We start from the raw sequence: 125,300 nt of genomic DNA, 5'->3' as shown, positions 1-125,300 counted from the left end.
GGCGCATCATGGAAAAGGGTTGTTTTCCCAATGTTCATGGGAATGATGATCGCGCATGTGAAAGCTTTCCAAACATGCTTTTTTTGAAAAAGGGGAACATCACCAAAAATATAGAACATGGATGGAGAAAGATCTAAAAGGGCTACTTTTACGCGAAGAAGAGGAATACACAAAAAATCGAAGAAGAGATTGAGAGTGCGAGTGAGTGCATGTGGGAGTGCGAGTGTGAGTGCGATATTTTCATGAGAGTGAGAGTGCCAGTGAGATAGCTCGAGGGTGGTCGGGTGGTTTGAGATCTTTCCTCCAAGATTGTTATACGATTTCCTGATTATATACAGAATTGTTCTCTTTCTTCCTCAAAAATTTATGCAAAATTCTATTTTCTGGAATTGTATTGTGATTATTGAGCTGAAGTCTCACACTTGTGGTACCCTCTTCTTGGATTTTTTCTACCTCTATCTTACACAAACCCCACTAGGATTCTTCTCATTCAATGCACTTAACTCCCAATGAGTTGTTTAACACGAGAAATTAAGGATTAATGAAGATTAATCCTTCCACTAATTTTCCCTCTTTGTGATGCAATCTTTGAACTCTAATTAATCTTAGTAGATTGATCAATGCATGCAAATGAACATATCATCAAATTCCTCACGAAACCATTAATGCTTTAAGTACTCATTTGTAAGTATATCAATAAAAAATATATGAGTGATTAAGTACTTAATTTCCCAACACAAAAATGAGCTTAATGAAATTCAAATCCATGAGTTTTGATTGATGAAGTATTAATGTGTAGAAACACTCCAAATCGCCAATGGTTCAGTAAAGAAATCATCGTTTTCACTCAAAGAGATGCATTTTAGCTCATTTTTTGGGTTTTTAGTCACTTTTAGTTTACTAATCACTCCCTTAATGGAAAAACAGCCCATTAAGATAAATTAGTGAATGTCAAGTGGTTTTTTAGTAGCTTAGCAACTAGATTGCTATAGCCTGTGTGATTGGTCAATCTCATCACTCTTTTTTGGTCTCTAATTTCCCTAATTTGAAGAGGGAATTTGGGGCTTCAAAAGCTTGATTTATGCTTTATGTGTATAGGTTAGGGTATGAATTGATGATTTGATGATAAAATTGGACTATGACTAATCCCTTTGACACTCTCATCACTTCTTGAGTCCAATTATGTGTTTTTTTTAATTTTTTCAAGTTTACTAATTACCTACTAAAAACCAAAAATTAACAAGTAATTAGCAAAAATTAAGCAATTTTTGTGGAGGTTTTACGTAATGTTTTTCATTCCTAATGACGTTATACACTTTCTGCGCAAGATTATGCACCTAAAACAAACAAAAAAACATTGGATTAATGCAAAAATCAGAGATTTCTCTCTTTTCAAGCATAAACCCTCTTCCTAAATTGCTCTTTTTCTTGCAATTTCTCTACTCTAATGCAATAAAAATTAGCCTAAATCTGAAAAGCATGTTAAACAACATTAACACTAGTTTGGTACCAAAAAAGGACACTTAAGTGTCCTTTTTTGGACAACGCAAATAAAATGCTACTTGTGCTAGGAAAGACATATTCAAAATCCCTCTCGAGGAGTTTGAATATGTGACCTAGTGTGTCTTTAAAAAAATGTAACCTTGCAATTTGGATGCTGGCACGATAAGGATTACACCCATAAATAGGACTTGCATGAGACTGCAACTTAGGTTTGAGAAAACCGCCTTATAAGCTTAGAGAAAAAAATCACTAAGCCTCGTGAAAAATTTCAAGTAATTATTTCATATTTGTGTCAAAGATTTTTCCAAGTTTCACATGAAATAAAATTCAATTGAGAGTGTCTAAAATAGTAGGAAGTTGTGTGTGTTTGATACACCACTTTTTAGCATCCATTTGTATCCAAACCAATACATGGTTTTAATGTGTTTGCAAGTTCTTTAAGGTGATACAATGCTTACTCTATCCATTGAGATCTTAAAGTTATATGTAAAAGCCCCTTAGTAAGCTACAAATATTAATTGTTTCAAAATGTCAAAAGTGCACACAACAAAAATTCTAGATTTAGATTCTTGAGTCATACGCATTACATTCCTTAGTAAACTTGCAACATTTTGTCTTTATAGAATAATTCCGCTAAGGTACATTGTACAAACATAATTTGGGCACCTAAAACCTTTGTTTCATGGTTGTTGAGAGAGAATTTAGAAATTTTGAGAAATGTAGCACGATTGAAAAACTAAGATAGCGCTCAAGTAGCAAGATTTACTTGAGCTTGGGACCCCAAAAAATATGTATTAACTTGGTTTTGAACTATATAATCATTTTCGATTGCCAATTTGCACTAACATAACCCTAGTTTTATATGGAAGTACCTTTGGAAGGCCAAAATTTTCTTCTTTTTCAGCATCTTGGTAATTATGAGATTTTTGTTATAGCTCACAAGTAGCTTAGGAACTAGGACCTAAAGGAGATTGTGTTGTTTTGAGACCCCAAGTTATACCAATTGACTTTTACAAACATGAAAAACATGATTTATTCAAGAAGTTATAGGCATTTTATGGGATTTTTGACAGCTTCAAATTTCAATGAAAATTTCAAGTTAGAGCTTTTGTCAAGTTTCTAATACAGCTTGTGTTTTGACATCATGAAAAATCCCCTTTATTTTTGGACTTTTAACCGACCTATGGTTGAAACAAGGTGTAGAAATGTTGTTTCTAGGTCCCCCAAAAAGTTCCAAAGTTTTGGTGAGAAACAGGACACTAAAGTGTCCTCAGGACACTTTAGTGTTCAATTACAGCACTAGTCATGCATACCCACTCCCTCCTCCCTTCCTTGTATCGAAGGAGATTGAGAAGTAGATCGTGTGTGGTATTGCTTTAACGGACATGTTGTGTTGTACACATCCTCTCCTCTATCGATTTTAATGAATACGCACCCTCTCCTCCCTTCCTCATATTGGAGGAGACTGAGGAGTAGATCTTGTGTGTTCTTGATTTAATGGACATGTTGTGTTGCTCTTATACATACGAGAAACTGTGGGTTTCCTTATGCGCATAATTAGCAGTTACAATGAGTAGTACATGGGTTTGAGCCACAAATGCCCTTGCATTAGAGGAGTCTAGGAGGAAAGAGAAATTGAGACATATGTAGGACACTCGGCCAAGGAAAACAAGTTACCATCTGGAGAGAAGAAGATGCATTGTGTAGAGAGTTGGGGTTATTGATTCAAGAGCAAGAGGGAGCCTTGGTGTTTGGACAAAGTAGCGCTCGAGCTAGCCCTCTCATGGTTAATATTTTTATCAAGCACTCTTCTCTCTCACGACGCAGATGCGAGAGGCTGGGGTTGGGTCACCATTGTTTCTTGGTTATTTGAACCTTTAATAATCACAATTTCTTTATACATATTTTTACTCCATAGAAGTTTTTAATAAGAATTTGACAATGCATTGAGAACTGTGGGCACCAATTTACTATCAGGATATATCTCATCCACACTAGCGAGATGCTCCTTAAAATCTTTGATCTTGGTCAAGAAGTTGTCCATTGAGTCTCCCTTATTCATGTGCTCAGACTCCAACTGCTTGCGCAGATAAGTAATACGTGCTTCATTCCGTACCTGGTATAATACAGCAAGTGCATCCCATGCCTGTTTTGAAGTCTTACATGACCGAATATGAGGAATAGTGCTTCGCTTCACAGAAAGTGCAAGCAATGCATGTGCCTGTGCATCTCTTCCATCCCATCTCATTTGAGTAGCACTGGGAGGTACTCGTGGTGCATGTGGAGAAGCCACATATGTATCAGATTCTACTTCAAATGTACCTGCAGCACCTGGTTGCACTAGTAGTTGTGAAACAAGACGAGTTTCACTACCATATTGACCACATTCCAAGGGTCTTTAGCAACTAGTACCTGCCTCATCATATAGAACCACAATGGGTAGTCAGTCCCATCAAGTTTGTCCTCTCAGCAGACAACATGTTAAATACATCACGACTGTCTACCAAATGCAAAATATTTCAACACACTACAAGTACTCAGTATTGTACTACCCTGCATGGCTACCAAGTGATTGAATCACCTTGCAAAGTGTATGAAAAATAACACAAAGTAGAGAATAGAGTGTTATTGGTGAAAGTATGATGGTCAATGTTGATGAAGACGCTATAGATGCTACTGCACACCAAATCTTTGCTGGTGCATAGCCCAAACACCCAAAATCGAGAAGAACCAATCCAAAATGACGCCTCTCCAGAACGTCTCCAGAAACCTTGCGATGCCCAAAACGCACCCGAATCACGCCGCGGACCCTGAAACCATCGCATACTTTGTATACATCACACTATAGTATATACCTTCTTCTCCTAAGAGGGTATCTCAATCAGAGACAGAAAAACAAGGTCGTGTGATGAAACCATCGCATACTTTGTATACATCACACTATAGTATATACCTTCATCTCCTAAGAGGGTATCTCAATCAGAGACAGAACAACAAGGTCGTGTGATGAGGAGGGAGGCCGACTGCTAGATCAAGTGTCAAGGAAGCTAGCTCTGATACCAATTGTTGGAATTAGGGTTAGGATTGCAGCAATGCACACACACAAGATAGGGAAGCTTGAGAGCACACGAACTCACTAGATTAGAATGAACAAATGTGTGCCAGATACAAAAGATAAGTACACACCCCAAAATGAGTAGATAAGAGAGTGTACGTATACGCACGGGGGGAAAAAACCTCCTACTGAGGGAAAAAGTGCCCCAGCGGTCCTAAGTGTGTTCACACACACCACTACCATATAATGCTAGAAAATCTAAATATAACTAAATCTTGAAATTTTTGAGGAAGTGTTTTTCCTTTTTCTCTCAATTTGAGAAGGTTTTTAAAGAAATTTTAAGAAGCTCAATGGAACAGAATCATAGGTCTTGTTAGGAACTTCTTATGGAGAAACAGGAGCAGTAACAAGAGAGTGGCAGCATGGCTAGCTTGGGACAAAGTAAGCTTGTCACAAAAATGGATGGAGGCCTAGGGGATTTTGCATCTCCCTACCCATGCTCTTGCCACAATTGCTCATCTTCTCCCCAAATGTCTACTTCAAGAGGAAATATGGTGTAGAATGTTCAAAGATGTGGTGAAAGACTCTTTTTGTCCTTCCAAAAAAGTAGCTGGTTGAGACTTAACTGGAGAAACAAACTATTCTCTTCTGCTCCCCTCAAGATCTCAAAATCCCCTTTTTCTAACTTTTTAAGTAGCAAATGGAAGGAAGTGTTGAACCTGCCCTATTGGGATGGCTACCCCAGAGGTATTTGAAATTCTTTTCTCAGCCTAGGGATGTGGTGGTCCCATAACTTTAACCCTCCTCTAGCTCTTCTAGATATTGCTCTTGCAAAGAAACTGAACAATAGTGGACTAAGAAGACTAGCTAACTATTGGGATTGGTCTCTGGCAGGTTGGAAAGAGTTGGATCAGTAGTCATCACAAGTCTTTGGCCTACTATCTAGAGAAAGGCATCTAGCTAGACATATGATGGCAAAAGTACAGAAAGTATGGGTGTCTTGCTTTTGATGACTCTTGTTGATTAAAAGACTGGATGTGGTTGAATGGTTTGTATAAAGCTGGAAAAAAAGACAACTAAGGTCCTTTACTTAGAATTGAGGAAAACTGAACTCAACACTGAATTCTACAGCAATAGAGCGTGGAAAGTAAACTAGAGAGCAGGAACTTGGAGGAAGAGGTGGAAACTCATTTAGAAGTCAAACATTCCCTTGAAATTTTAGGTCTTTTTATGGAGACTTTGCTTTCTAGCCCTTCCCATTGGGTCTAAACTCCTTCAAAAAGGAGCTTCACTTTAGGTTGCTACCCCAGGTGCAGATCAGCTGTGGAAGATGGAAGGCATGCTTTCTTGGATCGCCCTACTATCTCGGGCTCTTGGGTTAGAATTGGAAAATAGGTAGCCAAGTCCTTAGGTGTTTAGGGTCACTAGGGGGACTGGGTTCTAGGTAGGGTGGAATCTAAAGATGTCACTAACTTGGTTTTTAATATTATTAGATATGGCTGCTTATGGGAAATATGGATATCTAGAAATAGTATTGTGTTTCAGAAAGGGGAGAATACTGGTCTAAATGTGGTTGAATTGATGTATAAATGTACTCGTTTGTGCTAGTCTATTCTAACAAGCTAAATGATGCTAATATTTTTCAGGCAATATACTCTCTGTAAACTAGGATCAGTTGATCTGCTGATCAGCAGACCCTTGTACATACTAGGTTGTCTAATATTTGGGTGCATGCAGGATTGATTAGGATATGATGTGAAGACTCAGCCTCTCAAATTTTGGCCAAAGAGCAAAAGATGGTACCTCAAGGAAAAGCACCGTAATGAAACATTTGTGGCCTTCACTACCGAGAACCCCCAGGGGACCAGACCAGTCGTCAAGGTGTGGACTGGCAACAAGTATGTGTTGGAAAGGCTGGGCCCTAAAGGATGCACCACTGAAGCTATGATGATTGCATGCATGCAGCTTGGGTATCACGTGTCCTGGAGCCTATCCTCATTTGTGGGGGAAGATGATCGACCGGATATGTTATGTAAGCTGCGAAATTGCAATGTAAATGAGTTGGAATAGTCTCTAGCTCATAGTCTTTGGCCCATGGTATTTTTGGTACCTTTTGTACAGTTTCTCCATGCTAATATTATAAATATCTTTCTCCCAAAAAAAAAGAAATTGAATAAGTTGTTGATTAAGATGAACCTTATCTTTTCCCCAACCCTGCTTTAAGCCCTAGGTGGGATGGGGTTAAATAAAGTGAATATATTTGCCCCTACCTCTCCTAATTAAACTCAATCTTTGCGCTTGCTACCCCTGTAAGCCCTATGCGTGACAGTGCTCTTAGCCACGGGGAGTAAAACCGTATGTGTAGCTAGAGTGATGAGTGACAATTAGTTAATGTTTTGAAATTTGGTGAGGGCGCCATCATTCATGGAACGTACCTGCTAATCGCACTATGGAAGTTATGGAAGCACCCTTGCGTTCAAGTCGCCGCGTTAAAATAAGTGCACTACCACTGCAAGTTGCAAAGAAGTTTTGAAATTTGGTGCGGGCGCCATCATTCTTGGTGGGTTGAAAACGTACCTGCTAATACGTACCTTGCCCGATGGGGCGCGCACTATGGAAGTTATGGAAGCACCCTTGCGTTCAAGTCGCCGCAGTGCACTAGCGACTCAGTTGCAAAGGCATCCAAAGTTTTCTAAACTCCCGCACGCAAGTTGCCCGTAAAATCCTCCTAAATTTCGCCAGGCGGTTGGGACCAGTGTTTTTTTCTAAGTAGGGTATGCTTTTTCTTAAGAAGGCCTCTTTCAAATTTGTCTTTCAATGTGAAGGGCATATTTTTTTTCTTTGCCCTTTAAAATCAAAAGACTCCAACATAAAGGTTATCTTTCAAATTCCTTCGTAAAACATTTACAAATGAAATGAAATTGTTAAGTCATTGACCTATTGTTAAGTCATTGACCTATGTGAGGGTGGTGCTGGGCCACACGTGCCAGCCTCGCCACATTAGTGATCACTTTAATGAGACGAAGCTAGGAGTTCTTTCCCTTCTAGTTTTTTACGTGACCCGTCCTCCCCCTTCTCAAAACAGGAAATCTTGTGATTCTCGTAGAAAAAAAACACACGACCTGCTCTTTTTTTAACACTCCTGCCGCGCTCACACCCTCGCGCTTGCAAGATCGGCCACAAAATGATGTCATCCTACACCACTATTTCGCAAGTAGCTGTAGTCGTCAATATGGCTCCTCCTCTTAATCTGCTTGTTGATCCTGCGCCTACTGCGAAAAACCGACCATCATCAAAGAGAAAGGAGGAGAGAAGACAAGTGTTTGGGGGTTTCTTTTCCACACGCCTAGATGCATTGGGGCTCACAATCAGTTATCACCATCAAACCATTTACTCATTGGATGGGTTATATATATATATATATATATATATATATATATATAATACATTAGAAAGCAAATTGCCCACCCCTCCCCCCTCTTCCTCACACACACACACATATATATCTTCTAATATTATATTAAGTGTATGTGTAAGAGAGAGAATACACACACACACACATATATTATGTGCATGTGTAAGAGAGAGAATATACATACACACACACACACACGTATATATATTATGTATGTATGTGTATCTATAGGTATGTAAGCATGTATATATAAATAGATTTATATGTATGTCGACGCACACACATGTATGTTCATGCACACACACACACACACACACAACACATACATACACAAGCACATGATACGTGCACACACGTATACAAACACACATACACACACTCGTATGCATGGACACACGTGCAACACATAGAGATATGCACACTTGCACACATACACACATGTGTATACATGCACATAAGCACATAAATACACTCACATACACAAGTATATGTGCACACACATGGACGTGCACACACTCACACACACATATGCACCTGCATTTGCACATAGATAGATGTACAAACGACTATATTCACATGCTCACACACACACGTACATGCAGACACTCGCTATGGATACACATAAATAAAAATATACACACCATGTACACACACACACAATAACTACACACTAACACATACACACAATCAAGACACTTGCACGACACATACATACGTGAAGACATTACACAATCACACATACGTGTGTATGTGCACACACAATCACACACATATGTATGCAAAAGAGAAGACAAAAGACATTGTATATAAGATACACTTATTTAAGAGTGAACACATCTCATCATGCATCCTCACGTATTAGAATTTAATATTAATTAAAAATATATGTGTATATGTGTTTATTTATTTTACAAATACACATGTATATATAGATATACGTTTCTAAATATAATAAAACATAATATTATAGATAATATATATTTACATGTGGGTGTGTGGGTGTGTGTATGTGTGTGTGTGTGTGTGTGTGAGAGAGAGAGAGAGAGAGAGAGAGAGAGTGCACATGTGCATGAGAAAGAAGTGTGTTTGTGTGTGTGAATGAATGAATGTGTGTGTGTGTGTGTGTGTGTGTGAGAGAGAGAGAGAGAGAGAGAGAGTTTCTATATGTGGGAGTGTGTATGAGAAGAGAGATAGTGTGTGTGTGTGTGTGTGGAGAGAAAGAGAGATAGAGAGAGAGAGAGGCTGAGAATTTCTACGTAGGAGATAGTTTGTGTGGGAGGAGAGAGTGTGTGTTTGCATTAGTGTATGTGTGGTGTGTACATGTGTGTGTGTATGTGTGTGTGTGTGTCAGAGAGAGAGAGTGAGAGAGAGAGAGAGAGTATATGCATGCATGTGCGTACATCTGCATCTATGTGTAGAATGTGCTTGAGAGAGAGTGAGATGGGGCAGACCTGGAGAGAGAGATGTAGAGATGTCACAAGGGAGTGGATGAAAAGAGAGAGAAAGGGAGTGAGACAGAGAATAAAAAGTAGCTTTTAATAAAATATAAACAAAAATATAAATTAAATAGAAAACATATATGTATATGTGTGTATACGTGTGTGTGTGTGTTTTTATTTATATTTATAGGTACATATATGTATATGTGTGTATACGTGTGTGTGTGTATCTTTATTTATATTTATAGGTACATACATACATATGTATGTATGTATATATATGTATATACATATATATATATGTGTGTGTGTGTATGTGTTTCGACGTGTGCATGATATATCTATCTATATATTTAAAAGTGACCACGGCTTATCACCCATCTCCGCACATTAAAATTTAATCAAAATTAATGAAATTATGTGGATGTTTATATTTATATTTTTAAATACATGTATATATGTATAAGTATATGTGTCTATGTATATCTAAAACATAATATTGTATATGTTATATATTTACATCTGTATGTGTGCGTGAGAGAGAGAGAGAGAGAGAGAGAGTGTATGTGTGCATATGTGCGTGTGTGTGTAAGTGAGTGAGTGAGGGGGAGAGAGAGAGAGAGAGAGCGCTTCTATGTGTGGGAGAGTGTAAGAAAAGAGAGAGAGTGTGTGCATGTGTGTGTGTGTGTAGAGAGAGAGAGAGAGAGAGAGAGAGAGAGAACAGGTGTGTATATGTTTGTGCATGTGAGAGAGAGAGAGAGTTTCAACATTTGAGAGTGTGTAAGTGATAGAGAGAGGGAGAGGGTCATTTGCATGTGCATGTGTGTGCGTGAGAAAGAGAGAGATGGTTGTACCGAGGGAATAGTTCTTATCAGGAACCTTGGTCTGGGCCGCGGCAGCAGCAATGCTAAGGTGCAATACTAGTCCTCCTAAATTTCGCCAGGCGGTTGGGACTTGTGTTTGGTGTATGAGAGTGTGTGAGTGCGCTGTACAACAATCTAGAGCTGGCCCGTGCACTGCAGTGCGCACCGGCAGGTACGTCAAGCACGTCGGAAACCGTAAGCTATTAAGAGAGTGGAAACCGTAAGGTTATTAAGAGGGTGGCTACACGTGCCAGCCTCGCCATTAATGATCACCTTCGTGCCCCCTCCTCAAAACAGGAAATCTTGCGATTCTCATCTCATAGACACGACCTGCTCTTTTTTGAACACTAGATCGGCCAAGCCAAAATGACGTCGTCCCGCACCACTATTTCCCGATCAGCTGCAGCCGCCGACATGGCTTCTCCCCTTCATCTGTTGGTTGATCCTGCGCCTGCGGAAAACCGACCATCATCGGGGCCGCTGTCCGCCACCCAGGGCCGCGCCACCAACCCCATCAGTCGAATCGAGAAGCCCATCAACCGCCGGCTCACCTTCTCCAAGCGCCGCAACAGACTCCGAAAGGAGGATTATGAGCTCTCCGCCCTCTTCGATGTGGAGGTGGACGTCGCAACGTACTCCGCCACTGGAAAGCTCTTCGAGTTCGCCAGCTCCAGGTAGGGGCCTTCGTCTAAATTCTCCATTGTATAGTGAATTAAAGCTTTACTGCGTTTTCAAGAGTGAAACCAATATTTGGAATCTCAAGATTAGATGAAATTAGCTTTGGAGAGTATAAATAAACGGCTTTCTCCTTTCTCCCTTAATAAGCCCCAAGGAAAGGTGATATCTCTTGTTAAAAATGATATTTTCCAGTGACTATGAAAATGTTTGCATAGCCGTAAATTTGCACATCACGTCCTGGCTCAAGGTTCGTGAACTCGTGGAGTTTATCAAGATTTTATTCATGAGTAATCTCACTCAAAATATAATTTGGGCCTTAATTTGCGTCTTGATTTTCAGAAGTATAAGGAGTGGAGAGCTACATATTCAGTTTTTTCAATTAAAAGGGAAGTGCTTTGTTTTGATAGCTTGATATAATTTGAAATGTGATTGTAAGCTTCAATGTGATGAGCTATTCTCATGAAGTCATGCATTTGTTAAGGCCATGCCTTCAACAAGGAATACACGAAGGAACAGAAACGACTCTCATTGGAGCATCACACACAGAGACGAGAGAGAGAGAGAGAGAGAGAGAGAGAGAGAGAGGCGAAACTGAAACTGATTTCTTGATTCTTGATTTCTCACACACATTACAAGAAGACTCTGGCCCTTTAAAAGACTCCTAGGCGACTCTTTCCATAACAACTAACTGACTAACCGACTCCTTAGTGACTCTTCATATTCAAAATAACCCTTCATATTCCAACCTAATGACACTTTCGAAACGACAACTTAAATGACATCTTTAATGACACTTCTAATGATAACTTTTCGGACAAATGACACTTCTAATGACACTCTCTACACTTGGCACGCCTGAGGGAACAATTGCGAAGCTATTGAGAACCCACTTCTCCCTTGATAGAGAATCAAATGCCTTATCCAAAGCTCGTCCAAGATTGTGCTCGTTGTCAGTTCCGCATCTCCTGGTAGTACATCCGATTCTTTGCCGGTATGCCTCCATCACATTGCGTCAACCTTGCTAGAAGTCATCTACGTGAATCTGCCTCAGGCAATCCACCTTCCGCTTCCATCTTCGAAGAAGAGTAATCCTCCTTTATGATACTCGACTCCCTTCCACAAAACTTCATTTGCACATGAGCGTCCTCTTGAATAACTGAAGAAAACAAACAGCCACCAAAACATTAATTGCATCTCTGAATAAGGCTTCTGCAACCATCCGAATCCTTGCTCTAATCATGCTTTCGACAATTCCTGTGTCTAGTCCCTTCTGAAACCTAGCAGCGTGAACCCTCTCCTGTTTAACCATAGCATATGGCATTAAAATAAACGAAGCTTCTTCTGCGTATACAGTGGAGCATCACACACAGAGACGAGAGAGAGAGAGAGAGAGAGAGAGAGAGAGAGAGGCGAGACTGAAACTGATTTCTTGATTCTTGATTTCTCACACACATTACAAGAAGACTCTCGCCCTTTAAAAGACTCCTAGGCGACTCTTTCTATAACAACTATTTGACTAACCGACTCCTTAGTGACTCTTCATATTCAAAATGACCCTTCATATTCCAACCTAATGACACTTCCGACGATAACTTAAATGACATCTTTAATGACACTTCTAATGACAACTTTTCGGACAAATGACACTTCTAATGACACTCTCTACAACATTCATTAATACTTTGGTCATTATAAGCAAAACACTTGTATAAGAATATGTAGTATATTGCCAATGAGGTGATAGCTCAACTGGTGAAGGTGTTTGCCTAGGACCAAGAGGTCCAGGGTTCAAAACCCCCCTTCTACTTCCTCGGCGGACCTATGGGTGGATAAATAAGGGCCTACGGGCGGCTGTCTATGGGCAGTGAAATTTGGTAACTATGGGACAATCTTGAGCCAAAGGCCACTTGAAAAAGAAAGAAAGAATAGGTAGTATATTATCATTTCTTTGGTCTTGCAACACTAACCTTGACAAAAACACTTCAATACAAATATGTAGCATACTCCAAAGGCACATGAGCTATAAGAACTAGAGTACAACATGATGTGATGTGTATGAAAAAATTGTATCTCTTCAGAATGGTGATATTATGAGTTGTGATTTTAAACTCATATGATTAAGTTGATCAAAATGTAATTTGTAATACTCATGATGTCATGCATTCATTAAGAATCAAAATCTTGAACATTAAGAATTAAGGGATTGCTTAAAATCGTATATAATATTGACATAACTCTTAAAACAAGGATGTATTATCATTATCATAGGAAATATTTTGTCCACAATTAATTTGACCTTGAAACATTGACAATAAGTAAACACTTCTATAAGAACATGTAGGACAGTAGATAGGTGTGTGAGCTGCAGAAACCAACATGGAAAATTTTGTGACATGTAATATATCTTGCAAGACAATGTTCTTGAGACCATTACTATAATGTTTGCATTTTCTTTATCCTATCAAGATTATTATCCTATTGTGTGTTCTTTTACTTGAATTTCCTTGCATGTTTTAGATGAAATTTGAAATTGAAGTGATCTCAATGAGAATTCTTACCATATATAGTTTCTATATTCGATCAAAATACTATGTAACATAGTTTTGCATTTCATTGTATGGATCAATAATCATCTTTGTAAATTAAAAAAAGAAGAAAAGTAACCATGAAGACCAGAACCTCATTTTTTCCACCTACCATAGATCTTTCAAAGAGAATTAAAAAATACGTATAGATGTTTACTAAGGTAAGACTAAGTGAATAAATCTAAAAAATACCGCCATTATCTCACCATTTTTTCACAACAAAAAAAGTGAGATTTCACGGTGCACAAAACATGTCTATGTTATGGGCTACCACACCTCCAAGAGGGAACTCAATGCATTCACCTTAGGGAAGAGCAATAAAACAAAACTGTCATAGGGCACTTACTAATGCTTCAAACTTGTGTCCCTTGAGGTCTCCAAGCTCACTTGAGAAGCTCGAATTCTCCAAGCTCCACCTCCCAACTCTCACCGTACAGTTGCTCATACCACCACACAAGGCAATCACTCTCTCTCACTCCTCAAATACAAGCATGCAACATACACGTCTTGATTAAGGAAGATGATAATAACAATTAGCATTAAATGAAAACATAGTAATACTACAGATGATTGAAAATAGAGACCACACATTGCATTGATTTGATGCCTCTTTAAATAGGTAGAGATACACGCATTAGCTTGGCTTTAATGATGATTAGGTACTAACCTTTTTCATAATTATCTCCATGATTATCTCCACTGCTTGCTTGATTAGGAGCCAAGAATATCTCGAATGTAGGCGTGAAGCCTGAAAAGATTCAGGGGGGAAGAGAGCTTGAGCTCTTGCAAGCACACACACACACTCACAAAACCCTAATAGAGAACACACAAGGTGAGAGGCTGAAAACTTCTTCTTCTCTACTCAACACTCAACACACAATATACAAGAATAAGAGTACACACTATATGAAAGGTACTCAACCAATACATATACGGGTTCTCTATAGTGTGAACCCGACTAAATGAGCTGGCGCTATAACTATGCCAGTTTCTAGAATGGCTGTCACATAGCCTGTCATCCCACTGGCCGCATATCACCCAAGATCTCACCAACCATGCCAGTGGTGTAAGTGTGGGGCCTATCCCCCAGGCAGGTCATCAGTGGCCAATGCCTCACTAGACAAGCTCGATATCTCAACACTCCCCCTCGAGCTCAACTCCATCTCATGTACACCAAGCAAAGCCTTGAATCTGCGGAGCTTCTCTGTACCCAATGCTTTGGTGAAGATGTTAGCTACCTGATCCTCTGTGCTGACATAAACAAGGTCAAGATCTCTTGCCAAGACCTTCTCTCTGATGAAGTGGTAGTGGACCTCTATGTGCTTCGTACGAGCATGAAAGACTGGGTTCCTGGCCAACTGTATACTGCTAATGTTGTCACAGAAAATGACAACTTGTCTATCCACTGATAGACCCAAATCTGCAAGTAGCTTTCTCAACCAAGCTACCTCACATGCTGCCATAGCAGCTCCTCTATACTCGGCCTCTGTACTGGATAGAGCAACCGTAGGCTGCTTCTTGCTGCTCCAAGTCACAGCAGCACTCCCCAAAGAAAACATGAATCCACTGGTAGATCTTCTATCTGAGATACTACCAGCCCAATCAGCATCTGTGTACCCATGTACACATATCTCTGTCCCAGTCTCATAGAATAGTCCACAATGCAAAGTAGACTTCACATACCTCAGTATGCGTCTCACTGCATCCAAATGCGGTTTTCGTGGAACCTGCATAAACTGACTCACCAACCCAACAGCATAGCTCAAATCTGGTCTGGTGATCGTCATGTAGATCAAACTTCCTACTATGCTCCTGTACATAGTAGGATCCTCCAAGATCTCTCCTGAATCTGCACTCAACTTGCCATTCTGATCCAATGGCACATAAATAGGCTTACAGCCTGTCATACCATACTTGGACAACATGTCCAAGCCATACTGTCTCTGCAGTAATCCAATACCATGTGGTGACCTAATCACCTCAATGCCCAAGAAATATCTGAGCTCCCCCAGATCCTTCATCTCAAACTTCTGTCTTAGCAAGATATTTACATCAAAGATCTCTGCATCATGGTCCCCCGTAATGATCAAGTCATCTACATAGATGCCAACAAGCACAACTCCTCTATCACCATGTCTCACATACAATGAGAAATCTGCATTGGCTACATGAAAGCCAATAGTGACAAGATATTCAGAAATCTTGTCAGACCATGCTCTTGGTGCTTGCTTTAAGCCATACAAGGCTTTCTTCAACCTGTAAACATGCTCGGGGTGACCCACATCCTCATATCCAGGTGGCTGCAACATATACACCTCTTCTTGCAAATCCCCATGCAAGAATGCATTCTTTACATCCATCTGATGTAAAGACCATTGCTTTGATGCAGCCACTGCTATCACAACTCTCACCGTTGCCATCTTGGCAACTGGGCTGAAAGTTTCCTCATAATCAATCCCATATGTCTGTGCATATCCTTTGGCTACCAATCTAGCCTTGTATCTGTTTATGCTTCCATCACTGTTATGTTTAACTTTGTACACCCACTTGCATCCAATGGCTTTCTTGCATTCAGGCAATTGCACTAAATCCCAAGTCTCATTTCCATATAGTGCATCCATCTCCTCATCCATAGCTTTCTCCCAACACACATTTCCAACAGCCTCATCAATGCATGTGGGCTCAACAACCTGCACAACCTTTGCCATATATGCATACTGATGTGCCACATAACCATCATATGTAAATCTCTGCACAGGGTTCTTCACTCTCCCTGATCTTCGCAGCTTTTCATTCATGGCTTCCATAGCCTTCTTTACACCAGGTGTTCTCATAGCTGGGATCCCAAGCTACTCATCAAGGCTCATATCTGAGCCTCTAGACTCTCCATCAACATGAGAATGCCCTACAGAAATGTCAGGCATACTAAGAGGCTCAACCACTTTCTCTTTTCCTTTACGTGATGTAGTAATCACATTTGCAGGACTGGTATTATGACACAGCCTGCCACTCCATGGTCTATCAACAGATCCACTAGATGAGGACTCTCCTGGTCCACTCAAAGACTGTGATTGCTGACCTGCATTCTGTGCAACCACACTTCCACTCACATCAGCCCCAACAGCTTCTTTTTCAGCAGCATACCAGCTGCTCATCTCATCAAAGACAACATCCCTGCTTACCCTCAACTCACGTGTAGCAGGGTTATAACACCTGTATCCCTTTTGCTCAAGGGAGTATCCAATAAACACACATTTTTCAGCTTTTGGATCCAGCTTAGTTCTCAGCTCATCTGGCACATGCACATATGCAATGCATCCAAAGACTTTCAGATGAGACAAATCTGGTTTTTTGCCAGTAAACCTCTCCTCTGGGGTTACATCATGTATGGCTGCAATTGGAGTCCTGTTCATGATGTATACTGCTGTAGAAACAGGCTCAGCCCAATAGCAATGTGGCATATTCTTCTCTTCCATCAATGCTCGTGCAATCTCAGCAATGTGCCTGTTTTTCCGCTCAGCAACTCCATTTTGCTGCGGAGTGTATCTGCATGTAAACTGTCTCCGAATACCATTCTTCTTCAAAAATTCAGAGAACTCATTGGAGAAGTGTTCTCCCCCTCCATCTGACCTTAGGCACTTGACATATTTCCCTGTTTGCTTTTCAACCAAAACTCTGAAATTCTGAAAGTGAGTGAACACCTCACTCTTCTCTTTCATGAAATATACCCACACTTTGCTTGTGTGGTCATCAATGAAAGTCACATAATACCTGCAGCCTCCCATAGATATGGTCTTCGTAGGATCCCATACATCTGAATGCACAACATCTAGTGCATTTCTGCTCACATATCTGTTACATGGAAACACATGCTTTGTTTGCTTCCCAAATTGGCATGCTTCACATATTTTCTGCATACCTTCCATTTTAAATTTTGGCAGCCCTGTCACAATTCCTTTTGTCTGCATAGACTTCAATCTCTGCACATTTACATGTCCAATTCTTTTATGCCATATGTCTGTGTGTGCAACAACTCCTCAACCATTTGCAAACATCGCAGCACTCATTTCAGGCATGTCTACATTCAATGTAAACATTCTGCCCACTCTGTTGCCTTTTGCAACCAACCTGCACTTGTCTTTAAAATCTTCAACATAACACCCATCAGGGTTAAATCAAACCTGCAAACCCTGCTCAATCATCTGGCCAACTTAAACCAGATTCTTTGTTATGTTTGGTACATGAAGTACATCTGCAAGGTACTTCACTTTGCCATCCTGCATAGACAATGGCACATCTCCAACATGGGCAATTGGATGAGTAGTGTCATCCCCTGTTTCCACAAAACCTGGTCTTTCCGGGTTTTTCATCTCCTTGAACCACTCCCCATGACTCGTCATGTGGTTCGAAGCACCTGAATCCACATACCATACATTATCTTTTTGTGCTGCATCAACATTTTCAGACATGGCATTCACGACATGCTGCATAACAAACAACCTTTCATTATCCTCATTATTTCTGCTTGAGGATGCATAGTTGTTTTGCTGCACTTTCCCATTTTGCATGTCAGCCTGCTTCTTATAACATTCTGCCTGCACATGTCCAGGCTTACCATAATAATAGCATTCACGTGCATCATTATATTGCCTTTGCCAATTTCCACAGCCTCTTTGACTCCCCCTGCCTCTGAATTTGCCTCTTCCACCTGCGTGTTGTTATTGTTGTTGATTCTGGGACTGTTGTTGTTGTTGCTGCTCTGCTGGCCATAATTCTGATTACCTGTTCGGCCACCTCCTTGATCGCGTCCACGGCCTCCTCTACCTCGTCCTCTTCCTGAACTCGTGTAGAAGGCCTGTTGCTCTGAACTGTTTTTGCTTTGTGAAGACTGTTGGTCTTCACCCAAGCTCTTCTCTTCGATAATCAGCATAGACACCAAATCTGTAAAGTTGGGAATGTTTTCCCGAGTCTGAATAGACGTCTTGAACGCCTTGTATTGTGGCCCGAGACCACGTAGACAGACCTCCACCTTATCATCATCATCTACTGACACACCAATAGATGTAAGGGATTCCACAATACCCTTTATCTTCAACGCATAGTCATTCACAGACATGCTCTTTTTCTCCACAGTATGTTCATTCTTCAAGTGTATCTTGCGTGACTTGGTATTTGTTTCATAAAGCTTTACCAAGGTGTCCCATGCCTCCTTGGGGGACTTGGCATCCTGAATGTGCCCAATCATGGTGTCCTGTATACTAATGGAGAGCCAATACATAACCTTCCTAGCTCCTTGGTTCCAGTCTTTAAACTCTTTCACATCTGCAGCAATCGGATTTATATTTGGTATCTCCGGTGCCTCTTCATGCTCACCTTCTATGTAGTCCCAATAGCCTTTTCCCATCAGGAAATTCGTCAACCTGAATCTCCAAGCATGGAAGTTATTCTTATCCAGCTTCTCAGCCACAATCTGTGTTATGCCATCATTAGACATCTTGCCAAACACACAATTTTACCAGAAAATGCACTCTGGTTTTTCTTGCACAAATGCTGTATTTTCTCCAGCGGTACTGTAGTACTCTCAAATGTCACAACCACTGACTTCAATGTGCATACATACACCCAATGGCAAATGTAGACCTCTTTGTTGCAGCACCCACAGTGTCTGCACAGTCAATCTGTCTTCCTGCAGGTCTTAAAACAGAGTTCTGCAGAGAATCGATGACTTACCCGCAGTGCTCGAAATCGCCTGCTTTCTGAAAAACGGAGGTCCAGACGTGCCCGAAACGCGTTTTCGGCCCAAAAATCTTAGTCCGATAGGATTGTATAGTTGCCCTATAGCTTTACTCCCGCGAAGAAAGCTCCTCAATCAGAGACCGTTTGCCGGTGCCTCCTGTAGAGCTCCCGACAAGGGTGTAGTCACCAACACAATAGGGAAGAGTAGTTGAAGCTCTTACCCTCGTACCGCTTCCTGTGGTTCTCTTGCTTGCAACTTAGTCCTTATCATAAACCAGGCTCTAATACCATGAAAAGATGCAGAGGGGAAGAGAGCTTGAGCTCTTGCAAGCACACACACACACTCACAAAACCCTAATAGAGAACACACAAGGTGAGAGGCTGAAAACTTCTTCTTCTCTACTCAACACTCAACACACCATATACAAGAATAAGAGTACACACTATATGAAAGGTACTCAACCAATACATACACGGGTTCTCTATAGTGTGAACCCGACTAAATGAGCTGGCGCTATAACTATGCCAGTCTCTAGAATGGCTGTCACACAGCCTGTCATCCCACTGGCCGCATATCACCCAAGATCTCACCAACCATGCCAGTGGTGTAAGTGTGGGGCCTATCCCCCAGGCAGGTCATCAGTGGCCACTGCCTCACTAGATGAGCTCGATATCTCAACATAGCCAAGAATATCTCCAATGTAAGGCGTGTCTTTTGTTGTACATCTATGAGCTTTAACAAGAGTAAAAGGGCCAAGACTAATGCCTCAATAACCTTTGAGATTTGAACTCTACCAAGAGGATGTTCATGTGTGCATGTGATGGAGCATATCCAACATCCTCCTTGATCCATACATGGAACATGGAAACATAATGCAATAGCATAGCTCCTATGAGCATAGCTCTACATAAAAATGTATGAGTCCTAGGTATTTTCTAATAATAGTGCATCCCTCCAAAGCCCCATCATCACTCCATGAAACATAGTGCATCATGTGCACTATGATGAGTTGGGCATAGAGACCCAACACTCCCATCAATCTCCCCTTTGAGGGCTATATGGCTAAGTGAGAGACAATGTGGGAATAGACATATCACATAACCTACATCATCGGTGGTTAGAGGTGATTTTACATATGGGAAATGGAGAGTAGTACTTGGCTTTTAAAAAGCCCATGATGCCTCTTCATCATCATAAGCGTGGCATTTACATGATTGCATAGTGCAATGTTTTCTTCAAGTGTAGACGTGCTAGCAATGTTTACTGCACCTTTGTTGTAGCATTTTTCTGCAAGATGTCTTAGCTTTCCACATGTTGTGCATTGAAGCTTTGGTTTATCCTTGTGATAACAATTCTTTGTAAGATGGCCAATCCTACCACAATGAGTGCATTGAGGAGGTTTGATATTCTTCTTTTAAGTGACATATGCTTAATCCATCAACTTCTCTTCAGAGGCTTCCTATCGTAGTTGTTTCTTTTTATATTCTTCCATAAGAGAGGACTCCAGATCTTGAATTTTGAGATCCGAAACATTCAGAAGTGTAGTTACAATATTATAATATTCTTCAGGCATACTATTTAGCAATAAAGCTATTGCCTTGATATCTTCTAATTGTGTAAGGAGACTTTTCATCATATTGGGAAAGGAGTCTCCGATCTTCATAGTGAGCCTAAAGATTTGTAGCTTCAGATTTATCTTTGAATTCTTTCCACTAGTACCAAAAAATATATCAAGAGTTTGCCATGCTATTTTAGCGACTCGATGTTTGAAATATGATGTAAATATTCATCCAAGCCCAAGTGCTAAAATAGCAAGTGCCTTAGTGTCACAGAGTTGCCATTGTGCTTTTCCTTCCCTTATGGTGAGTCTATCATTTTTAGATGTAGTAATTACTTTCCACAAATCTTTCTTTAGAAGGATAAACCTTTGCCTAGTCTGCCAAGTATGAAAATTTTTCCCATTAAATCTTTCTAATTGTGAAGTTTTAGACATGATGGCAAGGTCTTACTTGAGAGACTCTCTTCGAGCATTGTCTAATGCTATGTTTCCGTTCAAGTGATATCTTACTCAATTACTAACCCCAATTCTTAAAAAACTCATCGTGTACCTTTAGTGGCTCGAGGTATCTTAACCACTCGGCATCCGTGGGTTTTCTTCGTAGTAGTAGCGCATTTCATCGAGCGATATATCGTTCTTGCTTTCACCATCTTCTAAGGTGTTGGGCACTGGTACAGCCCTGTGATCTAGTTCCTTCTATGCTAGAGGCCTCCTCTTCTCATTCCTCATCAATGGTTTGGCAATTGACCATACAGACAGAGGTAGTGGAAATAGTTCCAGATTCCACATATTGGGTTCCTCGGGGTTGCATCACATCTATGGTAGCTAGCACATGCATCGAGTTTTCACTAAAATCAAGAGGAGGAAGTGATGCATACATTTCCATTTCCTCTTCCTCTTTGGAATTTTCCACCATGAGTTGGCATATTTATACGGATGTGGTTCGTTCGGTTGTGACCGAATCATTACCGAACAATTGCCCTTCCATGGGGTGTGCTTTCCATGTTCTCAGATCTATCTTTAGAATTTGTGAATCCCTACGAGCATACACATGGTCTAATGCCCAATCGTGCACCAATTTGGATTCCCTCATGGTCTCCCCAATATTATGCCGCATGAGTCTGGTTGGCATAGAAGTCCATTACTACAAATGTATGATGGTAGAAAAGGTAAAGAGTTTGAGTCTCACATTCTCTAAAAGCCCAATGGGCCTTGAAGATGTTCCGTCTGCCATTTTAACGATAAGATATACTCTTTTTAGATCGGGTTTTCCCCAGTTTTCCAACATCGTTTTGTGATGATGCTGACCCCCGCCCCATCATCCAAGATAGCCAATGTGTGGTATCCATTATGATGATGATTGGGATCATAGAATTAGTGTTGTCGCTTTTGTAATAACGCCCCAATTGATTAATCGGTAGCTTGACGACTCTCGTTGTTCTTTCCCTTGTGTGTTTTAAGGTTCTTTTTTCCAAAAGTAACAGAACACCCTCTGTAGTGTCGGCTGGCCTTAATCTGCTTTCTATCCATTCCTTTATGTGTAGTAGTTGTCCCAATGGCATTTACATGGAAGTAGACGATATGGCCGCGAGGCTGCCTATGTCTCTGGGTTCTCCAACAATTGAGGGTTCCTTCCATGTGTGCGTCTCGTATCCATCCCTAGGGAATGAATGGATGGACTCATCCTATGCGTCTTCCTCAAACATTCTTGACATGGTGTTTCCTTGAGGTCCCTCGTCCATCTCTTCCGGGAATCGGAGTAGGTACGTCCAATTCCCTTTTCCTTGTTGGTTTGTTTCTTGGATACATTGTATCCCTGACCCAGTTAGCCCTTAACTTGGACTTCGTGAAATCGTTGACACTGTTCTACTAGGGCCCTCACTTCTTCTAGCTTCCTTATCTCCTCTTGAGCATTTGGGTATTCATTGAATCCCTTAGGGGTTGATGGTCTTTTCCCTTGCATCTCTTAGTTAGGTTCTTTTGGTTTGATTGCTTGATCCCTCTCTTCTCTTCTTCTCTTCATTGAGTGGATTTGGTGTTGATCGTATCTACCTCACATCCATCTTGGATTGTGACCTTGGTGTCACCCTTACCCACTTTTTTCACCCTCCTTCTCTTGCCAGCTTTGGAAGTGGTTGCATTTGTTGGGTTCTTCCCTTTGTCCCCCAATTGGGCCTAGGCGCATGTTAGGACATTGAGTGGCGTGATGTTTCCAGGCTCCACATTAATGGTCCGGACGGTGGCCTGATTAGAAGTGGAAGTCAAACCACTTGCTCGGTATGGAAAATCTTTGATCAAATGATCAATTCCACATTTAGTACAAGTAAGTGTTGGCATGTCATTGGGTGGTGCAGTCAATTGTTAAGGTTGTTGTGTATGAATCACATTCTTGTTTGGACATTTAGCGATTCAATTTGGTCCACCACAACCAAAATATTGTAACGGTCCTCTCCCATGTGTCGTTCTACTTCAATCCTCTTCAGATCTAATTTTACTTCCTTTGAGGTTAGGAAGAATACTTGACCAGTCCTAGCTGTGCTTTGAGGTTGGAAAGAATACTTCACCAGTCCTAGCCGTGCTTTCAATGTCTCTTGTCATTGGGGGGGTGCCAGTGTGTTTTGATAGCCTCAAATTTGAAGGTTGGATAGGTACTTCTTACCTTGGACCAAGTCTAGCATTGGTTGATAGACCCATGCCCGTAGATTGCATCTCTTCATCATTGGCGGTTTGGAGACCAAAAAATCCCAAGGCTATATCAATGATACCACTGGATTTGGTGGGGGAGGGTGGTTTCTCCTCTTCCTGAAACCTAGAATATCGGAGCCCTTCTTTTATGGATTCTTTAGTATTAGTTTCTATGGTGGTTAGATTTCTTACAACACTCAATTGAGTGCTTACTGAGTGGCATGAACCCACACTCTTTTGATAGGAAGATCATGGGTGATTTGATGCACTATCGTTTCAGGAGTGAGGTTGTCTCCCCGATGAGCTTTCCAGACCTCAAGTGCATGTGAATATGATTTGATAAGCTATTTTGCTGTCCCAATTAAATTCTGATTAGATACTATTGACTAATCCACGTTTCCTTGTTATGATTTTTACTAGTCTCAAGAACTTCCTTTACCTTAATCTGACAATACCATGTTCGTGAGTTAGATTTAATTAAGGGGTGAAATTGCAGAAATAGTTTACGCCGTGAAGGAAAAATGTATCACTTCGTGAAATGCAAATGGTTCACGTCGTGAAATGAAAATGGTTCATGCCATGAAATGCTCTTAAATAGTTCACGTCGTGAAATGAAAATGTTTCACACCATGAAATGCAATTGGTTCATGTCATGAAATGATCTGAAATAGTTCAGGTCATGAACGTTTTTCGCTAATTCACAATTCTTAATTTTGTCAGACCCATGGTGTCAGAGGTGTCAGGATAAGGCTACTTATTTTAGGCAAGGTAATCCCATGAATCATGACACTAATTGCGACGATCATGCCAGGAGGATTTCACGCTGTGAAGTTGTAGAAAATGTTTCATGTCGTGAGATGGTCTCCTGCAGTTTCACGTGGGAAATTCTTGTGTTGTGACTGAGATGAATTTGGGTGCAAAATCCTTATCCAAATGCTTCCAAAACAATTGTGCCACGTATAAGGAATGTAATACGATTTTAATACACAATCAATGGCTCCTTATTTATACAATTTATATAAATTTTTGAAAGCAAAGAAAAACAAAACATCACCCTACTCGTTCATGTTAACAATTCTAGTGATACAAACATCAAAATTGACTAGAAAAAATAGTGGAGCCTTCTTCCAAGGCCACTCCACCACATAAATACACAACAAAAACAACCAATTTCTCATAATTTTCCACTTCCTCTCAAATCTTATCCATTTATTCCATACACAATACACTACCAAAATGCAAAGGTAATGATGAATATTATGTAATGGGAGCTGAAACTCAAAGAGGACGGAAGAAACAAAGGTGTTTTCCCTGCAGTGGAGCCAAAAAAGTTATGGGCTACCATACCTCCAAGAGGGAGCTCAATGCATTCACCTTAGGGAAGAGAAATAGAACACAATTGTCACATAGGGCACTTACCAATGCTTCAAACTTGTGTTCCTTGAGGTCTCCAAAGCTCACTTGATAAGCTCCAATCCTCTAAGCTCCACTTCCATGCTATCATCGTAGAGTCGCTCACACCAGCACACAAGGCATTCACTCTCTCTCACTCCTCAATACAAGCATGCAACATACAATTATAGAGAAGGCACAAGTGCTAGGATGCTCTCTCTCAATCTCTTTCTTAAGACAAAAGTAAGGTCTCTCAATAGCACAAAGGAGGGGGATTGTGTCCATTCATTATGAGAAATTGCCGTATATACAATTGGCGCTTATTCACATTTGGGTGCCCAAAATTTACTTAACTGAGGCCTTGGGTGGCCAATATCTCATAATGTACAACTTTTATAGTGCCTTTACATGACACTTATTAATGTCTCAAATAGAGGAGCGTATTTGTTAATCCAAAATGGGACTAACAGTCTAGAATAGTTATGAATTGATTTTGTAGCCTCTGACTACACTTAGAAAACTCACAACTTACTCAGATGGGTGAATATTCATTATTTATATAACCATGAAATTCTTTGGTTTTTCACAAAAGGAAAACAAAGAGCTCAATTATCAGTAAACATATTATGCAAAGTTGTGTGTGAAGATTAAGAATGTATCTAATATCTTTGCTCTCTATCATAGCAACTAACCAGACAAAACCTCACCATACTATATATATAAGGATAGAAATAAGGCCTTTCTCTTACCATTTTGATCTTACCGTGTCAATGCACTTTTTTTATGTGTAAAAGGATGGGATCCAAAAGGAAATAACAAATTTTGAGTATGTCTTCATTCCAAAGGAAGAGGTTACTATTTGTAACATGTAAAAGCTTAATAAATAGAATCAATACTTTAATGGATAGAATTCAAGAATCTTTTGTGACAAAGATAACACATAACATAGAGAGATATGTGCAAAAAAAGAGAGAGAGGGAGTCTGACACAGTATTAGGTCTCGAAAACCCTCTCTAGGCACCCACAATAAATGGTGTATTTGCTTTATTAGAATTATGTAAATCTATAAAATCTTCTAGTTCTTGATCTTTAACCTTCACCTTGGTTGAAGAGTTTTCCTTGGCTATCATGGCCCTTGCAACCCTTTTTGAATTTGTAAGATGAGAAATGATATTCTTGCTTATGCTATTTATAGCCCTTTGTATGCTGGTCGGTTGGTGTTGGCATGTTGAAAAGTCTTCCACAACCAAAAATCATGCATTTTCAAGATGCGCTTCACACACCCAGACCTAGCCACCTCTTGCATTATTGTCCAGGCTACTACCTAGGACTGTGCAGTATTAGCTTACCTTGATGTCTAGCCTACCTAGATGGGGCTAGCCAACTTGGCCCCCTATCCCTTCTAAGCTTGGCCGTCTTGCTTCCTAGGCCCTCGAGGCTTGTCCACACCGACAACATGTCCTAGCCAATGGTGGCTATTGGTTTTGGCCCTGGGCTTCTTGGCCCTTAGGCCAAGAAGCCTGGCCGTCTTGCTTCCTAGGCCCTCGAGGCTTGTCCACCGTCCTAGCCAATGGTGGCTATTGGTTTTGGCCCTCGGCTTCTTGGCCACTTAGGATGGCCTAAGGCCTACTCAGTCTCTTAGTTCAGGGATAACAATCCCTTTCTGGGGTAGCCCAAAGGGCTACTGTAATGCTCCTTGACCCCCTATCCCTTCTAAGCCTGGCCATCTTGCTTCCTCGGCCCTCGAGGCTCGTCCACCGACATGTCCTAACCAATGGGTGGCTATTGGTTTTGGCCCTGGGCTTCTTGGCCCCTAAGGGTGGCCTAAGGCCTACTCAGTCTCTTAGTTCAAGGATAACAATCCCTTTCTGGGGTAGCCCAAAGGGCTACTATAATGCTCCTCGAATCAATAGCTTGAGGACTTGTAAGACTAGAACTTTGATTCTCCACCCAACCACATCCCAAATGGACCCTAGACACATGGTTATATAGGACTAGGTGATGCATGAACTTTGAAGTTCAGTCCCTTGACCTTTCAATGGCTAGACAAGGCCCTTTCACTATCCAATGGCTCCTTAACTCCCCATAGAAGGGGTCACCTATTTCTGTGGCCTTTAGGCTTCCCTTATGCACCATCTACATCCCTTTTACATTGACCTTAATGCCTATTAACCATTGCTTTAGGCATTTCCAATTTGAAATCCCCTCAACCTTATTTATATGCAAATCTTTTACATATAAATAATCTTTTCTTGTCTTACCTTATAGTGTTTCCTATCAGCCTCATAGTAGTTGCCCCCTTACATGTAAGTATATGCTCTAAGACCCAGGTATAACACGCGAAAGCTCTAAGAGTCTCTTTTCAGCCCTCAACACTACTGGAAAACATCTGATGCAAAACGCAGATATATAGAGAGAGTAGAGAGAGAGAGATGTGCTGGAAAATTCAGTATATTACTATAGTACAAAAAGGTACTTGTCTACAGCCCTAGGCTGCCTTGAAGAAAAGGTGATAACACCCAAAATTCTGTCCCCGTATGGGACTTCTACTAACCCAATCCCTAGAGGATTTAATGGTTCTAATAAATGAGCACATGGCCCCCTTTTATAAGCTCTCTCTAAGGCTTGGCCAACTGGCTGAGTGCTCGTTGGCTAGTTCCACAACCATAAAACACTTCAGCGCTACCCGACTGGGCAATAACTGCCTTAATCGCTGTCCAACTGGTGGTCTTCTTCACCACTACCGCCTTGTCTTTTGGAGCGCGTGCAGCGGACACAACTCTGACGTCATCCTTCATGTAGCCGTCAATCCATTCTAGCAGTCGACACACAGCCCCTTCCATGCTATGATCCAAGACCAATACTACCAAACAGCCCTCCTTGCTCCAGTTTTTGGTTCTTATCTGGTTCAAAGTCTTTATCTGGCTGCCTCTTCTGGATCAGCACCAGAGAATTGTCCATGGCATTGATCATACACATGACATCCCCCTCTACTAAACTTGATGACGGGATTCCAACCTGTTCTTGGATGACTGTCATCATTCCATTCTATTCCCAGAGTCCCTCTCTCATCCATCCATCCCTGGCAACCCTTTTCTCTGAAAGCCCGGCCCGGTCTCCAAACTACTCTGTCCACAGACTAAGATCTATGCATCTGGTTCCATCTAGTCCACAATCCATTCCTGCCCTGACTCTGAACACTCTCTTGTTCTTCATTCTTGAGAAATGAGTCTGGCACTCTCACATCACCCTTTGGAGGATAATCCTCCCTTGGGACCGTTGCCGAGAACCTATCTGGCTCACAAGACTGCCATCCCCTCTGGCTTTGTGGAGCGTCACAAACAAACCTCCTGGGAGCTCTTTCGGTTCTATGTTCCTTGCCTTGGGCTTCGTATCCGTGTACTTTCCTGTACCTTGGACCTATACACCATCATATGGGATTGATTCAGTGTTTAGCTTTGCTGAGCCTGATGCTCTGATACCAATGTAACATGTGGAAGCTCTAAGAGTCTTCTTTCAGCCCTAAACACTACTGGAAAACTTCTGATGCAAAACGCAGATATGTAGAGAGAGTAGAGAGAGAGAGATGTGCTGGAAAATTCAGTATATTACTATAGTACAAAAAGGTACTTGTCTACAGCCCTAGGTTGCCTTGAAGAAAAGGTGATAGCACCCAAAATTATGTCCCCCAATGGGACTCCTACTGACCCAATCCCTAGAGGATTGAATGTTTCTAATAATGAGCACATGGCCCCCTTTTATAGGCCCTCTCTAAGGCTTGGCCATCTGGCCGACTGCTGCCAGTTCCACAACCATAAAACACTTCAGCGCTACCCGACTGGGCAATAACTGCCTTAAACGCTGTCCGACTGGTGGTCTTCTTAGATCATTTGTAGCCACTGTAGCCTTGTCCTTTGGAGAACCTGCAGTAGCCGACACAACTCTGACGTCATCCTTCATGTAGCCCGTCAGTCCATTATGGCAGCCGCCAACAACCTCTTCCATGCTATGCTCAAAGACCAATACTACCAAACATCTCTCCTTGCTCCAGTTTTTGGTTCTTATCTGGTTTAGTCTTTATCCGGCTGCCTCTTCTGGATCAGCACCAGAGAATTGTCCATGGCATTGATCATGCACATGACACTAGGTGCCTAGTACTTGGCTACAAGTTAAACAATAGGGTAGGACAATGTGCACCTGGCCAAGACCATGTACAAGACTTTTTACACTTGACCTTTGATGCTTAGAGTGTAACCCTAGTTGACTTGTCTCTGACTGGGGGGCTCACATGGGACCAATTTCCACTTCAGGTCTTGCACCTTCTATATAGATATGTCCACATGGCATCCAAGTGTGGGATGCACGTGACAAACTTACAAGGCAAGCAGGAGAAAGTGGAAAAAGATTGCCTCCATGTCCCAAAGATGACACTTGTGTTCCTCTACAAACAAGGATTAAGTGGTAGTGTACATTGTGCAAAGAGATGTGGATATCCCTGAGGGCATGTTGCCCATAGTTGTTGTTATGCAAAAAAATGTGTATCCAGATTGCCTCTAAGTTCGGATCCTCCAGTCCAGATGTCTTATGGCCCATTCCAACCACCTTTATAGGGCGATCCTAGGCATATCTTGGCTCGTAAGCCCTCTTCTTGTGCTGCTTACCTAGGCATGCCCTGTGCCCGTCCTCTCATCGGCCTGTTGAAATTGCACATGAATGGGTCGTTCCTCTCGATACCTTTGCCTTGCCCTCTTCATTGTGTCCATAGCCATGCCTGGTGTGAAGGCATGGGGCTTTGATTGCTCTAGGGTGACGATATCTTCTTCAAAGATGGTCTACTCAAGTTCCTTGGGCCTTCTTTTCCCGCCTCGACTCCATTTCCACCCATAGGTTGGTATGCATGTAGGTTCAGTCTTCGACACTCCCCTTCCCCTTTTTTCTTGGTGACTTCGTTGGCGACGAGAATTAGTAGAGTCTCTCTTCCAATGACTTGTTGCCTCCTTACTCGGATCCACGAGTCATAAGAGGCCGTTTCTTCCATGCACTGCTCTAGATCCGGGGGAGGGGTTTCTTTCCTATCCTAATGCTCCTGCCTAGGGGCTGCTTTGGCCCTGTCTCTCTGTCGTCTTAGGCGTTTCTAAACTGGTTCATGAATTTTGCAATTTCATCCAAGTTAGAAGGTCTCATGGAACGTGCTTACTAAGCTGTCTAGATTAAATTTTGCATACATTTAAGAGGAATCTCCTTCCAGATGCCCATGCTTCTTTGGCCCATTTCTTCTTGGATTCTTTTCTGCAGGTGATCTTTTGCTCTTTTTTTTTCCCCCTTTTGCCTAGCTTTGGTAGTCTTCTATCATTTTTTCCTTTGCTTGCATTTCCTCTACATGTACCCTTATCATGGCATCCATTTGATCTTATCTATTCCTGAGGTCAGTGTGGGATGTTGTCAAGGTGACCTTCAGCTCACTGTCATTTCCCCCCCTTTTCCTCTTATCACCCTTGCAGGCGTAGCTACCTCTACCTCCTTTTTTAGAGCATTTATTGTCTTTCCTTCTTGTTTGTGCTGCTCTTTAAATTCTTTGATCAGTGTGTGTAACTCTTTCATTTGAAATTTGGCACCGCCTCATCGTTTTACTTTTCCTCTAGTTTCTTTGTAGCTACCCACGCGTGTTCTTTCAGCTCTTCATCGTGGATCAGGTCCATTGATGAACCTTTCCATAAAACAATTTCCTTTCCTTTCCTTTCTCACTACGTGACTGGCTTCTTTTTGTCTCCCCCCCTTAAAAATGGTTAACCTCCTTTCCAAGACCACTAATTCTTGCTATAGCTGCTCATTTTTCAATTGCAGATGTTTTTCTTTGCTGGTGTCTACCCCACTGTTGCTGGCCTCCTTGCCCAATGCATAGATTAAGCTCTGTGCATGCATTAAGCTTAATCTATGTATTGATCTTAATCTATGGATTAAGCTTAATACATGCATTAAGATTAATCTATACATTAAGCTCAATCTATGGATTAAACTCTATTCATGCATAGAGATTAAATGTATGCATCAAGCTTAATGCCTAGTTTAAGCTCTATGCATTAAGCTTAGTGCATGCATTAAGCTCTAATATGCTTAATGCATAAGTTAAGCTCTATGCATAGCACTTAATGCATAGATTAAGCTCTATGCATAGAGCTTAATGTATGCATTAAGCTTAATGCATATAGTAGGCTCTATGCATGTAGTAAGCTCTATGCATAGAGATTAATCTATGCATTAAGCTTAAGCTATTTGCATGCATGGTTAAGACTAAGCGAACCCTAAACCTCGGCATAGACCAAGGGAAGTAATTAGTAATACAAAGCCCTAAAAGATTAATGGATATATTCAAAACCCTAAAGAATAAAAACAAAAGAGACCTTACCTCTATATTGTCAACCTAAAAGAGATAATTAGTATAAGACCTACACAACATAAAAAGGTAAAAGATTGATTAGTAACACATTTAATTAACTCTACCTACCAAACATAAGAGACATACAAAAGAGAGCTTACCTCTATATTATCAAGCTAAAAGAAATGATTAGTGCAAGATCTATATAACATAAAAAGGCAAAAGACTGATTAGTAATACATTTACTGAACTCTACCTACCAAACACAAGAGACATACAAAAGACCAATACACATTAAGCATAGACACAAAAAGGAGAAGGAGAAGAAGCAAAAGAAGGTTAGTATTTTATGCATTAATCCTAATCACATTATGTTTCTTATTAATCATAAGTTTAAGCATAATAGAAGCAAACCCTAATCATTAGGTCACACCATAACTTGTAGAGTGATGGATAGGAAAAGAAAGAGAAATAAGAAGGGGAAGGTGAAGAAGAAGAAGAACCCTAAATAAATACATTAGAATAAAACATAATAGAAAAATACCTTCAATAGCTTACACCATAGACATATAGTGATAAAGAGAAAGAGTCTCATGAAGAGAAACAGGAAGGTGAATATAAAGAATACAGATGCATGTGAGGAGAGATAGATTGATGAAGCAGAGGAGGTGGTGCAGAAACTTAAGGAAAGGACTGGAGGGAATCTTTTAGGGGAGAGAAAGATAGGCGTCGATGGCGCCACAGGTTCGAAAAGTTAAATTTCTCTACGTTTCTATAAGCGTCGCTAAAAACAATTCCTAGAAATGCATTAATGATGCTTTAACGATACTAATGACATCGCCTATAGCAACAATGGACAAGTTCCAGAGAGAAAACTTATACATATATCATTGACACTGCTAGTTCTAGTACATGTATTCATATTGAGTTTTTTAATTGCATACTTTTTGCCCAATATAGATGTCTTCTACTAGTTCAAGTAGTGATGGGTCACCATTAATTGGAGGTCTAGAGTGGTTGCAAAAGAAGAATCCCTTGATCATATGCAAGATGCAAGAATGTTTGTGTACGTGAACATCGAGTGACATTGGAGCATATCAGAAAATGGGGATGGTTTGAACCAATACTAGCCACCTTGATGATGCAAGGCAATTCCTCAGTTATTAGTATATAAACTTATGGAATGAAATGTAAACTCATGGTTTTCCATATATAATGTTGCGTATCATTTTTAAATATGGTTCATTAGGATGAGGAGGGCATGGACATTCATGTACAAGTATTACACAATATGCCTTATTATTTTGTCATTATTAGGAGAAACTTGAGGAAGGAGTACAAGCGTCATAAGGAGCACTTTAAAAGTTGAGCATGTTTAGTACATTTCGAAGACCTAGGATCTCCTTCACATGAGATAGAGGAACAAGATGTTATGGAGGAGATGATCGCTCACTTTTTTTCAAAGCGAGGGTGAGGAAGAGACACCTAACTTTGAAACACATGAAAGAGCGGATGTGTTACACAAGGAGGCTAACACATCATTGTATGAGGGTGCAAAGTACTCAACTTAATGGGCATGCTTGAAATTACTAAACTTACAAACAATATATGGATGGAGCAAAAAAAGTGTGAATAGCCTATTCTGATTATTAAAGAATATGATCCCAACAAACAATTTTATGCCCGAAAGAAAAAGTGATGCTCAAAAAATAGTTTCCAAGATTGGTATGGATTACACTCAAATTCATGCATGTTGTAATGATTGTGTACTATTCAGGGGCGCCTTTGCCAATGTCATGCAATGTCCAATTTGTGGAGAGGATTGTTACAGGATGGATTTATAGGGTGCAAAAAATTTACAAAAGGTATCGAGGCACTTTCCTATTTACCTCATATTCAACATATGTTTTGGTGTCAATCCATTGCTAAGTTAATGACATGGCATGTGAACCATCATTAAACCGATGGAATGATGATGACTCCCATTGACTCACTTGCTTAGGCTCACATGAGGATGGATGGCCAGAGTTCAAAAATGAGCCCCGTAATTTACGGCTTGGATTGGGTGAACCCATTTAGATTTAGGTCTACATCATGGTTCACATGGCCCATTTGTTGAAATATGCAAGTGAATGGTGTGTGCAGGAACAAGCCCTTAGCTTTGTAGTCAATAATTGAGTGTAGCAGTTAAAAGGTGAGAAGAATCTACTGGATGAGAGAATCAAGGGTAGCATTAATGAATATAGGAGTGTGAAAAGATTCTAGGAAAAGGTGCCCCGAGATGTAGGGGAGGTGGCACAAATCAAGGAGAAATCAGTGGGGAGTGGGTGCTTGGCACCTTGTGGATGTAAAAGCTATAAATTGAGGCATTGGCCTAATGAGAATTTGCTAGTTTTTGAGTATCCATGCCTACATTATGCTATTAGATCAATTGTGCACTAATCTTACTTTAATCACTTTCTAATTGCTTGCTAATCATGTTGATTCTTGCATTCGATCCACCATAGCCTATCACATTGCTAAAAATTCAACTTGGTATCAGAGCCTAGCTTAGCATTCAGCTGTTGTTTTAAGCCTAACCACCTTCTTTATTACTAATTAGGTGCTAATAGCCCTATAATCCATTTTTCACTTTCTGAAGTACCCACACTCAGTGGAGCTTAGATCTCTCCCTCTACATAGCTCCATTGCCTACAAAATTCACACACCCTCTTTCCAACATCTCGGCACCTAGGCGTGGTACCTCAGAAGCTCAAACCGTCGACGACGAATGCAGCCAGGAAACGTTGATTTGCTGGTTCCATGTGTTTGAGAAAATTTACAAAATCGCCATCACTCACGACCTTGAATTGGAACCATTGAAGCTAGCCCAAGGGGCTTTTGGGTGTGCTGAACACGCTGGTGCCCTCAGAACTTTGAAATTCGTTAAGAAGAAGCTATTTCAAGATATAGATCAAATTTGCAAGTGACTTTGGTAAAACAGAGATTAAGCATTCATTATTTGGTCAAATCTTATGTTTTTGGGCTTGATCCGCTACTACTAGAATAAGTGATATTGATTCCCTTAAAAGGATTTGAGCTCATATGAACTCCAAGGCATCAAATCTAGCCTCCCCATACACTTTATTTTTTGCACACAAAACAAGAGATTAATCTCACAAATTAGTGATTAATAAATACTAATCACTAAAATTTGATGCAATTGATGGTTCCAACTTACCATTGGATATCTGATAGAGATCTCTATCACTTTAGATTGCAATTTGAAGTTGGTTTGATGTCCCAACCATCCAGTACAAAACCAACTATCCTTGGCTTTATGAAATTTTTGGTATATTCATGCTTGTAAACTTGTTGTAATCATCATTAAACACCAAATTGGAGTTGTAAAAGGGTAGACACTACCCTTGAATCTTGAATTAGATCAAGAGGTAAGGACTTCTTCACATTATCATGAGCATTGCACAAGAAGTAGCTAAATTCAACGGGGAGCAATTCCATACATGGCAAGCAAAAACCATGTATTTGCTCATGTGGAAGAATCTATGGGGGGTAGTTGAGGGAAGAGATGAATGTCTAGAGGAGCATGTGAAGGATGAGTGGAAGAGCAGAAATGAGAAACTTGATTTTCAATTTTGATGAATATATAGATAAAAGGAATAATTGCATATATATTTTTGTAAATATTTTGTGGTTCTTCCTTTCAAGTTGTGTTTCGTCTGGACCAAAGAGATCCCAATTGATGGTATATAATACAAGTTTCTCCTCAATTTAAACGTATATTTCAAGATCAAGATGTTGATGAAGAAATGCATGGTGGTGGACAATCAATGGAGGATGAAACTAACAAAATTAATATGATGACCATGATGATAATACCTCTACATCTTCTTCAAGTAGTGAAATAGGACCTGTATTGATATAGGAGCCATCAAAATTATGTATTTGATAAACCAATTGGCATGCATGGATTTATTGCAAGATAGATATGATGATGGTATAGTTTAAATATATATCATCATAACATATGTACACATTGATCAGTTTGTATGACGATTTGGTGATTTTATTGTTTTATTTCAAATGTATTTGGGTGTTTATGAATATTTTTTGGGTTTTAATTTATTTTAAGTTTTTATTTCCACTCAATTTCAGTATTTGTAGTTTTTTGAGTGTCACTCAACGGGGTTTATACTAGCCCTTATAGCTGCATTTATATAATGCTACTGAATGACACTTATACAAAGTCATTGAGCGGTGTTTAATAAGGTGCCACTAATAGTGGCGCTTATCCAACGACACTAATAACGATGCTTATAATGATGTAATGTAAAACATTGCTAAAATGCTACAAATAAGTGTCACTAATGATGCCTTCTCTTGTAGTGTCTTCGCTAATGATGCCTTCTCTTGTAATGTCTTCTTTCGAGCCTACATCCTCCCTGTGACCTGCATCCTCCTTTTTCCCTTGCATCCTCTTTATGGCCTTCCTCCTTATTCTTTCTGGCTCCTGGTTGTGGCTTAAACAAGACTGTCAGATACATGCTAATTTATTATATTTGTGTTTAGGTGATTGGGTTTCCCTAACTAGTCCTTCAGGTTGTGATACAACACCTCTGACCATGCCACCTTCATTCCAACTTCCATGGCCTTCACCATCCCGAAGGTCTTCCTTGACATGTAATATGGTTTGTGGATGAGATTGATCATCTCCACCACAAAATGCATTTTCTTTTTTCTTTGTTCGTTTACTATGCCCATGATCTTAAACTCCTTGGCTTTTCCCTCTAGCAAGCCAAACTCCTTAATTAGGACTTCGTCATCGAATGGCTTGATCTTAACCTCCCCCTCAGCGCCGGCAATTTTAATAATTCAACAACATACAGAGGGTTGAATGTTCTCTTCTCACCTAATGGGAGTGTGATATTGTTTGACTTTTGTAGCTGCTTCAATTGCTCCAAAGTCTTGAAGTTGTGCTGAAATGCCTCTCAAGGTAGCTCCACAAACTCTTTTAATCCCATCTTTTCGAGCCATTGGGCATGCATATCCACCTCATTGTATAAGGTGGAAAAGAGGTATTCAAATTCCACCATCCTTTCAGCTTCGAGTGTGTTGGGAATGAGGGACAAAAGGAAAGGGTGAAAGTAGACTTTAGGAGCAAAAGAGTTGAGGGTGCAATGTAGCAAAGAATTTTTGCACAAAAGTGACTTGCAAATTAGGCCTTTAATGGAGAGGTATCTAGTGATTGTCATGATGCACATCTCCCCTAGGTAAGGCCATAACTTCTCGACATCTCCATGATTTTTCCAAATCCCTTTTAAAATCTGACCATGAGTGCTAGTTGCAGTATTTATGAGGTCATTAATGGCTAGGCTGTGAATAGGCAACGATGATGCGACAAGTTTCTCTTTCCATCCATGCACTCTTTCTAGGGGTGGAAACCTCAAGTTTCATACCAACTCCACGTCACTACAATCTGGCTTCTCATTCTCTGTGCAGACTGTAATCATATTCACATATGTAATGCTGCCTAATTTGGATTTTTTTCTTGTCTATTTTTATATTTTCCAAAATCCTATCCGGATTTTTTATCTTGGTGACTGGACTCAGATTTTGCTTGTTGAAAATTCTTTCACTCCTGATTGGACTCGAATTATGTTTGTTGGACATTCTCCGGATCTGGATTTGTGTTGAGATATTAAGCTTAACTAGTGCCGCTTGGGTGATAGCTTCCACATCTACACCACTGGCATGGTTGGTGAGATTATGGGTGATATGCGGCCAATGGGATGACACGCTATGTGACAGCCATTTTGAAAAACTCGAGACTGACATAGTTATAGTGCCAACTCATTTAGTCGGTTCACATTATGGACCGACCCTTGTATGTTGTAGTAGTTGATTACTAACCCATATAGTGTGTACTCTTATCTTTATGTTTTGTTGGTTAAGTAGAGAAGAAGAAGATAGAAGAAAATTTAGCTATCCATCTCTCTTGTGTCTTGCTCTCACTTGTGTGTGTGTTTGCTTGCTAGGGTTTGAAGGTCTCCCTCTCCCCCCCACATTCTCTTTATGGTATCAGAGCCTCGTTTGTGTGAGAGCTAAGAAGATAAACAAGAGGCAAGAACACTCAAGGAAGGAAGCGGTACTACATATGGGTAAGAGCACCATCATCTCTTTCCCCTTCTTGGCTTAGGTACAACACCCCTTCAGTAGCTCTGGGAGCTACACATCTTTGAATGAGGAGCTCTCTTCGTAGGAGAGGAGCTATAGGGTAGCTGGACAACATGTTTTTCCAGCTAGATTTGCGTTTCGGGCAAGTTACGGGCCCCGTTTTGTCACTGCAGGTATTTTTGGCTGTTTTTTGGAAGTTATAGTAGAGAACTATTTTTGCTCGAAATATGGTTATTGCAGTTCAGCAATGCATTTTGGAAGTGCACACTGTACATGTACTCTAGTAACATTTGGTGACACACAGCATGTGCTGAAGTATCGATGTTGCAACAGTTACAGGAGATATTGTTGTACTACAGAAGTTCTCTATTTGCAGGTTATTTGATTGTTGTAGGAAAACATGTCTGATGAAATTCATTAGATTGTTAGTGAGAAGCTGGATAAGAATAACTTCCATGCTTGGAAGTTCATAATGACCAATTTCCTAATGGGTTAAGGATTTTGGGATTATGTAGAAGGAGACAATGAGGAGCCTCCAGAGCTATCTGAGGAGAATGCCACTCCTGCAGATATAAAGGCATTCAAGGATTTGAATCAAGGTGCAAGAAAAGTCATGTAATGGCTTTCAATTAGTGTCACAGACACTACGATAGGACATATACAGGATGCAAACACTCCAGTAGTTGCATGGCAGAATCTGGTTTAGATGTTCCAGACTAACACACAAAGGCAAGGAACTTGTAGTTAAAGCAAGAGTTGCATACTCTGGAAAAGAAAAGCATGTCCATCAATGAATATGCCTTAAAGATCAAGGGCTTTATTGAATCCCTTGGGTCTATCAATGTATCAGTGGAGGATGATGATTTGGTAGGGTCTCTCTCAATGGGCTTGGCAAAGAATACAAGCCATTTAAGACCTCCATTGTAGTTAGGGAGAATATTTTCAACTTTCGGGACTTGATATCTATGCTGATTATAGAAGAAAAGGCTTTATGTGAGGATTCTTCTTCACAAAGCAAGAACACATCAGAATAGGCCTTCTACTCTAATTCAAGTAGAGGTAAAGGTAGAGTCCGTGGCGAGACCAAGGTGGTGGTCGACAAGGAAATCAGAATTTTGGACAACAACAATCCAATGATTCACAGCAGCAGCAATCATACATAGGTGGAAGAGGCCAGTCTAGAGGCAGGGGGAGACAAAGAGGCCAAGGTGGTTGGTAAAGAAATTAAAATACAAATAGCATAGAGTGATATTACTGTGGCAAACTAGGACACATGGCAAAGGACTGCTACAAAAAGTAGAATGACATTAAAAGTGGGAAGTTGCAGCAAGGTAACTATGCATTATCTAGCAAACATGGAGGTGATGACAGAAGTTAGTAGCTATTTGTGATGCAACACATGCTTAGTTCCATATCAAGGGATGTGTCAGGATCTCAAGATATATGGCATGTGGATTTTGGCGCTTCTAACCACATGACCAGTCATGTTGAGTGGTTTAGAGATATGCAAATAATGAAAAAACTAGGTTATGTAGAAACAGGTGATGATAATGCGCATCCCATTGTGCATGTTGGTGGTAAAGTTCCATTGTCTATGCAGGATGGCAAAATGAAGTATTTGGCTGATGTACTTCATGTTTCGAATATTACAAAGAACCTAGTTTTTGTTGGACAGATGATTGAGCAGGGTATGCAAGTGAGTTTAATCCTCAAGGATTTTTATGGAAGACTTCAAAAATAAGTGTCGCTTGGTTGCAAAGGGTAACAGAAAGAGGATGTTTACTTTGGATGTGAACATGCCTGAGATAAAAGCACCCATGTTTGCGTATGAAACATGTGTCATTGCAGATATTGGCATATGGCACAAGCACATTTGTCATGTGAATGCACAGCAACTAAAGTCTATGCAGGCCCAAATTATTATTGCAGGTTTGCCAAAGTTTAAGGTTGACGGGGTATGTGAAGCATGCCAGCTTGGTAAGCAAGCCAAATATGCTTTCACACATGAAAAGCATGTCAATGCAAGGCCATTGGATGTCATATGTATGGGGACTGACCAAGATTGCAACAACTGCAGGTTGTGTGTACTATGTTACATTCATTGATGACCACACTAGGAAAGTGTGGGTTTATTTCATGAAGGAGAAAAGTGAGGTGTTTGCTTACTTCCTGAGATTTAAAGCCTTGGTCAAGAAGGAAAAAGGCATGCAAAAAAAATTTCTAAGATCAGATGGTGGGGTAGAATATTTCTCCAATGAGTTCAGTAATTTCCTCATCAAAAAGCAAGGAATCAAGAGGCAGTTTACGTGCAGGTTCTCTCCGCAAAAAACAGAATGGTGTTGCAAAAAGGAAAAACTAGCACATTGCAAAAGTGGCACGTGCCTTGCTGGGGCTGAAAAGAATATGCCACATTACTTTTGGGTAGAAGTAGTAGCAACTGCTGTGTACATTATGAACAAGACACTCACTGTAGTTGTTCATGGTATGACTCTTGAAACAGAAGTTTACATGCATAAGATTGGATAGGTCTCACTTGCAAGTGTTTGGGTGTACTACATATGTACATGTTCCTGATGAAGTGAGAACAAAGTTGGATCCAAAGGCAGAGAAATGCATCTTCATTGGTTATGCTATGGAGAAAAAAGGTTATAGATGCTATAACCCTACCACTCATGAGATGTAAGCAGAGATGGTGTCTTCGATGAGATGAGTAGCTGGTATGCACTAGTAGTGAAGGCAACAGAAGATGCATATGTAAGAAGTGTTGCACCACATATGGAGCAGCAATCACAGGTGCTGAGTGGACCTGGGGAGTCCTCAACTAGTGGATCAATTGTTAGCCCATGGTCAGGTAGGTTGAGGAATGATGCAGGTGTACACATGTATCACGGAAAGGGAAGGAAAATGTAGATCAACCTTTTGTGCCTCATCTGTCAGCAAGTCACTCATATGTGGATGGTGACTCTAGTGGATCTGAACAGAGTCTTGATATGGAGCTTGGCATTCCGTTTGTGGTTACTCCTAGTGTAAGGAGAACCAAGGCTGTTTTGAGGACACCTGGCAGTAATCCAGGTGTATGCACATCTACAAGGATTAGATACCCTATTGACAGGTTGAGATATGATGGATATAAAGCCCATCATTAAGCTTACATGGTAAAAGTAATACAAGAGGTTGAGCCCACTTGCTTTGAACAGGCAATTAAAAATAAGAAATGGGAAGATCCCATAGATGTGGGATGGCAGCATTTGATGCAAATGCAACATGGGAATTAGTGCCTTTGCCTAAGGAAAAGAAGGCTATTGGATGTAAGTGGGTGTATTAAGTCAAGCACGATGTTAATGGTTCAGTGATGAGCAGGTACAAGGCAAGATTAGTTGCCAAGGGCTATGCCGCGCAGACTTATGGCATAGAATATGAGGAGACATTCAACTCGGTTGTTGCAAGAATGGTAGCCGTGAGAGCTATCATTGCTATGGATGTAGCGAAGGGTTGGTCTTTACATCAAATGGATGTAAAGAATGCTTTCTTGCATGGTAATTTGCAAGAAGAAGTGTACATGATGTAGCCACCAAGTTATGAGAGTCATCCACATCTAGATTTTGTGTGTAGGTTACGCAAAGACTTGTATGGCTTGAAGCAGGCACCCAGAGCATGGAAAAATAAGATTGGGGAGTATCTTGTTACCATTGGATTTCAGATATCCAATGCAAATTTTTCATTATATGTGAAAAAGACAGATAGAGGGATCATGCTATTAGTCATCTATGTGGATGACTTGATAATCACTGGTGATAGTGATGTAGACATACATGATGTTAGGATGATTTTGAAGCAAAAGTTTGAGATGAAGGATTTGGGTGAGCTGCGGTATTTCTTCGGCGTAGAGGTGGTGAGATCACCTCATGGCATTTTACTATTTTGCAGAGGTAGTATCGCTTGGACATGTTGTCCAAGTATGGTATGATAGGCTATAACAGAACACAAAGCTTTCATAGGTACAGGTGAGCTTTTGGAGGACCCCACTACATATAGGCACATAGTGGGTAGTTTGATCTACATGACCGTTTTACAAGGCCAGACTTGAGATATGCTGTTGGACTTGTGAGTCAGTTTATGCAGGCCCCTAGGAAGCCACACTTGGATGTGGCTAGATGGATCCTTAGGTACATAAAGTCCACAGTTGATTATGGACTTTTCTATGAGGCTGGTACAGAGATACAGTTGCATGGATTCGTCTAGGTATATAATTCAGCCATATTAGCGTACATGCAAATTTTACATTGTGAAGTTTTTGTTGGCCAATTGATATTGTGCTAATTCTTTCAATCTTTAGTGGTGGATTTGCCCTATCGACTACTTATTTATTGTACTAATTCTTTCTATTTTCTACTTCCCTTAGTGTTTTGCTTCATCAAATGCTGATTGGGCTGGTAGTATTGAAGACATGAGATCTACCAGTGGTTTTATGTTCTCATTTGGGAGTGCTACTGTGAATTGGAGCAGTAAGAAGCATCCAACATTTCCCTTGTCGAGTATAGAGGCAGAGTACATAGGTGCTGCTATGGCAGCTTGTGAGGTAGCTTGGTTTTTGAAGCTACTTGGTGACATGGGAGAGCCCGTGGTTGGATAGGGTAGTTGTCATATATTGTGACAACATGAGTAGGATACAGTTAGCCAGTAACCCAGTATATCATGCTAGAACAAAGCACATTAAACTGCATTATCACTTTGTGAGGGAGAAGGTTCTAGCAAGAGATGTAGATCTGGTATATGTCAGCATAGAGGATCAGGTGGTTGACATCTTCACAAAGGCATTAGGCACATAAAAGCTCCATAGGTTAAGAAGCTTACTTGGAGTGCAGTGTGTGGAGTTGATCTCGAGAGGGAGTGTTGAGATATCAAGCTCAACTAGTGCTACGATGACGGACATTAATGACCCGCCTGGGTGATAGCTTCCACATCTACACCACTGGCATGGTTGGTGAGATTATGGGTGAATGCAGCGAATGGAATGACAGGCTGTGTGATAGCCATTTTGGATTACTAGAGACTGGCATAGTTATAGCACCAGCGTATTTAGTTAGGTTCACATTATGGACCAGCGCCAACGCATTTAGTTAGGTTCACATTATGGACCAACCCTTGTATGTTGTAGTAGTTGAGTACTAACCTATATAGTGTGTACTCTTATCTTTATGTTATGTTGGTTAAATAGAGAAGAAGAAGATAGAAGAAAATTTAGCTATCCATGTGTGTGTATGTTTGCTTGTTAGGGTTTGAGAAGCTCTCCCTCTCCCCCACATTCTCTTTAATTTGGACACACTTTTCCTTGTTCTGGCATTCTTCCATAATGAGGCTTTATCCTATATCCATTCTTCCATAATGAGGCTTTATCCTATATCCATTCACCAGTTTTCTTAGCCTTTCACCATCTAGACTTGCCAGTTCAAAGGTTCCTATCCCCATTTGTCTAACAATTCTGAATGGCCTAGTTTTCCTGGGTGGGTTCCTATTCTTGATGAGAAAAGCAGGACTACATTTCCTTCTTTAAAGATCTTGAATTTCATCCATCTCATTTTCAATTTTCTTGGGTGTCCATCTCATTTTCAGCTTTCCTCGGTGGGGTCCCATTCTTGATGAGTGCATCTCCTTCATCGAAGATCTTCAATTTTGTGTTCTTGTCCACTTGCAAATTTCTCATCTTCTTTACAATTTTGGCTGTCCATGCACTAAGTAGTCTCCTTTCATCCAGCTTAAGGAGTTGCTCAATCCTGTGCACATGTGATTCTTTCGAAGAGAGCTTTTCTGCTAGTGCTATCCTAAGGCTTTGTGTGAGGAATTCCATGGGCACTATAGCTTCTATTTCATACATCATTAAGAAAGGCATAAGTCCTATTGCATTCTTGTAAGCTGTTGCGAATTCCCATAATGCTGAGTGCAACTTTGTGTCCTAGTCAGTCTTGTTCTCATTTATTGTCTTGATGAGAATTCCCTTTAGAATTTTGTTGGTGGATTCTACTTGCCCATGTTCTTGCAGGTAGTAGTAGACTATTGAATTCTTATGTATTATCATATTTTGCTTTGTTAGTAGCTTCTTGTTCACTTTATTACAAAGTGGCTCCCTTGGACGCTGACTATCTCAATTGGGTATCTGAATCTTATCATGATAGTTTTATAAAGAAACTTTGCTATTGAGGATGACTTAGAGTCTCTCAATGTCTTAGCTTCTACCCATTTTGTGCAGTAATATGTAGCCACCACCAGAATGTATTTACTTTATGTTCCCTGAGTTGCTAGCTTGAAATGGCCGATTCCACTTCTGGAATGGCTCTAGGGAAAATATTGGTTTGTGAGGCATTTTGTGTACACATCATTCAGCTACCCCAGTCTCTAGCACATATATCACACTCCTTTGCATGTGTTGTGTGCATCGTTTAATGTAGTCAACCACCACAATCCTACTTGGAACACTTTTCACCCCCTATGACCTCTCCAGAAACGTACCCTCCGCTTATTCCTTAGGTGTGCTTCTTCTAGCACAAGTTGTTATTCATGTTCGAGGATGCATCTTCTTAGTATTTGATCAATTCCCATCTTGTGGAGCTGACCTGCTACTACTGCCATTAATGACAGTCATATTTTTCCTCTGATCTCTAGACATGCACTCTGGAAAGAATAAGCTAGATAGGAATTACAGCATCTCATTATACCAACTGGATTTTTCTTCGTTGAAGAAGAGTTATGCATCTTGGTTGTCATTCTCCATCCCCTTTGGATCTTCTCCTCACTCCAGTCTTGATAGGAAATCTGTAACTACGTGCTTATTTCTAGGAGTGTGCCTTCAAACTCTTATAACTAGAAGTATCCATCTGGCTAATTTTCTACCAGGTATGGTTTGTCCACGAGGTACAAGAGTGCTTTATGATGTACATAAAATTGAAACACCTTTCTCAATAGATAGTGCCTAAACTTCTTGATCAAGTAGATAATCCCCAATGACTCCTTTTTTGCGATAGAGTAGTTACTTTCTGGCTTAGATAACCTCTTGCTTGGATAGTAAATTGGTATGAACCAACCTTATGCATCAAAGCACTACAAATAGAAAAATCAAAGGCATCAACAAATATGTGGAATACCAGATCAAAGTTTGGTTGTTGGGAGAATGGGTGCTGATGATGACAGTATCCTCTTGAGATTTCAGAACGCCTCCTTATAGGATCCCGACTAGACATATTTTGCATCTTTCACCATCAGGTTATGTAGGGGTATTTCCACATTTTCCAGGAACCTCATGGATATTCTATGCCACTTTATTAGTCCAAGGAATCTGGCAAGTTTTTTGGCATTCTTGGGCGGCTGTAGCTTCACAATAATCGCGACCTTGGCCAGATCTACCGCTAGCCCTTTTGCAAATACTATGCACCCTAAGAGGGATCCACTCATTATACATCAAAGGTGCACTTGGAAGAGTTAAGGCTCAGTCTAGCTTTGCTGAACTTCTCCAGGCACATCTTGAGGTGTGTTATGTGGTTTTCTTTCCTTCCAAGCACACTGAAGTCATCCACGTAGACCGTCATGAAAGCGGTTAAATAATCGTATAATATTTCCTAAGCCATCCTTTGGAATGTGGCTAGACCATTCTTCAACCCAAAAATCATTACAGTGGAGGCAAAATCCCCCTCAGTTTGTCACAAAGGAAGTTTCATATGGTGAGCTTGAAGATCTACCCATGCCATGCCTCAATTTGCTTAATTGGGAGGTCCCGGATATAGCAACATTGTCAAGCTTAAAAGTAAAGATTTCACAAGACATCCAGAAGGCAATGTGTTATAGGACCATGGTACATGGAGATTAGAATATTCCATAAACTGAATAATAGAAGAAGTAAGCCATAAACACCATAACATAATTCAAGATCAAGAGCATACACATCAAAGAACACGAGATTGTTGAAATTTGAGCATTGTGATGAGCTATGGTGGATCAAACACTAGAATCAACATCATTAACAAAGTGATTAGCAAATAATAAAGATGTAATTAGTGGGTAATTAACAAATAGATTAATGTAGGCATGGATACTCAAAAACCAGCAAATTCTCATTAGGGCAATGCCTCAATTTATAGAGTTTACATCAAGCATCTAATCCCATTGATTTCTCCTTGATTCACGCCACCTGTTTTCCCCGATTCTCTCCACCTCTTCACTTTTCCCAGAATATCTCTATACTTCCCAGAATATCTCCACACTTCCTAAATCTTCTCATGCTACCCTTTATTCTCTCCCAGTAGATTCTTCTCACCTTTTCACAGGTTCTTTCACATTTACTCATTCTCTTTTACAGCCTCTAACCAAGGGCTTGTTCCCGCACAAACCCTATTCACTTGTATATTTCAACACCTCCCCTCAAGTGAATACTCCTAGTACACCTAGACCCTATACCAAGTTTGCCTCCCCTTACTTGATAGTCCACGACTAGTGTCTATTCCTCCCCTCAAGTTATCTTAGCACACCTGGACCCTGTATCAAGTTTCTCTCTTACTTGACAGTCCGCGACCAGTGCCTCAAGTCCCTAAACTCCATAGTCCTTGACACACTCTCTCTCTATGTGTCCAAGGCTACCATAAGTGCCCGAGACCTTGACTAAAGTGCTCACACATACATCTATCTACCACGTCGCCCACATCATCGGTGGCTCAAAGGTGGTTTTACTTTGTTGGGGCAGGTTACATTGGGTTGTGGGGTCTCTCTCTCTCTCTCTCTCAGAGATTTTCACATGGCTCCTCACTCTTTGGAGCCTCACATGTTCTCTGTTCTTCAGTCTTCTTGTCGTGGCAGCATCTCTCCACACGTCCATCTCTTCTTTCAGTCTTCTTAGGGTAGCTTCTCCTCTTGTGGTAGCTTCTCTTCTCATGTCCATATCTTCCTTTAGACCTTCTTGGTGTGGATCCTCTTCTTGGAAAGAGATATTCTTTTTCTTTCATGGCTGGGGCCATGAGCTTGTCCGTCAGGTCTTTTTGCTCCATGTGAGCAACATGTTTCAATGTTTTGCTGACAGTTCCTTTGGGTTTTTGATGTTTGTATTGTGTCATTATGCAATGCAAACCCAAATTTATGTGGGAGGTCTTACCTCTTGCCTTATTCTGGACAAGGGCAGTGTCTGTTCCCATTTTTACACTGATGTAATGTGCCCAAGTATAGCATTCATTCTTATGCACATTCCCAAATGCAACTCTGGCTATGAGTAATCTTGATTTTGAGTGAGATTTACAGGCATTAATCAAGGGTTAAATGCAAAATGATGATTATCACAATTTTATCAGTATAATTTTTCCAGAAATTACATTAAATCAAGGGTAACTAATTTGTACGGGATGGTTGGAGTATCAAACCAACTCCGAATTGAAATCTGAAGTTATAGGGATCTGTATCAGATACCTAATGGTTAATTTGAACCCTCAATTATACCAAAATATAGTGATTAGCACTGATTAATCATTGATTAGCAAATTAATGCTCTATTTTATATGCAAAAAATAGAGTATGCAGGGAGTCCAGATCTGGTGCCTTAGACTTCGAATGAGCTCAAATGCTTTCAAAGGCATCAATAGCAATGAGTCTAGTAGAGGATTAAGCCAAGAAACACAAGATTTGACCAAATATTAAAAGCTTAATCTCTGTTCTTAATCTTTTAGGCGTCAGTGCTCACCCCATGGAAACCAAGGCAACGGCCCCAAGGTGCTAAGACAACCCAAGGTCCTACCAAGCATTCCACATGGCTATAGACACGTCATGTCTCGATTCACTTGTATATATTTTTTAGGGCATGAGTTTCGTAAAATTTTTATTAATCGTAGCACCTAGCCCATACCTAAGAGGTAGCTACCACTAGGGATAACTAATATACTTTTAGAGCATAAGAACTTGGCATACTCCGTTGGCATATATCTTACACCGTCTTCAAATAGAAATACTAAGTCCTCTAAGAATTTAGAAATACCTCCTACTAAGTCCTCTAAGAATTTAGAAATACTCCGTTGGCATATATCTTACACCGTCTTCAAATAGAAATACCTCCTACTAAGTCCTCTAATATACTTTTAGAGCATAAGAACTTGGCATACTCCGTTGGCATATATCTTACACTGTCTTCAAATAGAAATACCTCCTACTAAGTCCTCTAAGAATTTAGAAATCACTCACCACATAGTAACAACTAATTCAAAACTTAAACCAGCCAACTGTGTGTGAACATGCAAACAATATATGCAAAAGTGAAAAGCACATAAAGAACAAAAGATTATGATTTGAATACACCTGTTGGTGCTGATGTGCAAATTGCTACTCTTTGCTCTTTGTAGGCATTGCATGTTTCCCCCCTTCCTAATTTGTGTGCACGGTAGGTGGACTATTGGGGCATTTTTGTATGCTCTTGTTTAGCTGAGATCTCTGCAAAATGTCTTATTAAACAAACAAGAAAAGAAAAGAAAAGAACACAATTTGTTATTGGTGCCAATCATCGAATATAGCCGAGGGGGAAAACCCAGTGGGAGAAAAGTGCCCTAGCTTGTTGATCTTATTGTGGAGTTGATGAGCTTATCCTTGCACTAGCGGTGGATCCATGTCCACTTCTACTGGAAAGATTGTATCAATCACTTCAGGATGCAAGGACAACCCTGTACAAAAGCCGGCCTCTGGAGAAGGTGGTAGAGGAAGGAGTGCTTCCTCGCTAAAATATGGCATTGGTTCTATGGGAAGGTTAAGCAGACAATGTTGATTTTGGAATTGCTCAATATAGGTGCTCCTAGTGATCCAAAATTCACATGTTGAAGGGCTTGCAAGATAGGTGGTTGCAAGTCATTTATGCATGTATTCCTCCATTGTTGTGCTTGAACCTCCTCAGGTAATCTACATTGATTTGACATGTTGAAGGGCTTGCAAGATAGGTGGTTGCATGTATCCCTCCATTGTTGTGCTTGAACCTCCTCAGGTAATCTACGTTGATTTGGTCCTCGGTTTGGTACTCTCGTATCAAGAAGGTTATGGTGTTGGGGTGTAATTCCCACAATTTGTTTCATTAAGCCCGTGCCATATCATCAAAAGTGAGAGCGGCATAGCCAACAAATGTGTGAAGGTTCCCCTAATACGAGTCGTGCACATTCTTGACAATGTGGAAATGGATGATGCTGTTGATAGAATAAAGTGGCAAAGTGATGCCCACAACAAATTTCACCTAAGGGAGCATAAAAGTACCTAGAATGAGTTTGAAAAGGAGGAGCACTATGACCCCCGTGATGTTCAGGTTGAGTACTATCAGGGTTTGGACATGTATCTCGCCAAGTATCCATCAGGAGGTATCTGGGCGTAGAACAATGAAATCTAGAAACTTCAAACTTTATACACTCATATCCATCATTACAATCCCTATAAAAAACAATGTAGTTAAGATCATCTCAAAAAGAACACAATCCTATAAAGGCAGAAGGAACCACATTGGTAAAAGTGAGACTATTCAAACACTAATCTACCAAAGAGCTTCAATTGTAGTGTTAATGCCTTACCTTTGGTTTTGGGTGTGGGAAGGTTAGCAATTGTCGAGGAATTTGAGCAAGATAAGAGGATTTAGGCAGTGAAGTGCTAGAATCTATGCTCAAAGAAGACTCATGTAAAGTTGGATTTGTTTTAGGAACACAAGTTGATGGCGAAAGTGTGTAACAAGGAGAAGTTGGGACAACTGGTGATTCAATACATGTTTTGGGAAGGTCAACACAAGGAGATTTGTAGGTACTATCACAACCACCTATCCTATCTTGAAGAGGTTGTGTTGATTTCCTTTGCACCCACCACTGATATGAAAAACCAAGAGTGGCTTTTGGAATCTTATTGATACACTCTTCTGGCTCTAGCAACCCATGGCATTTGGGAAGCCAAAGTGCTGTTGCACCCTCATAATAGCCTTGTACTTTAAGAACATGCTTTGGGACCCAATGAGTAATAGTCTGAGGCTTAGACTTGAAAAAGATATTCTTTTTAGGAGGTTTAGCAACTAGGCTAGATGGTACAACTTTGTACGCATCTTTGAGTAGCCAAATTGACAATTCCTTCTTGCCTGGCCTTCTTTGAGCAGTGACTAGAGTAGTTGGAACATGCCAGCCATGGCCCTCACTTGAGGACTCATTGATTATCCACATCATTTGTCTTGGATCTTGAAGAGCAGATGTTGAAAGTGGGTTGTGTAAGGTAGAACTACCACCCTTTTGACATGATAAAACTCATGGAGCAACAGATCCCAAGATGCAATCAGAATCAATTTGCAATTTGTATTGTCTATTCTTCCAATCTAATGAACAATTGGTAGCACTTAACCATGATCGACCAAGAACAACCTCTACCACTGCCTTGGCCTTACTAGCCACATAAAAGGGAACTGACATCTGGTGACCGTGAATGGACATCATAATGACACATTTTCCCTCTATAGGGTTATCTTCACCTGAGAATCTTCATAAGTCAATAGGAATGTGCACAAGTGTTGGTTATCCCAAGGCTACCCATTTGTCAAATGAGAGAACATTATAATCTGCACCAGAGTCAATTAAGGCAGAGACAAGTAGGTAGTCTCATGAAGATGAAGACACACATGAATATTGAAAGGATCGACATATTGTTCATCAGCCAACTGTAAGGTCAACATAGAGGCCTTGCGATGCTCCTTGGCTTTAGCAACTCTAGCTTTAGCTTCTTCTTGAGCTTGGCGTTTAAGTAGGTCATGTGCTTCTTTCCGTGTGTGGGCAGCATGCATTTGTTGAAGCATGGCTTCAGTTAATGGTTCATTGTATTTCTTGAGACGACTTCCATTAATGAAGTTAGGCATTTGCTCACCTTCTAGTGTCTCTAAACGCACTGCACCACTTGGAGTAAGCTCATTAATCACAAAAGGTCCTAGGCCACGTTTCTTGAGCTTTCTCTTATGCTTCTTAAGTGTGTACAAGAGCACAAGGTCCCCTTTTTGAATCGGCCAATTGTTACATTTCGATCATACCATTGCTTTTGTCTCCTCTTCTCGGCATACATTCCCATTACCGCCAATAAGTGGGTCTCATTAAGATTTTCCAATTCATCAATGCGTTGAGAAAGCTCATGACGAGTCTAGTCCAATTGTTTAGCACACGTAGAGTAGGTACAAGAAATTCAATGGGAAGAATTGCATCTAGCCCAAAAGCAAGCTCAAATGGGTTGTGCCCACAGATGTTTTATAGGCTGTTCTATATGCCCAAAGAACTGAGTGCAACTTTTTCTCCCAATCAGTCCTATGTCCCTCAACAATCTTTGTGAGTGCTGTGCAGAGAATCTTGTTAGTACTCTCAGCTTGACCATTGGTCTGGGGATGATAGGGTGCAGAACGCTTGTGAATTACCATAAATTCTTGAAGTAAAATCTCTATGATCTCATTCACAAAGTGCACACCTTGATCACTAACGATTTCAATAGGTAAGCCATAGCGTGTAAACACGTACTCATACAAGAACTTGGCTGTGGTTCTGGCATCATTTTTGATTGTAGCCTTTGCCTCTACCCATTTGGTCAAATAGTCAGTTGCGACTATAATATATTCGGCATGCGTGTGACGAGCTGGAGGTTTAATGGGACCGACAAAATCAATACCCCATTTGGCAAATGCACGTGTGCGTAACATAGGCTGCAATGGCATATTGTCCTTTGTGATGGGAGGTTTGGTCCTTTGACAATCGTCACAATGTTTTACATATTCTTCGGCATCCATTTGTAAGGTTGGCCACCAAAGCCCAGACCACCTAATCAACTTAGCTGTGGTATTTCCCGAAAAGTGTCCACCCCCCCAACACTTGCATGTGCATGAGTCAAGATTTTCAAGTAGTCAGCTTCACATACACATATGCGCAAGTTGCCATCCTTGCCCCTCTTGTAGAGTTTGCCCTCTATCAGCATATAGTTGGCTGCTTCAACTTCAATAGCATGCTTTCGATATTTAGGAATTGTTCGATCAGTATGACCATGCTGAAGATAGTCCACAATATACTTGCTCCAACTTGGTGTAGTTGAAATTTGGAATAATGTGACATTATGAATTGGTTGTTGAATTTGACATGAAGCACAGTTACGAATAAATTTTTCAGCATCCGCATGCATGGTAGGCCACCATTGCCCATCCTGAGTTATATGTCGCACACAAGTAGTAGTTGATGCATGGATTCCACCAATACACTCATGTGCCCATGCCAAGATCTCCTCATATTGGTCAGGGTTAGGTATAAGCCGCAACACTCCATCATTACCCTGACGATATAATCTCCCTAAGATTAACTTGAATGGTTGCCATAGGTCCACATTAGGACCCGCTAGTTGTATCTGCCCACTTGTCAAAATTTCTAACATGGGTTTAGACCATTTAGGAGCTGTCTCTACAAGGAAAAGTGTTGAATCTAACATATCATCATCCACACCCACAGGAGCTTCTCCAGAGGTGATTCGAGACAAATGATCTGCCCTAAGATGAGTTGTTCCTTTTCGGACTACCACTTCGAAATCAAACTTAAGAAGGATGACAAACCACCTCACAATCCTTCCAGTTGCACAAAGCTTATTCACCAAATATAGCAGTGCTTGATGGTCCACAAAAAATATAAATTTGTTTGCCAAAAGGTAATGGCGAAACTTTTTCACTGCATATATCATGGACAAACCTTCTCTTTCTGTTGTGGTATAATTCTTCTCAGCATTGTTCAACTGTCGACTAGCATATGAGATTGGGAAATCCTTATTATGTTCTCCCGATTGAGCCAAAATACATCCAATTGCAAAGTTTGAAGCATCAATATGGACATGAAAGATTTGGTTCCAATCTGGTGCCCATAAGATGGGTGCAGACACTAATGCTTGCTTCAACTTTTCATAGGATTTCTCACACTTGTCAGTACAATTAAACTTTACAAGAAGAGCATATTATGGTCTGGCTAGGACAGCGTACATGTAGATGAATCGACGATAATAGCCACAATGTCCCATTAATATTTGTACCCCTTTAGGGTTGATTGGCCGAGGTAATGAGACAATAACATCAATTTTATCCATATTTGTTGAAATACCATTTCGAGAAACAATATGGCCCAAAATCTTCCCTTGTCTTACCATGAATTTGCACTTGTTAGGATTCAAGCATATACGATAAACTTGACACTTTTGAAACACAAGTGTGAGGTGTTCTATATGATCATAACGCTCTTGTGAGTGAACACATAAATCATCCATGAAGATCTCAAGAAATAGCCTAAGGTACTCCTTGAATACATGACTCATTAAACGCCACTGAAAGGTTGCACGTGCATTTGTTAGACCAAATGGCATAACACGATAGGCAAAGATGTCATCTTCAGTTGCAAAGGTTGTCTTGTGTTGATCCTTTGGATCAACGGACACTTGATTGTAACCGGAGAATCCATCCAAGAAACTATATGCCTTTTTCCCTGCAACACGTTCCAAAACATGATCCGTGATTGGAAGTGGGTAATGATCACGTACAGTAGCTGCATTTACCTTCTTGAGGTTTACACATACTCGAAGTTTTCCATTTTTCTTGGGCACCACTACAATAGGGGAGACCCATTCAGTGTGTTCAATCTCATAGATAAATTTTACCTCTAAGAGCTTGTCTATTTCTTCTTTATCTTTTGTGCAAAATTCTCATTGTAAGTATAAGGACGTTGCTTGGAAGGCTTTGTATCCTCTCGCAATGGAATTGTATGCTGACATATGCTTGGATCAACTCCTTTGAGGTCTTTATAACTCCAAGCAAAAACATGGCGATACTCCTTTATTGTTTGAATTAATAACTTCTCCTCATCTAAGGACAAGTCTGTGTGGCAATCCACACATAGCGAGGCTCTTTTCCTGGCTCAGCGATATCAATTTTTTTTGCATCTTCTGGACCATCATATGAAACCCCTGGCATGCTTGGCTTTTGTCGCATGGGTTGTTGAAGAACAATCTTCCGATCTTGAAGAGTGTACTGTGTGAAGTTGGGGGGAACATTGAGACCTTGTTCTTGTCCACTTGAGTCATCACTAATTGAAGACCATGCGGTTTTGAGCTCTCTTTTGCAATCTTACATCAGAGTTTTTTGTTGAACCGTTATCTTTGCACTTCCGACACTCTCTTTTGAATTGGTTTGAGACTTGAGTTTCTGTTTTGGTCTCTTTGTTTTTTTTTGCAATTTTTGCTAACAGTTTTTAGCTCTTCTCCTGGTTGGAGTCCATCTGATCATTTTACTTGGTCTTTAATACTATCTGGTTGAAGAGGAAGAGGATGATCTCCCTGATAATGTAGAAGATGAAGACGACATCCGGATATATGTGGATCTTGATGATGATTTGGCACATACCAGAGGATGTGCATGTTTAGAGGGGGTGGATGTCGTGCCATGGCACGTCTATGGTGTGAAACCATGCATAAGAGGCTATTAAATGTAAATCCAGATGCATGGGATTAAGTGCCATGACTTGAGTCATTATATGATGCCTAAGTACATATGTTCATATTGTAAATGAGGTTCAATAAGACGACCTGAGGCTGAGCCAGGTCTCGAAGCCTCTGTACATAAGTATAGTGTGAATCATGGAGTTTTTATGCTTATGGTAGACCTTGTAGTAGGGAACACCCCTCTCAACATGTATGGGAAATGTGAGAGCATGTATGATGCAAGGATTGGTTTTGAAAGAATGCCTTTTCAAGACATCGTGTCTTGGAATGCCATGAATTCAGTTCTTACTCGGAATGAGCAGAACAAGGAGGCTCTGGGTTTGTATGATGAGATGCACTGTTGGAGGCGGGAGCTTCTTCTCTGGCCTGGACGTGCTGTTGGTGATTTGATTGCACAAACTCCTTCAAGGGCTCCATTGATACCTATTTTCCCCCCTTGTTGGGATTCAGTAGTGCTAAATATTCATGTTCGAGGAAAGCAGTTGTTTCTGAAGGAGGTTCTTCATTTTCATCTTACACCACTTGTCCATCGTCATTGTCATTAGATCTTAAAAGTTTGTCACAAGGTTTTAAAGCTTTGGCCACCATAGGCTCGTTACCTGAGGTATTAGAGCAGCTTGAATATCCGTCAATTAAGAGAGATGTCTCAATGGTCGTCGACAATTACCATGGCATGCTTTTTGCTGATCCCTACCGCCGCTGGTTGGAAGATGCAGATGCTGATGATGGAAGGAGTTTGTTGAAACATAGAGAATATTAACAAAGTCCGTGCTGAGCACGTGTAATCTAAGGGAAAAGCTGAGTGAGTGAGTGGCCGATAAAGCTTGGGAACCAGATTCACTCTCATGGGTTAAGCTCTCTTCAATCGCGTGGACCCATGATGATAAAGGATTTTTCTACAGCCGCTATCGTGAACCAAATTTGGACGGGTCTGTAGATGCGGGAACGGAAACCGATATTAACCTCAATCATCAGCTGTATTATCATGTCATGGGCACTGATCAAGCTGAAGACATTCTATGCTGGAAGGACTCTACGAATCGTAAGTGGATCTTTGAATCGGCAGTTACCAAGGATGGCAAGTACTTGGTGATGTGCATCACGGAGGGATGTGATCCCATGAACAGGTTGTACTACTGTGATTTTTCATCTCTTGTCACAAACCAACCCACAAAGAAGTGGTGCCAGGTCTGTGCTTGGAATTATACCCACACCACACAGGAATGTACTCGCATTGCAAGAATGAGACAAGAACGTTGTCGTGCCATGGCACGTCTATGGTGTGAAACCATGCATAAGAGGCTATTAAATGTAAATCCAGATGCATGGGATTAAGTGCCATGACTTGAGTCATTATATGATGCCTAAGTACATATGTTCATATTGTAAATGAGGTTCAATAAGACGACCTGAGGCTGAGCCAGGTCTCGAAGCCTCTGTACATAAGTATAGTGTGAATCATGGAGTTTTTATGCTTATGGTAGACCTTGTAGTAGGGAACACCCCTCTCAACATGTATGGGAAATGTGAGAGCATGTATGATGCAAGGATTGGTTTTGAAAGAATGCCTTTTCAAGACATCGTGTCTTGGAATGCCATGAATTCAGTTCTTACTCGGAATGAGCAGAACAAGGAGGCTCTGGGTTTGTATGATGAGATGCACTGTTGGAGGCGGGAGCTTCTTCTCTAGCTTGGACGTGCTGTTGGTGATTTGATTGCATGAACTCCTTCAAGGGCTCCATTGATACCTGTTTTCCCCCCCTGTTGGGATTCAATAGTGCTAAATATTCATGTTCGAGGAAAGCAGTTGTTTCTGAAGGAGGTTCTTCATTTTCATCTTACACCACTTGTCCATCGTCATTGTCATTAGATCTTAAACGTTTGTCACAAGGTTTTAAAGCTTTGGCCACCATGGGCTCGTTACCTGAGGTATTAGAGCAGCTTGAATATCCGTCAATTAAGAGAGATGTCTCAGTGGTCGACAATTACCATGGCATGCTTGTTGCTGATCCCTACCGCTGGTTGGAAGATGCAGATGCTGATGATGGAAGGAGTTTGTTGAAACACAGAGAATATTGACGAAGGCCGTGCTGAGCACGTGTAATCTAAGGGAAAAGCTGAGTGAGTGAGTGGCCGATAAAGCTTGGGAACCAGATTCACTCTCATGGGTTAAGTTCTCTTCAATCGCGTGGACCCATGATGATAAAGGATTTTTCTACAGCCGCTATCCTGCACCAAATTTGGATGGGTCTGTAGATGCGAGAACGGAAACCGATATCAACCTCAATCATCAGCTGTATTATCATGTCATGGGCACTGATCAAGCTGAAGACATTCTATGCTGGAAGGACTCTACGAATCCTAAGTGGATCTTTGAATCGGCAGTTACCGAGGATGGCAAGTACTTGGTGATGTGCATCACGGAGGGATGTGATCCCGTGAACAGGTTGTACTACTATGATTTTTCATCTCTTGCAAATGGGCTACTTGGCTTCAAAGGTGGCGGCTTGCGTGGCATGCGAAGGATTTTTTTTTTTTTAAGGAATATCCGAGTATTAAGCTGGAAAAAAGGAAGCGCAGCGTATTTTTAATTTGGGAAACCCGATTTTTTGGCTGCAAAAGTGAAGGGAGCCCGATTCTCTTGCGGGAAAGAAATGGAAAAAAAAAGGGGAAACGCAGATACAAAAGGGGGAGATAGGCAAAAAACAAAAAAGAGTGAACCAGAGCAGAATTCGACCAGAGAATCAAAAATTTTGAGCTTTGCTACTGTTTAGGGCATCCTAGGGTTTGAATTGAAGAAGAAATAAAGCGCTATCGAATGATATAATCTTTAAAAATCTCACAATATACAAGGGAAGTGATGTCAAAAACAATATGAATGCTGATTTTGGCGCATATACTATAGTGAAGCAGGAGAAAAGCGATATGCATAAATTCGCTTCTTTTTTTTCTGAGATAAGTAATATTTTGGCTGTTTTGTTACTTACGATTTCAAATAAAAATCGTATAGCCCTTGGATAAATACACTACCCCTTTAAGGCCTTTGGGTAAGGCTTTGGGTAAGTTTTTTTTTGTTGTTTTGGAGAGTCTTGGAATAAGAAAGCATCAAAATACAAAGAGATTCCTGGGATTTGGATTTTATTTTCTACTCGGTTGGATTTTGGATTGCTAGACATGGAGTTTTCTAAAATCACATGAATATGTTGTACATATGCCATATGTCATCTTTTGCTTTGTGAGTTGTTGGAATCTGAAAGCAGGTTTTCACGAGATCAAGAGACACCTTGAAATGATGGAATTGGCAATATATGATATATGTGATGTGAATGGTCACATGTATATGGAAATATTTTGTAGATTGTATTATGCCTACATGTGATATGTTTGAAGCATTTGGAAAAAGAATCAGGAGATCTATGCTTGGAACTGGTCATGCTCTTGACACACAATTTATGTGCAATCATCAAGCTAAATTTGGGGATGTAATGAAGTGAATTGACACATGTACATGTCATCAACAAAAATGGAGATGTCTTATGCTCCTTGAAGAGTTATGTGTTTTTGTTTCCTTGCTGGGATTTTGGAAGCTACTCTCACAGCCAGAAGTCTCGCACTTGCCCAGTGATACCGTCCACGTCACGACAACGTGAGCAGCAAAGGGGTGCAGTGGCTCCACAAATGCATCAACAGTACACTAATTTTGAACGTAAGCCACCGATGGCACAAGAGTAAGCACGACCTGTACTTGGAGCTCAACCTCCTCCTGCTCCTGGGACTGCTCCTGTGAGGTTTGTTGACCTACGACAATTCAAATATGTGTAGAGACTTGGTAAACCCAAGCTATGTGGAGGAGGAATATGTTGAAAATACAAGTGAATAGGGTGTGTGTGGGAACAAGCCCTTGGTTAGAGGTTGTAAAAGAGGATGTGTAAATGTGAAAGAACCTGTGAAAAGGTGAGAATAATCTACTGGGAGAGAATAAAGGGTAGCATGAGAAGATTTAGGAAGTGTGGAGATATTCTAGGAAGTGTGGAGATATTCTGGGAAGTGTGGAGTTATTCTGGGAAAAGTGAAGAGGTGGAGAGAATCAGGAAAAAGAGGTGGAGTGAATCATGGATAAATCAATGGGATTTGATGCTTGATGTAAACTCTATAAATTGAGGCATAGCCTTAATGAGAATTTGCTGGTTTTTGAGTATCCATGCCTACATTAATCTATTTGTTAATTACCCACTAATTACATCTTAATTATTTGCTAATCACTTTGTTAATGATGTTAATTCTAGTGTTTGATCCACCATAGCTCATCATAATGCTCAAATTTCAACATGGTATCAGAGCCATGCCTACATTAATCTATTTGTTAATTACTCACTAATTACATCTTAATTTTTTGCTAATCACTTTGTTAATGATGTTGATTCTAGTGTTTGATCCACCATAGCTTATCACAATGCTCAAATTTTAACATGGTATCAGAGCCATGCCTAGAATCCATCAGGTTTATGAGTCTATTAGTTAATTAATCAAGATTAGTAGATAATTAGAAAATAATCCAAATTTTAGTTATTTTTCCCTTCACCCCTTGAGGATCTCATTCACCTTGCACACATAAAATTAGGGCAAGCCCTTCTAACACAAGCTAGCCAACTCACTTGGCTTCAAGCCCATCAAAACGGCGCAGCAAACCGCCAAGCAACGAAGGAGGAATCACGTTTTTTGCTGGTGCTAATTTTCTGAGAATTTTCTACCATTGCTGCTTCATCAAGTCAAATCTCTCTAATTCCTCTTAGCCCAAGGTGTATTCAAGCACGCTCTACAAGTTGGTGAAGACAAAATTCAATTTCATCAAGTGTACAGTGAGATCCAAGCTCTTCATCAAATCTACAGGTGACTTTGGTAAAACAGAGATTAAGCTTTCAATATTTGGTCAAATCTTGTGTTTCATGGCTTAATCCTCTACTAGACTCATTTCTATTGATGCCTTTGAAAGCATTTGAGCTCATTTGAAGTCTAAGACACCAGATCTGGACTCCCTGCATACTCTGTTTTTTGCACACAAAATAGAGCATTAATTTGCTAATCAGTGATTAATCAATCCTATTCACTGTATTTTGGTGTAATTGAGGGTTCAAATTAACCATTAGGTATTTGATACAGATCCCTATAACTTCAAATTTCAATTCAGAGTTGGTTTGATACTCCAACCATCCCGTACAAATTGGTTACCCTTGATTTAATGTAATTTCTGGGAAAATTGTGCTGATAAATTTGTGAAAATCATCATTTTGCATTTAACCCTTGGTTAATGCCTATAAATCTCACTCAAAATCAAGATTATTCACAGCCAGAGTTGCATTTTGGAATGTGCAGGAGAATGGATGCTATACGCATTATGTATTGGGCACATTGCATCAGTGTAAATATGGGATCAGACACTGCCCTTGTCCAGAATAAGGCAAGAGGTAAGACCTCCCGCATAAATTTGGGTTTGCATTGCATAATGACACAAGATAAACATTAAAAACCCAAAAGAACTGTCAACAAAACATTGAAACATGTTGCTCACATGGAGCAAAAAGACCTAACGGACAAGCTCATGGCCCCAGCCATGAAAGAAGAAGAATATCTCTTTCCAAGAGGAAGAACCACACCAAGAAGATCTAAAGGAAGACATGGACACGAGAAGAGAAGCTGCCCCAAGAAGACTGAAATAAGCGACGGAGAAGCTGCCAGGACAAGAAGACTGAAGAAAAGAGAAGATGTGAGGCTCCAAAGAGTGAGGAGCCATGTGAAAATCTCTGAGAGAGAGAGAGAGAGACCCCACAACCCAATGTAACCTGCCCCCAACAAAGTAAAACCACCTCTGAGCCACCGATGATGTAGGCCACATGGTAGATGTATGTGTGAGCACTTTAGTCAAGGTCGCGGGCACTTATAGTAGCCTTGGACACATAGAGAGAGAGTGTGTCAAGGACTATGGAGTTTAGGGACTTGAGGCACTGGTCGCGGACTGTCAAGTAAGAAAGAAACTTGATACAGGGTCCAGGTGTGCTAAGATAACTTGAGGGGAACTGTAGACACTAGTCACGGACTATCAAGTAAGGGGAGGCAAACTTGGTATAGGGTCTAGGTGTACTAGGAGTATTCACTTGAGGGGAGGTGTTGAAATATACAAGTGAATAGGGTGTGTGCGGGAACAAGCCCTTGCTTAGAGGCTATAAAAGAGGATGTGTAAATGTGAAAGAACCTGTGAAAAGGTGAGAAGAATCTACTGGGAGAGAATAAAGGGTAGCATGAGAAGATTTAGGAAGTGTGGAGATATAAGTGTGGAGTTATTCTGGGAGATATTCTGGGAAAAGTGAAGAGGTGGAGAGAATCAGGAAAAAGAGGTGGAGTGAATCATGGAGAAATCAATGGGATTTGATGCTTGATGTAAACTCTATAAATTGAGGCATAGCCCTAATGCGAATTTGTTGGTTTTTTAGTATCCATGCCTACATTAATCTATTTGTTAATTACGTCTTAATTATTTGGGAATCACTTTGTTAATGATGTTGATTCTAGTGTTTGATCCACCATAGCTCATCACAATGCTCAAATTTCAACAGAATATGCATCATATTCATACAAGGAAAATCTCTTTGAAAGTCCCGCATATCCAAGCCAAGCACTGGAACCTCAACCGGGGGAACAAAATTCTTTGATGTTGCTAGGTGGCTACCAACCTAGGACTCCAGGCCCCTCAGGTCAATGGCAGTAAAGGAAAGTAGAAGCCAAACTAATTGGCCCCTATTTTGAGTACGGAGAACCCCATTGGGCTCGTGATTGTCCACATCGCCCAAGGCAAGCAGCTCGATCCAATACAACAGTACCACAGTTTCCACCAATTGAAAGATATTGTCTAGGGTGTTGTGTAGAACACTTTCCAAAGGATTGTTTGCTGAAACCACATGAGGAAGGCACCTCTCAACCAAAGGTCTCACTCAACTTTGTAGAGGCAGTTCCATCGCCACCTTCATCAGAGAATGAAGATGTCATGCCACTTAGAGTCATGACTAGATCACAGACACGAAATGCCAAAATGCATACTGATTAGACACCTCGAACTAGGGATGCAAAGGTAAATCTAGTGGACAAGACCCTACATTCCAATAGAAAAAGGACCACTAGGAGGAAAAAGAACCGCACTCAAGAAGTCTCTAAACAAAACATGAAGGATCAAGCTTTTACATCCCAAGAAGTGCATGAGGATCATCAACCTCAACCTGGACCTAGTGCTAAACAAGATGAGGCTATTACAACCGAGGATAGTTCAGGGGGTTCTATTTTTGTGGATAAGGTGAACGAGACTCTAGATGCCATCATTGATGCTCATAGAAGTCGCATTGCAGCTTTATCTGAGCTACCCAAGAAGCTTCAAGAATACCCAAACCCTCGTGAGGAGAAGATCAATCTAGCTGTACATCAGCAACTCATTAGGGAAGCTCAATCAATACTTGAGGGCCCACCTCCCTGGGGGCCCAACCTCTCTTAAGCCAACATTAGAAACCATACCAAAAGTGTCATCAAGTTGGGAAATGAAAAGTGACCTTGTTTACAGGTTGCATGTCTTGAATGAAGCGCAATGTTCCATTTTTCTTTGGCACAGTAAACCATCTGTTGGAATATGGAGCACATGATGGTTCCAAAATTCCCATCCTGATCTTTTCTTTTAGTAATTCCATCAGCTTTGGCAAGAGAGCCTTTGGTACTGGAATCGGCCGTAGGTTCCAGGGCACATCTGGAATAGTGAAGATCACCATTGGCGCTGTTACACTTGGATCAACATAGCCTATCTCATGCGGCTGAAAAGCAAAGGCTTTCCCATGTTTTACAAGCATTCCCTTTCAACTGGCAACAGAAAATCCTTTTCACCAATCTTCAGCTCTTTTAGGGTTTCTTGTGTAAATTTATGCCCAATTTTCTTTGGATCTCTGAGATTTGGTTGCATAGAGGCTTCATCTATCTTCTCCTTGCTTTCTGGTGGCAAGGGCAAGGCAACTGGTTTCACCTTCTTTGCAACCGTTTTATACTTTGTATCAACATGAGCATCCATCTCACAATTCATGTTTTTACATTCCATCCCCTCAAATTCCCGGATTATATCATACATCCCCATAGATGACACCTCTATCATCTCATTTCCACCCTGTAAGCATGCTCTTTCCATAGCAAAAAGCACACCCATAGTATCCATAAATGACACCTCATCAAGCACCCCTGAAATAAACTCATTCTTCTCCAAAAGACCACACTGCTCAAGACTTTTTTGTTCATTTTGTACATGTCGACGCATGCCACGCTTCAAATCCTTGCTTTTTACAAAGACCAGTGACCCATAGCTGGAAAATCCCTGAAAATTTACTGAAAAGTTATTTACATTGATTGAGTCCTGCGAGAACTCATTTTCCCTTGTACCATTGGAATCCCACTTTACAATGGCACCTGGCCAAAATCCCGCATCTCCCTATAGTTCATGAATTCTCTGTTAATCTTTGGGAGTGACTGTGCTCGAAGAGACTCACGGTTCCTTTCATGGTTAATGCAAACTGTCAAGAACTGAACAGCTTTCTTGCCATCTTTACTCCTTATTCTTGCATATGCCGAGCCATCATCCAAAACTTTTGTTTCCATCCTCACAGCTGTAATGTAGGGTTGCCCAAGGATGAGGGGATACGATGACATTTCCTGAACAAAGAAGTTCTGATCATCTTTCACATCCTCTATAGTTACCCTTACATTTGGACAGGCTGCATAGAGCTATCCAGATGAGTTATTAGCTGCTTTAATCATCCACCCATGATCTACATCCATTGGCCACTTACATTTGTTGTAGAGATTTTTAGCCATAAGATTTATTTCAGACCCATGGTCGATTAGAGTGACATACGGCTCTTCCAAGTCACCTATCTCGACAAGGGTTTCAGTGGTGGCCCTTGCCCAATGGCTCCTAGATTAATGACTCTTTGTAAGTAAGAACTTCTTTTTCATCATCCTCATCTACAAAGCGCACTTGTCGTGCCCCTTCAGCAGAGAGATTACATTCCACCACATTCTCTCTCTCTTCCTTTTGCTGTACCTATACTCCATGAGTCTTAGAGGTGCTTGTCTCCCCTTGTGATGGAATAGATTCAATTATGGATTGCCTTTTCCTTCGTATAATATCAATTATCTCATCATGGAATTCTTTCTTTGCAATCCCCAAGACTTCCCCTAGTGTAAATTCCACCCTACTATTTAGAATCCTCTCTTCAAGCACCTTTTTGAGGTCTGTTGCGGCTTCAATATCAGATTGAAGCTTGTAGAGTGGACTTTTCCCTTTACCCTTCTCCTTCTCATGCTTCATTTTTGCTGGCGCTTCTTCCATTGATACTTCCTGTGGAGGTCTGCTATGCGGTGGAGGCATATGTGATGGCTCAGGATCCTTCTTTTCACTACCACGAGTGACCCTTTTTGATGGCCCTCCTTCCTCATTTTCCCTCTTACGCTTTTCCTCTACCTGTGCCTCATTATTCTGGCATTTTGCAATGTAGGCATGAATAGATAAAGAATCCACAGGCTCTTCCCAGCCAGTCTCAAGACGTATACAGTCACCTGCCTCATGCAAAGCCTGCTTAGACACCTTCTTTGATGCAATTGTTGAAAGAACGGTAGAAGGGGAGGAGACACACACACAGGAACAAACCCTAATGTATATTGCAAACCCTAACCATAGAGGGAAGCCATGTACACTCTCACACAAAGCATAATGCACTAATCCATCATCCACACAACACACAATGAGTTGTGTCCACACTCTACTAACCCTAGCTAATGTCCACACACTATGACCAGCTCGACACGCGGTCATTTATGTCTCACACATGTTCCTACCTAATCTGCCAGCACATAGCATAGCTGGCTCACACTGACATCGAGCTTGAATCTCAACAGCCCCTCTCAAGCTCATGATGTACTGCCGATGAAGATGTAGATGAGCTTGGGATATCAAGACTCTCAACACTCCCCCTCAAGCTCATCTTATGTACTCCCAACATAGTCCGAAAGTACTCAAACTTCTCCCTGCTAAGTGGCTTCGTAAAGATGTCTGCCACCTGCTCATCAGTCTTCACATAGTGAAGATCAACTGTACCATCCAGCACCTTCTCTTTGACAAAGTGATAATGGACCTCTATGTGTTTGGTCCTCGCATGAAACACTGGATTCTTTGACAACTGTATACTGCTCATGTTGTCACAATGAATGACAACTTTGCCATCAAGAGGCTCACATAAATCTGTCAAGAGTCTCTTTAACCATATAACCTCACAAGTAGCAATGGCTACACCCCTGTACTCAGCCTCTGTACTGGATAAAGCAACTGTAGGTTGCTTCTTGCTACTCCAACTCACCACAGCACTTCCAAGTGTAAAAGCATATCCACTAGTAGACCTCCTGTCATATGCGCTACCTGCCCAATCAGCATCTGTGTAGCCATGTATGTCCAAGCTTTTACCACTCTCATAAAATAGACCATAATGTGCTGTGGTCTTCACATATCTCATGATGCGTCTCACTGCATCCAAATGTGGTTTCCTGGGGCTGTGCATAAACTGACTGACTAGCCCCACAGCATAACTCAAGTCCAGGCGTGTGATAGTCATGTATATGAGACTACCAACCATCTTCCTGTACATAGAAGGATCATCCAATTCCTCGCCATAATCAGCCCGCAACTTCACATTTTGCTCCAATGGTGTACTCATAGGCTTACACCCTGTCATGCCATACTTTGCCAACATATCCAATGCATATTGGCGCTGTACTAACCAAGTACCTGCATGATCTTTCACCACTTCAATTCCAAGGAAGTATCTCAACTCACCAAGATCTTTCATGTCAAATTGCCCACTCAAAGCTTTCTTGACATGCATCACATCTGCACCATGATCACCTGTGATAATCAAATCATCCACATAGATGACTAGTAAAACAATCCCATGCTCTGTCTTCTTCACGTAGAGTGAAGAATCTGCTGTAGAAATCTGAAAACCAAGTGAGATAAGATATCTGCTCATCTTATCACTCCAAGCATGTGGTGCTTGCTTCAAACCATATAATGCCTTTTTCCACCTGCATACGTGAGTGGGATATCTAGGGTGTACATACCCTTCTGGCTGTGCCATGTACACTTCCTCTTGTAGATCTCCATTCAAAAATGCATTTTTGACATCCATCTGATGCATTTCCCAGCCATTAGCTGCTGCAGCCATAGCAATGACTGCTCTCACTGTGCCCATCTTAGCCACTGGACTAAACGTCTCATCATAATCCAATCCTTGGGTCTATGCATAACCCTTTGCTACCAATCTTGCTTTATGTCTTTCAATAGAACCATCAGATTTGCACTTCACTTTGTAAACCCATTTACATCCAATAACATTCTTGTCCTTTGGTAATGCAACCAAGTCCCATGTATCATTATGGACCAATGCGTCCATCTCAACATCCATTGCTTTCTCCCATACATGCTCTCCAATAGCCTCTGTGTAGCATGTAGGTTCCACATGCTTCACCATAGATGTCATATATGCATAGTGCATAGCAAAATCTCTATATGTCAATCTGTCAACAGGATATTTGACTCTCTGGGATCTCCGCAATGCATGCAGGTCACTCTGTACACCTGTAACTCTAGCATGTGGTGGCACATATCTATCCTGTCTAGCACCAGGTGTGCGTAAAACAGGTATGCCAAGCTCCTCATCCAAACTCTCTGAACTAGATGACTCATAACCTGTGATTCCAATTCCTTCGACTTTCTTTTTGCCTTTATCCATAGCACTACTCCCAGTGCTCACACTCTCATGCCTCAAACGTCCTGACCATGGACGTACACAGCTACTCTCAGCTTCTGCTGGCCCAGACATAGTAGTAGAACTAGAACTTGCTTGTGGTGGCAAGTTCACATGTACATCAGCCTCAACAAGTGACTCAATGACACCTTCATCTTTTGCTTTGTACCAACTAGCAAGCTGATCAAACACAACATCTCGTGAGATGACCACTTGTCTAGTTTGTGGGTTATAACATTTGTATGCCTTTCGATCCTGTGCATATCCAAAAAATACACATTTCTCTGTCTTAGGATCCAACTTCCTTCTTCTTTCGTCAGGCACATGTACATAAGCTATGCATCCAATCACTGAGTTTGATTTCTCAACCAACAAGAGTGAAACCAACTCATCGAAGTCGGGTAAACCTTTACTCCTCACTGAGATAGACGTATCAAAAGATTTGTATTCCTTGCCAAGACCACGCAAGGTAATATCCACCAAATCATCATCAGGCATGGGGGCATTTATTGTGGCCAATGCATCTGCAAACTTCTTGATTTCTTGCACATAATCATGTATGCTCCTTTTATTCCTTTTCACATTGTGTATCTGCTGTCGCAACTGAGACTTGCGAGCACTCGTATCTGTATCAAACATCTTGACCAAAGTATCCCATGCATCTTTGGGATTCTCAGCATCCTGAATGTGTATGAGCATAGCATCAGAAATACTTATAGACAAATAATGCAGCACTTTGAATGCTCTCTCTGACCATTGCTTATGAGCAATAAGCTGCTGCTGTGTAGGTTGCCGAGGTAGCTCAGGCTCTGGCTCAGCACCTGTAATGAGATTCCAAAATCCTTTTCCTTTCAAGAAACTCTTTATCCTGTACTTCCATGCCTGGAAGTTCTTCCTATCCAGCTTTTCACCAACAATCTATACTGGATTATCCGACATGTTGCTCAATGCATACACCTTCCGCACACTTCAAATCTGTAAATGAGCCTTCCTCAGCTCAACCACACTCCAATGAATGTTCCAGATACTCCAAGCTAGCCAACAAACTCCAAATTTGATGTAGAAAATCAACCTATAATCATCCAGATGAACTGACTCACGCAGTCTAGAATACCCTGAATTGACACGCCTTCCAAGGTTCCAAATCACAATGTAATGGTGCAATCAAGTATGGGCAACTTGCATTGACACCTAATCAACCTCAATGTTGAGTATCAACACCATCTGACATGTGTACATATCAATTTTTTAAAACCCCTTTCTCTGTTTTTGGAAAAACCAGAAAAACCAGTAGAAAATTTTCTCTAATTCCTTCAATATTTGTCCAAATTGAGCAACCAGGCATTCATTAGCTTAGCAATAGTTTCCATCATGTAAGAGGAATTTGTCCAATTGTAAAACACCAAAGATTAATTGCTCAATTAAAAATGCTCTGTTTCTCTACAACCAGTGGACAGCCTGTTTTAATAAGCTCATTCCCAGCTCAATTAAGCATCATTGACCAACCAAATCACATAGCCCTCTTCTCCATCAAATTGCTAAAGAAAACTTGAAATGTATCAAGCAACCGAGTAATAATCGACCTCCTCGTAGCCAAAAAGATCAAAATGTGCTCTGTTTCTCTGTTTGCAGTCTACGCCGCCTGCATTTAGGGGATTTGGGAAGGTTTGTGTTGTCAATTGATGATAGTAATAAGTCCCCAAGACACCTAGGTACATGTGCAATCCACCATTGGTTGAATTTTAGTCAAATTACACTCCAAATGCTTCAATTTTGGGCCTCTTCTTCTCTGTTTTGTGAGAGCTCAAAAAACCAGTAATTTCACTCAATCAAATGCATGTAAATTGCTCCAAATTTTGTTCAAGGCTTGCATATGGGTTGCCAATACATCCCTCTTTGTCAAATACATATGTCTTTTGCCAGAATCACATGTATTTCCACCATACATCAATGTTCCCAAGCTTAATGGAAAGCTTCAAAAACCAGAATTTTTCTTTGCTTTGATTTGCTCTATTTTGCTTTGCTTTTGCCTGTTGCACCTGCAATCCGCTCAAGGATGTTTAGAAGACCTTACCCGTTAGGCCAAGCTTTCAGATCTGATAAGATTCGGTGTGCTCCAAGCTTCACAGCTTCTTCTCCCTCTTCTCTTCACTCACTCATAAACCCTAATAAACAGCACAAGGCTCTGATACCATGTTGAAAGAACGGTAGAAGGGGAGGAGACACACACACAAGAGCAAACCCTAATGTATATTGCAAATCCTAACCATAGAGGGAAGCCATGTCCACTCTCACACAAAGCATAATGCACTAATCCATCATCCACACAACACACAATGAGTTGTGTCCACACTCTACTAACCCTAGCTAATGTCCACACACTATGACCAGCTGGACACACGGTCATTTATGTCTCACACATGTTCCTACCTAATCTGCTAGCACATAGCATAGCTGGCTCACACTGACATCGAGCTTGAATCTCAACAGCAATTAGTTCCATTGTTGATGGCCAAAAATCTTCATTCTCATAATCTTCATCATTCTCAGATTCCTGCTTTGATTGACCAAACTTTAACCCATAGGTTGCTGTCTCAACCATAGAGATGGCATGGCTAGCAGCCATATCCTCAATCAGCTTTTTCATCCCTCCTTTGCCAAAGTTTGTGCTTAATGGAAGACCAGTCTCTGTAAGGTGGATTTTCCCATCTTTGAAAAACACAAGTTGATTTCTAAGGGCTTCCTTATAGCTAACACAGTCTTTCTTTGCATGTTCTGGGTCATCACACCATATACATCTGAATGTAAACCCTTCTTTGCTTTGAGGCCTTTGCATAGAAACCTGCCCTAATGGTAGCCCTTTTTCTTCAATCCTAGACATCTTCAATTTTAGGTCTCGCATGCCCTTAATAAGCTCTTCCATCGGCCCTTCTACCTTTGGGATTGCAGCAGCTGGTTTTGGTAGATTCTCAGGGGTAACAGCAATTATAGGGGTTGCCAAGCTCATCACCATTTTATCCCTCCTTCGTTGCCGCTTTGCTAGCATGGTGACCGCATCCTCGACATCATTCCAATCATTCTTTAGCCCCTGCTCTGTATTCTTATCCTCAAGGAGGATTTCCAGTTTCTCTTGGAGATCTTTCCCACAGCTGCTTGTAAGAAGAGCTCTGTTTTTTCCCTGTCCAAAGTTGTGCGCTCTATCCTTAACAGCTGGGCATAGCGCTTCTCAAACTCTCTTAGCAACTCTGTGGCAGAAATTCCCATTTTGGGTTTTGTGACCCATTCCAAGAAAGTTCGCTTGGTCACCCGCTCAGAATCCTCCATGAAATAATCATCCTTCAAAGCAAGCTTGAACTCCTCCCAATTTCTGCCACCATGTGCTGCCTGTAATCCTCTTATGCGCTCTCTTATTTCAGGAACACATACCAGCTCAAAGCTTCGAACCATATCCTCCTCAGTCACCCTGTTTAGCTCCATTTCCTTTGTGTAATTGCGCAGGTACTTTGTGATGTCCTTACCATCAAACTGATCCACCTTTTTCACAATTGACTGCAGTGCTTTAGTCGTGGAAATTTGCCCCCTCTCAGCAGCTTGCTGCTGTTGCATATACATAGTAAACCTCTGAAACATTTGCATAACCTGAGGGTCAAAATGAAACCCCTGACCCTCAGGATTCTCAGCCATAGCTTCCCTGTGTATTTCACCACACTCTCACCCCAGCAGTTTCACGTCGGGTTCACCAAAAGCTGTCGTGACGTGGACGGTATCACTGGGCAAGTGCGAGACTTCTGGCTGTGAGAGTAGCTTCCAAAATCCCAGCAAGGAAACAAAAACACATAACTCTTCAAGGAGCATAAGACATCTCCATTTTTGTTGATGACATGTACATGTGTCAATTCACTTCATTACATCCCCAAATTCAGCTTGATGATTGCACATAAATTGTGTGTCAAGAGCATGACCAGTTCCAAGCATAGATCTCCTGATTCTTTTTCCAAATGCTTCAAACATATCACATGTAGGCATAATACAATCTACAAAATATTTCCATATACATGTGACCATTCACATCACATATATCATATATTGCCAATTCCATCATTTCAAGGTGTCTCTTGATCTCGTGAAAACCTGCTTTCAGATTCCAACAACTCACAAAGCAAAAGATGACATATGGCATATGTACAACATATTCATGTGATTTTAGAAAACTCCATGTCTAGCAATCCAAAATCCAACCGAGTAGAAAATAAAATCCAAATCCCAGGAATCTCTTTGTATTTTGATGCTTTCTTATTCCACTTCTCTCCAAAACAACAAAAAAAAACTTACCCAAAGGCCTTAAAGGGGTAGTGTATTTATCCAAGGGCGATACGATTTTTATTTGAAATCGTAAGTAACAAAACAGCCAAAATATTACTTATCTCAGAAAAAAAGAAGCGAATTTATGCATATCGCTTTTCCCCTGCTTCACTACAGTATATGCGCCAAAATCAGCATTCGTATTGTTTTTGACATCACTTCCCTTGTATATTGTGAGATTTTGAAAGATTATATCATTCGATAGCGCTTTATTTCTTCTTCAATTCAAACCCTAGGATGCCCTAAACAGTAGCAAAGCTCAAAATTTTTGATTCTCTGGTCGAATTCTGCTCTGGTTCACTCTTTTTTGTTTTCTGCCTATCTCCCCCTTTTGTATCTGCCATACATCCACATCTACATCCATACATCTATTTTCACATCCACATCTACATGCACATTCATGCATCCACATCCATACATCCACACCTACATGCACATTCACATCCATACATCCACATCTATATGCGTACATTCACATCTACATACATACATCCACATCTCTATGCATACATCCACATCCACATTCTCCTCCATACATCTACATCTACATGCATACATCCACCTCCACATTCACATCCACATCTATACATCTACATCTACATGCATACATCCACATCTTACACTTTTGCAGCCAAAAAATCGGGTTTCCCAAATTAAAAATACGCTGCGCTTCCTTTTTTCCAGCTTAATACTCGGATATTCCTATAAAAAAAAATCCTTCGCATGCCACGCAAGCCGCGACCTTTGAAGCCAAGTAGCCCATTTGCAAGAGATGAAAAATCATAGTAGTACAACCTGTTCACGTGATCACATCCCTCCATGATGCACATCACCAAGTACTTGCCATCCTCGGTAACTGCCGATTCAAAGATCCACTTAGGATTCGTAGAGTCCTTCCAGTATAGCATGTCTTCAGCTTGATCAGTGCCCATGACATGATAATACAGCTGATGATTGAGGTTGATATCGGTTTCCGTTCCCGCATCTATAGACCCGTCCAAATTTGGTGCAGGATAGCGGCTGTAGAAAAATCCTTTATCATCATGGGTCCACGCGATTGAAGAGAACTTAACCCATGAGAGTGAATCTGGTTCCCAAGCTTTATCGGCCACTCACTCACTCAGCTTTTCCCTTAGATTACACGTGCTCAGCACGGCCTTCGTTAATATTCTCTGTGTTTCAACAAACTCCTTCCATCATCAGCATCTGCATCTTCCAACCAGCAGTAGGGATCAGCAACAAGCATGCCATGGTAATTGTCGGCCACACTGAGACATCTCTCTTAATTGACGGATATTCAAGCTGCTCTAATACCTCAGGTAACGAGCCCATGGTGGCCAAAGCTTTAAAACCTTGTGACAAACTTTTAAGATCTAATGACAATGACGATGGACAAGTGGTGTAAGATGAAAATGAAGAACCTCCTTCAGAAACAACTACTTTCCTCGAACATGAATATTTAGCACTACTGAATCCCAACAGGGGGGGAAAACAGGTATCAATGGAGCCCTTGAAGGAGTTCGTGCAATCAAATCACCAACAGCACGTCCAGGCCAGAGAAGAAGCTCCCGCCTCCAACAGTGCATCTCATCATACAAACCCAGAGCCTCCTTGTTCTGCTCATTCCGAGTAAGAACTGAATTCATGGCATTCCAAGACACGATGTCTTGAAAAGGCATTCTTTCAAAACCAATCCTTGCATCATACATGCTCTCACATTTCCCATACATGTTGAGAGGGGTGTTCCCTACTACAAGGTCTACCATAAGCATAAAAACTCCATGATTCACACTATACTTATGTACAGAGGCTTCGAGACCTGGCTCAGCCTCAGGTCGTCTTATTGAACCTCATTTACAATATGAACATATGTACTTAGGCATCATATAATGACTCAAGTCATGGCACTTAATCCCATGCATCTGGATTTACATTTAATAGCCTCTTATGCATGGTTTCACACCATAGACGTTCCATGGCACGACAACGTTCTTGTCTCATTCTTGCAATGCGAGTACATTCCTGTGTGGTGTGGGTATAATTCCAAGCACAGACCTGGCACCACTTCTTTGTGGGTTGGTTTGTGACTAGAGGAGAAAAGGTATTACATTCTTCGGTTTTATGGTTACCGCCACATGCTCCACAAAGATGAGGACCTGTAGGTAGTACACTCTGCATTCGCTGATGCTGCTGTTGTTGTGGCTGCATGGGTTGGTGATAGGTTTGTCCCAATCTCCTTAGGACTAGGTTAGCTATGTTGTCTGGATTTACTAGTGCGCTAGACCCTAAACTTTGGTCATCACCCCACTGATCTCTAGGTTGCACCTCAGGGCCAGTACCATCTTGGAATTTGAAGTTATCTGTGAAATCCATAGCATCATGGCAACACACATTGAAATTGTATGCTTCTTTGCATAGAGATGCATGTGCAGTGTTGAATTTTTGAGTCCTTTTAAGAAGAGAGAAATTAATCGACTCTGGGTGGGCTTCTCATCTTCTAGACAACGATTAATGTACTGCTTCATCCTATTTACACAGTCTCTAACACTCTCAGTCTTGCCTTGCTTGAAAGAGTAGATGTTTGCTACTGTGTCATGCTGAATCCCCATCAAGGAAAAGCAGCAATGAATCTCTCTTTCAAAACTTGTAAAGAAGATTTGTCTGAAGCCTCTAGTGCCTGAAACCAAGCAAGGGCCTTTCCCTCAAGAGTGATCCCAAACCCTTCAATTTGCGTATGCTTGTCAGTCACTTGCTCACCTTGAACTGCTTGCCTAAATGCTGCTACATGGTCATATGGATCTCCCGACCCCTCGTACTTCTTTACAAGTTTTTTAAGAGTTGATGGCCTTACTCATCTTGAATACTCATCATCGAGCCTACGGCCTCTCACTCTCAGTGGTTCCTCTCTTTGGTAAGGTGGTCCATATGCATCCCAAATTGGTGTGGGTCCCCTATTACCTGCCTCACCAACCCCCTCCGAAGATCTTGTTACCCGCATTTCAGGAGGTGCATTTATGGGAGGCCGAGTTGGCTCCCCTACCCTCCGATTGTCATAGTGAGAGAAACGTTGTTGTGGTGTGATCTGTGGTTGCACTTTTGGTGTAGGATTTTTGGTGTAGGATAATATCTTGGTGCTAGAGTTGGGCTACTTGTTGTTGCAGTGGTCCACTTTGATGTTAATGGTCCCTCTCTAGTGAACTCTCGTAGGGGAGAAGCAACAGTTTCTCCAAGAAAGATTGTCTCTCCTGGTTTAGCTGTATTAGTAGAGAACACCTCCATGAATAATGGTTGTCCTCTCCACAGAAAAACACTTGTATAAGAATATATAGCATATCATCATTTCTTTGGTCTTGGAACACTAACCTTGACAAAAACTCTTCACTACAAATATGTAATACATTGGAAAAAGGCACATGAGCTATAAGAACTTGGGTACAAAATGATGTGATGTGCATGTAAAAATTGTATCTCTTCAATGGAATGGTAATATTATAAGTTGTGATTTTAAACTCATAAAATTAAGTCAATCAAAATGTAATGTGTAATACTCATGATGTCATGTATTCATTAAGAATCAGAATCTTGGACATAGAATTAAGGGGCTACTAAAAATCATGATATTATTGACATAAGTCTAAAAAGAAGGATGCATTATCATTATCATAGGAAATATTTTGTCCATAGTTAATTTGACCTTGAAACATTAACAATAAGTAAACACTTCTATAATAATATGTAGGACATTAGACAAAGGTGTGTGAGCTATAGAAATCAACATGGAAAATCTTATCTTATCTTGCAAGAAGATGTTCTTGAGACCATTATTGCATGGTCAAAATAATATTTATATTTTCTTTACACTATCAAGATTATTATCCTATTTTTACTTATTTTTCCTTGCATGTTTTAGATGAAATTTGAAATTGAAGTCATCTCAATGAGAATTCTTACCTAATGTAGTTTCTATATTTGACCAAAATACTATGTGACATAGTTTTGTAATTCATTGTAAAGATCAATAATCATATTTGTAGATATAAAAAAAAGATTAATAACCATGAAGATCAGAACCTCATTATTGAGCATTGAAAAGTATGAATGGAAGTTTATTGAGGTGAGCCTAAGTGAATAAATCAGAAATATAATGTCATTATCTCTGCATTTATTCACAAAACAGAAGTAGGGAAATTTCATGGCACACAAAACATGTATAGATATTCAATAGTTATGAATTGAATTTGTAGCCTTTGTCTACACTTAGAAAACTCACAGCATTCTCCGATGGGTGAATATTCATTATTTATATTACCATAAACTACATCTTACAAGGCAAGGAAAAGAAAGTAGAAAAAGACTACCTACATGTCCCAAAGATGACACACTTGAGTGTTTACATGGAGCAAGTGGTAGACTACAGCATGCAAACTTCAAAGGGATGTGGACATCCTTGGGGGCAAGTTGCATTTTTTTATCATTACAATAATTCATGTTGTTCTCATTACTCTAATATTATCCCCTATCCTTAGCCCCTCCTTAAATTCTTTATCTATATTTGTAGAAATATAGCACACATAAGAGTCCTAAAATACTACTCTATATAATGCAAAAGGAAGAAGTAGTACAAACTAAACTCAAGTACAAGATGTAATATGAGCTTTACAACCTATTATACACTCATCATCTACATATAAATGCTATGTGAAGTCCAACATTGAGAAAAGAAGATGAATATGATGGTTTAGCTATGGGTCCACGTATTTATATGCACCAATGCTCCTAGTTAGCCAAAAGTAGTTCTCTTGGCCACATGTACCTGATTTCCACTTCCCCACTACCACAAGGTAGTGCCACATGTTATGTGGAGTGTCAAACTTTGCAAGTGAGTTGCTATTCGATGTATGAGTGTGTCATGCATACTCATAGGTGTCACATTCTCTCGTACATGCATTATAGATGTCCTCAGCTGCTTGGCCTTTTAATAAGCTCTCAACAATGGGAAAAATCTTGTGAAGAATTGAACCTCATAAAACCTAACTGACTATTAGATTAGGTAGCCCTTTAAAACTTGAGGAGATGCTAGAGCTATGTTTGACTAGACCCACTTGTACTAGTGTAAAACAACATTCTTCGGTAGTATGACCTCATGTAAGCCTTTGTCATCCACCAACTCAAGTTTATCCTCATTCAATAGAGTGCTACGTGATACTCTACAAAGTTTCTTGAATGAAAGACTAGATGCATCCTCCAATGGCTTGGCAATTCTAGCTTAAAAACTACATCATTGAGCTTCTTAATAAGATCGTAGAGTCAGTGGTCATTCCTCTTTGGAGCTAGTTTGGAAGCAACTTCCCTACGATGTTTGAGCCTTTGATTCATGGTCTTCAAAAAAACACAATCTCTTTTTTGAAAGTTCTATCCTAATGATGTTTGTCACCATCTTCAATTTTCTTTGTCTGTGCCTTCCATATTTCTTCTTGAACTTGTCACAATAACTAGTCCAAACCTTGAACAACCTGGTCTACACCATAATTCCTTGTGGGAGTTTTGAGAGCTCGGTTCGTCAAGTTAATAATCAAACAACCATATGCAACCTCAAAGGGAGACTACTTTGTCTATGCATGCACTTAATCGAATGTCTTTTATAGTATTTGTCTACGTTGTGTTAAATTGGCTTATATCAACTCGCAACCTCAAAGGGAGACTTCTTTGTCTATGCATGCACTTAATCGAATATCTTTTAAAGTATTTGTCTAAGTTGTGTTAAATTGTCTTATATCAACTCTTTTTATCCAAAGAAATATAATTTTTCAATGAGGTACCATGTTAATGCTTTTTGATGGTTATCAAATAAGATTTGTTTACAAAAGTGCCATATCTTTTTGTATACACTATACATACACTTTGCGCATTGATGACATGGGTGAAATTTCATACTTGTTTTTGTTTGTATTATGTCATGAGTGATTAGGTTGATATTATGAAGCTTTGTTAATAGATTCACATGGAATCTAGATCAACCTTAGTTTTTTGTGAAGTTTAAAAAACAACATGGACTTTCCACTTATGTAAAATTTTCTATCTTGAATCATAGGTGTTTATGCATGCTTTTATCCCTACATAGTAAGAATATTAAGGTTGCAAATTTCTACATTATTCATATACTTGAACACTTTTAAAAAAAATACAGTACAAGTCTTAGCACTCAAAATGAAGTACCATTAGAAAAGATTTCATGCTCTTTTCAAAACTATTAAATATTTAAATTAGGATTACCTACGATTTGGAAAATCGTGTATTATATAAACCTTTTAAGGTTTTGGAGAATGAGAGGAATCCGGATTTGGAGAATCGTGGAATAAAAGCATCAAAAATACAATAAGGTTCCTGGTAATTGGGTTTTGTTTTCTACTCAATTGGATTTTGGAATGCAAGTCATGGAGTTTCCTAGAATCACATGAGCATGTTATAGATATGCCATATGTCATCTTTTCTTTGTGAGTTGTTGGAATTTAAAAGCAGGTTTTCAGGAGATAAAGAGACACCTTGAAATGATGGAATTGGTGTCACTTGATGTATGTAATGTAAATGGTCACATGTATGTGGAAAATTTTTGAAGATTATGTTATGCCTACATGTGATTGGTTTGAGGGATTTGGAAAAAGGAGCCAGTAAATCTATGCTTGGAAAGGGACAAGTACTTGATATACAATTTATGTGCAATCATCAGGCTGAATTCAGGGATGTATTGAGGTGAATTTGCACATGTTTATGACATCAAAAATGGATATGGGTTATGCTCCTTGTTTTCCTTTGTTTTAAGAAATCTAAAGTTGTTAGATTAGTTAAATTATTTCTTTTTAATCACGACTAGATCTTAACATAATGACTTATTTCTTTTATAATCATGACTAGATCATAACATAATGATTTATTTCTTTATAATATCTCTAGCGTGCCGAATGGTGTGGACAGATATCGAGAGCATGCAAACAAAAAAAACTCCAAACAGTGTCTTCTTGAGGATATCGAGGTAGGTAAAACTAAGACGATAACACTTATATTTCATCCTATAAAAATACATAATAATTAGTCTCTTCTATTTTCTAAATTTTCCTCCATATCTTTAAATTTGTATTCATCCATTAGAAATAAACTGTGTATTAGTTTTGTAAATTTTTTAGTTTTTTTTTCTATCTTTGAATTTATATAAATTTTAATCATTGATGCTTAAATTTATTTATATGAGTGCATGTGTTCTCATTTGGATATTGAAGGCTTATAATTTTTAAGAAATATTTAACTTTGTGCATATTCTATCTAAAATGATTCTAAAATTGTGAACAATTTAAAACTCATCTTGCTATATGGATTTTAGTTATCATATTACGTAATATTTCCATGTCTCAATACTATAAACATCTTATATGAATAACATTAATATTTCCATGTCTGAATACTATAAACATCTTACATGAATAACATTAACTCATTTCTTTGATCTCAATAATTCCAAGTTTGAATTTGAAGTATGTTATTATGCCTTTTGGTTTGGTAAAAATGTCCATATACATTTCATAAAATTTCCCCAACTTTGAAATGGAACCTCAGCTTATGCTTGGTTGATATTTTGTAGTAAAAACAACTAGAAAAGTACTAGCTACTCTACAATGAGTTTAATATTATGTACAAAATGCTATATAAATTTTTCAACCAATAAGTTTTAAGAAGTTCTTGAGTTATATGTGTATATTAAAGATAAAAACCCTAGAGCTAGAAGTCTTTGCACACTTGTTTTTGTTTTCTTTAAGATAGTCAATAGACACTATAGAGGCGATATGACTATTTTGTTAGAAAGTAAGTGATCAAGGGTAATTTGAAATGAGGGGGTGTATGCACCTTAGAGATAGAAGTGTTGCTAAGGTTATGAGAAAATACACTAGTAAATTATAAACCTAGAAAGGTGTTCCCACTAGGCATGATAAGACTCCTAGCATGGACTTTGAGTTGAAGTAGACATGATAAGACTAAAGAGAAGGAAAAGGATATTATTACTTCCTAGGAAGGAAGGTAGGACTCATATATGCCAATTTAAAAGGGAGTAATGAGAGCATGAGTCTCACCCATACTTGTAACCCTTTTTCCACCTAATAGTGTGAAGACTCAAGTCAAAGTCAAAATTGTAGCCAAGATTCAAAGTGAGGTGGACCACTTTATAAAATGAGCAAGAGTGTAGACCCAATACATGTATGCTGATAGGAATTCAACAGTTAAGGGGGAGTGTTAGAAAATAAGTGATGAAGGAGAGGTTACACCTTAGAGATAGAAGGTATACAAGGTTTGGAGATGAAATGCTTTTCTAACAAAAGAATAGTAAAGCGTTTTTAGATTTAAAGCTTAATTAAGATTAACCAAAAGCTTTATAAGAAAGCGTATGGCAGTAGCGCTTACATAGACAATGGAGATGGCATGCCACATTCGCATGAGGTGATGTAATGCTGCCAGTAGGAGGCTAGGTGATCACCAGGTGGATGAGGGGAAAATAATTAATTGGCGGCGACGAGCATTTCAGCAGGCGGATGAGTCGGTGCATTTATTTTATTTTTTAAAGCATTTTTTAATTATTTTTTAAAATGTAGAACCCCACGTAGCATAGGAGGGTGAATTTTGTGATTCATCTCTTCTTCTTCTTCTTTTTTAAAAAATCAATAAATAGTTATTATGGCCCTCGATTATGGAAATTGACTCTAGAATCCAAGACTAGGAGGTTGGAGCCCTTGCCCTGCTAGTAAATCACATCCATATGGCTTGATTATTAAGGAATTAAGAATTGAAGAAAGTGGTTTTGCAAAAAAAAAGAGGTGGTTTTTGGGTTTTGTAGAAGTTGTTCTGAAAACGTTGGTATTGAACCCTAGTTCTTGATCTTGATCTTAATCTAACGGCTCATAAGATTCCCATAAACCATCCAAGCTTTTGCCTAGAGGTTTTATAGCCTTCTTCACTTTATCCTTAATGATGTCCACATGTTTTTATAGCCTTCTTCTCTTTATCCTTTGGATCTTTGATGATGTCCTCTCTTTGTCCAAGCACTTGTACCCTTGTAGTTTTTTGAAGGCCTTTTCTCTTTTGTAATATTTCTCCTTGATTTTTTAAACCTTTAGATTGTTGAATTGTAGAGAGAAAGAGACGAGACAAAGAGACATATCATGTACGCTCCCAAAGATTGATTCATATTGAGGACAAGATACATATATATAGGTGAGACCAAGTTAGGTAGAGTGAGCTATATATAGAGCTCCAACACCCCCACTCAAACAAGGGTCTCTTAGCTATGGATGAAAAAAAAAACCTTGGGGAGTACAAGGGAAAAACCCAAGCCCCTATACAAATATGAAAATATGAACCAGAAGTAATGATGTGAAAGTGCATTGTGCATCTATGTACAAATATACAAAAGGACCAAGAGGTCATAGTGTGTAAGGACCAAGAGGTCATAGTGTGTAATTGTGAAATGTGCAAAGTACATGGTGTCTAGAAGATTACAACGATATATGTACAAAGCTATCATAAGAGTAAAGAGCCTAATCTAGAAAGAGTGAGCCCGAGGCAACTCCAAGCTCTGAGCGCAAGAGAATGAAGCGAGACTCATTGAGACCTTTGGTAAGAATATCTGCAAATCATCTGGTCACTTGGATAATGTTCAATCATGATAGTTCCTTTGCGTACTTCGTATCAAACATAATTGTAATGCACAGTAATATGTTTTGACTTGTTATGTTGGACATAGTCTTTTGCAAGACTAATAGCACTCTGATTATTGCACCGTAAGGGTGTACTAGAAAGAGGAGAATGGCCAATATCTGTCAACACTTGTCGAAGCCAAATGAGTTCACGAGCTACAAGTGATGCCGCAACATATTCAGATTCTGTTGTAGAAACTGCAACACAACGTTGTTTCTTGCTGGTTCAAGAAATAAGACAACCTTTAATGAAGAAACAATTGCTACTAGTAGATCGCATATATAAATGTGAGCTGGCCCAATCTGCATCTGTGTAAACCAAAAGAGAAAGAGATGGAATGGAGTCGGATGTGAATTGTCATTGATAAACCAAACCATAATCTGCAATGGCTTTCAAGTATTTCAACACGCGCTTTGCTGAAGACCAATGCTTAAGAGAAGGACATGCAAGATGTTGCCCGAGATAGTTTAGCAATAAACAAAATGTCAGGACGAGTGTTCAAACCAACAACTTGAAGACATCCAACCAAATTAGCATATGGTTGATTTGTAACAAGCTGGCCACCACCATCAAAAGTGTTTTTCATGGAACTCGCAAGACAAGGAGTAGTTGTTGAATGTGCAGATTCCAAACGAAACTTCTTAATAGTATCTTCAATAAACTTTGTCTGTCGAAGTAATAAAATACCTTTGTTGCGATCCCTTTGAATCTGAATGCCAAGACATGAGTGAAGCTCTCCAAGATCCACCATATCAAATCCTTCTGGGGCTGCTCCATGTAAATTTCTTCATTCAAATCTCCATTCAAGAAAGCTGTGCACACGTCGATCTTTGACATTCGCAGGTAGCATGTAGCCAAGATGACATGACGTGAACATAAACCTCATAAGCTGATGGAACGAGAAATCAAACCTTTGACATCCGCAGGTAGCATGTAGCCAGGATGACATGATGTGAACATAAACTTCATAAGCTGATAGGATGAGAAATCAAACCTGTGACATTCACAATCAGGATAATAAACCTCATAAGATGACGGAACGAGAAATCAAACCTGTGACATCCGTAGACATGTAGCCAGGATGACATGACGTGAACATAAACCTCATAAGCTGATAGGACGAGAAATCAAACCTCTAACGGGAAGAGAAGTCAAACCTCTGACGGGAAGAGAAGTCAAACCTCTGACATGTAGTCAGGATGACATGATGTGAACGTAAACCAACCTCGTAAGATGACGGGACAAGAAATCAAACCTTTGACATGTAGTCAGGGTGACATGACGTGAACATAAACCTCATAAGCTTACGGAACGAGAAATCAAACCTCTCAGAAAATATGCTCGACGGAATTTCTTATTGGTTGCCATAGATTGAATTCCAAGACTTGACCACCATTGATCAGTCACATAAGGATATAAACCATCATTTTGATCATGAAAAGAGCTGCTACTACTGACCCTGTCCTCTCTCATGGCAAGACAAGATCACCTATATAGCCATTTCGACCTGCATGGTTGCATTGTCGACCCCACAAAAGACATCGATAGACTTAAATAAACCGAGTCAATCTGATGAGCCAAAGCCAAGGCTCGATGCATCCAATGACCCTGGCATCATGGTAACAATCCATGGAAACGTAGTCAACCATCATTCACGAAACATGTAACCATTATCACGGAACACCGCCATGGCATCATGGATAAAATCCATGGAAACACAATCAACCAATATAGATTAGGCAAGAGAACCAACATCAACGAAACATGTAGCTTGGAATGACCAACATCAACGAAACATATAACCATCACCATGGAACAACAATCCATGGAAACATAGTCAACCATCATCGACGAAACATGTAACCATCACACCACGGCATAGTGAACCATCATTCACGAAACATGTAACCATCATCATGGAATAACACCATGGCATCATGGATACAATCCATGGAAACATAGTCAACCTTCATCGACGAAACATGTAATCATCATCACGAAACAACACCACGGCATCATGAATAAAATCCATGGAAACACAATCAACCAATATAGATTAGCCAAGTGAACCAACATCAACGAAACATGTAACCATCATCATGGAACAATATTGCGACAACATAAAGTGGATACACAAAAATCATGAAAAACTTGTACCCTACATGCGCACACACACACACATGACTAACATATATATATATGAACATGAGTGAATTACATCAATGCAATGAACACATATACATATATCAATAAAATGTGTAACCATCACCACCATGGCATCATGGATACAATCCATGGGAACATAGTCAACCATCATTCACGAAACATGTAACCATGTCAATCAAGATGCATTTAAAAGCATCACAATCAATATGGGAGAAACAATTGACATACCTTTTCTTGAGGATTTAATATGAGAATCACACCTATCAGCTTCTCATCTGAAAAGTAAGATTTGAGTATCCTCCACGCACTTGATGGATACCTACCCATATAGCAGTTTTTCTTATCGTATGTGTGTGTATGAATACACACACATACAAGGCCACACGCAAGAGAAGGGGAACAGGTGCAGGTGCTGCTGTGTGCAGGTGCTGCTGTGCCCACACACAACCAATACATCAAGAAAGCACGGTAAAGATATTATTAATCCATGGGAACAATGCCAAAAGGAAAGCTATCAAAGATCAATGGTATCAAAGGTTATGGTGCCCAAGAAGTATTATTTTCTTCTGCACATAAAACTAAAATGTTAGCAAAAAGTGCACCTGCCAAAAGAAAAGCTAAAACCATACATAGCTACTGCTTGAAATAGAGAAGAAGATTTGGAGCACTGCTACTGGCCTCTGCACACTTCACACACACACGCACGCGTCCTTGGGCCTTGCATACACACAGATTGCATACAGCAGCCGATTGCAGGTTCTCTCTGGCTGTACAGCAGATTGCTTTCGCATACACACAGGCATCCGTGCCTTGCTCTCACACACATATATACAGGTTCTCTAACTTGCACGGATCTTACGTGTTTCTGGCCATACAGCAGCCGATTGCAGGCTCTCTAACTTGCCCGGATCTTACGTGATTCTGGCCATACAGCAGCCGATTGCAGGTTCTCTCTCGTTATACAGCAGAGCAGTCGATTGTTCTCTCTCTCTTCTTACGTGATTAAAGGCCATACAGCAGCCGAACGAGAAGCGCAGATCTCTCTCTCTCTCAAACCAGAAGCGCAGATCTCTCTCTCAAACCACATGATTAAAGGCCATAAGCCGAACCAGAAGCGCAGATCTCTCTCTAAAACTAGAAGCGTAGATCTCTCTCTCTCTCAAACCAGAAGCGCAGCTGGACGTGTTTGTCCAGCTCTCTCTCTCTCAAACCAAAAGCGCACGGTGTTTGTCCAGCGCTCTCTCTCTCAAACCAGAAGCGCAGATCTCTCTCTCTCTCTCAAACCAGAAGCGCAGCTGGACGTGTTTGTCCAGCTCTCTCTCTCTCAAACCAGAAGCGCACGGTGGACATGTTTGCTTTTTCTCTCTTCAAACCAGAAGCGCAGAGTTGATGGACTGCCTTACTTTTTATTTCTTCAAACCAGAAGCGTACGGTGGACATGTTTGCTTTTTCTCTCTTCAAACCAGAAGCGCAGAGTTGATGGACTGCCTTGCTTTTTATTTCTTCAAACCTGTGAGATCCCTGTTCCCACCGTGCAACAGATTCGGGGTACTAGCAGCGGAAGTAGCACTTCATGCGCGGGGCAGGGACCCACACTCGGGGCCTCGTCCACGGATATCCGGACAAGAGACTAATCCGTCGGTTTTTCCAAAACCGAACCCGAAAAAACTTCCCTTACCCGGAAAGGATGACACTATCAACATGGTTGTCTCAATTGTGAATGAACTTTATGCATTTAATATTAGATTAAGTATTGTACAAGAAATAGCCTACTTATGAGGGTACTAGAGAAAGGGTGCTACACACTGTGGAATACCTCATCAAATAGAAGGGTTTACCTAGTGAAGAAGCGTGATGGAAACCCACAACAGTTTTAGGTCATGTGAGAAAATTTTGGATGCATTTGGTGAGGTAAATGTAGGGGAACAACAATGATTCAACTTGCTAGAAATTCCTATAAATCATTGTTAGAGAGATTCATACCACTTGAAAATGAAGATACTTGCATTGCTAAGATAGCAAACTTGATGTACTTTCTTGGAGAGTAAGTTTTGGGTTATTTTCAAGGAAAACGATGAAGGTTATAGCTATTGGAGATCATTTACAACCATGCTTGAAAAGGATAATGATGCTCTCACAATTGGATTAAATATGACATTCATTCATTCACCTTTGGATGATTGGTACCCAAGAACTTATGATTGGAGATCCTACCCATGTGGATTATCTAGTCGATGCAAGGTTTCACAGATGAAACCTGTAGGTGGGGATGGTTTATAAGAAAGTTCTTATGGACCATCTATAATAGCGGGGTCAAGGCCATGGGCTTGGGGGGAGTTGCCCAGGTATGTGGTGCATCAATATGTGGTAGTATATAAAGGAAGGAAATATAAATACCAACTATGGGATCTAACCAAGGATATAATCATTTTACTAAACAAATGAAGCTTTCAATATTTCTTTTCTATGGTGTTTCTCTCCTACACGAGAGAGAGAGTGTGGACTCCTCTCAGGTCTAAACCATCTAAACTTTGGTTAGATTTTGTTAAAAGAATTGCTTCCTTTCTTAATTAAGTTCTCTTGTCTTTATGAGTTACCCATAGTGCTTAGTCGCATTCATTATGGCTAGTCTCATTATTCTTATATTAACACTTTGTGTGAGCTACTCTATGTGAGTGTTAATCTACCCTTATTTCTTAATTCGTTTGTCCACCATTAAGAAACCCTCTTGTTTTTAACATGTAGTAGATCATTAAGAACTATGTTTATGTATCTAAAGTCACACAATATATTTTTTTCCTTTCTTGTTTAAATAACTTTTTTATCTTCATTTATTTGCAATGGTTGTTAAAATAGTATTGGAGGTGCAAAGCTCTTACAACAAGGGAGAAAATAGACCACTTAAAGAATCTACAAAGGTACTCTTAGTACATATGAAAGTTTACTCAATAGTGCTAAAACTTTGGATATAGATTGCATATAATTTTTGCATGTGACACTTTTCTTAAAATCATGTGACACCTCCTCTTAAAACTTTTACAACTACATGTTGGGTGAGAGTCTCATGCCCTTGAATCTTCGTGAGATTGAAGATATTGAAAATAGAATGGTTATTGCACTTAACAAGATAAGAGAAAGAATGGTAAGTGTTGTTTACATTTTTTTACAAGTTTTATCTTTGAATGGTATGTGAAAATATTATTCAATATGGTAAAAATATCATTATTTTCTTAACGTTAAATTTTTTCTATGTTCAATGATGTAGGTGCAACTATTACAAGATGAAGCTCAAGAACTTTGTGAAAGGGTAAGATTTATAAATAATAATGAGATGACGAATATCATTTTCAATATTTGATATGTTTTATTTAATATTTAAACATTTTTTTGTTTAAATAAAATTATAAATTTAGCAAATAGAATTTTCATGAATAAATCTATAATAGAAACAAGTTAGTATTAATTGTATACTAATATAATAGACATAATAAGAACCACCATATTTACAACAAAATAACAGGCATAATAAGAGTCTACAAAATATAACAAGATTAAAATTTTAAGGCCTCTATTTGTAATAAAGTGAAATGGTCTCATATAATGAATAATGGACCCAAGGTCAATGGACCATGTCCATGGACAACACTTATGATAGTGTGAAAGGGGTGGTCATGTATATATGTCAAATAGGCTATATTTGGGGTACCTTTTGTTGATAACCAACATAATATAAGTCAATTGCTCTCTTTCTCTCTAAACCTAGGCTACTCATCCTAATCTAGGATAATTAGGTTAATCCAAGCCTAATATAGAAGCTCTTTTCTTTCATTGGTATAAGAGCTTAGTTTTTGATCCACTTGCTTCTTGGTTTCAGAGAAATTCTTGGATTTTTTTTTTGATCAAGAAGAGGGACATGGTGATCTTGATTGGGTGAATTTAATCTTCTTGATTCATTTTCTAAGCTTTTGGGGCTGTGCGTTTGCTAAGGACCAAATTTTGAGGAAGCCGCTCCTAATTTCAAATCCCAGGACCAAAATTGGGAAAAAATTCGCTAATCAAGATTAATGCTGATCCAAAAATGTTTTTCCCCTTTCCTCTTATTTCTTGCTTGATTTTTGAGTGATACAAGGCTTAAATCTCTAGTTAACAGCTTGGCATATCTTAGGGCTTTGACTTGCGAGGTAATAAGCTTCACAATGAGACTAGCTTTGGTAACCTTCATTGAGGATTTCTACCCGTGAGGGTGCTCGACAACTACGTGCATGTTCTCATCTATTGGAGCCAAATATCTACCATTGGAGCTTTTCATGACTTGTGGAAGGGATTTAACATTGATTGGATAGTATAATGGTGGAAAATGACATCTATACACTCCTTCTTCCTCATGGCAAACTCACACAGGTCGCCGCCAACAATGACTGAGAAAAAAATATCTAGAAAATCATGAGGTTCAAGCTTCATAAACCTTTCATAACCTCTCAAGCTTATTCCATAATGTCTTCTCTTCATGTTTGAAAGTTTGTTCGGGCTACAATTAGGCAAAAAATGGCTGTGTGTTTTCTTCTTAGGGTTTTTTTGAGAAGAGAGTGCATAATGTGGCCTAATTAAGTGCTAGCTAACATGCTAATCATGAGTAAAATTTGATTAATACTCTACATAAACCTTTAAATGAGCCTTGTCATGCTAAGATAGAAGGTTATTTATCAATTTGGGGCTTTCATAATAGAAACCTTGATTGCATGCAATTGGATAATTACTCATGCTATTCACTTGTATGGAGAGCTATATCATGCCAATTAAGGCCATATGCAATCATATGTCTTCAATTGAAGCATTAGGAGAACGCTAAGCAATATTTGGGTAATTTTCATCCATTTTCATCATTTCTTGGTAATTGAAGGTTTATATGGCTCAATCTATGGCATTGAGATCCTTATATGCACTACTACAGGTCATTGGAAAGTTTTAGATGCCATTCATAGCCATTTCCATGCTATGATATGTCACATGACATGTATGAATCATGCTATGGTTTCATATGAGCTTATGGGATGAATATGTATGCCATTGATCATGTTTGATGCAAGTGATATAAGGCATGCCATATGCTCTTGTGAAGAGGCACATGTTTTGAGAATTGTGGAGGGCAAGTGATTGAAGTTGTGTATCGGAAGACATGCTTTTGAATCTCCCCTTTGCAATCATCATCATCACCATTAAAATCTTGTATTGATTGATTGGCATGCATCTATAAGTTCCATTTGTAAGTGATCTACACTCTCATCAATTTCTAGGCTTTCATTTGATTCTTGCATAACTAGAAAGCTAGATATGTGGTGAGGGTACCTTGGAAATTAGGGAAAGAGGCCAATGATAGTGTGCCTTGAACTCACCATGCCATGAGTGCCATGGTAAAGTGGTACGGTGAGGGATTAGGTACAATGGTGGTGAAGAGTTGGCACAAGCCCTTGCTCTTGGATTTAAAAATTGAGTAAGGGGGTTGGAAGAGCTTGCTTGGGAGATTGGCAATCTTCAAAGAACTACATCGACCTCCAAGTGTTCTCAATGGATGTATTTTGATGGGCAAACACTGGATATAGTATTGCAAGTGAAATTTAATTGAGTTTACATTGAGATTTCATTGCAAATACAAAGGAGGCATTGTCAATTTTTTTGCAAAAGCACATATACAAGGCACTTGGGGTTGGATTTGGATGCACAAAGATGCAAATTTATGTGGTGCATGGTTTTAAATGGGTCCAAGACATTGCCAATGCAAAGGGAAAGTGTGGATAGCAATTGGAGACAATCTTGAAAGTTTTATACTGTGTTGCTAAAACCTAATTTAGTCCAGGATGGTTGGGGCTATTTTCAAGAGGTTTACATAGCTTTATTCTACTCTCTAAGGGCTCCATTTGGATCTCTCAATTTCTCAATTATGAGTTCGTCTCGGCAAGTCTCCCTGCGCGCCACAAGGCAAAACTGGTGCCTAGTCAAAAACAATGAATGAAGTTTGAGATTTGCGCATGTCGGGGCATTGTACATTCCATTAGCTCCCTGACAAACCAAAGGGTTCTTGATTTTGGCAACATTGACTTGATGAAACGGTAGTAGTTGTGACTCGTTAAAGGCGTCAAACAGAGGAATGTTGCCAATCAAATTTCGTCAAGGCATTGACATGGATGTGTAGGGCTAGCTTAAAGCATTTCATCAAGCTAAAGACTTTCAAAACCGCCTTCCATTTGATGAAGATTTGGCCACATTTGTGTTAAAGTTGACTTCTCCAAAAAATCAAAATAGAGAATAGTACAAGTTGACCAAGTCAAAGGCAACTACATAAGTGGATAGAGCATTGAAATACCCTCTATAGTTCCAAGGAACATTCAATTTGGATTTTGGGAACCCTTTCAAAAGACTTTTGAGCAATTAAGATGATGCCGAAGGCCAAACCCAAAAAAGGGAACTACAAGGAAGCTCTTAAGTATGAAGCGGGCACATAGGAAGCAAGACAAGAAGCAAGTTAGGATGCTCAAGGAGAAATGCAAGAATAAATTAGTGGAAATATCAAATGAAGGGGTGCATAAAGAGGCTAATTTTCCACAAATACCTTAAGAAGGCAGGGACATGAAAATGAACAACATGATGTATCTCATGAAAACTATGATTGAAAGGATGGACCAAAGATTTTAGTTCATGATGGTGGGACAGGTTTGAGTGTACGAGCAAGAAGTTGCATAATGGGATCACAATCTTGAGGAAAGATGTGGATAAAGGCAAAAAATCTTATGGTGGACCTATGTTGCATCCATATGCACCAAATCCTTTTCCACCAACAATGAGGCCACAAGCTTATGGGTATTTTGTGAAACCTTCACATGTAAATGCATTGCATAATCCTCAAGCTAGTATGCACCATATTGATGGGAATCATGGTCGTATTCTTAGAAAGGACAAGCTGCCTCCACCAATGATGCATCAAGGTGGAGCAAGTATGCCTGATATGACTACGCATGGTCCTATGAATGGGGTTTCATCAATGCAAGGGAGAAATGTGGACAAAAGCAAAGGCATAGTTTTGGATGAATCAATAGTGAATAGACAAAAGAAAAGGCATAGTTTTGGATGAATTAAGAGTGAATGGAAATCGGAATCATCCACACATGAGTGGTCATCACTTTGATGAGATGGGTCATCATCCTTCACACATGAGTGGTCATCACTTTGAGGAGATCGGTCATAATTTTAATGGGATGGAACCTAATCATAGTAGACCTCATCACTTCAATGGGTTCGGGGGCAATCATGTTAGACCATTTGAGCATAGACCGCATGTTCACCATTGAGGTGGTGATAGAGATGAGTTTAAGCGATTTAAGGACAAGTTGACTTTTACTAAGTTCAAGGGTGAAGGCTTAACCAATGAGGAGTTTGAAGAATGGATTGACAAGATGGAGCTTTACTTTGAAATTATCCATCTCGTAGTGATCGGTCCAAGTTCTTGTTTTCTACTTTGTATCTAGAAGGTTATGTCCATGCATGGCGGCATCACTTGAATACTCATGGCTATTTGATCACCACTTGGGAAGATTTCAAGAATGTGATGGAGAACCTTTGTTTTATCCCTTAATAGATCAAGGATGGTGGAGAAATGGGATGATCTCACTCAAACGGGCAATGTTAAGGATTATGTGCAAAAGTTCATGAAGTTCTCACTTCATTTGGAAGACTTGAGTGACAAGTACGAATTGAGGAAGTTTATCAAAGGGCTACAAAGCAGCGTCAAGGTTGATGTGGATGCTCAAAGCCATGAAACCATCAAGGAGGCCATGTTTCTTGTGGAGATCTATGAGGCAAAGTATACACATGCTAGTGGAGAAGGGCATGGGTTTAGCGCTGATATTGGCGCTTCAACTTTGGGAAAATCTTAAAGTGGAGTTGCTTATGACACGGGTCATCCTAGATTCCCAACCATCTATGGAAGAGGTGGAAGAAGAAATTTCAGATTTGGTAACTATTTTCCTCGCCCTCAGAATGTTAATGGGAAGCAAGTTGATGCGAGAGCATCCACCAAGAGAGGTTATTGGGGAAGACTGTATTAATAGTTTTAAGGACAAAGGTTTGTGCTTCAAGTGTGGTGACAAATGGAACAAGGATCATTCAAAGGTTTGTAAGGCCAAGAAGATGACCCTAAGTATGATTCTCACACCAAACCCTACCATGAAGACATTAAGGAGGATGTGGATGAATATGAGGAGTATTTTGAAGATAACAAAAATGAAGTTGAAGATGTAGAAAAGGATGGTGAATTCCCCTTTGACTTGGGGGAGATGACTACTATGATGATGGGTTACCATTGCCTATGTGTGCTTATCATGACAAGGACAATATGGCTACCCTCTGCAATATCTCAACTGATGCCTATGTTGGTTGTAAAGGGGAAAATACATTCAGGTTGAAGGCGTAAATTAATGGAAGGGTGGCACATGTTTTGATTGATATTGGAAGCACGCATAGATTTATTAACACCAAATCCATGTGTAGTCTCAAATTATAGCCCATAGCTTTATCTTTGTGGCATGAAGTTCAAATGGATAATGGAGCAAAGATGGATTTCACAATGGTATGCAAAGATGTGAGGTTGATTCTCACAAATTATTATACTTGCAAGGCTGATTTACTTGTATTGGATATGGGTCCCATTGACATTGTTTTGGATACAATTGGTTTAGCAGCTCTTGGGTTGTTTCACATGAATTTCTAGAAAGGGTATATGAGTTTCATGCATGGAAACCATGAGGTTACATTGATCAAAAATCATGTGCTAAGTATTAAGATGATCAATGCAACACAACTCAAGAGGCGACGAAAGGACATCAGATGTATATATGTTTTTTAGCTTTGCAAGGAAGAAAGCAATGAGGAAAAGGGTGACATTATGCATAAAGGTGTGAAGGAATCGTTAAAGGAGTATGAAAATGTGTTCCAAATGCCAAAGTGCTGCCAGCCAAAAAAGGGAGGTGGATCATGGAATAGAACTTGAGCCGCATACCTAACTCCTTAAAAACCACCTTATATAGATTGTCAAAAGTGGAGAAGGATGAAGTGGCAAAGCAACTACAAGAGCTTATGGAAATGGGATGGGTTACTCCTAGCCAATCACTTTTTTCATCACTCGTACTCTTGGTCAAGAAGTGGCACTTTTTGCATGTGTGTGGACTATAGGGATTTGAATAAATCTACAATCAATAATAGATTCTTTATTCCATGAATTGATGATTTGCTTGATAAGTACAAAGGTGCTTATTTCTTCTCCAATATTTATTTGAAATCATGCTATCACCAATTAAGAATCAAGGAGTGTGATGAGTACAAAATGGCATTTTGGACCAAGAGAGGTCTTTACAATTATTTGGTTATAACGTTTGGGGGGTTGTGCAATGCACCAGCAACATTTCAAGCCCTAATGAACAAGGTGCTTGTACCTTTTCTCTACAAATGGGTGCTTGTATTCTTCAATGATATCTTGATATATAGCAAAGGGGAGAAGGAGAACTTAATGCATGTAAGGGCTGTTTTGGATGCTTTAAGAGCCAATAACTTGTATGCAAAGGAGAGCAAATGTATATTTATGTGGATCCTAATAAGGTTGAGTGTGTTAAAAATCAACCCATGCCTACAAATACCACTCAATTAAGGGGATTCTTAGGCCTTTCATCATTTTATAGGAGGGTCATTAAGAGGTATGCTCATATTACCTCTCCTCTTATTGAGAAGCTTAAGGAAGTACCTTCCTTTTGGAATGCTATAGCCGATAAGAGCTTCCAAGAGCTTAAGGAAATGCTCACATCAGCCCCTATACTTGTATTTCCAGACTCCATGAATCCATATGTGGTTCAAGCCGATGCATGTAAAAGAGGCATTGGGGCTGTTTTGTTCCAAGATCACATAGTGATTGCATTTGAGAGCCAAAAGCTTAATGAGAAAGAAATAGTTATGCATGTGAGCTGGGGGGTGGGTGGCTAGGGTTGTGGAGTTTCATAAAATCTTGGAGCTCATTGATGTCCTCAGAGCTTGTGCTAGGATATTCGATATGTAATTTATAAAAAGTGTAGAGGACATTGGTTAACATTGATTCTAAATGTTTGTAGATATTATGGTATAGTTTTAGAAAAACAAAAGGGTGATATAAAGAAGACTCACATAAGTTTAAGTGCTGGTGAGTATTGTAGACTTCTAGCTAGCCATGGCTTATAATCCATTGATAACTTTGTGCTACCACCTTGTAGTTGGCAAGTGTTTTGGGAATATCATCTAGAACAAACATGTTTAAGTTTTTGACACTTTTGTCCAAGATTTTAGAGTTTTGGAGTACCCAACACCAACTACAAAGGTTTAGCACAATAGGGTGCAATGGATAAAAGTAACTATCTTGTGGATTAGTTAAAACTACATCCCCCCGTAAAATTCCCATAATGAGAGTGGGATCAGTATCATGCTCAGTATTTTGTTTGATGAGGGTTGGTTCACCTAGGCTTAGGTCCTCAGACAGATTTATATCATATTGAAGCAATGAGAGGGCTAGTGTAGACAGAACAAGAGTAAGAGTTTGAGGAGGGGCCCGATGAGTTACTGGCAATCCGAGGCTTGCTCAAGGAGTAGGCACATTTCATTTGTAGGCTCTTGTCTTTGACTTCGGTCATGTATGGCTAGTTGTCGCTCCAATTCTTGTACATGGGAGTCATTAGTGCTGAGGAGGCCTGATGTGGTTGTTTCTCCAACCATTCGTGCAGCATCCAACTCCTCAAAGCACCTTGCTGCTTCCTCTTGCACCTCCGTTTCCTGAGCTTTTGTGATTCTTTGAAGTCTTTCAGGGGTAGCCAGTCTTTAACTGTCTTGTAAAACTGTTGGGTGACTTGCGCCATTGCCTCGTTGTGTGCAATCACCATTCTCTACATCTTAGCTTGTCTATTCTATTTCTTGTTACAGGTGGGTAGCTCTACTTTTTGTTTCCTTCAAACTTAAGGATAGCATTTGGATCTCGCTTTGTAGCTCCTCTTCTTTGGCTAGGGATGTATGCTAGAGCTCATGTGCCTGTTGGGCATGAATGGCTGTTAGCTCATGGTTATGGGTAACTTCCTTTTGAAGTTTCTCTTTAGCTTGCTCGCCTTGCGCTTTCAGATCCGTATTCTCTTTAGTTCTTTGGACAATAGCTTGGTTGAGAACCAAATTATTGTTTTCCAATGCTTGGGCCTCTTGCTCCTTGGGTTGCCTTGAAACTCTTCATGATCACATCTCTATGTGTGGTGTGAGACCCCTCTGCCGGATTCCCGGTTGCTAGTAGCGAAAGTAGCTTCCTCTTGTCGGGGCTGTTGAGATTCAAGCTCGATGTCAGTGTGATTCAGTGTGAGCCAGCTATGCTATGTGCTGGCACATTAGGTAGGAACATGTGTGAGATATAAATGACCGCGTGTCGAGCTGGTCATAGTGTGTGGACATTAGCTAGGGTTAGTAGAGTGTGGACACAACTCATTGTGTGTTGTGTGGATTATGGATTAGTGCATTATGCTTTGTGTGAGTGTGGACATGGCTTCCCTCTATGGTTAGGGTTTGCAATATACATTAGGGTTTGCTCCTGTGTGTGTGTCTCCTCCTCCTCTATCGTTCTTTCAACATGGTATCAGAGCCTTGTGTTGTTTATTAGGGTTTATGAGTGAGTGAGTGAAGAGGGAGAAGAAGCTGTGAAAAGAAGCTGTGAAGCTTGCCATTGGAGCTGTGAAGCTTGGAGCACACCAAATACTATCAGATCTGAGAGCTTGGCCTACCGGGTAAGGTCTTCTAAACATCCTTGAGCGGATTGCAGGTGAAACAGGCAAAAGCAAAGTTTTTTAGAGCAAATCAAAGCAAAGCAAAATTCTAGTTTTTGAAGCTTTCCATTAAAGCTTGGGAACATTGATGTATGGTGGAAATACATGTAAATCTGGCAAAGCAAACATGTACCTAACAATGAGGGATGTATTGGCAACCCATGTGCAAGCCTTGAACAAATTTTGGAGCAATTTGGATGTATTTAATTGAGTGGAAAACTCTGGTTTTTGAGCTCTCACAAAACAGTGAAAAAGAAGCCCAAAATTGAAGCATTTGGAGTGTGATTTTGGCTCAAATCCAACCATTGGTGGATTGCACACATACCTAGGTGTCTTGGGCACTTGTAGCACTCATCAATTATCATCATAAAGCTTCCCAAAGGGCCCTACAGCAGGCGGCGCAGTCCATACAGAGAAAACATAGCATTTTTCTGGTTTTTGCCTACGAGGAGGTCAATTTCTCATTGGGTGCTTGGTTCCTTCCACAATCTCTTTAGCAATTGGATGCTTTACACCTTGTAGAAGAGGGCTACATGATTTGTTTGGTCAATGATGCTTAATTGAGCTGGGAATGAGCTGATTAAAACAGGCTGTCCATTGGTTGAAGAGAAACAGAGCATTTTAATTGAGCAATTAATCTTTGGTGTTTTACAATTGGACAAATTCCTCTTACATGGACTTGATGGACACTATTTCTAAGCCAATGAATGCCTGGTTGCTCAATTTGGTGAAATATTGAAGAAATTAGAGCCAAATCATTACTGGTTTTTCTGGTTTTTTTGGTTTTTCCAAAAACAAAAAAAGGGGTTTTCAAAAATTGATATGTACACATGTCAGATGGTGTTGATACTCAACATTGAGGTTGATTAGGTGTCAATGCAAGTTGCCTATACTTGATTGCACAAATATATTGCGATTTGGAGCCTTGGAAGGCGTGTCAATTCAGGGTACCCCGCACTGAGTGAGTCAGTTCATCTTGGATGATTACAGGTTGATTTCCTACATCAAATTTGGAGTTTGTTGGCTATCTTGGAGTATCTGGAACATTCATTGGAGTGTGGTTGAGCTGAGGAAGGCTCATTTATAGATTTGAAGTGTGCGGAAGGTGTACGCATTGAGCAACATGTCGGACAATCCAGTTGAGATTGTTGGTGAAAAGCTGGATAGGAAGAACTTCCAGGCATGGAAGTACAGGATAAAGAGTTTCTTGAAAGGAAAAGGATTTTGGAATCTCATTACAGGTGCTGAGCCAGAGCCTGAGTTACCTCGGCAACCTACACAGCAGCAGCTTATTGCTCATAAGCAATGGTCAGAGAGAGCATTCAAAGTGCTGCATTATTTGTCTATATGCATTTCTGCTGCTATGCTCATATACATTCAGGATGCTGAGAATCCCAAAGATGCATGGGATACTTTGGTCAAGATGTTTGATACAGATACGAGTGCTCGCAAGTCTCAATTGCGATAGCAGATACACAATGTGAAAAGGAATAAAAGGAGCATACATGATTATGTGCAAGAAATCAAGAAGTTTGCAGATGCATTGGCCACAATAAATGCCCCCATGCCTGATGATGATTTGGTGGATATTACCTTGCGTGGTCTTGGCAAGGAATACAAATCTTTTGATACATCTATCTCAGTGAGGAGTACAGGTCTACCCGACTTCGATGAGTTGGTTTCACTCTTATTGGTTGAGGAAATCAAGCTCAGTGATTCATTTCTGGATGCATCTACTAGCTATGATGATGGCAGAAATCAGGCTTTCTACTCGCAAAGAGGTTTTAGAGGCAGGGGGAGATTCGCATCACGTGGACGTGGTGGTAATGGTCATGGATGGTAGGATAGACCTCCACAACAGAATTTTCAGCCTTCATATGGTGCTCGAGGTGGACGTGGATATGCACCTCAGCGAGGCAGAGGTACCCCCCGTGGAAGAGGACGTTGGCAAGGCCAACAAAATTCTATGCAAGGTGTGGAATGCCATTATTGTGGCAAATATGGTCATATGGCGAGAGATTTCTTTCGCAAACAGAATGATTTGAGAGGGGGAAGAGCACAACGTGGTGGTCATTATGGTGGAAACTATGCACAACATGGTGGTAACTATGCATCAAGTAGCAATGATGGAACTGCAAATCATTTGTTTGCCATGAAGCATGTTGTGGGTTCTATGACAACAAATGCTGAGAATGATGATACATGGTATATGGACTCAGGAGCATCAAACCATATGACATGTCACGATGAATGGTTTGAGCACATGAAGCCTATGGATGTAAAAGGCTTTGTGGAAACAGGTGATGATACCCAGCATGTCATTACACATGTTGGAAGTGTACCATTGGTCATGCACAATGGTCAGACAAAGTCTATGTCAGATGTGCTGTATGTGCCTTCGATCACTAAAAGCTTGGCCTCAGTTGGTCAAATGGTGGAACAGGGATTACAGGTTCGCTTCAATGAGTATGGATGCTTTGTTGAAGACTTCAAACATGGATGTGGAGTGATTGCTAAAGGCAAGAAAGAAGGAAGACTGTTTAAGCTGGATGCTGGAATTCCTGAGCTAAAATCAGCCATGTTCTCAAAGAGCAGGAATGTGGTACAGGATATTGATATGTGGCATAAGAGGATTGGACATGTCAATATACAGAGATTAAAGAACATGCAAACAAGAGGCATTGTCAATGGATTGCCTAGGTTCAAATATGATGGACATATGCATGTTTGTGAAGCCTGTCAGTTTGGGAAGCAGGCAAGATTGAGGTTTCCTAGAGAAGGAAATATGAGTAACAGGCCACTTGAGATCGTACATAGTGATGTATGGGGTCCTGCACAAAACCCATCTATCAAAGGCAGTTTATACTATGTTACATTCATAGATGATTTCAGCATGATGACATGGATATACTTTCTCAAAGAGAAGAGTGAAGTGTTGGAAAAATTCATGGATTTCAAAGCTTTTGCAGAAAAGCAGTATGGCTGTTGGATTAAATGTCTCAGGACAGATGGAGGTGGTGAATACACCTCAAAAGCTTTTGAGCATTTCTTGAGGAAGCATGGAATAAGGAGACAATTGACTTGCAGGTATACACCTCAGCAGAATGGTGTAGCTGAGAGAAAGAATAGAGTCATATGTGAAGTGGCAAGGGCGATGCTTAATGAAAAGAGCATGCCAGATTACTATTGGGCAGAAGCATGTGCTACTGCAGTATATATATTGAACAAAACACCTACAGCAGCCATTCATGGAAGCACGCCAGAGATGCGGCTCACAGGTTACAAGCCAGCCATTGGACATCTTAAAGTTTTGGATGCATAGCTTATGTGCGTGTGCCTGATGAAAGAAGAAGGAAGTTGGATCCTAAGGCAGAGAAATGTATATTTGTTGGATATGCACAGGATCGAAAGGCCTACAAGTGTTATAATCCACAAACTAGACAAGTGGTCATCTCACGTGATGTGGTGTTTGATGAGCTTGCTAGTTGGTATAAAGCAAAAGATGAGGGTGTTATTGAGTCACTTGAGGCTGATGTGCATGTGAACTTGCCACCACAAGCAAGTTCTAGTTCTACTACTATGTCTGGGCCAGTAGCAGAAGCTGAGAGTAGCAGTGTACGTCCATGGTCAGGACGTTTGAGGCATGAGAGTGTGAGCATTGGGAGTAGTGCTATGGATAAAGGCAAAAAGAAAGTCGAAGGAATTGGAATCACAGGTTATGAGTCATCTAGTTCTGAGAGTTTGGATGAGGAGCTTGGCATACCTGTTTTACGCACACCTTGTGCTAGGCAGGATAGATATGTGCCACCACATGCTAGAGTTACAGGTGTACAGAGTGACCCGCAGGCATTGCGGAGATCCCAGAGAGTCAGATATCCTGTTGGCAGATTGACATACAGAGATTTTGCTATGCACTATGCATATATGACATCTATGGTGAAGCATGTGGAACCTACATGCTATACAGAGGCTATTGGAGAGCATGTATGGGAAAAAGCAATGGATGTGGAGATGGACGCATTGGTCCATAATGATACATGGGACTTGGTTGCATTACCAAAGGACAAGAATGTTATTGGATGTAAATGGGTTTATAAAGTGAAGTGCAAATCTGATGATTCTATTGAGAGACATAAAGCAAGATTGGTAGCAAAGGGTTATGCACAGACCCAAGGATTGGATTATGATGAGACGTTTAGTCCAGTGGCTAAGATGGGCACAGTGAGAGCAGTCATTGCTATGGCTGCAGCTAATGGCTGGGAAATGCATCAGATGGATGTTAAGAATGCATTTCTGGAGATCTACAAGAGGAAGTGTACATGGCACAGCCAGAAGGGTATGTACACCCTAGATATCCCACTCACGTATGCAGGTTGAAAAAGGCATTGTATGGTCTGAAGCAAGCACCTCGTGCTTGAAGTGATAAGATGAGCAGATATCTTATCTCACTTGGTTTTCAGATTTCTACAGCAGATTCTTCACTCTATGTGAAGAATACACAGCATGGGATTGTTTTACTAGTCATCTATGTGGATGACTTGATTATCACACGTGATCATGGTGCAGATGTGATGCATGTCAAGAAAGCTTTGAGTGGGCAATTTGACATGAAAGATCTTGGTGAGTTGAGATATTTCCTTGGAATTAAAGTGGTGAAAGATCATGCAGGTACTTGGTTAGTACAGCGCCAATATGCATTGGATATGTTGGCAAAGTATGGCATGACAGGGTGTAAGCCTATGAGTACACCATTGGAGCAAAATGTGAAGTTGCGGGCTGATTATGGCGAGGAATTGGATGATCCTTCTATGTACAGGAAGATGGTTGGTAGTCTCATATACATGACTATCACACGCCCGGACTTGAGTTATGCCGTGGGGCTAGTCAGTCAGTTTATGCAGAGCCCCAGGAAACCACATTTGGATGCAGTGAGACGCATCATGAGATATGTGAAGACCACAGCACATTATGGTTTATTTTATGAGAGTGGTAAAAGCTTGGACATACATGGCTACACAGATGCTGATTGGGCAGGTAGTGCATATGACAGGAGGTCTACTAGTGGATATGCTTTTACACTTGGAAGTGCTGTGGTGAGTTGGAGTAGCAAAAAGCAACCTACAGTTGCTTTATCCAGTACAGAGGCTGAGTACAGGGGTGCAGCCATTGCTACTTGTGAGGCTATATGGTTAAAGAGTCTCTTGATAGAATTATGTGAGCCTCTTGATGGCAAAGTTGTCATTCATTGTGACAACATGAGCAGTATACAGTTGGCAAAGAATCCAGTGTTTCATGCGAGGACCAAACACATAGAGGTCCATTATCACTTTGTCAAAGAAAAGGTGCTGGATGGTACAGTTGATCTTCACTATGTGAAGACTGATGAGCAAGTGGCAGACATCTTTACGAAGCCACTTAGCAGGGAGAAGTTTGAGTACTTCCGGACTATGTTGGGAGTACATGGGATGAGCTTGAGGGGGAGTGTTGAGAGTGTTGATATCCCAAGCTCATCTACATCTTCATTGGCAGTACATAATGAGCTTGAGAGGGGCTGTTGAGATTCAAGCTCGATGTCAGTGTGATTCAGTGTGAGCCAGCTATGCTATGTGCTGGCAGATTAGGTAGGAACATGTGTGAGACATAAATGACTGCGTGTCCAGCTGGTCATAGTGTGTGGACATTAGCTAGGGTTAGTAGAGTGTGGACACAACTCATTGTGTGTTGTGTGGATTATGGATTAGTGCATTATGCTTTGTGTGAGTGTGGACATGGCTTCCCTCTATGGTTAGGGTTTGCAATATACATTAGGGTTTGCTCCTGTGTGTGTGTCTCCTCCTCCTCTACCGTTCTTTCAACAGGGGCAGGGTTTCCCACTTGTTAGGTGGGAACCTAACTTAGAATAAGGGTGGATACCAAGAGGCACACGAGTAGGTGCAAAGGGAGAATTGAAGAGGTGTGCACAAGGCCTACTAAAGAGGAGGTGCTAACCATTGTAATCATCGGGCATTCAGTTCATAATTCAGTTATGGCTTGGGATGTATGGATAATCTCTCTCTCTTTCTTTCTATCTCTCGATCTCTGTGTATGAGCATAGTCTCATTAAGTGTGTGTGTGTGTGTCAATACGCTTAACACATGGCGACCACGATGTGCAGAATCTTCTTCCTTTGGTGAAGAAGGGAGAAACCGTCTGTGTGCTCAGAAACACGAAGCCACTCTCTCTTTCTCTCTCTGTGGTGATTGCAGTGCAGATCATGATGAGAATGGCAAATTCTTTGCGGTCAGTTTCAGTCCGAGTCAGTTTAAGTTCATACTCAATGCGGCTGTGAATGGCAACTACTCCGCAACATGCTGTGGATCTTTCCCCTCAATGCGGTTGGATGCCAGTAGTAGTAGCAACAAACAATGTGTGGTCCCACACTATTGCGGTGTGGAGGCAGACTGTTTTGTGATGGCCGGCGAAGGGCAGTGCAAGGATGCTACATGTTTCTGTCAATACTCTTAACACCACTCAGGGCCTCATCCTCGCATGTCCGGACACGAGACTAATGTGGTGGTCATTTCGAAACCGAATCTGGGAAAATTTCCCTTGCCCGAAAAACGAGGACGATTCTACCTTTTTGATTTTCTTAACAAATTTTCTAATAGGGTCAAGAGACTACTATCCTTCACCTGATCAAACCAGATAGAAGGAAAACTATCACTGACTTAGTTTGAAGAAATCAACGCTTTTTTCCTAACCTAAATTAGGCATAGCCGTTGATCTAATCATTTGAGGAAATCAACTATTTTTTCCTAACCGAAGTCAGGCACATCCATTGATCTATTCATTTGAGAAATTCTTCAGGTTTTTATTTAACTACTCAAATTCTAAGCGTATTCCTATTATTATTTTTTAATTATTAAAACTCCATTGATTCTAGTTGGCCCATGGGTTAGCCACCACCCAACCACTAGAATCGGGAGAACCAGACAATTACTCACCCACCCATAATTGAATGTGTTTCTTAACTTTTGCTTTCGAATACAAAAACGCACACACTCCTCTAAAACTTTAACATATAAAATAATCCATTGACAAACAATTATTGGTTACAGATGTCATAACTCAAAAATTCCATCGAGCCCCTCGTTTCTAAAAAAAATAGTATCACTCTGGACTCTTCGTTGAGACCAACTGGTGAGCAACAAAGGAGATCTAGTAATAGATTACAATAATCATTTCATCCATCATACATATCTTCCACGACATACGCATAAGTGTCATAGACATTTGCGAGCCCGTGCATCTCCTGGTCAGAACCCTCCAAGATCCTCCTTAGGTGTCTTGGCACTTCACTCAAGGACTACTTCATCGGCCCTCGCCCATCGTAGTACTGGAAGTGCACCGTTTTTCAACCATATTGAGGCTTTTCCGCGTGAGCCGTCCTTTGAACACTCCCTGCCAGCTGTTGCAACCGAACTTCCCTTAGAAAAACATATACCAAATGCTCTCTCCTGGCGTAAGACACTTCTTTAAGAAAACAAGGTTTCTAAGCAAGTTTTCAGTTTGATTTTCTTTTGAATACAAGGAGTATTTCTTGAATCAGTATCCCTAAAACTTCTTGATCGGAATTCCGAATTTCATACCAAAATTTCTCGAATTCTATAACCCTAATCTACAGATCAATTCGAAGGGTCTCAAACTTAGTTTCAGATTTGGTGAGAGTTTTGAGTGTACTTTTCTAAACTGGTCACACTTTCTTTCCTCGAAACTGACGAAAGAGTTTGGTCTTGGTCATAGTCTGATTCAAGGTTCAAGTCGGATAAGATTTTTTCTAAACTATCTTTCTCGAAAAGGTTTTAATTCAGTTACTATTTTACTGAATTTCTTTCTTTGAATATTCACTTAACTGATTTCTAAATTAGTTACGAATTCCAATGAGGAATAAATTAATCATTTATCTGAATATTTCGATCTCGATAGATTTCTTGAATTTTTTTTTAATCCGTGTGAATATAAAACGATAGAAATTTCTCTCTTAGAGTATTTAGTTATTTATTTATCAAATACTCATAGAATTTAAGAGAATTCTAAGTTTGATATCAAAATTCTTTATGCATCTATTTATGCATAAAAATCAACTTCAATTGGAAGAACACTATTATATATATATATATCCTTTTATGCATCTTTCTATGCATAGAAATCAATTTTAAAAAGAATAACACTTTTGTAATAAAAAAATTACTTTATGCATCTCTCTATGCATAGAAATCAAATTTAATAAGAATAACACTTTTATAAAAAAAAATCCATTATGCATCTTTCTATACATAATGGGGCATGAAATTACAAAAAAATTTCACGCCGTGAAGAGAAGGTTTCACGTCATGAAAATCAATTAGATCATGTCGTCTCTTAAAAATGATTCATAACGTGAAGGATTCTAAAATGGTTCACATCGTGAACTAAAAATGGCTCATGATGCCATGAAGTGCTATAAAATAGTTCACATCGTGAACGATTTTTTGCACGTTCACGATTTTTAAGTTTGTTAAACCTCGTGGTCTGAGAGGTGTCAGGATAAGGATACCTATTTTTGGCAAGGTAATCCCATGAATTGCAGCATTAATCATGGTGTTGATGCCTAGAGCAGTTCACGGCGTGAAGTTGTACGAAACGGTTCACATCGTGAATGATTTTCTTGCAGTTTAACATGGGAACTTTTCGCGTCGACTAAGGTGATTTAGGGTGAAAAATACTTATCCAACTGTTTCCAAAATGAGTTTGCCATGCCTAAGGAGTATAATACAAGTTCAAGGCATAGTCAATGGCTCCTTATTTTTTTGATTTTTGAAAATAAGAAAAAACAGAACACCAACGTGGTTGTTCACGTTGATGATTCGAGTGATGCAAACATCAGATTTAACTAGAAAAAACAGTGAAGCTCTCTTCCACGACCACTCCACCACACAAATACACAACAAACACAACCAATTTTTCACTTCCACACAAATCTTATCCATTCATTTCCTACACAATGCACTACCAGAATGTAAAGGCAATCATGAATCTTATGAAATGGGAACTGAAACTCCAAGAGGAAGAAAGAAACAAAGGTGTTTCTCCGACAGCGGTGCCAAAAATGTTATAGGCTACCACACCTCCAAGAGGGAACCCAATGCATTCACCTAAAGGACGAGCAATAGAACACACAACTATCATAGGGCACTTACCAATGCTTCGAACTTGAGTCCCTTGAGGCCTCCAAGCTCACTTGTTAAGCTCCAAACCTCAAAGCTCCACCTGCATGCTATCATCGTAGAGTTTCTCGCACCATCGCATAAGGCAATCACTCTCTCTCACTCTCCCACACAAGCAAGAAACATACAAGAATAGAAGAGGCACAAGTGCTAGAATACTCTCTCTCAAGACACAAAGAAGAGCTCTCAATAGCACAAAGCGGATTGTCTCTATTCATTATGAGAAAAAATGCCTTATATACATTTGGCCGTTATTCACACTTGGGTGCCCAAAACTTACTTAACTAAGGACTTGGGTGGCCAATATCTCATAATGTACAACTTTTATAGTGCCTTTTTTTGTCACTTATTAATGTCCTCAATCGAAGGAGCATACTTGTTAATCCAAAATGGGATTGACATTTAATCTTCCACCCATGGAGCCAGAGTCCTCGTCAAATCAGGAGGGGGGAAGCTAGTGGAAGGAAGCTCTCTCTCTATTTTCTCAATAAGTTTGTCCACAGGTGTTTGTGCAGGGGCCTCCGCCCTTCTTTTAGCTCTGGGGTACTGCTTTACCTCTACAATTTTCTCCACATTTTTTGTAGTCTTGGGATGCTGCTTGACCTCCAATGCAGAAAGTAGAGCCTTGCGGGTGTGCTCATCACAAACTGTGACTAATACCTCTAGCTTCAGTAGAGGTATTTTTCTTGGCATGAAGGGATGTTTGGGAATCTTGTCCAAGAGCCGCATTATAGTACCCCAAAGTATGTGCATTAACCCGCTTGACTAACAATGTATGTGCATTAAACGCTTGGGGGGTTCACCTAAAAATATGTAAGTGTAACACACGTGAGTCAATCAAGAGGGGTATATTAATTAAAAGAAGTTACGGAACTACATTTACAGGAAGGGTTTTTTAAACCAATTTTAAAAAAAACCACAAGTTTATGAAGAAAAAGGGGGTCATTTTATTTATAAAAGTATGTAAGTGTAAGGGATTTTTAAAATACCCATTCAATGCATGTGATACATTAAATTTCTTAGATGTGAATCCCCCAAGATTAAACCCCTTGACCAGTTGATTGCAATACAAAGATATGGGGGCTGCCATATAACTAATGTACAACCGGGCTTTAAATATCATCTCAGGCACTAGCCAAAATTAATGCACTGAATTTATAACAAGTGATACTACAGCATGAGAACATTCCAAGCTTAAGGACTTTGTGGACATGGAGACTTTCAGCCCTTTATGGCGTATAATGGCAACCAAGTAGAATAATTGGTACATGGAAAAAATAGATAGAACACATGAACTATAAGGCTATCTTGGGACAAATAGTTGTCTCGGCCCCCGGTAGAGAATGGAGTCAAAGTTTCTTGCATGCACAAGCTTTGGCAATTTTCATCGATGAATAGGGCTTAGCTTTGGGTGATATACCTTGACCCGATGTGCACTTCACTTTCTTTTTCGGAGTTATCCGATTTGTTGAATAGTTGTGTGCCTTTTTCCTTGACATTCTTTATATGACTTTTTCCAAAGTAGATTTATCCTATGCATCTTGCCTCACTAATTTCATTCAAAGGTTCTACGAGATTGCACCCATTGACACTCACAGGATCTAACACAGTCTTATTTATGTATGTAGAAAGAAGCCTCTAGCTTCTTTGACTCATCATCCAAAGCACATTGACTATCTAAGATATTCGAAGGTTCTACTAGATTGCACACGATGACAGTCGGAGGATCCAACATAGTCTTATTTGAGTATGTAGAAGACTCCATCTTCTTTGACTCACGATCCAAAGCATGTTGACTATCTCCATTAGAGTAAATATTGGCTTTTTTCTCCAATCCTACTCAAAATTCCCTAATAGCAAGGGAATGCTTGTCTTCACCTCCCTTTTTGTTTCTACATTTGGCTAGTATAGTGCTACTGAGCTCGATTTCTTGAAGAAAAAGATGTGGAATTTTTTTTTTGGATCAGGTACCCCTTGAGGCCTCTACAGAATAGAGAGAAGAAACATAGATTACCTATGCTCACTACCATAATATATGCTAGCTTGCATATAGTTATCATTGTTTTACATGTTAATTAGAACACCCATATGCTTACAAGCATAGTTCTATGCTAAAAATAATAATAACTATACTAGAACACTCATATGCTAACAAGAATACTCATATTATAATTAGCATAGTTGTATGCTAACAAAAAAATGACTATACTAGTTAGCATAGTCTATGTTAACTAGCATAGAATATGCTAGTTACTAGTATAGTTACCATAGTTTGCTATGATAATTAGAATAGCCATATGCTAACAAGCATACTCATATGCTAATTATCATAGTTATATGCTAATAAAAAACTTATTAGATACTAATTAACACATGCTAATCGTGTGCTAACTAGCATAGTATATGCTGCTTGTTAGCATATAGTTAGCATAGTCTTCTATGCTAGCTAAAATAGCTATATGCTAACAAAAGAGTCATATGCTAACTAAAATAGCATAGATATGCTAACTAGAAGACTCATATGCTAATTAGCATAGTTGTAAATTCCAAGTCTTATCTACTAGCTAAAATAGCTTATGCTAACCAGAAGGGTCATATGCTAATTAGCATAGTTGTACGCTAAGTAAAAGCTATGCATACCTCTTAACATAAATTGTGCTAGGTATAAGGTAACAAGGATTATTACTTAATAGCTTAACAATGGTAAAAAACATATAACCAGCATAACATATGTTGATTAGCAACTAACATAAACAATGCTAATTAACATAGTAATAACATACAGTGATGCATTATGCTGGCCACTGATTATAGTTTGCTAAATAGCCAAGGCATATATGTACTACTAAACATAAACCAGGAGCTAATGTCACTCAAAAAAGTACAAGGGTGTAACCTGATATCCAAATGATATTTATAGCAGCACTTTGTGGAATCACAAAATCACAATTTTCTTCTCTACATTGTGCACCTTCTGAGGTGCACATAGTTGCAAAACACATGGAATGGTATACATGGTTGCACAATAGTGAGACTAGTGTGAAAGTTTTATTAGCATCCAAAAATACACCACAACAGGTCTGCACATTAACTTGGGAGAGTAAGATTTTCCATTCTCTTACTTCCGTAGGATGGCGCATTACGAAAGAGGAAAGCCCTGCTGCTTGGCTGAACTTTGTTTAGCATGTCCTGAATGAGGACACGCTACCTTGCTAGATTCTTCTCGACTTTATGATGCACCTCCAACTTAGTCTGCAAACATAGCTATGTGAGAAATGTACCAGTGTGAATCTATAGAAAAACAAATCATGTACAACAAAAAATAGAAGACTTTTTACCTCTATCACAGAGATGTTCTCCAGTTCATTTGAACCCCCTCCAATCATCTCCAAAGTGCCTGGTTGTGTTGATATTTTCACTTCAAGGCTGGATTTCTCAATCAAATCTTTGGAGGCAAGGATGCCATCGTCTCTTTTGCAACTTGAATCTCCAATCTCAATGCTGACAAGAAAGTACCTACTCTCTCTTTAGTCATCTACTTTAGCTTTGCATCCTCCTCGTAGACCGCTTTTGACAAAAGTGGCACATTTTATTTCTTTCGAGGTAAAATTTTCAGTATCCATGGTTGTAAAATAGTTTTTGGATCATGTTTTCAAGTTGCATGGAGTGTCCTATCAAATTGTTAGTGTGATTAGGATGTGAAGATTATGAATTCATTTTGAGGACATTGTTTGAGATCATGGGGACTGTTTTGACACCTAGCACCGCCTATCAAACAAACTGAGAGGTTGAACAAGTGTGTGAAAACTTACTTGAGAACTATTTCCATGATATTCAAGGTGTTTGGGATGAGTGGTTGCCGCTTTCTGAGTTTTCTCATACTAGTATGCATCATGAGAGCTTTGGCATGTCACCTTTTGAGGCACTCTATGGGTACAAAAAGTGAATATGCCAATGATGTTTAAAAAGCAAGAGGGGTTGAATCATAATGCAAAAGAGGAGATGGAAAAGTTGGATGCACTCTTGCAACAATGAAAAGCTAATATGAAGCAAGCTCAAGAAACAGTGAAACATTATGCTAATGCTCGGAGGCCATTGGATTTCATCAAGGGTGATTAGGTATTCTTGAGGATTCCCAAAACAAGATATGGTTCTCTCAAGGACAACACAAATACCAAGTTAGCTCATCGCTACTATGGGCTATACAAGGTGGTGAGGCGTGTTGGTGAAATTACTTATCAATTGGCACTTCCATTAACCTCAAAGATTCATGATGTGTTCCATGTGTCATACTCTTATGAGCTCTATCCATGCACAAAGTGCTGTCATGAATGGGTATAGCTCTCTTTACATGTGCAGGGATCTCTATGTATAAGGTTATTTGGAAGATGAATCACCTCTAGTGAATAAGGAGGGGATGATTGAGTATGGGTCGGAAGCAATTTTGGGTACAAGAGAAAGAGTTTTTCACACAGCTTTACATTAGTGGAGTACTTGGTCAAATGGTGAGGGCTACCTAAGGAAGAAGCTTCTTGGAAATCCTCCTATACATTGGAAGTATTTTAAGGATTATTGGATCCATTTTGGAACTCCAAGGAGGGTCAAGAATAGTTAATTAACTTGTTGGAAATTCATGTAAATTCACCCCGTGAACATCCCTACACCCTTGGAAATTGGATGCATAATGTTTGGAAGCTACTCAAGGTTTTCACACCATTATGGAGTAGATGTTATGGCTTGTTTTGAGGGTTTATTGACTATTTTATATCCATATACATGCAATTTTGGCTTCCCATATATCATGTGAGCATGAGCTTCATATTTGACATGAGTCCATAAACATATACTCCATCATGCCTTGGGGTTTCGAAGATTTGTATTTGTTTCCTCTAAAGCTTGGAGTATGGATACATGTGATGAGTCATGAAGCAACCTCTGTGGAATGCAAGGGTTGGCTACCATAGGGCCATTGTTAGGACTATATTGCCTCCTTGTGGGTTGTGAACTTTGATGCATCCTATGGCCATGATAATGATTATGATGATGATGGTAATACACCCACGTGTTCTTGGTTGATCAATCAAACACCAGCACTTAAATCCCTGTGTGAGGTTTCGATGTAAAGAGAGAAAGCTGGAACTGAGTTCTTGTATGCATACTTGTAATAGTTTTTGTCCTGAAAATACAGTCTTGTAAACTTGAAGTAAAGTTTTGAGGATAGTCCACCTCAGACATGTATCTTGTCTTGGAGTTTGGTTTGGATATTGAGGAGCTGTATTCTGAAGATGGTTCTATGTTTGAGGTTGTTTATTCTCAGAGTGATGCAGGGTATTGGTCAATCATAGTTCATATCGATGAAGCGGAGTGGGCTGATTGTGAATGGGTGCTAGATGAAGATGGTTCTCGAGGATGTAATGGATGTTCAACTCTGTAAAGATGAAGACTTGTATTGAAATAAAGTTTGTTCATACTCTTGGGTCTAGTGTTCTGGGTGTGTTTGTATCAGTGTGTGGAAGTGTGACACTCTATAAAGGCATATATAGCTATACCGCTTCAGTGTCATCACTTTTTAGTGCCTCCACAGAGGAAAAAATTTCCTTCGGTTTGTGAAAGAAGACAAGGGTTTATGTGAAGAAATATTGAAGAGATGGCTCAGGACTTTCCAAAGTATTGGGGATTACCGCATGAAAGTGCATTTAGGTTTCTAGAAAAAATGGAATTTATAGCTTTGATGAAAGACAGGGCAACCCCGAAGATCCTCTCTCAGATTTTGACTTATTGCTTGCAGGGTGATGCAAAAGCATGGCTATTGATGTTTGTGACTACACAGGAATGCTCATCAACAGGATCCTGAGTACCGTGTAGCTAGAGCTACATTTTTTGCACAGTTTTGCCCGTGTAAGAAGTCCAAATGATGTGTGGAAAGAGTTGTGTAAAATTGAGCAGAAGGATGAACAGGATGTGGATCAGTATTTGATTGAGTTTGGTAGACTGTGGAGTCTATGGTGTGAGGCTTTGATTCCTGAAGTACCCTCGTAGATGATAAAGAGAGACCGGTTTGTGGCTGGTCTAGAGCCAACCCTCCGTCTGAAGGTGGAGCTGAAGAATCTGGATAGCTTTGAGGAAGCTGTCAGAGTTACTCAAGAGAAGGAGTGAAAGGTGAAGCATTTGAGGCAATTGGGAATACAAGAAGAGCCAAAGAAGTTTGTGAAGATGCCAGAGATTGAGAGTGTGCATCCTGAAAGAGAAGCTGCTGTTGTTCCTGAACAGGAGGATACTTTGAAGAGGACATTCATGATGCAGTGGAACTCATGAAGTCTTTAAGTTTTAATTAGATGGAAGCAGGTGGAAGGGGAAGAAGCCGAGGTGCTCCAAATAATAGAAGGGATATTATGCAACAGGTGAAGGAAATATGGGAGGATCAAGGAGAGGACGAGGCTACTATTTAAGCAATGTCCAATGCTAGAACTGTGGGGAGCGGGGACATATCAGGCCTCAATGTGATAAACCGCCCAGGGCAGGTGGTGGAATGTATCCCATGATGCAAAGAACTAATGATAGATCAGGAGATCACAATATTGAGGTAAAAGATCCAAATCAGCCCTCTGCCTTAGTGGAGTTAAATGGGAAGATAAAGGAAAGGGACCGGCTCTTAGCTTGATAGGAGTGGAGATCATCCCAAAGATCATGCCCGTGGCCAAGAGGACAAGAAGTACAATGGTGGAAGCTGAACCGTCTTCTAAGAAAGGAAAACATGTCCAATTTGACATAATCCCTCAACCAGAGAAGAAGAAAAGGAACCCAAGAAGATGCTATAAAACTTCAGATTTGCGTACCGGTCAAGGTCATGAAGAAAACACCCTGATGGGTGATTTGAAGGGAAGGGCAGCCAATATAACTTTTGCCCAATTGCTTCGATTGTGTCCGAAGCTCAAGAGAGAGTGGAAGAGGTTGGCAAATCCGAGGAAAGCAAATGAGCAGGAGCCCACACAAGGTGAAATTGAGCTGATGTCTGTGGAAGACCTTCCTGATATTTATCCATCAGCGGTTGATGCTTGGTGTGGAGGTGTGAGTGTTGGAGAGGCATATGTAGATGGCGGTGCACAAATCAACATAATGACTCAGTCTTGCATGGAGAGATTGGGGTTAAAGCTGAATGCTAATTCAGATTTTAGACTTCGATTGGCAAAAGTGAAGTGTCTGGGTATATGTACAGGAGTGTCAGTGATTTGCAGCATGAATTGCCATATTATGCCGGCTGGTTTGGGATCTTATCTGCTGATTTTAGGTAGGTCTTAGCTCAGACAGGTGGGTGCCATCCAAAATTAGAGGAGGGGTACTATAACTGTACATAATAAGAGAGGAAAAGCCAGGAAGTTGAATATGAGTAGCAAGCTCAAAATGAAGAGTGAGCCTGAAGAAACAAGTACTAATGAATATACAAATAGTGAAATTGAGGAAGAAAGTTCTACTTCTGATAATGAAGGTCAGGTATCATTTCTAGTGAAGGAAGAAGATGAGCATGTAATGCAAGCTGAAGAGATGCTAAAGGAGGAAGAAGAGAGTAGACTTGAAGATATGGACAGTTTGATGCAACCTCCATATTCACCCAGTGTAGAGAAAGAGAAGCTGTTACACGGTATGCTGAATCCCAGATTGCAGCAACCAGCGGAAAAAGAAGAATATATGAAGGTAATACATAAATTTCCATATTTGTTCATTACCTCATATGAAGAGATCCGAGGATTCAAATGTGAACCAATGCCTATAGTATTGAAAGAGGATGTGAAGCCAGTGTTTCAGAAGCTAAGAAGAATAAATAGAGGGCTATTGCCTGTGTTGAGAGAGGAGTTGAGTAAGTTATTAAGGGCAAGATTAATTTATCCAGTAGATCACTCAGATTGGGCAAATCCACCAGTGGTCATTACTCCAAAGCATACAGGCGGGTGGAAAGTCTGTATTGATTACAAGCCTCTAAATGCTGCAACAAAAAGCAATCACTATCCTCTCTGCCATTCATTGATGATATTTTGGACAGGGTTGCTAGGGGTATGAGAGGTATAGTGTATGCGATGGCTTCTCTGGGTATTTTCAGATCTCAATTGTGAAGAAGGACCAAGCTAAAACCACTATCATTATGCCGTGGGGTTGCTTTTGTTATCGAGTAGTACCATTTGGTTTGAAAAATGCACCCTCATGGTATCAGAGGAATACTGATAGAGTACTTGCACCTCTTACTGATGATTTTGTGAAAGCTTTTTTGGATGATATATGTGTATATAGTTCTCAAAAGGAGCATGGTGATAAATTGGAGCAAGTATTTTCTAAAATGGATGATGCAGGTGGTGGACAGCTGAATCCTAAAAAAGTGTCATTTAGGATGTTAAAAAGTGAAGCTGTTGGGTCATATGATATCTCAAAATGGAATTGAACTTGATGGAGAGAAAATAAAGGCTCTTATCTTATTATATGCACCATCAACATCCAGGCAACTGCAGACTTTTGTCTAGAAGGTAAAGTATATGGCAAGATTTATTCATTTAGTATCTCAATTGCTTTATCCTCTTCAATGGGCCATGAAGAAAGAACCATTGCAATGGAATGAAGAATGCCAGGAAGTGTTTGAGAAAGTGAAGGAGGTATTGGGAGGTATTTCTAGTATAAAAGCCCCAGATTTCTTTCAGGTCTTTTATGTGAATCCTTCTTTTTGTCCCGATGTGGTTGGAGAAATCTTAATGCAGAGAAGAGATGAGTCCAGATACATGAAACCTGTATATTATGCAAGTAGGGTGAAGACAAAAGCAAAAAGGAAATATACAAAGGCTTAATTGGTTTTGTCAAGTCTGGTGTATGCTTGCAGGAAGTTCAGGTCATATCTCTTAATGAGACCATTTATGGTTCTGACGAACTATACTCTTCTCCCTCAGCTGGTGAATGGTACTTCGCTCTCAAAAGATATGATGCGATGGTTATTGGAGCTTCAAGAATATGATTTCTCGTTTTTTATTGAAGATACTTGTTGCAAGGCAATCTGGCAGATCTTCTAACATATAAGGAAGGCCCGATCCTAGTGAAGGAAGTGGATTCAAAGATAGAAAAAGAGGAACAAATTATCATTCCCGGAGCTCATGTCTTGTTCTTTGATGGTTTGTATAAGAGGAGTATACATCAGGCCATCGAGGGCTATATAATCCAGGATTCAGAAGGTGGGCTGATTCTAAAGGATGGAATACGTCTGAAAGCCGAAAGTAATAATGAGGCTGAACACAGAGCATTGTCTCAGGGGCTGCAGGCTACTCTAAAACAGAAAATTTAGAAACTAATTGTAAAAGGAGATTTCCTGTTAGTAGTAAAGAAGGTCTTGGGTAGTTGGCGGGCAAAGAATCCGAGATTAAAAAGATGTTTGGCCGATGTTAGAAAGCTTCTACATCAATTTACAGCATGGAGTATTCAACATGTGCGGTGGGAGGACAATCACAGTGCACATGAGTTAGCCCCCCAAGAGGTAATTGATCTGGACCCAGTAATTGCAAAAATTGAAGAGCCATTATACAGGGGGAGAGAATACCTGTCTAAGGTGGTGGATTACTTACTCTCAAGTCGCTTGCCTGAGGAGCTCAAGAAGGGCCAAAAATATCATTTTATCAAGAAGAGTAAGCATTATGTCATGATTGGGGATGAATTGTATATGCAAGGAGCTGATCAGGTATTGAGAAGAATTCCCTGGAGGGAAGAAATATATCATATTCTATCTTCAAATCATGAGGGAGCTTGTGGAGGTCATTATGCATTTAAGATCACCTTGCAGAAGATATTACCGGAGGGTTATGTATGGCCTTCCATCTAGAATATTCAGCACTGGTGCAGGTCTTGCCATGAGTGCCAGAGAATGGGGAAAAGAATCCTAAAAATGGAGACGAGAAATATCATGCTGGTATATGACATTTTTGAGAGGTGGGGGGTGGATGCAGTTGGCATTTCCCATGACGGCTAGAGGGAGGTGTTATATGCTTACTACGGTGGATTACCTATCAAAATGGGTAGAAGTGAAGGCAGCAAAGAGAGTAGATAGTAAGGAAGTGGCTGATTTTGTGTATGAACATATATGCTACAGATTTGGTATTCCTCTGGAGATATTATCAGACAACGGTCTTGAATTTTAAGGAGAGGTAGTTGACCACTTATGCAGAAGACTAAACATCAACCACAAGTATACCACTCCTTATCACCCTCAATGCAATGGTTTGAATGAAAAATTCAATGGTGAATTTAAGCTGATGATGACTAAAATGACAAAAAGCCATGTCAAAAATTGGAATGTAGAGATGAATCGTGTATTATGGGCATACAGAGTTGCAGTGAAATCTGGTACACAATTCTCACCATTTCATTTAGTTTATGGGAAAGAAGCACTCATGCCTATTAATGTAGAAATTCCAGCCTTGAAGTTCCTGGTTGAAGAAGGACATAAACCCATCAATTGTTACAGAGAAAGATTGCTAGCCTTGCAAACAGTCCAATTATACAGAAAGCTAGCTTTTGATCACTATGCCACTATGCAATTGAAAAGACAAGAGAACGAGAATAAGGAAGTGAAGCAGAAAGAAATCAAAGAAGGTGATCAAGTTCTCAGGTATAATAGCAAGCTGGACAGTACATTTCATACTGCATTCCAGACAAAGTGGGAAGGTCCATACAAAGTTGAGAAAAAGTTTCATAATGGAAGGTATCAGCTTCCTGATTTAAATGGAAAGAAGCATAAAAGAAGGGTGAATGATTTGTGATTAAAGAAATATTTTTCTCGGTTGATGTTAGCCTTGAAAGAAGAAGGTCAGGAAGCTTGTGATGCATGTCAGGAGGTTGTGGAGAATACAGAGGAAGATCTGAATATTACATCCCTGTTTGTACACCTGCTGGACATGAATGTCCCAGCAGAGATAGGGGGTTGCTAAATATGTGTGGACAAAAAAAGAGACTGATGATGTGTACATACTGTGCAGAGTACTAAGAGTTTTAGGAAATATGTAATCAGTTTGGATCAGTTTTGAGTTTTGGTTGAGATTAAATCTGCTGAACAGGAGGAGGATAGGCATAACCATCAGGCCTTGCATCCACATGATGTGGTGATCTTGTTGCTTTTGTTGACGAGCCTTCAGGTGTGTGTGTGTGTGTGTGTCAGTGCCTGCATGAGTGCTGACCGTTTGCATTTGGGCATGCCCTTTGTAAATATATGGCATGGATGTAGGTGGCGTGTGACCTAAGGCCAATGAGGAGGCAAAAAGTGTGGTGCTAATGGCATGTGAGCAAAGGATGGAAGGCTTCAGTGGTATGGGGATGTGGTTTAAGGGGCTGCGCAGTATGAACAGCCTTAAACAATAAAAAACTAATAAGAAAATAGAAGCTTCAAGCTTCCAGAAAATGAGGATGGCGGCTGCCAATGGCAGATTAACCTTCACCGCGTGTGCAAGAGAATGGAAGGGACCACATGGCAAGAGGAGGTGAGCTTGCTATATGGGGAGTAGGGAATCCCTGAGAGGAACTACAAAAGGAGTCGCCAAAAGAGAGATGGAGGCAGGGGACTGCAAAGAAGCAGAGGAGGATAGAAGGTGACCATGACTGCAGGCCAGGAGAGAGAGAGAAGGTGGACTATTGCTCGGTCGCTACTACAAGTTGGGAGATCCATAGGAGGGGCACCGCCTGTAGGAGAGAGGAGGATTGTCGTGAGCTGAATCGAGAAGTTGATGAAGGGAAGTGTGGAGCTGAAGCAAGCGCCTACATTTTCTTTGAATTTGGGAAGCTGCGTAGCAGTGGAAACAGAGGAGATCAATTATGGGTTTTCTACAGTCACCGTGGAAAGAAGTTGGCAAGTGAAGGCTTCCAGGGATGACATTTTCCAGCATGTAGATGGCGTGTGTGGGGGCTGCAAGCCAAATAGCGCATGAAAATGGGGGAATGCCTTGGGGTTTCGAAGAGAACATTTGTATTGGTTTCCTCTAAAGCTTGGAATATGGATACATGTGATGAGTCGTGAAGCAACCACTGTGGAATGCAAGGGTTGGCTACCATAGGGCCATTATCAGGACTGTATTGCCTCCTTGTGGGTTGTGAACTTTGATGCATCCTATGGCCATGATAATGATTATGATGATGATGGTAATACACCCACATGTTCTTGGTTGATCAATCAAACACCAACACTTAAATCCTGTGTGAAAGTATACTGGACGGGTTCTTTGTGAGGTTTTGATGTAAAGAGAGAAAGCTAGAACTGAGTTCTTGTATGCATACTTGTAATAGTTTTTGTCCTGAAAATACAGTCTTGTAAACCTAAAGTAAAGTTTTGAGGATAGTCCACCTCAGACATGTATCTTGTCCTCGAGTTTGGTCCGAATATTGAGGAGCTGTATTTTGAAGATGGTTCTATGTTTGAGGTTGTTTATTCTCAGAGTGATGCAGGGTATTGGTCAATCATAGTTCATATCGATGAAGGGGAGTGGGCTGATGGTGAATGGGTGCTAGATGAAGATGGTTCTCGAGGATGTAATGGATGTTCAACTCTGTAAAGACAAAGACTTGTATTGAAATAAAGTTTGTTCATACTCTTGGGTCTGGTGTTCTGGGTGTGTTTGTATCAGTGTGTGGAAGTGTGACACTCTATAAAGGCATATATACCTATACCGCTTCAGTGTCATCAGCGTTCCTTTTTGTGTTTCACTCATGGTGGTCACTCTTATCAAGGTGGCAATTCTTCTCGACTTTCCTATCCCAATTAACATTTTTCCTATTGTGAAAAAAATGGTCATATTATCTCTGATTGTTGGGCATGTCAATATGATGAGAAACATGGCATTACCACCAGCAACCTCATTCGAATTCCTCCAAAAATCATACTCCTTGTGACTATTGTGGTCGTACACAGATCATCCATCTCATCGTTGTTTCAAAAGGCGATATGATCAAGATCGTAATCAACAATAAGTCATGAAAAATGACAACGAGTCATGAGTTGTCGTTTGCAACAAGCTGTCTTGATTTTTCACTAGTCCTAAATATTGATCAATTTTACACTCTTTTAGAGACATTGAAGAGAAATGCATTTAGAAATTTTACAAAATAAGCATAGTTTTAAACTTCTTTTTAAAATGTACATATTGCTAATTTAAAGATTTTAAGAAAATCACTTTTTTGTGTCAAATAACAAAATGAAAAAAACAAAGTCAATAGAAGATCTAATATTCTTTAAAACTACTAATAATTCATGCATGTCTATGTAATATATAATGTATTCTTTACTTAGAACTACAAAAATGTACTTTTTCTTCTCTAAAAATTTAACTAACTTCATCCCAATAATTGCCTCATATCTTATCATTGAATTAGAGAATATGGAGTCCATGGCCATAGAAGAGGCTTATTGAAAGAAACAATTTCTCTAGATTCAAATAGAAAACTAACAATCCAAATAGTCAAATTTTAGATGGTAGTGAGTGCTACAATTTATCAATTTACTTTATTTTGATCTAACAGTTCGATTTAGAGTTATCGTCTTTCAAAAAACACAGTTTTTAGTTTATAACAGTTAAATTTTGAGGCATGAAAATGACATCTGTCGTTTTGAAAATTTGATAAAAATTTGGATTCCAAAATTCACTTTGTTGACAAAATAGATTCTAGAATTCAAAATTTTGGACACAGTGACGTTTCTATTGTGAGTGAAATTTTCATCCACAAAAATATATTTTGCTTTATAATGCACAAAAAATTCACTTTTATTGGATGAAAAAAATTACATCGACCAAAAAAATTCTGTCAAAAATTCATCGATGGAAAAAATTTCATCAAAAAATTCGTCGCTGAAAAAAAATCCATAAAAATTTCGTCGACGAAAAAAAATTCCGTCAAAAATTTCGTCGAAGAAAAAAATTTAATGATTATGTTCATCATAATATTTCTCCTAGAGGAGTACTTTTTGTTGTGGATGGTTCTCTTTTTATTGTTGATTCTAGTTCTACTGGTAATATGACTTTGCCAATCTCAATGGCTTCATAATTATCATGCTCTTCCAATTAAGAAATTGGTGTATCTTGCTGATATGTCACTACTTGTCAAGTCATGGGTGTTGTTGATCTAGCTTGGCAGCACTAAAAGATCCCTGTCCCCTCCACGCAACAACTTTGGGGGTGCTAGTAGTGGAAGTAGCACTTCTTGCGCAGGGCAGGGCCTCTCACTCAAGGCCTCGCCCATGGATATCCGAACAAGAGACTAATCCCTCAGTTCTCCCAAAACCAAACCCGGAAAAACTTCCCTCGCCGAGAAAGCAAGGGCGATTCCTCCAGGATATTTTTATTCTAACGTAGTCAAGATCCTTAATTAACCAAACTGATCCAACCGAACCCGTAAGTCACATGGTCAGATCAAGGAAAAGACTTGCACTTGGATCATAGAGACCAACGCTTTTTTCCTCATCGAGAGGCATAGTCGTTGATTCTTTTCCATAGAATAAGGACTATCCAGGATTTACTTCATATATCGTACCATAACAGAATTGAGTCTCATTTTAGGGATCCATCAGTCCAGTCTAACCCCATCTAATCCCATGGTTTAGCCAACTGCCCAACCATTGTAGTGATGGGATCCATTTAGGAACTTGGCTAGGTTTTGTCCCAAGTACCAGGGAAAAGAGTTCCCAAGTCCCCTAGCCAGATCTTCATGCAAACTTCAAGCTAGTCACACCACTTACACACCCAATATGAAATTGCCTATTTCATAGATTCAGCTGTCTTTAAAATAATCTTTTAATGAAACCATAGAATCACTGATCATAATGCCCCTAAAAAACTGGTTGAATTCCAATTTCCATTCATTCCTTCATCGATGTACCTATGGCATCATTGGCAACTAGAACGCTCACCACCTGTCCACTGAGGGGCCTTTTCAATAGTTCCTAGCTCATAGTACCCAAAAATATATTGACTTATAAAAATCTAGATGGACTTTCCATTAAAGATCAGCAAGATCAACCAACAGATCCATATAAAAGAGCCATCGACTCATCCATTGAGGACCAGCAAGGTCAATCAACCAGATCCATGCCCAAATTTCAGAAAACAACTCTAACACCTTGTTCCATTTTTCTTCCTTGACGCATGCGTGGGTATCTTCGACGACCTAGAGCCCTAGCACAGTATGGTAAGCACCCTCTAGGATCATTCGTAGGTCACCTAGCACTTCACTCATAGGTTGCTTCCTTGGTTCCTCATTCACCGTACAAAAAGCTCACCATTTAAATCGAACCGAGGCTAGTCAAGACCCCGACAACCTTGCTACGTGAGATGTCCTGTGTTGACTCTCCGTCAGCTGTTTGCAACTTTAACACTTTGGCATCCACCACGACCTCATTCACAAGATGGTCAAAATGCTTTCCCAGCATTCTTGACATAAAACAATCTATTTAAAAACAGGTCATAAATACAGTTTCTAACGAACTCTCATCTTTCACATCGTTCCACATCATTTCTCGTTATTCCACATTCTTCTAAATCAATTCACTTTGCTTAATCCATCCAATCATATGTATTCCCATCGTCCTTCATCCAATCACATTGTATTACATCCCATCACATCTATCCACATCTATCCTCATCATATCTCATCCATTCTCATCTACCTATATCCACATCACATCACATCATATCCATTCATATCACATCTCATCTATTCACCAACTACCCAAATCCACATCACATCCATTCACATCACATCTATCTTGATTCACATCACATCACATCTCATTCATTCACATCACATCCCATCCATTCACATCACATCACATCCACATCACATTCATCCACATCCATCCAGTCATCCACATACACGTCCATCCACTTCCATCCATACATTCACATTCACATCCACATATATTCACATTACATCTCATTTCATCCATATCTCATCACATTCACATCCACATCCACATTCATTTACATCACATCACATCCTTTCACATCCACATCCACATCCACATCCACATCCATTTACATCACATCACATCTTATCACATCCACATCCACATCCATTTACATCACATCACATCTTATCACATCCACATCCACATCCATTTACATCACATCACATCCTTTCACATATCCTCACTTCTCATTCTCATCTCTTCATTTGTAAGATTCCTCCCTCTAGCTTTTGAGGTGTGTAGGTATAAGAACCTCCCCTTCTAATCTTATAATTATTTTCCTCTCTGAAATAAAAGAAAGATCCTATTTTACCCTGTTTTGGTCCGGAGAGAGAGAAAATGTCTAGACGGAGGTAATTCGAAATTAAGATATTTTTGGATATAAAACTCCTCCTAGTGTCTAAAATGGTTTCCTCTGAAAGAGATTCAAAAAGAACTTTCCAATGTGCAATTGGAATTAATTGAAAATAGGTATAAAGGACCTTAGCCTAAGGGTCTAGATTTTCAGAAATTTTTAGACTATGGTCTAATTAAGGCTCCTATGGACCAATGAGATTAATCCAAATGTAGGGAGAAGATAAATTGAATAATAAAAGAAAAATACCCAAAAATGTGTAAATGCTCACATAAGATGAAGAGTTGACTGAGTACAAGGTTTATTAGTTAAAAATTTATTTATCTCTACCTCTACACATTCACATGCCCTTATAGATCTCATTCATATGGATATTTGTGGACCTTTTCCTCCCTCCAAATCTCACTATCGTTATTTCATTACCTTCATTGATGATTTATCTCATTTTACATGTGTTTTTATTTTGAGGCATAAGTCTGAAGCCTCATCCATATTCAAGCAATATCAAAAAGTAGTTGAACTTCATACTGGTCGCTCTATCAAGACTCTCCGTAGTGACAACGGTGGATAATATATTTTAAATCTCTTTGATGACTATTGTATTGAATAAGGAATTCATCATGAGTTCATTGTTCCATATTTTCCTCAACAAAATGGCATTGCAGAAGCGTAAGAATAAAACTATTATTAATGCTATAAGATTCATTCTAGATTATCCAAGAGCTTTTGGGCTGAAGCATTTCATACAATAGTCTTTGTTCAAAATCATCTTCCCACAACTGCACCTGTTGGTAAGATTCCCATTACAGTTTGGACAGGGAAAACTCCTTTTGTATCATATTTTTGCACCTTTGGATGTATTGATTATATTCATGTTCCAAAAGAAACGCGAAAAAAGTTGGATCCTCCTGGTTTGAAAGTTATATTTATTTGATATTCTGATAATTCTAAAGGATATAATTTTTATGATCCTACTTCTCAAAAATTCATCTCATCAGTCGTGATGCTCTATTTGATGAATGTTCAATGGGAGGTAGATGGTCTCAGGGGGTGCACTACTATAAAACCCATCTTGCTTCTCCTGTTGGGCATTGGACTGTAGCCAAACATGTTCTTAAATATTTGAGAGGCACTAAAGACTTTGGACTCTTCTATCGCCGCCACCAACAAGAATCCTCTCCCTCGGATTCTTTATGTCTTCTTGGTTATTTAGATACTAACTGGGCAAGTTCTCACTCGTCTATGGGATTTACAAGTGGAAATTGTTTCTTTGTTAATGGTTGCTTAATTTCTCGGGCTAGCAAGAAATAATGTTGTGTTGTAGTCTCTCTACAACCGAATCTCAGTATGTAACTCCATCTTTAGTAGCTAGTGAAATGGTATGGCTTCATCAATTACTTGCTGATCTTGGACATCCATTATCGTCAAGTACTTCACTTAGATGTGACAATCAAAGTGACATTAGTCCCCGGGGGGTGCACCTCAAAATATGTAAGTCTACCACGTGCGATCATTAGGTGGGGTTTTTTAAATCTAAAATATTGGGTAAATTTACAAAGAAAAAGGGGTAGTTTTATTAGCTCAAAATTCACAGATAAGGGGATTTTTAAATACCGCTTGAATGCACGTCGTAGGAGGGGCTTCCATATAGTGGACCCCCCGAGCATTAGTCTTGCCAAGGACTATGTTCTACATAGAAAATCCAAGCATATTGCTATTCATTATCATTATGTTCGACATGAAGTGAAGAAAGGATCAATAATGATTGAGCATTTTCCCACAGATCAGATGATTGCAGATATATTCACCAAAGGACTGAGTGAAGCTCGATTCACATCATTACGTGGAGAACTTGGAGTTGTAGCTTCATGCTTTGGAGATTAATACTTTTCACACTCACACCCTGAATAATTAAACTTTTCACACTCACACCTTGAAATAATTAAACTTGTACAAAATGTATTTTTGTATCCTTGTAGATACTCTCACATTACACACATTGATCTTTTGCATATGATATGTATGTATAGGGGCTCCGGTTTTTCCCTTGTACTCCCCAAGGGTTTTTTCACTCGTGGCTAGAGACCTTTGTTTGAGTGTGGGTGTTGGAGCTATATATATCACACCCTAACTTGACCTAGATCTCACCTATATATATAAAATCATAATCAATATGAACTAGTAGGAACGTCGACATAATCATCAGAATGAGATAGTGATTGTTAGTTCCTCATTTGATTCATTGAAGGGACATTCATCATTTAAAGAATTTGGCCTTTGATGATGTCCCTTTGTGTGGCAGGATTCTTGTCAAATGTTGTTAAGTAGGACCTATTCCTGCATGCTTCTTCCCATGTTCTTTTTTATGTTTTTTTGTATATTTAAGTGCTTTTATGAAGTAGATATTCATTAGGTAAAAGCACTGAGCCATATAGACTCTTATTGAGCTGCTCTATGTTGAAGTAGCCACTTGTCGGCAAGGATTGCAAGAATTACGTCAACTTGCAAAGCTAATATATATATCTTCACTAAGGATTGAAGATCATTGATTTGTGAAGATGGTAGTGTCATTTAGAGAGGTTTGTAATTTGAAGAAAAATTCCAAGCGATGGATTGTACCATTGACCAAGCTTTCGCCCATCGTGACCCCCCCATGCAGAGACGTACCTAGATATTTGTCAATGGTGAGGCTTTGGTACGATATGGGTCAACTAGGGCATGACATATGAGCAATAGGATCTTGTGCACTCATGCCTCACATCCAAAGGGGTGATAAGAGCATTGTGAGTTTGTTTGTGATGTGCTCATAAGTCTTTGTTGTGCAAACATGGGAATTGATTCTTGAATTTCTGGCTCAAATGTTGTCGAGATAGTAGGTAAGATTGCTGGTTGGTTACCATTGGGGTTGTTTGAAAACACAAGCTCTTGTGTAGGTGTTAAATGCATGAGAGTGGTTGACTGACTTGCTTGGTGTTACGTGGGCCTCCATTCTTGTCAAACTTTAGGTGAAGCTTTTAAGGTTGAAGTTGGTTGTGAGGTTCTCTTCAGTACATTGCTCGATTTTGGCAACCATATGATGGGATTACCATCATAAATTCCTTATTGTTGAAGCACATGCAGAGGCACCCATCCTTGATGAACATTATAAATTGGTGTGGTTGATGTGTTCGGTGATGAGGTTTCCTTCTGTATGCAAGCTTAGGGGGCTTTGTGATGTGCATGGAAATCCAAGCATTGGTATTTCCTTGGTAGTACCCTTGTGCTTGTAGTAATCGTTTTGGTACCCACACTTGTTGACTTGGTGGAGTTCTTTAAGGAGCTCGCATAGGTTTTTGTGGACAGTGTTGTGGAGTACTTTAATTTTTCCTTGGCCTCTGACTGCTATGTTAAGGAAGAGGCTTTAACTGTCGAGGCACCCTAATTTGGTTGGTGCCTTCATAGTAGCCTTGATCTACAAGTAGTTGCTTCTCCGCCTACATCTTGATACCATTAAGATACCTTGATTTTGGTTGTCTTGGTGGAGTTTTCTTTTTGGTTGATGCAGAAGGTTTGGGGCCTTCCTTCACATTGGTTAGCACACTAAGGCTACAGGCTTGGTGGAATCATGTGCATTGTTAATGATGATGAGGCTTGAGTCTCTTCTAGAGTGGCTACTGATGATGAGGCTTTCCAGAATGCGGTTGTCTCTCCTTTGGTGGGGTTTGTTAATGAAGAGGCATAGGCTCTCGGGCTTTTCCTTTGAGTTCCTTATTAGAGATAGATGGTTTCATTGTGGGAAATTCTTCAAGAATAGCTGCTGTTGATTGCAAGGTATTGGCATCTAACTTCATTGGTGAGGATGGGGTTGAAGGAGCAGATGCTAGAGTCGATCGTTTACGCAAATGATAGGTCATTGTGTAGAAGGGCTTCTGTGGTGGGAAGAGGCTTGTAACCTTTTACATTTAGCATCATAGAAATCCATTAAAGTTGGATCCTCTTACTTACAATATGGTATTGTCAACTTTTTGTCGTTGACCATCATGATGACTCTATCACTCGCAAAGCACAGTGGTGCTTGGGAAGCAATAGTCCATTTATGCCCCAAGATCAAATCTTCTTCCAACACATAATCAACCACAAAAAACTTCCAAGTAAGGGGGTTAGTTTCAATATACATTATATGTTCAAAGTACCCCAAACATGGCATGGTCAAGTCTTGTGTAAAGTGAATTCTTTCGGGAGGATGAGCCGTGAGTGTTAGTTGACCTAACAAATCCCATAACTCGAGGGTCATGAGATTGTGTTCTTATTTTGGATAAAGTTGTGCTTGAGCTGTGGTGATTTTATTGGAAAGTTACAATCCAACCAGGATCCTAGGGATCTTTTCAATAAGATATGTTGAAAGTTCCAGCTCCTCCAAGGTCTCTTCCTCCCGTAATGGCAATTCTACATTGCTTGCAAGAGTGTTCAAGGTGACTGCTTGCATGGATTCATCTATTGAATACACATGTATCCAAGTTCCTCCAAGGATGACATCATACTCAAGGGAATCTAGGGTAACCTGGAATGTAAATCCCACATCTCCACGGATTGTTTGAGTAGCATAGCTAAAGTAACTTGAAACTTCAATGCTTTGTCCATTAGCTCCTCTTGCAAGACCATTGTCTATAGGGATAAGTTTAGGTTGTCCCAATGACACCCAGGTGTCTATTGTCATGATATTATGACTAGCTCGAGGGCTAATCAATGTGCGTTTGCACTTAACATCAATGCATGTACAGAAATCTAACCATGCCATGATAGAATCTTCCAAAGGAATCATGGATGTTTTAGTTTTGGTGTCATCTTTGGATCCGTTTCTATTTCATATTCCCATTCATTTTCATCCTCTTTTTGGCTCACCTTTTTCAAGTGTACCCAGTGTGTACAGTGGCACACTTGGCTCTCTGTAAATTCTAAATGAGGTCTGTTTGGAAACTTGCAAATCCTCACAGTACTATTCTATGGAGCTCTTTATGTCTTTGTATAACTCATGCTGAGCCCTCAAAAATGAAAGTGCTGATGTTATGCTGGCTTCACCATGATAGAAAAGCATTCCTGCAAATGAGGTTTTGAGAGATTGTTTTAATTTTGGAAGTGAGTTATCGAATTCCTCACGTGCTTTCTCAACCACATAATTCGTGCAATCTGTCTCAAATGACTGTTCTTTTGAGCTTTGTATTTGGGTTGTTTTTTAAGGTTTGGTATTATTAGGCTCAATCACAACCGATGATCCTCTAAGACACTCGACCAAGCTAAGCATGCTCTCCCGAGCTTGCTTTTTGCATTCCACATATGTCATATGATCATGATTTTCCATTTGGGGTGGTTGGGTGGGTTCGAATTTCTTCATTGGTCTACGAGGTGCACTGAGTGAAGAGTTGGAATTTGTTTCATCCTCACTTAGTGGACATACTAGAACTTGTTTCATCTTCTGACTTTCTTTTGATCGTCAGGTTTTCTTTATGTTTTCCCATGCGACGAGATCGAATTTTCCTTTGGGTTTTTGTATCCTTTCTCCCATATATGGGTTTTGTGGTTTGTGTGGTGGCCTTTAAGGTGGATGATTCTACATCATTTGTAGCCTTTGGCTCTTTTGGGTTTATGTCCTCCACAGGCTCCTTTTCCCTATCCTTTACCTAAACCTTGGTTTCGATAGTTTGTTGTCCCTCGTTTTTCTTGGGTTTTGAAGGTTTTGCTTTTTTTTTTTCTCTCTTGTAGGTTCAACTTT

The 125,300-nt window shown here is 40.0% G+C and overlaps 1 protein-coding gene and 1 long non-coding RNA gene across 2 annotated transcripts; both read left to right on the top strand.

The window, feature by feature from the left end:
- Positions 1–10,609: 10,609 nt before the first annotated feature.
- LOC147626678 (MADS-box transcription factor 50-like) lies at positions 10,610–78,078 on the top strand. Its single transcript, XM_086816851.1, has 3 exons — positions 10,610–10,949; positions 77,168–77,246; positions 78,025–78,078. Exons 1-3 carry the CDS (start codon positions 10,642–10,644, stop codon positions 78,076–78,078), a joined length of 441 nt encoding a protein of 146 aa, XP_086672977.1. The 5' UTR covers positions 10,610–10,641.
- A 7,091-nt stretch (positions 78,079–85,169) lies between these two features.
- LOC147626677 (uncharacterized) lies at positions 85,170–86,054 on the top strand. Its single transcript, XR_015268636.1, has 3 exons — positions 85,170–85,262; positions 85,386–85,427; positions 85,995–86,054. It is a non-coding gene; the product is annotated as an uncharacterized LOC147626677 (long non-coding RNA).
- The last annotated feature ends 39,246 nt before the right edge of the window (positions 86,055–125,300 follow it).

The sequence above is a fragment of the Cibotium barometz genome, chromosome 22, assembly GCF_041138505.1.
Source record: "Cibotium barometz isolate CiBa-2024 chromosome 22, ASM4113850v1, whole genome shotgun sequence".
Taxonomy (NCBI): Eukaryota; Viridiplantae; Streptophyta; class Polypodiopsida; order Cyatheales; family Cibotiaceae; genus Cibotium; species Cibotium barometz.
The sequence above is the reverse complement of the archived record's forward strand: the minus strand, read 5'-3'. Positions and strand labels throughout refer to the sequence as shown.

Bases quoted from the DNA above. Each gene is read 5' to 3' on its own strand.
- LOC147626678 (XM_086816851.1), top strand. From the start codon at position 10,642: ATGACGTCGTCCCGCACCACTATTTCCCGATCAGCTGCAGCCGCCGAC. The intron at 10,950-77,167 runs GTAGGGGCCTTC...TAATATCTCTAG, and splicing joins TTCGAGTTCGCCAGCTCCAG to CGTGCCGAATGGTGTGGACA. The intron at 77,247-78,024 runs GTAGGTAAAACT...GTTTTCTTTAAG, and splicing joins GTCTTCTTGAGGATATCGAG to ATAGTCAATAGACACTATAG.